Below are 140,210 nucleotides of genomic sequence, written 5' to 3'. Positions count from 1 at the left end.
CGGGATCCCCTTCTCCCTCCCCCCTAGTCTCCCCCTGGTAGGACATTCGTGGTTCTCCAGTTTGGGGACTCTGAAATCCCCTGGAGGCTGGTCCTCCCTGCTCACCTTGTCGATGAAGGAGGCGAACTTGTTGTTGAGGGTCTTGATCTGCTCCCGCTCCTCGGTCCTCACCCGCTGGATGGTGGGGTCGATTTCCAGGTTCAGAGGAGTGAGGAGAGTCTGGTTGACAGTGACCTCTTGGATGCCTCCAGGGGGGCACACAGGGAAGCCAGAGCCCCCATAGCCACCAACAAAGCCAGCTCCACCACCGAGCCCAAAGCCACTACCAGCTGCACCGCCAAAACCAAATCCACTCCCGGCTCCACCGCCAAAGCCAAAGCCACCTCCAATTCTGCCACCATATCCGCCACCGATGCCATAGCTGCCCCCTCCGATGGAGATCCTCTTGGAGCCCCCCACGCCATAGAGGCTGCGGCTGCCGAAGCCACCTCCACACACTCCACCGAGGCCACCACTGCCCCTGGAGCGGGACACGGAGATGCTGCTGAAGCCAGAGCGGGAGGCCCCAGGGACTCTGGCTGAGCCGGCACTGAAGCCTCGGTGGCTGATGGTTTGGGTCCTCCTGGTGGATTTGCTAGACATGGTTCCTGAAGATGAGAAGGTTTTAGAAAGTGCAAGAGGCTGGAGGGTAGAGTTGAGAGGAGCAGATCTGTGAGATGAGCTGCTCGGCAGCCCTTTATATATGGTGAGAATGGGCTGGGCTCCCTCCTGGAAGGTGAGCTTGCAGATTGGGATGGGTTGGGCTTTACAAATAGTGAGATCACCCCAGCCTCTAGATAGGTATGAAACATGAAGATTGCTTCTTTGGCTTCCTGTAGTCATGGAGAAATTCTCTTGCCTTCCAGCCTTGACTTGATCCCAACACAATGAGGCTAGATATGAATACACTGAAGTCAGGAGTTAGTCATGTTCTCAAACAAAGGAGACTAGGAACTGATCTGCAATAATTGCCCCTTCTTTCTGCTTACTCAGACACTCCTCTGTGTGCCCCCTTCCCACACAGGTTTTCTCTTCCACCAGCACCACCCTTTCCATCAGGGTGGGAGTGTCTTCAGGGCTTATACGCATTTGCCCAATGGGCTGAGCAAGAAGTGGCCTGCTCTGTTGTTTCCACCATGTTTGAACCTGTCCTTCAGGAGCCTCTAGCTGTCCTTCCTGGTGGCCTGGCCATGGCAATGGGGGCTCCTTTGGAGACATAGCCCTCCTTTGAAAGGCAAGAGTGACGACGGAGTTGTGCTTTTACCGTGTAAGAGCCACATATGCTCTTTGTCCTGTGTGATAACCTGCTCAATTGTCAGTTTCCTGAGAGGACAGGAGACATCACCAAGGCCTCTCTGCCCGGAGACCTGACTTCTGCACATGGTTTCCATCTATGCCTGCACCTCCCTCCCTGGATTTGCTTTCCCATTGAGCAGATGGTCATGTAAATTTTTCTTTCCAAGTGGAATTCATAGACACCTTTTTTGCTACTCTTTAGGAATATTCACTTAGAGCTTAACTTAAAGACTCTAAAATAAAGAGGACAAAACCATTAAGGAATTCACTGAATTTTGATTCCCACAGATTTTGACATTTCTTAAGTATCGAGAATCACACATCTTAATGGGGTGTGTATAGAAAGTTGAGGGGTATGCAGAAGCAGTGAATCATAGAAATGTGCCCTTACAAGTATGATGATGTCACAAGTAAATTCCAAATTTATATTTCTAATCTTGACACTTGAAATCTCAAATCCCTACACTCCTTCTTAGAGGGAGGGAAGGCTGTCAAGTGAGTGTGGCGTTTGGTTTACAGGGGAATGAGGTTCATTTTTTCCGGTCCATACGTTAAGTACTCAGCGTGAGGAGCATTGAAAACAATTGTAGGCATGTTGTTCTATGAGAACATTTGGGGAAATGGGTGCCAGAGGAGGGAAGACAAACCCCTCATTGCAATGAGCCTGAGGGAAGCTTTTGTTGTTATTTTATAAGCAGTCCCATCTCTCCAACATTTTAGGGGGTGCAGCGTCCAGGAGGGCAGGGCATTCCTTGCCCAAAGGAAGTGCTAACTCAGCGTCTGGCAGGAGAGAGATACCTTCTCAAGACAAGCTCCCCTCCCTCCACTCTGGTTGCACAATAACCACAATAACGAAGAAAATGTGTTTCCACCCTGTTCTGGGAAAGAGGCACTTCTGCCCCATGGCAGGGTGTTCTCACCCACTCTGCTCTCTTGGGATAGAGGCTTTAGACTTAGCATGGATGATGCCAGGAGGGTAGGAAGTGTTGGCAAGTCAGGTGGGAGCAGCATGCATTTGCCCAATGTCCTCTGTCTATGTCAATGTCCAGTGTCTATGTCAATGTCCTATGTCTATGTCAGTATCCAATGTCTATGTCAGTGTTCTATGTCTATGTCAGTGTCCAATGTCTATGGCTGCTTTCATACTACAATGGTGGAGCTGAGCAGTTGCAACAGAGTGTATGGCTCACAAAGCCTAAAACATTTACTATTTGGCCCTTTAAAGAAAAAGTTAAGAGCATGGGCTCTGGAGACAGTGCCCAGGCTGATAACCAGGCTCCCATATGTCTGATTTGGGACATAAAAATTTATGCAAATTATTCATTTTTACAGCTATAACCTGGGGGTAAAAATAGTACCTACCACACAGTGTTGTGAGGGTTACATGAAATAATTAATGCAAAAGCCTTAGCACTGTTCCTGTTCACAAGTTCTCAATGAAGATGAGCTAATATCATTATTATAGTGGAAGTATGAAGAAGCTTGGTGTGTTCATGGATCCACAAGAAGCTCCAAAAATTGGAACACAGGTGCAGCTTGTGTGTGTGTGTGTGGCGGGGGGTGGCAGGGTGAAAGAAAATGATCTCAACACTGCAGGTTTGTGCCACATTAGTAAGGACCTAGAAGCCACACGTAGGGCTTGCCCTTGCTCCCAGAGGCCATGTGGAGCCACGGCAGGCAAAAGAGCAACAGCATCAGAAATATGATGTGCAAGCTCACTGGCGCTCAGAGCGGCAGGACAGGGAAGAGCAATGCTCCGGGCAAATGCAGCTCCTTGCCTAAGTGGCTGGAAGGAAACAGTAGTCGGAGGGAGGGAGGATCTGAGTCCTCGGAGAGAACCCAGCAAGCTGTTGTCTCCCTCCTGTGGAGCCAGGCTCCACTGTGTCACCCTCTGCTGGGTCCTTGTCTGTCCTCTGGGCTGTGCACACTGGGGGGCAGGCTTCTATCAACCAGCATTGGTGACCCGATCAGTACCCCTTTCAGTACTGACATTATATCTTTTCCGGAGTGGGAGCAGACTCATCGCTGAATGAAGCATGTAATTGAATTGCAGCAGGAACCTCACATTCAACATTTAGCCTGTCAGAGGATGGTTTAATTTCAACATCTTATTCAGTCCCAAGCTTGCCCTTGCACCGGATAGCACCAGCAATATACTATATCACATTTAATTTCTTGCCACAAGTATTTTTCCTACTGGCAGATTTATAAGACATTCTCTAATATATTATATATACATAATATATAATTCTCTAATATTTTATATATAAATATATACATTCTCTAATATATATACATATATAATATAGCATTCTCTAATATACTATATATACATTCTAATATATATGTATATAGACTCTCTAATATATATAAAGATATATATTTTTTCTTTTTCTCTAAATTCTCGACACCATCTGCCAGGGAAGGACGCCCTGGGGGCCACTTTCAGTGACCCTGACCATGAGTGAGGTCAGCTGAGAGGGCTCCTAACAAGTGGAGGGGCTTAGAGAGGAGGGCCCCAAGGCAGGTGAATTTCTGGTTCCTGACTCATGCCCTTGACACTCATGTCTTTCTTCATCTGGGTGCAGGGAGGTGCCTAGTGTTCCCACTAGGGAACTAGTTCCCACTAGTGTTCCCCTAGTAACCCACTGCAGACTGCCGCCTTGGACTAGCTGTCCTTCTCTCCTCCTCTGGAGTCCAGACCTCTGCCCTCTACCCCTGCTGTGGCACCCAGGAGAGAGCTGTGTTCATAGGCAGTGAGGACACACTGGATGGTTAGAGGATTGACTTCTCAGATGAAATTTCCCCAATGATCCCAAATCATGCCCCAGGGTGGAGCCCAGAGGAGTTACATTTTCCCAGAGGAGCAAGGTGGAGAAAGCCAGACCTTCATAATAAGATTAGAACAAAGGATGACAGGTCAGGCAACTATGTGAGAGAAACTGAAGCAAGGAGTCTGAGTAACACCAATGACAGCTGGCCTCCTCCGCAGGGGGCCGCTGAATGCAGCCTCTACTCCCTGCCAGGAGAGTCTTCCATCTCATCCAGTGCCGTCTCTGATTGCCACGGAAGGAGGAAGGCATTTGTTCTAGAGCCCAGGGCTTCACCTGTACTTCTCGTATTTTTCCCAGCATGGGGGAAGGCAGGAGGGAACCCCTGAAGCCTGAGCCCGTGGAAAGTCTGCCTCACGAGGATCTGCCTTGTCTTTCTGCCTCCCTGGGTGGGGCTGGCAGATGAGAACGAGGGATAGGCGATTGTCATCATCCGTCAAAAGCTTCAGACTTGATGCCTAATCCTGCAAGTCCCAGCGCAGGATGATGCTGTTCAGAGGGAATCCCACTGACCCAGTCCCGTCCCTAGGGAGCGCCCATTGAAAGAGAAACACATGCAACCACACGTGTAAACAATGTAGACAATAGCACCAGAGTTGGAGTGGAAAGTGCAGCCTTCTATGATATACAGAGTGGTTCAGAAAGTCTTGAAACTTTCAAAATTGTATGACTTAGTAACTAGGCTGTTTATGAACATGTGGTATGCACGAAACTGTAGCTTCCCTTGTATTTCTCAATTTTCATGCACACGGTGCACTCATTTTTTGCATAGAACACAGTGATTGGGTCGCATATCTGGATGTGATACCTGAGTGGCTTTATCCACGATGGCAGGAAGTTTCTGACTGCCCCATTTCCTAGCGGGATGGAGCTCTACCTCAGGTTGATTGTGGGGTCCAGAGGTCATTGAAAGAACACCTCCCACAGTGCCCAGCGAGATGCTGGGTTCAAAGCACTGACCTGCCTCTGGAACTGCGGTCCCAAATCCCCAGACGTCACTCCATGTAGGGATAAGTCAAGAACCTCATATTTGTCCCACCTCTTCCTCATAGCCTGGAGGAGATGAAGAAATGCATTGGGACTGCCATTTCAACCACCAAAAGTGGTATGAACGAAGGGTCTGGGATGAGTCGGGATGCAGTTATTAGTCTACAGGATTAACAGATGTCATGTGCCTTGAGGGACACAAATTGAGCATTTGTACAATTATAGAAAAACTCTGATAGTTCCTTTCTATTGATTTGGGTACACGTTCCTATAAAACCTAGTTACTGAGTAATACATTTTTGAAAGTGTTCATCTCTTTTTGACTCACCCCGTACACAGCACTATTGGGTAGGTAGGTGCACTTGAATGTTTAAGTAACTGATAAGTGCGTAATTGGGCTGGGGACTGAAGGGTATATTTGGAAGAAGGAGACAACCCTTGGCTTTCCTAATCAATGTGGGGAAACTAGTTGGAGGAGGAGGAGCAATGTGTATCTCATGAGTGAGGCAGTTTGATAGTCTGAGGTAAGAAGTGATGTTGTAGGTGCTTTAGAGAAGCTGTGAGGATGGGAAGAGAGTGAGCTGAACAGCAGGGCTGGTGTAGATCAGGCCGGGGATGAGCAAGGCAAAGGGCATGGACGAGAGGACAGGGGCCAGACCCTCCTTCCGACATGTGTCCTAGGTCCTCCATAAGAATGGGGGTTGAAGAGAGCCAAGCCGGGTCTCTAGAAGAGCCGATAAAATCTCCAAGACGACTCACCAGTGGCCTGGTTTCTTTTTCTCTCCACTTGCGTCCCTGCCTCCCTTCTTATTCCTGCCTCCACTTTGAGCTTCCGGTTTCTACCTCCTCATCATCTACCTACCACTTCACTACACTGCGTCACTAAAAAAAAAAAAAAAAAGTGTAGTTGGGTAAAAATACTCCAACAACCCTCTGACGATACCCCAAGTACCGGACTTAAATAATATAAGTGATTGGATGAGATACAGCCTTAAGGAATGATGTCTTACTACATCTGCCTTCTGGTTAAACCTCCTTTATTTCAGTAAAGGGGAAATACCTGGTTATTATGAATGTACTGGGTAAAATCCTCCAACTTCAGGATGATTTGGAGTAATTCTACCCAAAAAATTCATCTCGAAATCATCTGACTCTTAGAGCACAAGTATCCTAGAGAGCGAACACGCCTCAGACAGTCTCCTCTGAGATTTCTCGGCATTTAGTGGCTATTTCCATCTGTTAATCCTTTATAATCTCACTTTAAGCCTGGGGTTGAGATTAGTGATGAATCATCGATACTCTGGCACAAGTCTGTGGAACTAACGTTGCACAGGAGGCCTCAGAGGGATCTGATAAAATTAACTACCGATTTTGCGCTGCCCTTTTCTCAGGCACTTCCGGGAAACAGCCTGGATTTTTCCAAATAGGCACACAAGAACACTTGATGTAGCTGGCAAGTTTGGCCCCCATGGCAGAGACTGTTGATTGGTTAATCTAGATTCCATTCCCAATTTCCTGCTTTCTTTCCCATCTCCGCTATAGAAACTTGAAAAGTGAAATAGTCTCTCTTTTTAAAAAAATTTTGTATATTGCAGTATAATTTACATACAGTGAAATGCACAGATCTTAAGTGTAGAGTTCAATCAATTTTGACAAATTCGTGCACTTCTAGATCCCACACATTATCAAGTTGTAAAACATCTCCATTACTCCAGAAAATTCCTCTGTGCCCTTCCCCTAGAATCCCACTGCCCCAAGCAATCACTGTTTGATTTTTCCACCTTGAATTAATCTGTTCTTTTTGGAACTTTACATAAATGGAATCATACTACATATACTTTTAAAATATATATGTATATATTTGTGTGTGTGGCTGGCTTTTTTCACTCAGCAAAATGTTTTTGGGATTCATCCAGATTGTGTGAATATTGGTAGTTCATTCTTTTTTATTGCTGAGTGATGTGCCATGGTATGAATATACCATAGTTGCTTTACTCATTCCCACTGATGGGTTCCTAAAATACTTCCAGTTTGGAATAACCTTCCACAGAATAGTCATGAACATACTTGTGAATCTTTGTGTGGACGTATGTTTTCATTTTACTTAGATAAATACCTAGGATAGAATCGCTGCCTCAAGAGTAAATACATAGCCAGGCCAGTCAGGCGCATCGCACCTGTACATAATCAGAGCCACAATAAATTCCATTTCACACACACACACACACACACACAAGTAAACGTATATTAGTTTTCCAAAATGGTTGTACTATTTTTAAAAACAAACTAATTTTTAGAGCAGTTTTATGTTCACTTTAAAATTGAGCAGAAAATACAGAGAGTTCCCATATACTCACTGCCCCCACCCCCACACATAGCCTACCCCGCTATCAACATCCCGTGTCAGAGTGGTATGTTTGTCACAATTAAAGAATCTATGCTGCTATAAACATTCTGTGCAGGTTTTTGTGTGGACATGTTTTCAGCTCATTTGGGTAAATACTAAGGAGTACCATTGCTGAGTGATATGGGAAGAGAATGTTTCATTTTGTAAGAAACTGCCAAACTGTTTCCAACGTGGCTTTATTATTTGCGTTCCCGCAAACAATGAATGAGAATTCTTGTTGCTCTATATCCTCCCCAGCATGTGGTGTTGTCAGAGTTTAGGAATTTCATCGTTCTAATAGATGTGTAGTGGTATCTTGTTTTAACTTGCATTTCTCTAATGACATATGATGTGGAGCATCTTTTCGTGCGGTTATTTACCATCTGTGTATCTCCTTTGTGAGGTGTGTGTTAAGGTCTTTGGCCTATTTCTAATTCGGTTGTTAGTTTTCTTACTGTTGAGTTTTAAGAGCTCTTTATATTTTGGATAACAGTCTTTTTATTGAATATGTCTTTTGAAAATATTTTCTCCCAGTCTGTGGCTTGGCTTCTTATTCTCTTGACAGAGTCTTTTGCAGAGCAGAAGTTTTTAATTTTAATGAAGTCCAACTTATCAATGATTTCTTTCATGAATCATGCCTTTGGTGTTGTATCTAAAAAGTCATTGCCAAACTCAAGGTCGTCTGGATATTCTTCTGTGTTACTTTCTAGGCATTTTATAGTTTTGCATTTTACATTTAGGTCTATGACGTGTTTTGAGTTAATTTTTGTGAAGGATGTAAAGTCTGTATTTGGATTTGTTTTTCACATGTGGGTGTTCAGTTGTTCCAGCACTATTTGTTGAAAAGACTATCTTTTCTCCATTGTATTGCCTTTGCTCCTTTGTCAAGGATCAGTTGACTATGTTTGTATAGGTCTACTTCTGGACTCTCTATTCTGTTCCATTGACCTATTTGTCTATTCTTTCACCAATACCACACTGTCTTGATTACCAAAGCTTTACAGTAAGTCTTGAGGTTGGCTAGCTTCAGTCCTCCAGCTTTGTTCTTCTCCTTCAATATCGTGTTGGCTATTTTGGGTCTATTGCCTCTTCATATAAACTTTAGAATCAGTTTGTCAATATCCACAAAGTGACTTGCTGGGATTTTGATTGACATTGCGTTGAATCTATAGATCAAGTTGGGCAGAACTGACATCTTGACAATATTGAGTCTTCCTATCCATGAACACAGAATGTCTCTTCATTTATTTAGTGCTTTGATTTTGTTCATCAGAGTTTTGTAGTTTTCGTCATATAGATCTTGTACATACCTTGTTAGATTTATACCTAAGTATTTCATTTTGGGGGTGCTCATTTAAGTGGTGTTGAGTTAATTTCAAATTCCAATTGTTCATTGCTGATATATGCAAAGCAATAGACTTTTATATATTAACTTTGTATCCTGCAACCTTGCCATAACCGCTTATTAGTTCCAGAAGTACTTTTTGTCGATTCTGTCCGTTTTTCTATATAGACAATCAAGTCACCTGCAAACAAAGATAGTTTCATTTCTTTCTTCCCAATTTGTACATGTTTTTTTTCCTTTTCTTGTCTTGTTGCATTAGCTAGGAATTGCAGTACAATACTGAAAAGGAGTGGTGAGAATGGACATCCTTGCCTTGCTCCTGAGCTTAGCAGTAAAGCTTCTAGTTTCTCACATTAAGTATGATGTTAGCTGTAGATTTTTTGTAGATGTTCTTTATTAAGCTGAGGAAGTTCCCCTCTATTTCTAGCTTGCTGAGAGTTTTTATCACAAATGGCGTTGGATTCTGCCAAATGCTTTTTCTGCATCTATTGAAATAATCTTGTGATTTTTCTTCTGTAGCCTGTCAATGTGATGGATTATATTAATTGATTTTTGGGTGTTAAAACAGCCTTACATACCTGGAATAAATCCTGCCTGGTCATGGCATATAATTCTTTTTATATATTGTCGGATTTGATTTGCTAATATTTTGTGAGGATTTTTGCATTTATGTTCATGAGAGATATTGGTCTATAGTTTTCCTTTCCTGTAATATCTTTGTCTGGTTTTGGTATGAGGGCAATGCTGGCCTTGTAGAATGAGTTAGGAAGTATTCTCTCTGCTTATATATTCTGGAAGAAATTGTAGAAAATTGGTACAATTTCTTCCTTAAATGTTTCACAGATTCACCAGTGAGTCCAAATGGGCCTGATGCTTTCCGTTTTGGAAGGTTATTAATTATTGATTCAATTTTTTAATAGATATAGGCTTATTGAGATTGTCTTTTTCTTCTTGTGTGAATTTTGGCAAATATTGTCTTTCAAGGAATCGGTCCGTTTCATCTAGGTTATCAAATCTGTGGGCATAGAGTTGTTCATAGTATTTCTTTATTATCTCTTTAATGTCCCTGGGATCTATAGCGATGTCCACTTGTTCATTTCTGATATTAGTAATTTGTGTCTTTTCTCTTCTTTTTCCTCCTGGCTAGAGGCTTACTGATTTTCTTGATCTTTTCAAAGAAGCAGCTTTTGGTTTCACTGATTTTTTTCTGCTAATCACTTGCTTTCATTTCATTGGTTTCTGCTCTAATTTTTTATTATTTCTTTTCTTCTGCTTACTTTGGATTTAATTTGGTATTCTTTGCCCAGTTTCCAAAGGTGGATGCTTAAATTATTGATTTTAGATCTTTCTTCTTTTCTAATATATGCATTCAGTGGTATAAATTTCTTTCTAAGCACTGCTTTTGCTGCATCCCACAAATTTTGATGTTGTATTTCCATTTAGTTCAAAATATTTTAAAATTTCTCCTGAGATCTCCTCTTTGACTCATGTGTTATTTAGAAGTATGTTTTTAAATCTCCTCATATTTGGGGATTTTTTTCAGCTATCTTTCTGTTATTCATTTCTGATTTACTTCCATTGTGGTCTGAGAACATAGATTGTATGATTTCTATTCTTTCTATCCTGGTGAATGTTCCTTGTAAGCTTGAGAAGAATGTGTATCCTACTGTTGTTGGATGAAGTATTCTATAGACATCAATTGTATCCAGTTGATTGATGGTGCTGTTGAGTTCAACTATGTCCCTACTGATTTTCTGCTTGCTACATCTGCTCATTACTAATAGAACAGTGTGGAAGTCTCCAACTATAATACTAGAGTCATCTATTTCTCCTTTCAATTCTATCGGTTTTTGCCTCATGTATTTTGATGCTCTGTTGTTAACGTGCGTACACATTAAGGATTGTTATATCTTCTTGAAAAATTGATCACTTTATCATTAGATAATGCCCCTCTTTATCCCTGATCGTTTTCCTTGCTCTGAAGTCTACTCTTTCTAAAATTAATACAAGTACTCCAGCCTTATTTTAATTAGTGTTAGCATGGTATGTGTCTTTCCCCATCCCTTTACTTTTAATCCATATATGTATATCTTCATATTTAAAGTGGGTTTCTTGTAGGTAACACATGGTTGGTTCTTGTGTTTTGATCCATTCTGATAATCTCTGTCTTTTAGTTGGTGTATTTAGATAAGTTATGTTTAAAGTGATTATTGATATAACTGGATTAATATCTACCATATTTGTTACTGTTTTCTAGTTGTTGCCCTTATTCTTTGTTCCTGATTTTGTCTTCCACTCTTTTTCTGCCTTGGGTAGTTTTAATTGAGCATTTTGTGATTCCATTTTCTCTCCTTTCTTAGTATGTTAATTATGTAAAAACTATAGTAAAAGTAAACCACTCTTTTTACTTCTTTTAGTGGTTGCCCTGGAGTTTGCAATATATATTTACAACTAATCCAAGTCTACTTTCAAATAACACTATACTGCTTCACAAGTAGTGCAAGTACCTTATAATAACCAAGTATTCCAAATTCCTCCATCCCATTCCTTGTATCATTGCTGTTGTTCGTTTTACTTATACATAAGCTATAAACATTGAATACATTGTTGCTGTTATTATTTTGGACAAATATTATCTATTAGATCAATTCAGAATAAGAAAAAGGGAAATTTTTGCTTTACCTTTCCTTATTCCTTCTCTAATGCTCTTCCTTTCTTTATGTAGATCTGAGTTTCTGACCTATATCGTTTTCTTTTTCTATGAAGAACTTCTTTTAACATTTCTTTCAAGGCAGTCATACTGGTAACAAATTCCTTCGATTTTTATTTGTCTGAGAAAGTCTTTATTTCTGTCTCACTTTTGAATGATAATTTTGCAGGTACAGAATTCTAGGTTGGTGTTTTTTGCCTCTCAACATTTTAAATATTTTACTCCATTCTCTTCTTGCTTGCATGGTTTCCAGGAGAAGTTGGGTGTAATTCTTGTCTTTGCTCCTCTATAGGTAAGCTCTTTTTTTCCTCAGGCTTTTATCAAGACTTTTTTTCTTTATCTTTGATTTTTTGCAATTTGTATATGCCTAGGTATCTTTTTTCCTGTTGTTTTTTCTGGGGTTTTTTTGTTTGTTTGTTTGTTTGTTTTGGTCATTTACCTTGCTTGGTGTTCTCTGAGATTCCTGGATCTGTGGTTTGGTGTCTGACAATAATTTTGGGAAATTTTCACTCGTTACTGCCTCCAACAGTATTTCTGTTCCTTTCTCTCTTTCTTCTTCTGGTATTCCCATTACAGATGTGTTATAGCTTTTGTAGTTGTCCCACAGTCCTTGGATAATCTGTTCTGTTTTTTTTCCAGTCTTTTTTTTTCTCTTTGCTTTTCAGTTTTGGAAGTTTCTATTGACACATCCTCAAGCTCAGAAATTCTTGCCTCAGCTATGCCCAGTCTACTGAGACCATCAAAGGCATTCTTCATTTCTCTTACAATGTTTTTGATCTCTAATCTTTATTTTTTGTTCTTTCTTAGAATTTCTATCTCTCTGCTTACATTATGCATCTGTTCTTGCATTCTGTCCACTTTTTACGTTAGGGCCCTTTACACATTAGTCATAGTTATTTTAAACTCCTGGTCTGATAATTTCAACAACCCGCTATAGCTGAGTCTGAGACTGGTGATTGCTCTGTCTCTTCAAATGTTTTTTTGCCTTTTAGTATGCCTTGTAATTTTTTGTTGAAAATTGAACATGATGTACTAGGTGAAAGGAACTGTGATAAATCGGGCTTTAGTGATGTGGTGGTATGGTGTGGGGGAAAGAAAGCATCATTTAGTCCTATGATTAGGTCTCAGTCTTTTAGTGAGCCTGTGCCCCCGGGCTGTAAACTTCCCATGTGCTTCTCAGGTTCTTTTCACACTCTTAGGTGGGACAGGATGGCTAGAGGGGACTGGAGTTGGGTATTTTTCTTCCCCCAAGTTGATTAGGCTGTGACAAAACCCCCGTAGTTTAGACCCTGGCAAAATAGTTTCTTTTGAGGGCAATCCTTGTTAAGAACAGAATTCCCTGGTGTATTTCAAAATGGTTTCTTTTCTCCTCTGGGCTGCCAGAAGCAAAAAGGGATTTTTCTCTGATTTTCACTTGGTAGAGCTCCTAGAGGTAAAACTCACAAAAGTATAGGTGTCTCTATAAGGCTGGATGTCATTGGAGTTTTTAACTCTCAAGCTTATCCACACTGAGCCTCCAACACTTTGTTAACTACAGCTCAGTGTTTCCTACCCGAGTATTAGTTTAAAAATAATTAATGAAACCTCACAACAGTGTTGGTTAGAGACTTTGTTTTGAAGTGTTGTTGACAAAAAGAATGAGACTGAAAGATGGTCCATGTTGACAGATGACACTCAGATTAGCCTGGAGGAGGTTCTGGCTGGGAGCATTCTCCTTTTGTGATAGGATACTCAAACACCATTTTTAGTGTAAACTTTTATGCAAATTTTGACAAGCAAAAATAGATGCTGGAGGTTCATTCAAATCTTCCCAGATATCAGTGTCAGGGTTCTAATTTTGACTTTTAGACGGAAATGGACTCTACCTTTTAGGCCATGTTTACACATGCTTTAGAATTTAGCTAATCAGGCATTTCATACCAGGTCTTATCTGTATGCAAAAGAATAAAAAGCCAAAAAAAAATCCATGAGAACAACAATAACCAACTCACTTATGATAATACTTTGCTAATTTGAAACCATGACAGAGACATGCTCTGGGTCACAAATCAAGTTGTGATCTAGCTTTATTTCATGGTTGCCTGCAAGTGGGCAAGGGTCGTGCCTCTAAGAAGATCACACTAGGCAGCAGCTTTGGAGCTGCGGGAGACTTTTAAGGATCAATCACCTCCCTACCTTCTATTATGCAGCTCTAGGGTTTGAGGTCAAGGACATGGTGGAAACAGAGCTTAGGACCTGCCATGCTGTACAAGATTCCAAAAGCTAATAGGGGAACTTCCCAATGAGCCAGACACACACTCTGGTTCTCTCTCCCCACATGAAAGGCTCCACAACAGTAGGTTACCTACAAGCCTCCCTCTCCACTCTTGAGTGGAGGCCAGATGAGTACCCAGTTCTGTAGAGGCCAACTACACACCAGCAAGCTTGATACTCAGGGCAGGCATTACTATCCCCATCACCTATGAATAGGGCCACCCAGACAAAATAGAGGACACTCAGTTAAATTTGAATTTAACATAAAGAATTAAAAAATTAGTATTAAGTATGTCCTAAATATTGCATGGAACATACTTATATTAAACAATTATTTGTCATTTATCTGAAATTCAAATTGAACTGTACATCTTGTTTTTTTGTTGTTTTTTGTTTTTTGTTTTGGTGAGGAAGATTGGCTACGAACTAACATCTGTGCCCATCTTCCTCTATTTTGTATATGGGACGCCACCACAGCATGGCTTGAGGAGCAGTGCGTAGGTCCGAGCTCAGGACCCAGGCCCGTGTATCCCAGGCCACTGAACTGGAGCATGTGAACTTAACCACTATACCACTGGGCTGGCCCCTATTGTATTTTTATTTGCTAAGTCTGGCACCCTACCTGTGAAGTAGATCTGCCCTCATATTGAACTACAGACAAGGGCACCAGTTCTTGGGCTGCTATTCCAGATCTCTATTGTAAAGGGACAGACAATAGGCAAAGACAAACTTAAGACCCTTTCTTCCGGGGCTGGCCCAGTGGTGTAGCAGTTAATTGAGTGCGCTCCACTGTGGCGGCCCAAGGTTCACAGGTTTGCATCCCAGGCTTGCACAAAAACCACCGCTTGTAAAGCCACGCTGTTGTGAGGTCCCATATAAAAGTAGAGGAAGATGGGCACAGATGTTAGCCCAGGGCCAATCTTCCTCAGCAAAGAAGAGGAGGATTGGCATTGGATGTTAGCTCAGGGGCTAATCTTCCTCACTAAAAAAAAAAAAAAGAAGACCCTTTCTTCCAAACCATCTCCTCACTAACAAACCCATGAGTTACTTAGAAGTATTTTGTTTAATTTCCAAAAAATTAGGATTTATGAGATATTTTATTGTTTTTTATTTCTAATTTAACATACCATGGTCATAGAACATAGTCTATATAATTTCAATCTTTTGAAATTGGCTCAGCATGTGGCCTATTTTTGTGAATGTCCTGTGTACACTTGAAAAGAATGTTGTTGTGGATAACGTTTTGTAGTTCTTTGTATATTCTGCATGCAATTTCTTTGAGAGATATATGTATTGTAAATATCTTTTCCTGGATTGTGGCTTGCTGTTTTTCTCTCTTCGTGTTGCTTTATGAGCAGAAGTTTATACTTTTCTTAAGGTAAGCAATTTTTTATGGTGTTTATGAAATTTTGCCTACCCTTGATCTTGATGATATATTCTATTTTCTTCTAAATACATTATTGTTTTAGCTTTTACATATTGGAGTATAATACAGCTGAAATAGATTTCTGTGGATGGTGTGAATTAGGACTCATGATACATTTTTTTCCCATCTAGAGAGTCAACTCATCTTGCACCATTTGTTGTGCTAAGCCATTCTTTCTCTGTTATACTGCAATGCACCATTGTTGTAAATCTAGTGAGTCTATATATGGTTTGTTTCTAGATTCTATATATTGTTACATTGGCCCATTTTTCAGTTATTTCCCCAATACTACACTCTCTTAATAAGTATACCTTTGCAATAAGTCTAGATATCTGGAACTATAAGAACTTTGTCCTTCTTTTTCAAGATTGTTTTGACTATTTTAGATCTTTTTCATTTCTGTACAAATTTTAGAATAGGTTTATCAATTTCCATAAAATACCAGCTGAAATCTGATCAAAATTGCTTTCAATCTGTAGTTCAGTTGGGGGAAATTAACATATTTACAATATTAAGTTTTCCCATCCATGAAGATGGTATATACCTCTTTTTATTATGTTTCTTTAGTCATTTTCAATAACCTTTTTTGTTTTTTGTGTATAAGTCTTGCATATCTTTGGCTACATTTATTCCAGGATATCAGATATTTTTGATGCTACTGGAAATGGTGTCTTTTAAATTTCATTTTCTAATAGTTTTTTGCTAGTGTATAGAAATACAATTCTAATGACCTTGATAAATTCACTTATTAATTCTAATAGTTTGGAGAATCTTTTGATTTTCTACATACATTATCATATCATATGTGAGTAACTACAGTTTGCTTTCTTTCTTTCTAATCTTTGAGATGTTTATTTCTTTGTCTTGTCTTATCACACTGGCTGTGATCTCCAATACGATGTTAAATAATTGTGGTGATTATAGTAATCCTTGCCTCCTTCCTGATCTCAGTGAGAAAGTTTTGATCATTCACTATTAAGTTTAACATTTGCTGTCTTTTTCTGGGGGTGGGAGGGGTGACCATTTGATTTCTCTCCTTTTATTCTGTTAATGTTGTGTATTATATGATTGATTTTTTTTTAATGTTAAACCACCCTTAGTTGATGATGTTTGAAGTTGACACCTTCTAAGCCCCACCCCTCCCTCTTCCCCTTCTGCCCACATCTGAGAAAACTGATAAGAATGCCTGGGTGGGGCTGGCCCCATGGCTTAGCAGTTAAGTGCTCACGCTCCGCTGCTGGTGGCCCGGGTTCGATCCCGGGCACGCACCGATACACCGCTTCTCCGGCCATGCTGAGGCCACGTCCCACATACAGCAACTAGAAGGATGTGCAGCTATGACCTACAACTATCTGCTGGGGCTTTGGGGGAAAAATAAATAAATAAAATTAAAAAAAATATATAAAAAAAAAAAAAAGAATGCCTGGGTGATCCCTCCTTTATGACTGGTGGGAACTTCAAACCATGTGGAGGAATCCTCAGCCTGGCCCCACCCCAACCACCATAAAAACTCCATTCCAGTCTCCTTTCCCTGCTCTTTCAAGCTATATTTGGACCAGCTTGGGAAGCCTACCTTGCTTTCTCCAGAGAGCCTCTGGAGTAATGTACATTTTCATACCATCTTGGTGCATGTGTGTGGTATCATCAGTCTCAATAGCTGAACCAAGTTTTGAGTGGGGATCCATCCTGCCTCTGCAGAATGGTCACAATTAGTTGGTTCTATGAGCAGGATGTCTAGATGATGCCTGACCACTGGCGTCCGTCTTTTCTTGCTTTGGCCTGCAATAGGGCTCTGCTGTCTGCTTGTGAGCAGGCACGTTGAGCTGCTACTATCTGGCTCGTGGGCTCCTTGAGTTGTGTCCCTGCCTGCTTTCAAACTTGCACTTTGAACTGTACTGCTTTGTGCTACCTTTACTGAGTTCTACCAAGGCCTCTGTTATAGACTTAACTGACCTATGTCAAGAGTTTCAATAATTGTCATTTAGAAACAGGAGTATGGGAATGCGGCTCTTCTTAAAGTGGCATTGGGCCATGTGTCTCAGCCCAGGCCTGTGTGTCTCATACCGAATTGTGTTTTTCAATTCTTCCGTAAACAATGACGAACACTGAGCTTCAAAAGGAACGACTGTTACCCTGTGAACATTGGTGTGTGTCTCAAGCAGGTGTTGGCCACCATTCTATGAAGTGCTCAGGGGAAAGACTGATAACCTGTGCAATATACGGTCCTAGTGGGTGATTGCTCATGTAGAGGAAAAGCAGTTACCAGTGGCATGCTGAGGCCACAGTCTTAAAGGCAGATGGTTTACTAGGACCCTACAAAATGCCTTTGCTGCTGCTGCTGTTGGCTATGCCCCTATTGACAGAAAAGATCCTCATCTTCAGGGCTATAGGGGAAAACATATATGGCACCCTTGTGGCACAACTAAAGGGTTAATTCATCTATTCCCGCAGGGGAGGCCCCCAAGCCCTGATGATACTGATTTGAGGTTCTCTGGAGGAAGACATTGATAAATATGAGCAGGGTAGGGAGTATCCCTTTCTCCTGCAAGTATATCGAGTAACCACAGAAAAGGAAGAGAAAGAGGGAGAAAGGAAGGAAGGAAGAAAAGCAGGAAGGAAGGAAGGAAGGAAGGAAGAAAAAAAAGGAAAAGAAGAAAGAGAGAGAAAGGAAGGAAAGAAAGAAACCTGGAAACGGGCAGGAAACAAAAAACTGAAACCCAATTTGATGCAATTGGAAATCCCGAATTTACTAAAAGAATTTATACATCAAAAAGATAAAAAAGTGGTGTGGACTGCCTTTGCACCTCTACCACATAGGTTCTGAATTAACTTGAACATCTGCTGAAATACACCAATTGACAAATCTTCGTGGCCTTAATCCACACTGGAGCTCAAACTACACTGATGCCTGGGAATCCCACTACATTTAAACAAGGTACTCCTGTAACCTTAGGGAAGCCATTGACCACAAACTACAGAACAAACAGGTGTGCCTCACCTTAATTTTCAGAACTACTGACTTGCCTAAATTTCGCATAATCACACCATCCATTATCTCCTAAAATATCTCACAGTGGTCATGGACACTCTGACCCAAGGAGTAACAAATTAAAATTAAATTAAGTCCTTGACACTTACAAATTGGCGTGACAAAATGGGACTCCATGGATCTTCCTCCAGTTAAAATAATTAATATACATTCTAGTGTAAATTAAAACAGGAGTTTCAAAGAGTGAAACCCATTATAGGGGATATATTTAGAGAAGGGATGATTATACACACTATTTTTCCATTCAACAGCCCAATTTGGCCTATTTTTAAACTTAGAAAGAATAAAGGAGGCTCACTGCAGATTACCACAACCCTAATGCCAAGGTCTCACCCATTAAGGCCCTCTACCTAATGTTATTGAAATTACTGATTCCAATCAGCAACTGGTAAATATTTTGTTCTTATGGATTTGGCTAATGATGGTCTGTTCAGTGCCTTTTTCAACAGCCTCTCAGTCAGTTTGCCTTCACCTCTGAAGGTGCACAGTCCATCTTTACCCAGATGCTCATGAGCATCATTACCTCAACAGCCCTGCCATTGCACAGTCTTTGCAGGCAAGATCTTAAATGCATCTGACTTCCTCTAGGAGCACAGGAGTGATATGACATTGATGAATCCTCCTCCAAAGAGATTCACTGGACACACTCATTCAGGACATACAAATACTCACAAAACAGCTCACAAAAAAAGGATGGGCCACTGTTCCACACACAGTGCAAGTTCCTGCCGCTTCAGTTAAATTCCTGAAATTATTTGGTAATCCAAGGGCCACTCCATCCTTGACACTGTTAAGAAACAGCTATTGATCCTCTCACACCCACAATATCAGAACAGGTCCAACATCCTGTAGGCCTTTTTGGGTTCTGAAGGCAATGTATTCCTTATTTACAAATTTTACTTGAACCCATTTATGCTGTTATTTGCAAATCCGCCCACGTTGAATGGAGCCCCTCTCCAACAAAACACTCTACAATGTGTCCAAATTGCAATACAATGGACACTCCCATTCATGCCCTCCAGAGACTCCTTCATTCTAGAGGCTTAGCCTTCATTCTAGAGGCTTTCATCAGATGCCTCCTGGCATCTCTGCACCACCCATGATGGCCACTTTCCCTTCAAGGTCATTCCATTCTTCCATTGAATCATCAAAGGAACCAATCACATCTAGATCGACCTGCAGGGGGCCTCCAGGCTGGTAGTAGACCTTGAAAAAACAATTCTGCACAACAGCTTATATTATAAAAGCATTTTATTGAACACACTCTGGAGGTAGTCAGAACCAGAACAAAATTTGAGATTGGGGTGGGGACTGTTTTGATGGTTTAGATACTGGAAAACCTTAGATTCTTCTGTCACCCAGGACCACACTATAGAAACCTAAAGGTTGATTTGAAGCAGAACAGAGAATCGCGTAACGGAAAACTAGAAACTGGGGATTGGGCCCTGCCAGGAACCAAAGAATGTGGTTCTGCAATAGGATTGGTCTAGCCTACACTCCAGAAAAAGAGAAAACTTGGCTTGGGCAACCACCCTGAAGAGGCGGTCCCCATGGCGGGGTTGCTGCACTGGGAGGCAGTGACCTCCAGGCTCTTAGCTCTTGAAGCTCTTCCGGGAGGAGGAGGTGGTGGACACAAATTTGACGCTGGAGCTGCTTCCCCCACTACCGCCAAGGCCCACCCCCAGGCCTCGGCCACTGCCGGCACTGAAGCCAGAGCCCCCCACACTGAGCCCACTGCCTAGGCCAACGCCGCCACTGCTGCTGGAGTAGTAGCCTCCGCCGCTACCTCCCCCGAGGCCGCCGCCAAGACCTCCCCCGAGGCCGCCGCCAAGACCTCCCCCGAGGCCGCCACCAAGACCTCCACCAAGGCCGCCGCCAAAGCCACTGCCACCGCCGTAGGCAGAGGAGACTGTGTTTGTGACGACAGCTGCAGAGAAAGGAGGGAGAACGTGGTGAGACAGTCTCTCAGATAGATCCCACACGTCCAATCTATTTGATCCTGCTAGTGTTGGCACTGTACCTGGCCCCTTTTACAGAGTAGCAAATGGGGCCCAGAAGATCTAAGACATTTCGTTCGTGGAGGGGTAGGGGCAAGGCAGGGGTCAGGGTGCAAGATGTGTAAGATACAGGGCCTCCCCTTCAAGAGATAAGACATGAGCCACGTTGCTTCGTGTCTCAGTCTGTTCTTTCCTTTCCACCACCTGTTGCTCACTAAGCATATTGAGGAACCGTGTATTGAGATGGGAGTGTCTAGAAACAGCAGGATTCTGAGTTGGCACCAAACTCCCCATGCTATCATCATTGTTAATGTCTGTTCAAAGTTACTTACAAATGTTGACTGGTCCAACTCCTTCTCCACTCAGTCTGAAAGGGAAACAATTGAAATAGTTAAAAACTCCCCAAAGACAGCATTCGTCTATGTGAATAACTCCCACAGTCATGTTTAGAGCTTGTTCTATAAACAAGGAGCCTGCATGCGGGGAAAAAACGGCTTAAATTAGAGAAAGAGATGACTCTCTGGAGGGACTTCCCAAGGAAGAGGACTTGACCTAGAAACAGATTATCAAAGGAAGATTATAAATCATATTCTCCTTCACCCATTACATGGAAAGCATAAGAGGCTGAGGGAACTATGAATATGTATGAAGCAGTTTTCACCTTGTAGGAACTTACACTCTGTGAGAGGATTTGGCATGGACAGAAACACTTCTAACAGAAAGCAGACAGTGGGCAGTGTCAGAAGATCAAAGAAAATGGAACAGTTTGAGAATCCAAAAGCAGGTGAATTTCACTCAGCTGGAGTAATCATGAGAGGCTTCCTGAAGGAAGAGGTCCTTGAAGAATGGGGAAGATGTCGTTGAGTTGCTTAGTTGTTTGAAGGAGAGGCAACACCCAAGAACACTGGTGGGAATAGGGTCAGAAAAGTGAGTTGGGACCACACTGTGTAGGTCAGCTGTCCAGGTGTCAGACTGAAATCAGATTAATGATGGATGATTATCATGCACAAGCTAGTGGCCACCTGTGTGTGTGTTTTACACCCTGTAGTGGAGAAGAAGCTCCACTTGACCAAATGCGAGGCCATCCCAGCCTTGTGACGTCAGCCATGTTGCCCACCTGCACTCCTCGCCCTCCAGCAGCTTCCTGTAGGTGGCGATCTCCACGTCCAGGGCCAGCTTGGTGTTCATCAGCTCCTGGTACTCCCTCAGCAGCCGGGCCATGTCCTGCTTGGCCTTCTGCAGGGCATCCTCCAGCTCAGCCAGCTTGTTCCTGGCATCCTTGAGGGCCAGTTCGCCGCGCTGCTCAGCATCAGCAATGGCGGCCTGCAGGTTGGCGCACTACAGAGGGAAAGTAAGGAAGAGTGGGGACACTTGAGTAGCTGAGCTGGGCCTGAAGTGTCTCTTGCTGAGATTCTGGAGAGAAGCCAGTACACTTGTCCTGGTCATTATGGATGGTAAAACGTTGAAACACTGGTACTTGTTCCAGCTCTTCGTGTGTATGCATGTGTGTGTTCAGAAAAAGTAAAACAAAACAAAACAAAATAGGTCTCCCTTTGAGAGCTCAGGCCCCTTCCTTGCCTTCTTTCATCCTCTCCCTACCTGCTTCTTGACATTGTCGATCTCGGCTCTCAGCCTCTGGATCATCCGGTTCATCTCGGAGATCTCATGCTTGGTGTTGCGAAGATCATCGCCGTGCCGGCCAGCTGTCTGCTGCAGCTCCTCGTACTGATGCCACCAGAAAAGAGGAAAGATTTTGTTTATATGAGGATGGAAACACTTTCCCAAGTTCACAGGCAGGCGCTACCAAGAGGTGGCAAGTGGTATATAGTCATGCACCACATAACGACGTTTTGGTCAACAACAGGCGTATACGACGTTGGTCCCTTAAGATTAGTACCATATAGCCTAGGTGTGTGGCAGGCTATACCATGTAGGTTTGTGTAAGTACACTCTATGATGTTCACACAATGACGAAATCGCCTAACAATGCATTTCTCAGAACGTATCCCCATCGTTAAGCAACACGTGACACGTAGTTATCTGGGGCCAGGGGCTGGTTTTGGCTTTATCAAGGTAGACCTGATCTTAGATAATTTCCTCTTTAGTGCCTTTGCTTCCCTAGAGACACTGGTGTGAGATTCTCCTTAAGGTTCTTGAATTTATGTGGCAAATGCATACATGACCGTTCCCATAACTCAACCCAAGAGGCCTCAGCAGGTTTCAGGAGCCCCATCCTTAGCATTTTGTCATGGCCTGGAGTCCTAGACACATGTCCATCCCTCACTCAGGACACATTCGCCACAGCACCCACCTTGGTCTGGTACCAGGACTCGGCCTCCGTCCGGCTGCGGTTGGCGATCTCCTCGTACTGGGCCTTGACCTCGGCAATGATGCTGTCCAGGTCCAGGCTGCGGTTGTTGTCCATGGAGAGGATGACAGATGTGTCTGAGACGTGTGTCTGCATCTGGGACAGCTCCTGCAGGGAAATTTGAAGTCAGTTATCTGATTCTGTGTTATTTAATGTCAGGTCCATTCAAATCTTCCACTCATTGTAGTATATCACTTTGAGAAAAAAAGTAATATCCACCTACATAAAAAATCTAGATAAGTTACTAAATAATTCAAATCATTACTAAATCTATTAAAAAAAAAACCTTAACAACTCTGAACCTCCAGGAAACCCCTACCATGTAACTCCTCAGACTTGAATCTTCTTGGGTCATAACTTATTTTAAAAGAATCCAGTTGTGTGGTCTGCCATGCTGGGGGAAAACTGAGAGGGGATGGCACTCCAGAAAGAGGAGGTGGCCAGGAAAAGTCTACGGTGCTCCAATAACTCACTCTACACCTCACTCTGCGAAATGATTGCTGAAGAGGTCTTTTGCTTTAAATTTGACTTTTTAAAGGATTGGCTTTATAAGTAATAAAGTGTGAGTGGTACTAAAGGAATAGAAAAGACAGAGATGGTCCACAGTTTAGGAACCACGGAAAGTCACTTAATCCTGGAGCCTCCTGGTGGTATCCTAGTGGCCATCTCTCTGGGTCCTGAGTAGGGTGCATCTCTTACCGCCTCAAAGAACATCCTCATGAAGTTGATCTCATCCATCAGTGCGTCGACCTTGGCCTCTAGCTCTACCTTGTTCATGTAGGCAGCATCCACATCCTAGAGAAACAGGGATGGTTGGCACTGCACCCCATTTCCACCCTGACTTAAGTGAACAACACCTTAAGAGAGCATAGCCACAGGCTACAGGTTCTCTCCTGCCCACGCACCTTCTTCAGCATCACAAACTCATTCTCAGCAGTGGTACGCTTGTTGATTTCATCTTCATACCTGGTGGTAAAAATGATGGGAAGTGCTTATCAGAGGGTGAGAGCCAGGTGAGGCCTGGGGTCTTTATTGCATAAAGTCAACTGTGAGCCTACTTTCCCACTGGGAAGGAGCTTCTTACATCATATTGGCAGAGAGGGAGGGGGCACTGGTAGGTGAGCCCCTGGGCAAGATCCTTAACCGTTAGGAGATTGTTTTCTCTGTAGCTGCCTACCAGATAATCATTCTATTATTGCTATAATTCAGTTGCTTCAAGAATATTCCTGTAGAAAACCCGTGCTGTTTCTCCCCAACTCCACATCTAGTCAATTTCTCTAGTTTTTTTTGTTTTTTTCAGCTTCACAGCCTTTTAAAAAAACAAACAAAAAACTATCAGGCCAACTGCTAGTTCATAAGGACTAAAGAAATGATTTGAGCTACCAAGCTGGGTTATGTCGTCAGTTCCTGCTTTGCGGGAATCCATCAAAAGCCCATGCCGTGTACTTTGAGTGTGTTGGGGAGGAAAGCCCCAAAGGGCAAAGATTACATGACTGCTTATTTCACCAGGTGGTACCAAGGGCGCTGAGGTTGCTGCTCTGGATGGTGGCTAAGTGCTTTGCAGAGGGACTGAGCTTGGGGCTGGAACATTCTAAACATGGGCCTGGATTTTTTTTAGGTGTCCATGGAAGCTACATGCTTCCAGTCCGTGGGGAAGGCATAAGCAGTAGTCTGGGGATGAAGCACAGCTGGTGCCAAGAAAATATCACCTGCCCCTGTCTCCACTCCACTCCAACTCACTTGTTCTTGAAGTCCTCCACCAGGTCCTGCATGTTCCTCAGCTCGGAGTCCAGGCGGCCTCTCTCCCCAAGGATACCGTCCAGCTGTCTCCGGAGGTTGTTGATGTACTGCTCGAACAAAGGCTCCAGGTTCTGCCTCACGGTCTTGGTGCCCTGCTCCTGGAGCAGGGTCCACTTGGTGTCCAGGACCTTGTTCTGCTGCTCCAGGAAGCGCACCTGGAGGGGGCAGAGGTTGAAAATGAGACACTCAGATTTCATGTTTCAATGATTAATCCACCAGTTTTCCTCCCAGCTCACGCGCTCCCCCTAAACCTTTCCATGTGCACTGCCTGGCCCTGGGCCCTGGGAGGGGAGATCTAGAGTGAGGCGCCTAACCTCACTCTTCTAGGGGAGACAGGACACTTATCCAGGGCACAGATAGCAGTGGGCACGGCTGGGCGGAGGGCGGCCCAGTGCAACAGTGGTTGCGAGGCACTCAGGCTACTGCCCCGTGAACTCATCTTCCTCTCTATGCAATCAGTCCCGTTACAGGAAGCATAGCCTTCATCTCTTTGTCCAACAACAGTGATCACAGAGCACTTATGGGGTAATCTCTGAAGGGGAAGAAATAAGACCTCTCTTCTGAGCTGCCCGTCTAGTTAAGAAAGTGGGCCACCAATCCAGGACACAGAAACATAACTGCAGACTCTGAGGTATTTGCACAAAGTCAGAAAGTCTCCCCCTTCCCACTTCCTTTGGCATTTATCCCACACTCAGAGCGGTTTTTCGCAAAGGGTCACGCCTCACCTTGTCGATGAAGGAGGCGAACTTGTTGTTGAGGGTCTTGATCTGCTCCCGCTCCTCGGTCCTCACCCGCTGGATGGCGGGGTCGATTTGCAGGTTGAGGGGAGTCAGGAGACTCTGGTTGACGGTGACCTCTTGGATGCCTCCAGGGGGACAGACGGGGAAGCCGGGGCCACCAAAGCCACCTCCGAAGCCAGCGCCGCCACCGAGCCCAAAGCCACCACCAGCTCCACCGCCAAAACCAAATCCGCTCCCGGCTCCACCGCCAAAGCCAAAGCCGCCTCCAGCACCGGCCCCAAATCGGTTCCTGAAGCTGCCGCCGCTAGCGCTGATGGAGATCCTCTTGGAGCCCCCCAGATTGTAGAGGCTCCGGCTGCCATAGCCACCCACTCCACAAGCACCCCCAAGGCTGACCCTGCCAAAGCCGCCACCCGCCACCCCCGGACCGGGACACGGTGGTGAAACTGGAGCGAGAGACAGATGGGGTGACGGCCGAGGCGGTGCTGAAGCTACGGCTGCCCCCGGTCCGGAAGGACACACTCGACTGGCGAGACATAATGGCCTGTTCCTGGTGGAGCAAGAGTACCGGGCACTAGGGGTCGGAAGGTGCTGGAGAGAACAGAACTCAGCAGGACACAGAAGCTGGCTCTGTTACCCGAGAGCTGCAATCCCCCCTTTTATCCTCTAGAGCTGGGTTGGGCGGGAGAGTTGTCGACCTGTGAATGATTAAGTGGGCTGGGCATGCCTGGGGGGCAGCTGTGAGCTCACCGTCACACCTGCACGGCGGTGTGGGGTGCAAACACTTTCTTCCTGGCAGGCTCTTCTTAGGTAGGAATAACCCTGCCTTGCAGCACTGATGTCTTAGCAGCAAGTTGGCTATGCTGCCAGCAAGTCCATCTTCACCATGGGGGCCCAGGGCTGGGAGCAGCCCAAGGACGCCAGGAAGGAAGGGGACATTTGGCCAACGTCCCAAGGGATCCTTACAGGACCAGGGACATCGTCAACCACCCAGCACAGTGCAGACTGTCCATGAACGGGGGCAGAGCAAGTCCCCACTGACAGTGATTTCTTCTCTCACTCTTACAGGCAGGAGGTTGCTACAGGGATTCCTGCACCTGGAAAGGCAACTGTGTGGCCTGACATCTCTGCTATGTGCCAGAGGGGAAGATAGACTTCCACCCTTACTGCAGAATTTCCTCTCCTGGGAGAGGCACAGTTATCCCAGAGCCCGCTGGGCAGATTCTCCTGCAAGTTCCTACGAGAAAGGCTCCCCAATCCCTAAGCTCCAGAAACAGAATGTGGGACCCCCTCCGCTCCCAGTATTTACCACTTTGCTCTGCAGGGCAGGCCTGTGTCTCCCCAGCTCTCCTGATTCTGCAGTTTCTGCAGCATTTGACCTTTGCCCTGGGTCTTTGATCTGGGCAGGAGTCTGCAGGGGCTGAGGAAACCCAGGGGCCGAATGCGGACCCTCACAAAAAGTCCTGGGACTCGGCCTGGCAGTCACGTCTCTCTGCAGGGGGAGCTGCTCTGCTGGCTCCTCCGGCCCCCCAGGTGTGTTCCAGCAAGCCCTCAGTGATTCCACTAGGGAAGAAATGAGTCATCGTATCTGTCGATACAGGCTGAAGGCCGCCACAAACACATACCTGCAGGAGCTCCTAATCTCATCAGGAACATGTCGAGAATCTGCAGGCCTGTTATAACGGCGGACCGCCCGGTGCCAAGCAGCGGGAACCGCTGTGCTTTCTCTCGGCTCCAGCCCAAAGTCTCCTTCAGGGCCAGGGGAATGGAAAACGGGATTCTAAGTCGATGGATTGTCCTGCCACAGCAGGTTCGGGGGACCGGGCAGCTGGCATAACAATCTGCCATAGTTGCTTTAGGGAGGACCCCTGTAAGGCCTCTCTGCAAAGCTTGTCCAGGTCGGCTCTGGCACCCCAGATGGAGGAAAGGGGCTCTGGTTAGACTTTAGCAAGTGTCTGTCCTAAATTGCATTGCTTCTTTTTGGCTGCAGACCTAAGTAGGCTGGCTCCTCAAAACAGAAGCAAGGCTCCCAGGCAGCGGGGAGTAGGACGCCATTAAGAGCTGTGGGGGCACCCCTGCACTGGGGCTGGAGGTAGGGGTGGGGTGGGGGTGGGTTTGAAGCCTCAGGGCTGAGAGGCTACGTTCTCAAAAGTAAAGAAAGGAAGACTCAGACTGGGATCAGGACTCCCTAGTCAGGGCCTGCAGTTGGCCAGAGGGAGCCACAGCTGTGGGAAAATGACCCTGAGCCCATGGGGATCAGCCGAGATGTGACTGCTCCCCCAGAGGGCTGCTGAGAAAGCAGTGGATGGGGAAATCCAGAGAGACAGACCGATGGCCAGAGTTGGCCTTCCAGGTCTGGGGCCATGAGGTTTAGGTCATCTCCCTGCCGGAAGAATTCCTGCGATTCAGAGATGAATTTTACTGAGTTCACCAATTTCACACTTTGATGCCTCTCAGGGAACAGATGTGAGTGTCTTAGGGGCCCTGAGACATATTGGGGGACCCTCAGCCCCCGATGGAAGAGATCCAAGCTTGAAGCAGGTGTCTAGGGACTCTTAGCCCGAGCTTTCCCTCTTCACTGAAAGATTGACATCAGGGTACGTCCCCCCCACACAGAGGTCCTGGGTTTGGTCCCCACTGCCCTCAGGGAAGCTCCACCCCTCCTGAGACACTGGGACATTCTCTTCTCCCCATTCCTCCTCCTCCCAGCAGTGTTGTGGAAGGAGAAGGACTCAGTGAAACAGGAATGCATTCTGGCCAGTCTGAGAATGGCTAGAATGCGCCAAGCTCAGATTCAGATGCCAGTGACCAAAGATGTGTGGGTGGTGAGTAACTGTGGCAAGGAGTGTTTGGTGCCTGACTCAAGGCGGTGTGTGTGTGGGGTGGGGAGGCGGCACTCTGTCCGAGCTTTGTGGGAGCCCTCCCCCAGCAGGCAGGGCACCCCTCCCACAATGCCAGACCTGGACGGCCATAAATAGTGGAGATGCCCCTGTAGGGGAGCCAGGCACCAGTGCCACTGCAGTGTGGGAGAGCCCCACCCAGCCTGGAATCCCACCGTGGCAGGAAGAGAGGGATTACACAGAGCTACCCGAGCTTTCTGCCACGCCCCCGAAGAGGGAGTTACCAAGACTCAGCAGGACATGTGACTTGGCTTCTCTGGGCATCGTTTTTCCCATCAGCAAAAGAGGAGTGCAGGGCTAAGTGAGCCGCTGGGGCTGGCCCTGCTGGTGTCCCTGGCAGAGGAGGGACAAGGACGACTGCCCTGGCCTCTCTCACAGAGGTGTGTGGGGCCGTGGAACGTGGGCAGCGTTTCCTAAACAGGGACCTCCCAGACCAGGCAGGGAGTAGGATTGGTCCACGTGTCCATGGGGCAAGGATCAGGCAAATCCTGAATGCCAGCCCAGGGCACTCTCCTCAGAGCCCCCCCGGCAATCTGGATGCCTTTGATAAAAGGTGGGTGGAAGAGAGCACAGTCAACAGAACGTATATTTCATAGAAGATGGTTTGCACACGTCCTCGAGGTCTCACCAAATGGTACTCTCCCTAAGGTTCAGGAACACGTCTGCTCACCTTCACATGGCCGCACACTCAGCCCAGCCTTGCACACTGGAGGTGCTCGGCAAACTTTCTGGATGGAACTGACAGGCATAAGGCGATCTCCCTCTTCTCCTTCCCCAGATCGGGTGTGGGGCCCCTGCCAGCCCTACGCCAAGTCCCAGAGTCCTGTCCACCTGCTTCTGTCCCAGGCGACATGTCCAGAGGGTAGGTCTCTTGTTTCCTTCAGCCTGGGTGCCCTCTGAGGACAGAGTTCATGACTCTTCCTTCCTTGGACTTCCCTCTGCTCCTTTCCCCCCAACCCCCATCCTGAGCCCACTAGTAACCCCCATCCTGAGCCCACTAGTAGCCCCCATGCCCCGCCCCAGCCACCACGTCCCCACCCAGGAGGGAAAGAAAGCTGCATTGTCCTCGTCTTTGCAGACCTTCTGTCCCATGCGTGTTCAGCACAAAAAGTGGGGAGCGATAGTTGAGGCGTGAGTCACCTCTTCACTGGGTGATGGTTGGCAGCCCATCTGGGAGCGCAGAGCCAGATTCTGCAGGATGGGGAGGGGCAGATGGAGCCGTGGGCCAGCCCCAGCAACTCCTCCTAGAGCCCTAGCCCCAGGGAGGAACTGGGGGAAGAATATTCCTGCCTCCACCCAAAGCCAGCGGGAATCCTGCCCCCTCCCCACCTCTGGGTCCCAGCTTTGATCTCAGCTGGATTCGCAGGGTTGCAGGAGCATAGAGCAACTGGCCCCTCTGTGGCCTGGGGAGCTGGATACACCACCCTTCCCGCACTGGGCCATGTCTGGCAGAGGCTACCTTGTGATACTGGGAGCCCCACCCAGCCTCCTAGGATCCTCAGACCCCACGACTGAAAATAGGCCTGGGTAGAAATGCAAATGTCCACAGGTAAAGCAACCACTCAGCCTTGGCTCCAGTGGGCTTTGGAAGCAGCCCTGTTGCCATTATTTGGGTGACAAGTGGAGGTGACTTTTCTTGTACAAGGCCTTCACACACATTGTGGGTCACAGCATAGGAACAAAAGCTCATGGGCCCACGTTGGGCTGTGTCTTGGTCCTAATCCAGCCCTGGAATTGTTGGGACCCTGGACACGCAGCCCCGCCTCTCCCGGCAGTTCCCCCACTGGTGCTGGGAGATGAGCACAGTCTGCAGTTGCAGAAGGAAAGGGGCCTGAGCTCACAGGAGGGGCCAGGTGAGAGCTGAATTGTAATTTCCAGCTGGAGTTGGGGGGAAGGGTGGGGCAGACATGCAGGGGGCCGTGGGGAGCAGCCTGGCCCCCACCCCTCAGATTCGGCAGGCGATTGGCACTTGTGGGGCGAGAGCCGCGGAACAGAGTTCTCAGCCTCCCGCCAACAGGTCCCTACAGGTCTGGGAATGTTCTTCCCTCATTTGAAGAGTGTTTTGCCAATGACATACCAAAGTCTCTGAAAATCCCCTCGGTTGATAGAAACTATGGGCTGGAAATCAACAAATACTTTAATTGGTTAGAGGGACTAAAAAAAGGATATACAGCAAAACCCTCTGTGCTTTGCCTTCCATGGAAGGTGATCTCATTTTTTTAATAATATAATAACTTATATAGGACTTACCGTGTGGTGGACACTGCCCTACGAACTTTGCACCCATAAATCAAAAATCGTAAGCAAGCAAAGAAGGGCTTTTACTGTTTTCTTGGCATTTGCTTTGTCCTTACACGTGGGTGTGAGTGTGCCTGGCACTCTGGGAATTTCAGACTTGCTGGACAGTGGAGAGGCCGGGACACGATTTGTTTATATCAGGTTTCTGTCCTTATAGGGTCAGAGCTGTGCAAGGAAGCTTTTTACCTTCTTAACCTGCCCCATGTTCCTTCTTTCCCCGCTCCTTTCTCCTCCCACCGCAGTAGCCACAGCTCAGGCTGGGAAGATGGAGGAGAGACCGGAGTTGCCCTCTTGGAGCTTCTGCTTGGCCCACCGCTTCCTCCTGCTGACAAGCTAGGGCCAGGCGCAGGCGCAGAGTCCTGTTTCTGTCCTGCTTTCCCCGTGGCTTTGGGCGAGCTCCAATGACCTGGGGGTGAGTCAGTACAGACGGTGATGATACGATGGGGAAGAAAAGAAGGAGACGACAGTGCTGAAGCTGGACCTGTTACCTGTCCCAGGACCAGCCTTAGGAAACACACTTACGGTTTGGACAGTCCTGGAGGCACATGGACACCTGCCCGGCCCCGCCGCACCTTCGGCACGCGCTCACAGCTCCCGTCTTCATGTCCCACGGGCACGTAGACCGCTGGCCTTGCTCAGCATGCCCTGGGACCAGCAGTCCCTGGTGAAGGCTCGTGAAAACAGGTTAGCTTTTTCCAAGAGAGACACAGCCTCACAGGAACTGAGAAGAGAGAGCGCAGACACACTTGCACCAATCATTTAATCATTTCTTCATCCAACACGTGTGTTTTGAGCAATTGTAGGGTGACATGCACTGGGCTGCCACAGTGGGGGCACAGTGGTGAACAGGACAGGCTGGTTGGGGAGACACAGGGTCTGAGGACAGGGCTGGGTCTCCTCCCCGACCTCCCTGCCAGGCCCAGGACGGTAAGCCACACCACTTGCCTGGTGACAGGGGGTGGTTGCACAGAGGCTGGGTTAGGGAATCCTGCCTGACTTGGTTTCAGGTAACTTAGTTCCCACAAGCCGTCCAAGGTGAGCCCCGGCCAGACTTTCTATGGGAATCTTCTGGCTTTGACACCTCCCCACCCTCTCCGAGCCATGCCTAGATGTCCCTCCGTGATTCATTTGTAGAGAAGGAGGCTGAGTTCAGAGAGGTGAAGCCCTAACCCCAAATCCCTCAGCAAGGTAGGGTTAGAGCCAGGACTAGGTCTGCCCTGTCCTGCATGCTGTCCATTGCCCTGCACAGTCTCACCTGGACTTCAGCAAGAGCCCGTTCATGTCCCACACCAAGGCTGCATGTCTCGGTCGCCTTCGGAGAATCCTCTCCCGAGGCCACTGTGGAAGGATACCTGTGTGGACGGAGGGGCTGACCACTGGCTGTCATGGGTGATGTGGTTTTACTGCTTCCCGCCTCTCCCCCATGTGCAGCCCTGAGAATTCCTGGTACTGACCCAGGCCTTTACAGGGTGGAGACTAGCCTCTGAGCCAAAGTCAGCACCAAGGCCCTTTCCCCCAAGGTGTTTGCCCATGCCAGGCCACCAGGTTCACTAGGCTGTGGGTGCTGACCACAGCTGGGAAGAGGAACGGGATATGGGAGCCCTTTTCTGTCCTGCCCCTCTCCTCATGTCCCACTCCCACTGGTGGATACAAGGAGTGAGAATTCACACACGACTCCATCCGCCTGTGTTCAGAACCTCACTGTGCCCCTGGCTAGCTCTCTAGTCAAATCCATAGCCTCGGAAACTGTTTTCAAGGGCTCCCATCATCCCTCATTCCACCCCCAGTCCTTGGGCTCCCATGGCCGTTCAGCCTCAACTCTGCTCTCCAACCAGATGGATCCATTCACCCTCCACCCCAGGGCCCACCATTCTCCTGCTTTCATGCTAAGAGGAGCAGTTACACTGAGTGCTGGCTCTGTCTCTCTGTCTCTCTCTGTCTTGGCTTCCCTGCCACAGAACACAAGGCAAAGACCCAGACGCCCTCTCAGGCAGTCTCTTCCAAATGGGTGAGACTTGTCTGACGATTGCCAGATGGGGTGCTTCTCTGAAATTCTGGACTTTCCATGATCCCAAAACAGCTCAAAACATGGGATGGGTCAGTGCCCAGGCTGCGCCTTGTGGCATGACAGAAGACAGTAACGACAGCCATACTTACATAGCACTGACTGTGCCCCAGGCATGTTTCCAGATGTAGGAACTCATTTAATCCTCACAACCTCATGAGGTGGGCCTATTATCATCCCCATTTTACGAGGAAACTGAGGCCCAGAGGGGTTAAGTAGCCGGTAAGTGACAGAGCCTGGATGTGAACCCGAAAGCCCCTGTCTTCACCATTGTTGACACTCGGCAGTCCTGTGTCTCAGGATCTTCCAGCAACCCTGAGGGAGAGGAAACTCTATCCTTGAGTGGAGATGGGGAGTGGAGCCTTGGGGAGACCCCTCCCCTCTCTGGCCTGCCAGAACCCAGGGTGGGGCAGCTGGGCCTCTGGGGCAAGACTCCAGCGGATTGGGGTCATCCTATACACCGTTCCTGGGGGTGAAGCTTGGGGCTCACCACTCCTCTCCCTACTTCCCTGGCACCAGACATGGGGAAAAGGCCCAGATGCCTCCGAGGCAGTCTCTTCCAGAGAGCCAAGAAGTGTCTGACAACTGCCTCCCCACCACCTCAGGTGTGGTCCAGTGTCTTGATTCAGCCTTCAGCTTTTCCTTCTATTTCTCATCTCTCCCAACCCTGCAACACCCTCTGGCCAAGACACTCAGATGGGCCCCACAGAACTTCGCTCTGAATGAGCAGAGGCCACAAACAGGAAGGGATGAAATAGGATGACCCAGCCTAAGGGTTATTTGGCATTTTTGATCCTTTGGGAAGGGCCAAGCTACCCAGTAGCCTCATGGGGGTTAGAACAACTCTTGCATGAGGCTGCCCCGCTCAGAGAAGACATTAACCCCATTTCATTCAGCTGTGTAGTCTCATTTCTTTTGGTGACGTGGGGCCTGATTTCCTCCAGCCCTTCTTTGAAATGAATGGCTATTGGAATGCTTACTGCATGCCCGACGTCATGCTAAGATTTAACATGTGTTGTCTCATTTAACACTCACATTATCCAAGGCAATAAAGCACTAGTATTATTCCTGTTTTCTGAACCTCAGAAAGGAAAATTGTCTTCTCTATGGTCACACAGCTAACAAGAGTCAAACCTGAGATTTGACCCCAGGTTTGGCTGTTCCTAGAGCCTATATTCTCGACCAGCACAAAAGTGGTGGTGCCCAGGGGACCTTGAGGAGCCCAGCACCCCGATAATCCCCATCAGCAGCCCACACACCAAAGCCTCCTCAAATAAACTTGCCACCTAGATGAAAACTCCTCTGCAAACCAGCTTTGAGACAGGTCTGCCATACCATCGCCTCTTTCTAACTAGATCATAGCCCCCAAAGCCCCTGTCCTACCCACGAAGAAATTCTGGAGGCACCACTAGGGCCATCAACACCATGATGCCCCCGCAAGTTGGAACCTCCCAACTCTTTGGATCTATGAGGCCCTAGTGTTCTCCACTTACCCAGCACCCTCCCAGGCAGGGGATGCGCCAAGGAGCGAACAAAAGCTCCATTCACTATGACCCCCCGGGGCCCCCACCATGCCCTGTTTCCCTCCTCAGCAGCCCAGGAGTCCCAACCGGTTCCTGAGTCTGCCCTCAGGGCTGGTCCCACCCATTGGCCTCCTCATCCCCCTGGCCTCCCTGGAAGGGGCCGCCTCACCATCCAGGGCAGTGAGACATTCAGTGGCTATTGATGCTTCGCAGCCAGAATGTCATGACCTATCCAGCCTCCTGGGCAGTGTCCAGCCACCAGCTGACCTGGGTATCCCTGAGGGCTGGGCCCCCGCACTCTGGCGTGAGCAATGGCTTCCTGCAGATTGGCACACTGCCCTCAGCAGAGAACAATAACACATTATGGTCCGCAGGACCTCAAACATAACATGACTCCATTGTTCTGAGTCTGGAAAATGATCTCACGCTAACCCTGAGATTCGAGGTTATCTCCAGGCCCTCAGTGAAGCATGGCCCTCCTTTGCTCAAGAACATGCAGTAGCTTCCTATTGGCCTTATACTCACCTCCTCATTTCTCTGGGTCCCCTTTCCTCACCATCCCTACTACCATCTATAGTGGGCAGAATAATGGCCCCCAAAGGTGTCCATGCCCTAATCCCCAGAACCTATGAATATGATATGCTACATGGCAAAGGGAAATTAAGGCTGCAGAAGGAATTAAGATTGCTAATCAGCTGACCCTAAAACTGAGAAATTATCCTAGATTATCTTGGTGGGTCCAATGTAATCCCAAGGGTCCTTCAATATGGAGAAGGGAGGCAGAAAAAGAGGTCAAGTGAGAAGAATTTGACCCCTGTTGCGACTTTTAAGAAGGAAGGAAGGGGTCCATGAGCCAAGGAATATAGGCCGCCCCCAAAATCTGGAAAAGACAAGGAAACGGATTCTCCCCTAGAGCTTCCAGAAGAAATGCAGCCCTGCCAACACCTTGATTTTAGTCCACTGAGACCCATTTCAGACTCTGATGTCCAGAACTACAAGATAAAAAATTTGGTTTTGGTAATTTGTTACAGCAGCAACAGGAAACAAACACACCATCTCCATCCAGATTCTGCTTCAACCAAGGGCATCTACTCTGTATCCTCATACCACACCTCGGTTACCTGCTCCCAACTTCAAGATCTCTTCTGGTCCTCCTCCACCCAGCCTGCCTGCCTCTTCCTCTTCCCAAATTCTGCTCCTTGGAGCCGCCCTCCAGAAGCTGCCCACTGCAGAGCATCACCTTTACCTCCTTTACCTGCCCATTCCACATGTTGTCCCACCAGGCATGGACTAGGTCTACGGGACAACAGTGAACAGGCTGCCTTCGTCTACTGGGGAGCCTCTGCTGGATGCACGCTTTTCTGCCCCAGGCTCTGTAAGCATTCTGGGTTTTGGTCCACTGGTCTCAGTTGGAGAGTTCACTCCGGATGGGGTCCCTGAGTCCCCCTTCCTCAGTACTGACCTTTCCCTCCCAGCCCCTCCGCATTCCCTTGCCCCACGGCTCAGCAGGAGCAGTGCCCGGCGAGGACTAAGAGGCGCAGGTGCTCACTCACAGGCTGAGGGAAGGAAGAACTTGGGCTGGGTCTAGACCTGTCCTTTGGTTACTATTGGACGAGAGTGAGCCATCAAGTCCATGCTGCTCCACGCTGGGGCCTGGCCTCTTGGGGTGGGCCCAGGCTGCTTGGTGAAGAGCGCCCCACTCTGCCAGGCTTCTTCCTGGTTTTTTGAGGGGACTGGTCTCTTGGCAGTTTGGTGGCCTCATTTCCTGGCCAACTGACTTCACCCATTGCCCCCTTTGTTTACCTGGGGTTCTCCTGCCGTTGCCTGCCTCCAGCTACAGGTCTTCACACTGGCGAGGCCAGGAAAGGCAAGAAGGCAATTTGCAGGAAGAGTCTCTGCCAGCTGGTGAAGAATGTGTCTGTCCTGGAACATGACACCATGACTGGTGTCTCCCTGTGGACCTTGGCCTGGTGGACAAATGATGACATTTCCCAGTGGCCCAGCTCCTTGTGAGGGGGGTGGTGGAAACCAGCCCCACCCTTGCCCAGACAGTCTCTAGAGGGCTTACCCTAAATGGCATGGGCCCTCTCCGTTCTTGGTTGGCAGAGGACAGAGAGAGCCCTTTGTGTGAAAATCTGGACAGAGGTTCCACACCATGAGGAGAGCAGGGTTTGTCTAATAGGTTTTTCTCATACTGACCTCGGCTGGGAGCACAAGCTAAAGACAGTCCTTTACCTGATAATAGCTCTGGGCTGCTCAGGACTTCTGCCCTCCCCTTCACCCCATACCCTCATGAGGATTCCCATGGCCCGTGTCCTCTCCACGCCCCTCCAGGGAAATGAGCATGGCTGGGTGACGGCTCTTCCACTGGTGGGGGACAGCGCCACATGGAGGTGGGAGAAGCAGAGTAAGTGATGTCTTGGGTTTGCTCTCTGAGGAAGCCAACACAGCATGGATGTTCTAACACCAAATGTGGGGCTCAGGTGACCGAATTGGGCTCCACCTTGCTAGTCAGTTGGGCAGGCACCTCCAAAGGCCTGCAGCTCCAACAACGACCTGCCTCGGTCTGATACTGGGATTCAAGCTGGGCCTCAGGTGGGATGGCAGGTTGGCCACATTCTTCATACCAATAAGCTGAGATCCAGGCTGTGGTTGTTTTCCACAGACAAGAGTCCTGAGATGTCTGAGGCAGGGTCTGCATCCAAAAATCTCCTGGGTGCTGAGAGAAGGTTTCACAGTCTCACTCTCCCTGTTCTCACTCATCTGCTCCCAGCAACCAGAATTGGCCTTCAACTGGCCTGTTAAGCATCTCCCCTCAGGCACGTGGCTGGACCCTGGGACCACTGGCCATGAGTCATCTGGTCGCAGACTCTCTCCTCAGCCTGCCTCTGAGAACACAGTGGTCGTCGCTCTCCCACCTTCCCTCTTTGGAGGGTCACACTGAACTTGCTGGGGGACCAGAGAGGGCACTCCCTTCCCCAACCCTACCAGAGGCTGACAAGGGGAACTCTCCTCTCCCAAGACCCACCAGCCCATTTTCAGACAGTTCTCATTGGAAGAAAGTTCTTCCTCATCGTAAGTTGACGTGGGCCTCCCTTCAATATCCGCTTCTCAGTGGTGGTTCTGCTCTGTGGAGTTTCACAGAAAATTAATTCCTTTTTCACTTTGGTAAATTTTTCTATATTTGGGGATATTTCTTAGTCACTCCCCCTTCTCGGACTGACTCCCAGGGAGAATAAATAATATGGTTATATCCCAAGCTGTCTACACTGCGGCAGCTTGCCTGACCCCGCGCTGCTCACAGCCCTGGGGAGCTGGCTGCGGCCCTCGCAGCCAACCCACACCCACGCTGGCCTTTCTGACCTCTCCCGCCAGGGCCTCTGCACCCCTCTCTAATATGTGTACGACTCCTCACGTGTTTCCCAAACTACAGTTACTCAGGCACCACGGTCAGGATTTTGCCCATATCCACAAACCATCTCTACTGTTATTTTCTTTAATATTTTTTCTTTAAATTGGCTTGCGAGTTTAGCTAATATATTTATTTTATAAAGCAACTTTGTTAACTACTGAATGGCATCTTTTCTAATATATATCAAAATAACGCCAGGATTCTAAAACAGGCTGTGACGCAGCTTGAAATGATTCAGCAGCGCCAGCCTTCCACATGTCTGCAGGGAGGGGGCTGTGTCCCAGGGTCTCTCCCCGCTCACCTTGTCCCCCTCCTCAAGCCTCTGCCCCAGACTCCTCCCTAACATGCCTCTGTTTCCTCTTCCCAGGGCCGTGGGGAATAGGAATAGACCCTCCCCTCTGTTTCCCGACTCCCTGCGTCCATTCTCCTGCTGCAAGGCCAGGCCCGGCTCTCTGATCTCAGGTCTCATCTCCCGCCAAATAAGGAGCCCTCTCCGCTGCACGTAGGAGAGGGCCCGGGACCAGGGGCGAGGGGAAGGGCAATACCTGGGCTCCTTTACATCCTCAGCACGTCCAGCTGCGAACGTGGACCAACAGGTACACCTGACCAGAGTCAGGGAGGTGGCGAGTCCGTTTCTGTAATTGTACCATCCAGTGTCTGGAAACCACAAATGAGCACTTAGAAAATCAAATTACAGTCCTACGGGGTGAGAGGGTGAGTATAGCAAGTGGCAGCTTCTGACCAAACAACCCAGAGTCAAAACAACCAGGGCCGTGGGCGGCTTAGCCAGGGGTGTTTGGGAAAGAGGGGATGGCTGAGGCCCCTGACCCCACCCCACCTGTGATAGGCAGCTCCTACCTAGAGATGCTGAGGACCACTCTCCCTGACCTCAGGAGGACCCAGGAGAAATTCCTGAATCTTCTCACCCAGAGGCATTTGTCCCCTCCCCAGGGCACCCGCTCATGACCACGGCCACACTGGCCACCCCAAGGACTGCTCTGACCACGTGGGCATTTGGGCCCTTGCTTGGCATTAATCACATCTGGCAGTCCTGCCCAGGCCACAGCGTTGGCTCCAGCCTCACCCTTTGCCCCCTACAGACCCTTATCTTTAGTCCCCAACTTCTCTGGAACATCCCTTCCAACACCAGTGTCTCAGATCTGGTGCCTGAAGACACAGAGCTGAGCCCTGGAGCAGACACGAGAGGAGACAGTGACATTTCCGCTCCTCTCTTCCAGCACACAACACCATCGGGGGAGGAGAGAGTGTAGGGGCCACTTCTGGCAGGTGACCCTAAGCACGTTTCATAGTCTCTCTGGCCCTGTTTCCTTATTTATATAAAATGGGGGTGCTAACGGAGTTGTTGATGAGGATTTAGTAAGGAAATATCCTTAAAGAACCTAGTCCACGTTCTGGCACACAGGACGCTCTCAATCGACAACAGCTATTATCATGATCTCTACCTCCAGAGTTTCTCTCTGTTCTTATTCCTCATCTCCTGATGGACTCAGCACCTCCCACCCTCACGCCCGCAGCCTGCTCCTTCCTCCTGTCCTTTCACTCCCGGAGCTTGGCCTAGCCGCCTACTTCTGCCTCAGTCGGTGTCCCCAGTGTGGGTCCTGTGTCCAGGAGCAAACTTATGCATAGTCCCCTGCCCTGGACTCCACTTTAGGGGCCCTGCTCTGGCCCCTTCCCGCGGCCCTCTCCCCCCAGAGCAAGGAGCCTGCGGGGCTGCCAGGACAAGCTCGTCTGCAGCCACACTCCTCTTCTAGACCAGCTCGGGGAATGAAGACCCCGGCCTTCCCTGCCCGTGCCCCCCGCGCACGCGCAGGCCTGTGCGGGCCTCTTCCCCGGCTCCATCCTCTGAGCACAGACTGCCTCGCTGCTGGGCACTCCACTAGGCTGTCTGCGGGCTGTGGTTGGAGCTTGGGAGGGGAGGCTGGGGTTTGCATGAGGTCTTTGTGGCAAGGACAGAGCCGGGGTAGGAAGAGGAAGGGGTGGGCCGCACGCAGGGAGCTGGGAGCACTCTCACCTGCCACAGTCTGACCCGGAACTCTGAGGAGTCTGAGAACACGCCATTTGAGCCTGGCCTGCTGGTCAGTCTGTTGGGGACCCGAAGCCTGGTCCTCTCAATAGGAACAAGGTCATCTCTGCCAGCTCCCAAGCCACTGGCCTGGAGACGTTGTGGAAGTGGAGCCTTTGGCTCAGTGTGTGGAGGGGACGGGGGCTACCTGGGGTGCCTGAGGGACCTGGGACTCTCAAGAGGTCCAATGGCAGCACCAGCTGGCTGTGTTCTCTCTGACACTCCAGGTCTGTGGGCCAAGGGCTGGGGTGCAGATGGGAAGCTGTGGGGTCTCCCCCAGTGACAGCAGATGAAAAGTGAGGTGTCCAGAAGCCCAGCCCCTTTCTCAGAGGCTAATGCAAGCTAATTATCTTATCAGATGTTTTCATCAGTTCTTCTCAGGCATTTCATGGTATTCTCTCCATATTCCATACCATTTCCTGAGGACGCGTCTTTGAGAGTCCTGGAGCCAAGCATTTTTATATAAAGTGAAAAATTTTAGGTTTGTTTTCATCAATTATTATCCTAGACCCAAACATCTGGAAATAAGTTGCTAACTGGGATAAATTCATAAATGTGTGTTTGGGCATGAATGCATCAATTACATCTACCCTTATCTATATCGAGTTACGTGGACCAGATTTTCCACCTGCCAGCTGTGTGACCTTGGGGAGTTACCCTTTCTAAGCCTCAGGTCCCTCATCTGTAAACTGAAGCCCTGGCCGAGTAGCTCTCTAGATAAACTCTGAGGCTCTTCCACCTCTAAAACTCTGGTACCTATCCTCTTTCCTCTTCCTTCCTTATTCTGCAGCCCCACAGGGTACGACAGGGTACTCATCTCCTTCCTGCCCCTCTGCTTTCTGCCTTCACAGTTCCTGACACCTGAGATTCGCTTAAACCACATCTTTGTCCATGGAGAAAGCCATTTTGTTTTTGTTTTGTTTTGTTTCGTTTTTGAGGAAGATTGGCCCTGAGCTAATATCTGTTGCCATTCTTTCCCCTTCTTTCCTTTTTTCTCCCAAAAGCCCCAGTAGATAGTTGTGTGTCATAGTTGTACGACCTTCTAGTTGCTCTATGTGGGACTCTGCCTCAGCACGGCTTGATGAGCAGTGCTTAGGTCCACACCCAGGATCCGAACTGGCGAACCCAGGGCCACTGAAATGGACCAGGCAAACTTAACCGCTACGCTACCGGGCTGGCCCGAGAAAGCCGTTTTTTAAAGCCTAGCTCAAATGCTGCTTCATCCAGGAAGCCACCGCCCCCACTCATTGTGTGAGAAGACCCACCTTGGAAGCTGAACCTGGAGTTTCCCCCAGCCCAACTCTCTCATTTAACAGACAAGGAAACCGAGGGCAAAATGAGGCCGTGACCTAGAAACAGAGCTAGGTCTGGAATGCAAATGCTCTTTAACCTATCCTCTTTTGGGGTCCACAACCCCTAGGGCCACCTTTATAGCTTGCACATATTGTTGCTTCTGTGGGCATCTGTGCCTCTCTTAGATCACAAGACCTCTTACGGCCAGAATCATATTGTGTTCATTCTATCCCCCCTACCCTGCCTGGCACCAGCTCTCCAGCATCATTCTCGTGCCAGATGAGACCTCAATGTATTAGTCAGGGTTCTCCAGGGAAAGAGAACCAATTAGGATATATATATATACACAAATTCTAACGAATTGGCTCACATGATTAGGGAGGCCGAGAAGTCCCAAGATGTGCAGTTGGCAAGCTGGAGACCCAGGCGAGCCAGTGATGTAGTTCCAGTTTATGTTTGAAGGCCTGAGAACTAGGAGAACTGATGGTGTAAATTACAGTCCTACAGAGAAGACCCATGTCCCAGCTCAAGTAGTTAAGCTAACAAAGTTCCTTCTTATTCAGTCATTTTGTTCTATTCAGGTCTTCAATTGATTAGATGAGGCCCACCCACATTGGGAAGGGCAATCTGCCTTACTCAGTCTACTGATTCAAATGTTAGTCTCATCTAGAAACACTCTCACAGGCACTCCTGGAATAATGTTTAATCAAACGTCTGGGCATTTCATGGCCCAATCAAGTTGACACATAAAATTAACCATCACACTCTATAAACGTCTGTTCAGTTTAACAAAGAAAAATCTGATTTTGCTCTCTGACAAAAAACCCGTCTGTCCCATTTGAAGCCCTGATTTGTTCTTATCTCTGTGCTGGAGCAAGTTCAGCTGGCTTACAAGAGCCAATTGCCAATTTTTCCATAATGTTGTGAGCTCATTGGTAAACAGCCATAATTCACATTAAATTATATAAACTTACAATTACACAAATTAAATTAAAAACAAAGGTAAGAAATGCTTAAAACTCATAACTTCTTAATTATTTTACTGTTATCTGAGCTCTTGAGGTTATTTGCACTATTGAATCTGTATAGTGGGAATCCTGTCATGATGTGCTATTACACATCTCTGCAACTCTGTGATCCTGGGATCATGTTGGCAGCTTGAAATCACCATTGTGGGGGTATTCATACCAAAGGAATCGCCAAACACCGCAAATCAGAGCTTGACTTATTGTTTTTATTTTTTTCATATTTTTTATTGAGATATAATTGACATATACATTATATTAGTTTCAGATGTACAACATAATGATTCGACATATGAAATATTTTGAAATGATTTATTGTTTCATTGATTATCTAGAGCTATGCTGTCTGTCTGTCATGGTTGCCACTCGCCCCATGTGGCTATTGAGCACTTGACTTGTGGCTAGTCCAAATTTAGATGTGTTGTAAATGTAAAGTAAAATATACACTATATTATGAAGATTTAGTCTGAAAAAAGAATGTAAAATACATAGTTAATAATTTTTATATTGATTACATGTTGAAATGATAATATTTTGTATATCTTGGGTCAAGTATAATATATGATTAGAATGAATTTCAGGTGTTTTTTTAAGGTGGCTACTAGAAAATTTGAAATTACACGTATGGCTTGCATTTCACATCTGTTGTACAGCCCTGGTCTAGAGTTAACTAAGTGACGGAGAAAATGTCACGCAGATTAAATTTCAATGTGTGTTGTGACTGTAGCTGTTACATTGTGAACAGCAAAAAATACTGACAAAATAATCTTGCAGTATTCAAACCTGTTACTTGATTCAGCAAAGAAGTCACTCCCGTCACTGAGGAACCAGGGAAGTTCCTACATCCATCTTCACGGTTTCACTTCCATCTTAACTGTTAGGGTGAAAATATGAACGCACGTTCATTTCAGAGCTTACTGGTTTGTCACTTGTAACCACGGGCTGGCTGTGGATGTAAGAGCTTGGCAAAAATTAACTGAAAGCATTTTGTGAGACTCAGTTGGTTTCATAGCGTTTACAATAAAGAGTATTTATATGTTATTATTATTTGTAGGTTGTGCACTATAGCTGATACATCAGTAAAACATAATACACTTACGAGTGTACATATAAATATATGTGTATACATACATCATGCATGTGTGTATACAGGCATGTGTGTGTGTATATTTGTATATACACATTTTTTTTCAGAGAGCTGATTGTTAAGCATTTTCTAGCACACCACTCCCTCTGACCTTCCTGCTACCCCCAGCCCACCCCCAGGCCCTGCCTCTTATGGCACTGACAGACTGTGCCCCCCCCATCCTCACTTTCCAGATCTTCAGGCCTCAGAGATGTGGACTAGAGGCCCCTTCCCCCGCTCCCTTTGTTCCACTCAGGACATCTTTTTTCAGTCTGTTCTCCTCTCCCTCGTCCTGGCTCACGTTCCAGTTTCCAGCCACCAGCCATGAAGAGTCAACCACAGTGCCACAGAGATGCTGTTTCCGGGATTTGTGCTTGGCCGGAGCCCTGCCTGCCTGCTCTTGCCCTGAGACCCTCACAGCTGGCAGTCAGCTTTAGAGACACCACTGGCAGGCCTGGTCCTCAGGGATGTCGCGTGGCCATTCCCAGCCCCATCAAAGACAGGTCTGAAGTGAGACAGAGGGGCGGCTGAGCTGCAGCAGGGGTCGTGGTGCAGGTGAGGGGTGTTCAGAGCACTGGGCACACCGTTCTGTAGATTTCTTTGTCCCACCATCATTGAAAAGACTGAGTTCAGCTTGTGGCTGTTCTGTCCTGAACACCGTACAAGAAAACATCACACCTGCCAGGCTCTGCCCACCAGGGTCCCCCGGAAGGAAACAGACACGTCGACTGAGACTACTCAGTTGAGGGGCACATGGGGGTAAAATACTGTTCAAAGTACTACCTAGCAATTCCGCTTGCAGTAAACCACAAACAGTGACACACACATACCAGGAGTGAGACGTGGTTTCAGGAGGAGATTCAGAAGTTTGGTTCAGGGAAAAGCTGCATTACAGTGGGGAGTGACTGAGAAAGAAATCATGGGCTCTGAAGATCCAGGTTAGTGCTCTGGAGGAGGCAAAGTTTCAGAAACATGGGCTCAATATGTCAGTCTGGGGTACACAATGAAGAAAGGAGGTGACAAGCGCTCTTGCTGCTGGGAAATCAAATTAGGATCTGAGTCCTCAGCGAACCAGTGAAAATTACCCGGGGCTTCCTAGATATCTATCATTGTTTCTAATAATAGTAATAATAATACTAACAGCTAACATATTATGGGCCTGGCATCTTATGTCTCCACCACCACAATGCTAGGAGGTAGTTATTATTCTTATTCCTATTTTTGCAGAAGAGGAAACAGACACAGAGTGGTCGTTGAACTTGTAAGGCACACCGTGCCGGCTGGGGTCTGGGACCAGAGCCCACGGCCTTCACCCCCCGGAGGCGGTGCCTCTGTGGGATGGTTTATTCATCATCGCATACATTCCACAGCTCATGCTGTTTCTTTATGGCTTCCCCTTCATTGCCGTTTTTGATGATGTTCTAAACGCTGTGTAGTTGACGGAGTGCTTTTATTCTCATGGTTTAGACGAGGACACTGAGATACAAGGAGGCGGCACAATAAACACTGAGATGGCCCGCCCTTGCCGTGTTTTACGTTAGTCTGGAGCTAACGGAGCAAAATGAGTGCATGCAGTCAGTTTTTCCTGTGAGGAGCTGTATTTCATCTGAAAGACTGAACTCACTCTGAAGAGTGTCTTTCCTCCTGTTAAATTGTCCCCTTCTTTTATGCAGTGATGAAGGCAGTAGATGGTAATTGTTGCTTTTTTAATGTCCTGTTTTGGCAAAATAAAAGGCTGGCAGCCCTAGCATCTGACTTGAATCCTAGTTGATGGTGGATGCTCACGGCCCCACCCTGTCGGCCTGGAGCCCCTGGGGCCCTCTCAGTGCTCTCACCACACACGTCTTCCGGGCCAGGTGTTTACCCAGGGGCACCTATGCTGCTGGGAAATATGAGGGACAGTCAAAGGGTGGTGCCCCACCTGTCTCCCACCAAGAAGTTGGGAAGACGCCCCATCACCCCTGGCTGGGGAGGCAGGGGTCCCAGAGAGAGCGCTGGGCCTGGCTGACATGCCCGCTGAGGACATGCAGAGCGGACACTCTGGTCTTTCTGGCTTCAGAGGGTGTGGCGTCCCCACCAACCTTCTTTTTCAAACCTGCCTCAGCCTGCATGGGGCCCCTTTCCTTGACGCTCCGCTTGCTTGCTTGCGGAGAAAACCACAGGGAATATTCCCCCACCCAGCCTTGTCCCACCCATCCCTCGGTCAGTCAAAAGCCGTGATTCATTCACCTTTTATTTGTTTTGAGGATTTTCCATGGCAACCTACAGGCCCCTGTCTCCTGATTAGGCTGGATTCTAGGACCATCAAAGATCTATTCAAGTCTGGAAAAAATCAGGACCAAGTAAGGGAGCTAGTTCCTAGAGGATAAATCCTTGGATCATCTGTGCTTCTGAATTATCTGTTTCATGGCCTGTTCTTCATTTTGGATCATCAATGGCTTTTCCTCCTTCTTCCACTAACCCTGGCAATGGACAGTGATTGCATTCCAGTCTAGAATGCGGTGGGGGTGACAAGAAATAGCTAAGGCAGAGGAAGGGAGAGACTTGGATTTGAAAATATCTTCTCTCTATGGGCTGATGTTGTGATGCGCCCACAGTTGAATAAGGGAAGTTAGAGACCTGGGCCACTGAGGTTGGGCTACAGACCCAAGAATCTCCACCCCTGAGAAGGCCAAGGGGTGAGTGAGCCAGACAAGAAATAGTCTGGGGCCCGCCCCGTGGCTTAGCGGTTAAGTGCGCGCGCTCCGCTGCTGGCGGCCGGGGTTTGGATCCGGGGCGCGCACTGACGCACCGCTTGTCTGGCCATGCTGTGGCAGCATCCCACATACAGCAACTAGAAGGATGTGCAGCTATGACATACAACTATCTACTGGGGCTTTGGGGGAAAAAAATAAAATATATAAATAAATAAAATAAAGAAACAGTCTGTATTGCTGGGCAAGTCATGCATGTGTGATGGGGGTCAAGGTCTTGTATAGCTGGAGGGGTAGTGGTCAGACACGAAGCAGAACTTTTCTAAGGCCAGGTTGTGAGACATGAGGACTTTGGAGTCTCCTGGGAAGGTGCTCAAGAAAAATGGAGATGCCTCTGTCAGGGATGATTGCAGAGGTGGTGGCCAGAGGTGGTGGCCGTCTTCAGTTGGCTGGACCAGCCACCACATGGACGTCTCGAGGAAGGACAGGGCCCAGACGAGCCCACTTGCGTGGCCAGACCCTCTCCTTCGTGCTTCTCCAGATCCTTCTTGCTGGTCTAGGATTCCATTTTGATGCTTCTGCTCCCAGAGCCCAGCCAGTTTCTCAGGATAAACTGCCCGGCCCAGTCTGCTTCAGCCCCATTCCCTCCAAAAGGACCCCCCACACACACTGGCTCCACTCCCAGCCCACTTCCACTGGCCCCTCGCAGCCTCCCTCCCCGTCCTCTCCTGCTCCTGCTCCAGGGCCAACACCACCTCCGCCGCCCTGGCCACCTCTGGCCCAGGAGACCAGTGCTTCAAGGGGAGCAAAAGTGGAGGCTGACTAGGTGCTGCCTTGACGCCCCCACGGTGGAGGGAACCAGCTTCTGTGACTGAGGGGTGACAGCAAGGCCACAGCCCCGGCAGGGAGCCTGCAGTAGGGAAACCTGAGATGGGTTACATGCGATCAGTAGGCAGAAAGGGAACGCAGCCCAGTGCCCAGGACACAGAGCCATCAGGCATCAGATGACAGAATATGACGGAAGTTCCAACAGATAATGGGCAGGGAGCCCATGGGACGTCAGGGTGGGGTGGGAACACACGGCAGCTGGATGGGCAGAGGCGGACGGTTCCCATACCAGGAGGCAGGGTGGCGACATGGAAAGAGTGTGGGCTTTGGAGAGACAGACCTAACGGAATCCTGGCTCCGTGTGCTGGCTCTGTGGCCCTGGATTCAGCATGTCCCTGTCTTAGGAATAACAACACCCACCTCAGAGAGGTGACGCCGGTGACGTGCCCAGCCCAGGGAAATTCTGGCCCACAGCAGGTACTCCATTAACATCAGTTTCCACTCCCTCCCCTTGGACCCCCATCTAGTGCTCTGGGCCTGAAGTGTAGGGAAGGGCCCAGGGGATGAGGCTTCACAGATAGAGAAAATGAGCCAAGCAGGGTCAAGGCCAGGAGGCCTCGCCACCTTGCTAGGATCCCCAGGTGCCCTGTGGGACCCCTTTTGCTCCCCTTGCCCTCCAGAGATGTCCTGTGGGTGCCAACCTCCATGTTTACAGCCAGCCTGACCCACAGCAGCCCCTTGTAGTCCCCCAGCTGGGCTGCAGCTGTGTCTGGCTTTGCCTGCTGCAGGGTGCCCTCCAGCCGTCTGTCCCAAGTCTGGCTCCCATCAGTAGCCACAATGGCAGTCTGGAGTCAGAGCCCCGCAGTGGGGGCGGAGGGGAGTTAATCCACCAGCTTGTGCTCAGGGCAAATGGTGTACTCCCACAGGAGTACAAAGGTGAAGACGATCCAGTCCCTGTCACTGGTGTTGGGGAGGTGATGGGAAGGACAAGTGAGGTGGGTTGGGCGGGGAGCAGAGAAGGGGTCTCAGAGAGCAAGGGTCCCTTGCAGGCATCAAGGGCCTTCGCTATCTCCATTTGAGGGAAAGGAGCACACTAACTCCTCTCTCTCCTCTTCCCCATGGTCGTGGCCAACCACAGCCCCTCTACCCCTGGACATCCTCCTAGCCCTGCCCTTGCCCCTCAGCCCCACTCCAGGCTCCTCTCGCACAAGCCATCCTGTCCAGTGGAGCTGTCCATCTACTTCCAGTGCTGTCTTGGGCCAGTCTCTGTCTCCAGCCCAAGAGATGCCCCAGCATCTCCATCACACCTGGTGAGTGACCTCCTGACCTTTCAGTTCCTCACTGCAGTCTCAGAGATTATGTGAGAGGTGTCGGGTTGGCCTCCAGGTAGCCCCCTTCCCACTGTGGGAGCCCATTTAAAGTGTCCTGGGTGGGAGGTGTCAGCCCAGTGCCATAGTGGTTAAGTTCATGTGCTCTGCTTCAGTGGCCCAGGGTTCACAGGTTCGGATCCCAGGCATGGACCTACACACTGCTCATCAAGCCATGCCGTGGTGGCATCCCACATACAAAAAATAGAGGAAAATGGGCACAGATGTTAGCTCAGGGCCAATTTTCCTCACCAAAATATAAAAAATATAAATAAATAAATAGTCTGGGCCCTGGTCCTGGCCCTTTAGTTAGGGTGGGGCACAGCTCTACACCCCATAGCATTCCCTGGCTCCCACTGGGGATTCAGCTCCTACAAGTGCACCTCATACTTTACTCATTTGGACCAGTTTTTCCTCCACCTGCATCCTTCTTGAGTGGCTCCTCCCGCCTGTAGGACCAGAAGCTTCCTGAGTGCAGGGACTATAACATGGCTTCCTCTTTCTCCCACATCGTTCCACAGAGCATCACTTAGATATGAGGAAGGCAGCACAGGGGGACAGATATGGAGACAGGGCGTGAAGCCCTTCACAACGCTCCTTTCCTGGGATCCACACCTGGGATCAGTTCCCTTTCCTGCCCCTCACCCTCTGCTCGTGCCCCTCACCCCACCACAACACGGTCACTCAGCACGCGGCCATGCCTTTTACCGCCCAAAAAGTCTAGGTTGTCAGGTATAAGTTTCCTCAGCTTTCTGCCCCCGTGTCCCCTTCAGAGCCCATCCTGCCATCTGTAATCCCTGGATCCCCTCTCTACTCCCCTATCCCAAAGCCTTGATACATTTGCTAGTTTGGACCTCTCTTCCTCCACTGAGTACGTTGCTGGAGACTATGAATAGGCACTATGCACTCACTATCCTCTACCTATGGCCCCACGTCTCTCTTTCTTTCCATAGCAGAGTTGACTCTGCGCCCCTTCCCCACTCCCACCCCTGAGCCCACTGGGCAAAAGCCCCACCCACCCCCATCACCGGGTCCACAGCCATCTTTTGAATTTTGCCCTTTCTTGGCTTTTCTGCAACATTTGCCCCTCTGGATCCTTTTCTTCTTCCTGAGCATGTTTTCTTTCTTGACTCCTGAAACCCCCCTCCTGGTTCTCCACACATCTCTCTGATCACTCCTCCTCAGTCTCCTTTGCTGGATCCATCACCTGGGAGCTTTTAGAAATACAGACTTTTATATCCTGGACCTGCTTAAGCATAAGGTGCATTTTACCCAGATCCCCGTTAAGATGGATATGTAAATGTTTGAGAAGCACTGGTCTAGTCAAGCCCTCCGTGCAACTCTTGAGTCCCCAAGAATACCCGTCAAGAGTTGCTGAGTCTATTCTTGATGGCTCCAATAATGGTGACCACCCCACCTCTTACACCAGCCCACTCCACCCGGAGTGTGGTTTACCCCAGTCCCACCGTGCAGGGTTCCCCACTTCACCCTGTCCTCAGCTTCCCCACTCCCCGTCTCTTGCTTTCTCCCCGTCATGGTTCCAGGAACTCGTACCTATAACCAGCACCCCAGGAATGCACCCCAACCCCAAATGCCATAGAAACCCATTCAAGGTCAAGGGAGACCTCATTTCTGTGAATTTCCCTGCCCAATTTTCATTGATCTTCCTGCCTGCTGTCTTTTAAGCCCGGGTTTTAGCTACAGACTGTTGTCCTGGAATTGCCAGAAGGCAACGGGAGCGCAGCCAGAGAGCACGGCAGGGCCCCTAGTCTTACAGGGCCTGGGCTGTGCCTCCCTCCTCTGGGCGTGCACCTCGCGATGATGCAGCCGGGTCCAGGAGCTGCTCGTTGCTGTGAACGGGAACGCAGACGTGTCTGAGGCCTAGGCTTCAGACGTATCTGTCTCCTCCTGCAAGACGGTGAGCAGCTCAGCCCCAGGCCAGCAGCGTGAGGAACTCCCTGACTTAGGGTGGCGCTTCACACTTTGCGGTGCGCATGAGCAGGCCTTTGCCCTGCTGGTCCTCAGGCTAGCTGGGTTTGGGCGTCCAGCAGGAGTTGTTGTAATTAGTAAAAACAGGGAGCAATGGACTTGGAGTTGGAGGCCTGGACCAGGCTCCGCCACTTATCCTCTCCGAGGCTCGGTTTCAGCGTATGTGAGTGGGAATTGGGCATGAGATGATCAGCCCCTGTGTGTGGTCCTGGGGGTGGGGAAGATGAGAGCAGCTGAGCAGCAGGGGAAAATCAGGCCCTGCATAACTCAAAAGACATCCAAAGCCCCCCATCCTCCAGGGAGAGACCAGGACCGGCTCAGCCGTAACTCCAATTCCCAGGGCCAGCCCCGATGGGACCCCCGGGAAGCTGGTCTCCTGCACAGCCCCTCCATTGGGGCCTCCAGTTCCACTCTCCTGCTGAAGGCCCCTCCACACCCTGAGGAGGAGGAAGGGCCATAGGCCTCATCCCTACTACTGCGTGAACCTGAACCCCTGTTCCTCTGCCTCAGATGTCCCAGAGACCCTGTGTCTTCCCTCTGCTCCTCCTGGGCTTCAGGGAGCCAGTGGCTTCAGAGGAAAAGAGACAGCTGTCTGCGCGTGTCACACCTTCTGACTTTCCCAGACAGCCTCTGCCCTGCCTCCCCTCTCAAGCTGCCTACTCTTCTGGCCCCCTAATTCGCCTCAGGCCCCACCTGCACCCCCTCTGCACCCCACTGAATGCTGTAAAGTGCTCACCTCCCTACTGCTGTCCCGCATCCCCTCAGCTCCTAAGACTACCCAGGTCCCTGACCCGCCCTCCTCGGGGACACGCCTCCTCAGCACTGTTGGAGACAGTGCTGTCCTACTGTGGGTGTGTTGGAAAGAGCACAGGGCTTTGGGGTCCGAGCCTGGCTTAGCCCCTGACAACCTAGGTGACCCCAGATGAGGCCCCTGCCCCTCCCTGGGTCTCAGTTCCTTCGCTGGTGAAATAAACAGAGCAGTTTCCACTGTGCAGCATGGAGGGCGCCCCACGTCGGGGCATTAGGGCCCTGCAAGGAGTCAGGGCAGCACCGAGCGCTCCTCCACATTTACCCTGTTGTCAGTCTCCGCCCAGAAACTGCCAGGCGGGAGGAGCAGGCAGATGGCAGCACTGCCAAGGACAAACTCCCGTCCAGCTAGAGCCCTGCACCCACTCTCCACTCAGCCCCCTAAAAGGCAGGCAATGGATGGGGTACCTTTGGGATCTTCTCTAGCCCAGACTGGTTGTAGACGGTCAGGGATCTGATCCTCAACGTTTCCATCTGTAAAATGGCGATAGCAGCATTCCCTCACTCCCAGTGCTGTTCTCAGACAATGGGTGTGAAAGTCCTCGGTAAACTGTAAAGCTGCAGGCAGGCACCAATGAAAGAGGGCAATGTGTGCCACCATTGCCTCCACCTGTGGCCCTGGCAGGCATTACTAATCGATCATGCCACTCTTGCCTGCTGCATCTGGACACAACCACAGGATCCGTAAGATTACCCTCCAGGCCAGTGCTTCTCAGCTCTGGCTGCTCACTAGAATCCCTTCACTAGCCTTCAAAATATACCAGTAGTGCCTGGGCCCCACCCCAGTAGCCTGCCTTGGTTGGTTCGGGCTAGGGGCTCAGACATCAGTATTTAAGTCCCCAGGTTATTTTTCACCCTGTGTAAACAGCCACTGCTGTTGGCAACCACAATCGAATGACCACGTAGACTCACGTAATGTAGCGGCCACCCTACCTGCTGGTCATTGTCATTAGCCCCTTCCCCAGAGCCCTCTCTTCTTCCTAAAATCGTCCACCAAGTCATGCCTGGTCTGTAACCCACACCAGCCGAGCCCTCTCACTTGGGGACCTGCCAAGCTGACAACTCAGGTCCCTACCGGGGACCTCAGAGTGGGGCTCCCGACTGTCTCCCGCAGAAGCTCCCCTCAGTCTCCAGCACCTTGACCTGCTGCTCTAGAACACAGACTCGAACCCAGCACAACCCTGCCCACCAGGAGACCCCTGTGAGCCCTGGGGCACAAAGGAGTGTAGGAGAGTCCTTCACTCCCTCCCCAAATCAGGTGATAAACCAGCAGCATCCGGAGAAGCAGCCTCCACGCCTACGTTTTAGAGTTAGCTGTTTCTTCTACACCTCTCAATTGGAAAGTTCTTTCTGCTATCCCACCTCAGTCTTTACTACTGCAAAGGGAGCAGGAGTGTGTGGATTCTTTGCTGAGGAAATGGCAATGTCTCTACCCAGTTCTGGAAACACACACACACACACACACACACACACACACACACACACACACAAACACACACAGGCTTTGCTTTGTCGACCAGGGAAGCAAACTTCCTGCTGAATCTTGATCTGCTGGCTCTCCCCGACCCGCACCTGCTGAATGGTGGTGTTGACTTCCAGGTTGAGGGGAGCCAGGGAGCTCTGGCTGATGGTTGCCTCTTGGGTGATGGGGGTTCGAGCCTGGTCCTATGGCCTTGCCCTAAGCCCCGGCCACTACTCTGAATATTCTATCCATGAACCCAGCCCATTCACCCCATCCACCAATCCCTCCACCTCTGTCTTTGGAAGCCCCTCAGGCCCGCGAAGATGTCCTGGCTAGGGTTTGCCAGCTCATGCTGGTTACTGGGGAATCTGTCTGTCCTCCTTACACCCCTCCTCACCACAAGGCAGGACTGGCCACCACCACAGAGTTTCGGGTAGACAGGTGTCTGGGGAGGTGCCAACTGCACAGCCACTGAAACTCACAGCCTGCCCCGACCCCCCGCTCACTTCACCCCAGTTCAGCCTCAGTTTCCAAGAATTTGTTCCGTATCTTAGCTTTCGGCAGAGAGGCCAGAGTGTGGGGTTCCCACCAGCTCCTCCCCTCCTGGGCGACCCCTCAGGAGGCCAGGCCTCTGAGCAGAGAAGAAAGGGTTGAACAAATGCAGATACCTCTCCAGCAAGCCCCCACTTTGCCTCTAGGAAAGACCCACTTCTCAGGAAGAGGCCAGGGTCCCTGTCAGCAGCAGGACCATTTCTGTCACTGTACACAGTTAACGCTTTTGTTGAAAGCCACAAGTCAGGCTGCACACACGCCTCTATGCATCCTCCCTTCTCTCCCCTCCCCTCTCCCTCCCTCCCTCCTCCCACACTCCGCTCCACACTTCATCTCCCTGCAGCCCGATGTGCTCTCAACCCCTCCTCCATGCTTGCTCTGAGAGCTTCTTCTTCCTCTGCTCCACAGAGAAATTCACCTAGAAGTATGGGCCACACCAGTGACGGTCAGTGGTGTGTGTGTGTGTCCCCGTGTGTCCGTGTGGGTGTGAGGCACCTGCTCACAGGAGCACCTGAATGGAGGTGCACGTACACACCTTGACCACTCAGAGACGGAGCATCAGATTGTGCTGTTTATTGAGGATGCAAAGGGAGGGGCTTTAAGAAGAAAGGAGAAGTGAGTGAGCCTCCTGTTCTCTGCTTCTGGGCGCAGGAGAGGGAAGAGAGAGACCCTGGGTTGTGCGTGGTCCCACTCAGAACAAGCCGTGAGACTGAGCCCGGTGGGGCGGGGACTGGCCTCTCTTGGCAGTTTATCCTTCAATCCTCCTGTTCTTGAACACAAAGCCAGCTTCCAGCACAGGCAGGAGCTGGGACAAAGGCCCCAGCGTGACAGGAGGGCCGTGCTCTGAGATCCAAGGGCCAGACAGAGTAGTCAGCGCCTGAGCCAGAGGCTGGGCAGAGGATGGAAGGCTGGAAGTCAGGGGCTGCGCTGGTGGCACGGCTGGGGGACCGTAGCCAAGGAGGTGAACACCAGGCATGCGCAGGGAGGAATTTCACCAAGCTCAGTCATCCACGCCTGTCCAGGCTCAGGAAGACACAGGCCAGGAGAAGTGAGTAGCCCAGACCAGCACCTGAGGTACAAGAGCAGGGCCAGCAGGACAGAGATGAGGCTGACAGTGGGAGGGGAGGGCGCATGTGGAGCCAGAGCTGGGGACACGGGGGTGGCGGGAGACAGGGCAGCCCTCTCTACCGACTGGCCTTCTTGGAGGGGGCACTCAGGCTGGACCCCATCCCCAGGGTGTCCTTGTAGTCGCCGGTGCTGCCCCGGCCCCGGCTTTCCCCGCCGCGGACGCTGCACACTCCGGAGTTGCAACTGCTGCTGGCGGCCACGTAGCCGCCGCTGACCGAGCTGGGCCGGAAGCCGTGGCCGCCGCTGCCGCTGGTGCTGCTGATGATGGCTGCAGAGGGAGGGCGGGGTCAGCACCCCCCAGGCAGAGCTGGGGCGGGACGGAGGAGGCCGCATGTCCCCAGGACAGATGGGGCTCTTCTTGGAGCAATGCATTATATGGGGGCTCTGGTCACAGCCGCCCCTCTTCCAGGGGAAAATATCCCAGCGACCTCTTCCCCCACGTCCTGCTCTTGGCTTGCTCAGCTTATACCCAATCTGGCTGGTTCTTAGCTCTTGAGGCCCATCCCTTTGGTCCAGGCACCAATGCACCCACCTGTCATTCTGGACACCCACACCCTGCCCCTTCTATTAGCCTTTTTGCTAAACTCCCCAGCCCCCAACCTCTCCCTCCTGCTAGCTATCCCACAGATGGCATCTTTCAGAGGCTCTGGCTTAACTCTCTTAGCCCCACTGAGCAACCCAGAGATCCAACACTGCCAGCCTGACCTCCGAGGTCCCCCATTCACTAGTTCCCTCAGCCCCTGTAATCCCCCAGCCCAGATCTGACCGCAACATGCAAACCCAGCTCTCCGAGCCTCACACACACCCATACTCATTTCTTACAACAAGTTCTTTGTTTCCCCATCCCCATGGCGACAGCCTTCCTGGCTGCCATCCCCAGGAACAGGGAGACAGAGTGATAAGGATGGAGCCCTGGCTGGGAGTCAGGAGGCCTGATTGCTGGCCATGCCTCTGCCAGCTGGCTGTGTGATCTCAGGCAAAGCTTTTCCCTCGCTGGTCCTTAGATTGCTCATCTACACACACGGTGTGTGTGACTAAGGCCCTTTCCGGTCCACAGATTGTATGATTTTAGGTCCAAGCATACAAGTACTTACAGATGCTGACAGGGGAGGGAAATTCTCCTGACATCCTGTTAGGGAGAGAAATAAAATAAGAGCAAGCAGAATCCAACCCACAACCTATTAACCTGTAGCTAGTGCCCCCACTGGCCTGATATGGGTTTCTGAACCCAACGGGCACCTGCAGAAATTCCAGAACTTCTTTGGCACTAGCAGAGCCTGAGAAAGTGTGGGGGCCACCTCTGAATCTTTGGGGTACCCAGACAACAACCCATCAAACAGTAGTTGGCATGAGGTGCAACGTGAGGGCAGCATGTACACCTCCCAAGGCTCAGGCCAGGCACCAAGCCTTTCCGTCTCGCGGGAACACTGAGGAAGCCAGAAGGGCTGCCCGGGGACATCTCTGACAAACTTGTCTTGTGCTGGACTCATAAGGAAGATGGAGCAAGGAGGCCTAGCACAGCAGTGGGGTTCTGTTTTTTCTGGGGGGAAGGGTAGGTATTATTAATTACTATTATTATTCCTATCATCACCACCCCTTCACTCCCCAGGAACTCGTCTTTCCTGGGTTAGGATGTGTTAGGCTTTCTCCTTTGGTCCTTTCCAAAACCTTGGGGCCTTCCTGCCAGAGCCCGCCCCTCACCGGCTCTCCTCGCCCTCCAGCAGCTTGCGGTAGGTGGCGATCTCCACGTCCAGGGCCAGCTTCAGGCTCATGAGCTCCTGGTACTCTCGCAGCATGCGGGCCAGCTCCTCCTTGGCCTGGTACAGGGCGGCCTCCAACTCGTCCAGCTTGGCCCGGGCATCCTTCAGGGCGTTGTCCCCCCGCTGCTCGGCATCGGCGATGGCCGTCTCCAGGTTGGAAGCCTAACCGAGGAATTGGAGACGTTGGAAATCTGGAAGGGGTGACTGGAGCCATACACTTCCAAATTCCGCTTGTTCTTTGAGATTCCGGGGCAGAGATGCCCACCTCCCCGCCTCACACCCCCTGCTCTCTTCTAGGTTGGAGCCCCTTTGGGGCTGGCAAGTCCTTCCTCAGCTCTGTCTCCACTCCCTGTGTTTAGACAGTGGTGGGGATGAAGAACAGTGCACCCCACCCTCCCGAGATGAAGCACCGTTCACTTCATTGCAAAGACGTTTACTTGGCCACCCTGTGTGGAGGATACAAAATGCGTAAGAGTAAGATTGTCTTTCTCCTCTTGAGTTGTCTAAAGTCTGGGAGGAGATATCATTGGAATATGATGTTGCAGGTACAACGACAGTGGCTTCCCAGGTGCCCGGGACCACGGACGAGGGGCGCAGGGAAGGAGATTCCCCAGGACCAACCCTTTATTTCCTAAGTGCTTACTGTGTGCCGGGCCCTACCCTCCGCCCTCTCCATGCCCCTTATGTACCTTAGCTCCTCTGGTCCTTACAACGCCCGGTGCAGTGGGGACAAGTGATCTGCCCAACGTCACGAAGCTGTAAGTGCTAAAGCCCATGGTAGAGTGGAAAGAGCACTGGTCGAGGAGTCAGGAGACGTGGCTCAGGCCACAGCTCTGCCACTTACCAGCTGTGCAACCCACAGAACCTCTCTGAGCCTCAGTTCCCTCCTCTGTAGCCACGGGGAGTGCTTGCCTCACAGTCTTTGTGAGGATTCAATGTGATAAAACGAGAGGAGCTGCTGCTATTGTTATCACACATGTGCATCTTGTCTCCCCACCCATGAAAGCTGAGACTGCAGCCCGCATTCCTGGGAACGGCTCCGAGAAAGGCCTCAATAAATATCCGCAGAAGGATCTTTAAGGGGTGCTCTCTGAGCCCACTTCTCCTCAATCATTTAATCAACAAATGTTTACCAAGCTGCTACCGTGTGCCAGGCACTGTACCAGATGCTGGGAAAACAATGGGGAACAAAGCAGCCAGCTCCCTGCCTCCTTCCCGTCCATGGAAGAAGGGACAGGCAGGTGTCGGGCAGTGACAGAAGTGTGACAAGTACAGGGAAGCACAGGTGCCAGGAGAGCACATTGATTGGGGGGGCGGGGACAGGGAGATGTGGTCCTAGCCCAGCCTGGGGGATGAGAGAAGGCTTCCTGGAGGAGGGGCTTCAAAGCAGAGGTCCTCAGGGTGAATAGGAGACGAGATGCCCCAGGGATGTCCGCTCTAAGTGTCGGCGGCAGTGACCCCTTGGCCCCTTTCCTCTCGTAGGCAGAGATTCGGGAGGCTGACGTCCTTGGCCAATTCCTCCCCCCTCCATTGCGCGCGGCCGCCCCAGGCCCCAGGCCACCGGTCCCTTACCTGCTTCTTCACATTCTCGATCTCTGAGCGGATCCTCTGGATGAGCCGGGTCAGCTCCGAGATCTCGTTCTTGGTGTTTTTGAGGTCGTCCCCGTGCCGGCCGGCTGCCAGCTGCAGCTCGTGGAACTGGGGGCCCAAAGAACAGAGCCATAAACGAGCACTAGGAGCAAGTCGGGGAGCGCATGATGTGTCGGGGAGGTCGGGGGGCAGGGCATGTTGGACGCCTGACTGGACGTTGCCTCTGGTATGGGAACGGTCAGGCCCAGCGCTCATGCCGGCTGGGGTGGCCCTCCCAGACCTGGCCTCAGCCCGGCTCACCTTGGTCTGGTACAGCGCCTCAGCCTCAGCCTTGCTCCTCTGGGCAATCTCCTCGTACTGGGCGCGGACCTCATCGATGATGCTGTCCAGATTCAGGTCCCGGTTGTTGTCCATGGACAGGATGACAGACGTGTCGCTGATGTGGGACTGGATCTGAGCGATCTCCTGCAGGGGAAACAGGGATGGTCTAGGGACTTGACTGTCCAAGGCTGACAACCTCCCCCAAGTGAGGTGAGCAAACCGCTGTGATGCCAACTTAGAGGCTTGAACCAAGGCTGCTGCTCCCTGAGCAAAGCGAGTTTCCCCCGGGCCCCAGACAGATGCCTGCCGCCATGGAGCCAGGGCGTGGCCCATTTCCTTCCCACCCAGAGGGTGGAGACTGGAGCCTCTCAGGGCTGAAATGGGAGCTGAGTGGCTAACCAGGGGGCCTCCCTGGGAGCGGGCCTCAGGGCCTCGCTGCATCAGCTAGCCCCCAGAACAGAGGTTTACCCACTGGCTGCCCTCAGAGGGGTCGAGTGAGAGACGGACTTACAGCTTCAAAGAGACACCTGAAGAACTTGATCTCCTGGTCCATGGAGTCCACCTTGGCCTGCAGCTCCACTTTATTCGCATAAGCTGCGTCCACGTCCTGAAAGATGCCGCAGCCATCCCCCATCGCTGCTGGTGCAGCCGAGGAGGCAATACCCGCCCTGGCCTGGGTGCCCGGCATGGGGAGGAGCTGCCCTCTTCTCTTCGGGAGGCTCATGGGAAAGGAGAGGGAGGAGCAAGAGGCCCAGCTACGCCCCATCCTGAGAACCTGCTCCCTCAGCAGGATGGGGTGCCCCTCCAAGCAAGGCAGCCCCAGCCAGCCGCTGTCGGTCACCCCTGTGCTGTCTGAGCCAGGCCCCGCACCCTCAGGGGGAGCCCCTGTGCGTCGTTCTCTGCTGCTCTTCACCATGGACAACCCCATCCACATTGAACTCATTCTTCGCCCCTTTTTATTCCATTCTCTAGATAGTCTCTCGTCGTGGTCTCCCCTGCCCTTTCCTCACTATTTCTGAGTCAGTTCACTTTCTCTAAGAACAGAGCACACGGGCAGGCTTGGCTCCTCCTGTTCCCAGGCCAGCCGGGACTCAGGGCCGGCCTTCCCCCTCACCTTCTTGAGCAGCACAAACTCGTTCTCCGCAGCCGTCCGCCTGTTGATTTCTTCCTCATACCTGCAGAATGCCAGGGCTCAGTCAGCTAGTATGTCTCTCTGAGAACCCTCATTTGCCCAGGGAAGACCTGATTGAAGAGCAGTGTGCCTGTCAGAGGACACAGGTGCTGAGGGGCTGCAGGGCACTGGGCCAGTGGGGCCAGCCAGGAGAGAAAGGCTTCCTGGAGGAGGGGACATGGTAACCAAGTTTGGAAGGAGATTGTTGAAGATCCAGCTTAGAAAACAGGGAAGGAGCATGTGGAGTGAACGTCCTGTGGGAAATCTCAGGAGGCAAGAAATAATCTCGTTCCTCAAAATGTGAATGAAGCCCACAAATGGAGGGGAGCATTTCCTTAGCTACTCCTCACAGCAGTTCTGGGAGGTGGATGGATTTAAGCCCCTTTTCACTGATGAAGACACAGAAGCTCAGGGAGAACATGAGTGGTTTACCCAAGATTTCCCTCTCCTCGAGCCAGAGAGAATCCTCTGACCATTGCCCTGCTAACTGGACATTTGTCCGAAGTGCCAGGCCAGAGGCTGGAGCAGCAGGGAGCAAGTCCCGGAGTTTTGTTGGGGTGATTCTGCTTGGTATGACGAGGAATACCATCTCCTACCTCCAATAGCTTTAAGCTGGGGTGGCTGATGGGGCCCTGAGGGACCCACTCCTGCAGGGGGAGCTCAGAGGGACAGGGGCATTGTCTAGCTACAGGGGGTCCCCTCCTCTCACCTCTTCTTGTAGTCCTCCACCACGTCCCGCACGCTCCTCAGCTCCGAGTCCAGCCTCACCCTGTCCCCGGACAGCGTGTCCAGCTGCTTCCGCAGGTTGCTGATGTAGCCCTCGAGGATGGGCTCCAGGTTGTTCCTGCAGTTGTTCAGGTCCAGCTGCTGCAGCAGCTCCCACTTGGTCTCCAGCACCTGGTTCTGCTGCTCCAGGAACCGCACCTGGAACCCAAAGCCCGGAAACTGTTGAGCCCCCACAGAAGCAGTCACACCTGTCACTCACAGCGCACTGTGCCACACGCTGTCCCTGTGTTTTCTCTATCACCCCTGACAACAGCTGCATGAGGTGGGCAAATCGTTAATCCTGTTGAGTGGAAAGGAAACTGAGGCATAGAGAAGGTTAGCCTCCGAGGTCCAACGGTTTAATAAGTGGTGGAGCCCAGAACTGAACCCAGACATGTGTCCCCACAACCCAGGCATCCAGTCACTCAGAACCCACCAGGGCCAAACCAGCTCAGGGCAAGGGTGTGCCCAAAAATACCAGGACAGAGTCAGGCTGGGTCCGTCTTTGGAAAGGTTGACCATTGTGAGGAAGGGAGTCTGCTCTTCATTTTACAACGTATCAATGGTCCAAGAGCTTCCAGGTATTCCAAATTCCTGCACCAGGCCCCTCCTCCTTCTTTGCTCATGGCCTCTCCCTTCCCCCCAGTCCTGCTCATCAGAACCATCTTCCTGGAGCAAGCCTGGCATGTGGGGCAAGATGGACAGATGGAGCTCCCCACACCATTGTGGCCTCACTGGACCAGGAAATTGACCAGAGGAGTGGATCTGCATACACATCTCTTGTTTGGTTTGGGGGGACACAGTTTTTATAACGTGATTTCTCTTAATCTACGTGAGCTCAGCTACTGTTTAAATACGGCTGTGTTCCCTAAAGTCAGAAACATAGGATATCGGAAAACTGTCCAGGGTTCAGTGTTGAGGTGGGATTTGCCACCAAACAGCTCACCTCCAGCAGATGGTCCAGCATTTGGTTTGGTTTAACCAGTCCTGACTTTTTCATGTTTATCCACAGACTGTGCATTAACCACTGAGGAAACCCTACACCCAGGACACCACCATACACATCTGGACAACACACGGACAGCTCTGGATCACTGATAGGAAGTACCATCTTCTCTGGCTGCCTGGGATTATGGGATTGTCCTCCTCTAGGAACTAAAGTTATTTGGGAACCATCCAGGCCTTTGAGCCTGTTCCCCTCACCCCGGGCAGATCTTCTTTGTTCACAGAGGCGACTGTCTTCACGTGCGTCTTTCTTTCCATGTCTCTGGACTTTACCAGAGGTAAAGTGGGGTTTGACAGCCCAGCCACAGGTCAGTCTACTGCCACCTTCCTAGACCCCAAACCTCAGAACACTTTGATCTTTCGGATGTGAAATGGCTTAAAGGAGTGAGAAGCCACAGAGGTGGGCTCTGATGGCCGCTGATCGGCTCAGCCGTAGGCTTTGTCCTGGGCTGACCTGTCCATATGCAGCCAACACAGCCCTCCAGTCCCCAGTACTGGGTCTAGAGGCAGGAGGCTGAGTGTCCAAGCTCACCTTCCCTCCCCCAGATGAGCTTGGACATTGCATTTACCTCCCCGCTTTTGCTGACTCATAAAAGGGGAGCAATAATTTCTTATCTACCAAAAGTCAGAGGCCTATCTTGACTGGCGGATCCCTTGAGGCCTCTTTCAGAGCTTTGATTCCTCTCCTTCTCAACACTTCTCCCATAGCTCTCCAGAGATGATAGTAATAATAATCACTGTTTGGGGAGTACTTTGTATATGTCAGGCATCCTGCCAAGATCTTCACATGCATTTTCTTTAATAAACCTGACAGCGATCTCAAGAGGCAGGTTATTATCTCCACTGTAGAGATGAGGAAACAGGCACAGACGGGATAAATAACTCTCTACACAGCCACACAGCTGGTAAGGGATGGAGCCAGTGTCAAACCACATCTGACTTCAGAGCTGTGTGGAGCCTCTTCCCCACTGCACTGTTCTGCCTCTTGAAAGAGTCCTTAGCCCACTGAAACACAGGCCTGTGGACGAGCCCCCGGGAATGACCAGCCACTGATGCTCCTGATCCGTCGGTCAGATGACCAGTGGACGAGATCAGCTTGCAATGAATGGGAGGGGGACGAGCCTCCCCGGTTACTCTGGGGCAGATTCCCTCCCGCTGGCTTTTTCTGTGCACAGCCTGCGTGGGCCCCAAGCTTAGCAATAGCACCACGCTGGCCCTCAAGAGTAAGAAGCAGGGGTCTCCCTTTGGAGCTCCTGCCAGTAACGCTGACAAGCCTCTGCCAGTAGAGATTGACCTACCTCTGTCTTCTCTCAGGAAAGACTTCCCAGGGAATCTTACATAAGTCACCCTGATGACAGAAAATACCTGCCTTGTCCATAGGAAGTGCCTCCTCATCTCTAACCTCAATCCCTCCTGCTGTAACAAAGCTCATGTTCCAAGAAGAGAAGACAAGGGCTGTTCACAGGTTCCCCAGGTCCTAGCAGACCCACCTTGTCGATGAAGGAGGCGAACTTGTTGTTCAGAGCCTTGATCTGCTCCCTCTCTTGGGCTCGCACTTTCTGGATCTTGGGGTCCAGCTCCACGTTGAGGGGGGCCAGGAGGCTCTCGTTGACGGTGACCTGATGGATGCCGCCAGGCGGGCACACAGTCAGGCACACGGGGCCCAGGGCCACACTGCCAAACATGCTGCCAGCAAAGCCACTAGCACGGCCGCGGCCAAATCCGTAACCTCCACTCCTCCCACTGCCACTGGCCGCGTTGAGGGAGATGCTCCGGACACTGCCCAGGTTGTAGAGGCTCCTGCTTCCAAAGCCCCCGACGAGCCCTTTGCCCCCTGCCCTGTAGGAGGAGGAGCTGCCCCCCGAGAGCACCGCTGAGCAGCCGCTGAAGCCGCCCTTGGTGGCAGTGCCTGGCTTGCAGGTGAATTGGCGGCTCATGCTGCTGGTGGAGATTGGAACTGAGAGGCAGGAAGGACGAAGGCAAAATCCCACACGGGCTCTGCAGGTTGCAGTGAGGACCGACAGGGGCCCTTCCTTATATGTGCTTGGCGCTGGGGCTCGTGGATGGGCCATCAAGAGCTTAATTCATGGGTTTGGCTTGCCTGGGAGCAAGAAGTCATTTTCTCTGTGCTGAGCTCGAGATCAAGCCCTCCCCACCTCTGAAACAACATGAAACCTTCAAATTGCTGGGCTTGCAAGCCTTGCTCATGTAATTTGGGTCTTATCTAATTAACTTGCTGTTATAGGGTAATTTGCCCCAGGCCCAGCCTCTCCAGGGGGATGTCACTGACACTTCACCATCCTTATCCTGATTAATCTTCTCTGGGCTGTGGGCTTCCTCTTGGCGGCTCAGGGGGCCAGGAGGGGATGTACTTCCCTGGACAGGGCAGGTGTTACTGAGGCTCCTACCATAGCTGTGTCCTCCTCTTTCCCAGAAAGGGTCGTTCATCCAGGCATTCGCCTCTCCCCCGGGCCTCCTGCAGACACACCCCACTGATGGCCTCTTCTCCTAACCCACAGAGGATGGCAGCTCTCTCTGCTGGGGTATTAGGGTTGGAGAGACCCTCTCCCCAGCATGGGACATGAGCAGCCTAGGCCAGAGCCAGTCATGGACACAGGGGTGCCGTGTGCTTCTCCAAGTTCTCCAGGAAATGGGACCTCCACCCTTCGCCTCTCTCCAAGTCCCATAATAAGGCAGGCCAGAGGCTGTGCAAGGGACAATGGACGTCCAGCTCTTCCAGCTCTGGACAGAATGAAGAGAAAGGAGGATGGAGTTGGGGCAGGTGGCTGCGAAATTCAGGGCATCAATTGGGAGGAGGTATGGAGACGACAGGGAGAGGCTCGCCGGGGGCCTGGAGGTCTCAAGGAGAGACTCCTGGGTGGTGCATTTCATCATTTCTGTCTTTCCCGCAATGTGTATCTGCTAATAAGACTAAGAGCAGCTTGAGGACAGGAACCATCTGTTTAGAGTTCAAATAAAGAAGCTGCTGCCGAAGTGCGACTGAGCTCCTGTTGCATCCCTCCAGACCCACGCCAGCCGAGAACGCAGCCTGGCTGGGGCCCTCCCAGGAGCGCAGGCCTCCCCGAGGGGGTGCCCCAGTGAGCACGGTGCCATCCTGCTCCAAACAGTCCTGCCATCCCTGCCCCAGACTCTGCCTGCTGTCCCCTCCATCCCGGGTCCCTGGCTCCTATGAGGGCCCCAGTCCTCCCCCAGGATTGCCGTTGCTGCTGTGGCTCCTGTTCCACCCATGGCCAGCTCTGTCCCTGGAGATTGCCCTTGCCCAAAGATCCCTGCTGGGGCCCCCTGGGAGGGCTGCGACTCTTGGCTGGGAGTGGGCGCAGGAGGGAGGAGAATCTGGAGCCAGGCTGGTATGGGGCTCTATCTCACTTTGTTAGGGGTTGACCCGGAATCCATTCCTCCTCCTCCCCTGCACTCCTCCCCAGCCCTCCGCCTGCTGTTTTGTCTCTAGCGTTCACCAGAATTTCTCTTTCCCTCCCTTCCCTTCTTCAACCCTTCTCTCTCCACCCGTCCTCATCCTTCCTCTCTATCTTCCATGCATCCTTCCCTTTCCCCCTTTTGCCACCTCCTGCTCTATTGCTCCCCCATCCTGCCCTCTTCCCGGAGGTCTTCCTGGGTCAGCATAGCCGGGGTCTGAGCTCCCCTCATCTCCCTCAGCCCCTAGCATGTTCTTGGCATGTGCTGGAAACACAGTGACTCTGTGGGCAACTCCCTCGAGGTTGCTCTGAAGGCTGTGTCACTTGTCATCTCAGTTTTCCTTTGTAAGGAGAGTAGAAGGTGCTCCAGATCAGAGACCACCTAGTATACCCCTCCCTCCCTCCCTCCCTTTCTGCCTTCGGTAAACCTCTGTTGAGCGCTCACTGTGTGCCAGGCATTGTGCCCAGTGTTGGGGACATAAGAGCTTGCATCACAATGATAAAGGCCTTTCACAGCTCCTGGAACCCAGTCCTCACAAGGGGGTCCCCCTGATGGCTTTGCTGGCTGTGTGTTTCTCTGATGAGCCTGGCAGCTCCCCAGCCCCGACTTCAACGTCCCTGCAGCTGCTGCCCTGCCCCTGGCCCATCCTACACCCTGCTGCCTCACGGCTCCTTGCTCCGGCCATGGACATCTCACCCACAGGCCTCCTCCTCAAATACCTCCAAAATTTTGCCAAACTATTCCTACCCAGCCTGGAACACCTTCCCTCCCCATCTCTTCTGATCCAAATCCTTCTGTTCTCTCAAAATCCTGCTTAAAGCCCTGGATGTGGCTCCATCTCCTCCCCTGTGCCGTGGCTGCCTCAGCCCACTGACATCTGTGTGTAGGCTGCTGCGTTCCCTCAGGCTGGGGCCTGGGTGAGCGTTCCATGGCCCGCAGCGAACTCCTCCCTCTTTATCTACCCTCAGGGCCCAGGACCAGCCTCCGGACATCCCTTCCCAGGTGAGCAGGGCTGGCTGTTTTTGGAGCAGCAACCACTCAGGGACGGTGCCTCTTCATGGAGCTTCTGGGCCTACATCCCCCTAGAACGGCAGCAGGTGGGAGACCAGGCTCCAGGGGTCAGAATTCCACTCCACCACCCTGCAGAGCTTACCCTCCCTAAGCCTCAGCTTCTGCCACTGTAAACAGGATCACAAACTCCTCATGGGGTAGTCGTGATGATCACATGTGTTAACCCGTGTAAAGCGCTCGGTAAGTGCCTGGTACATAGTCAGTCTTCGATAAATGCCATCTATTACCAAAAGTAGAAAGTAAAGTAGAATTCAGGAATCGGCCTGTCCTCTCTTCTCCTCCTCTCTCTCCTTCCTCTCCTCTGGGAGAGGCTGTCTGGATCAGCCCCTTCCCACAGTGTCACCTGCTGTTGGAGGACAAGGAGGGCTGGTCTTCCCAGTGGTCCCAGGCTCGAGGAATCTCTCCACTCAGACCATCTCTGATAACAGAGAATTTGCCATTAGAAATAATAATAATAAGAGCCACTGTCTACGAAGTGCTTGTCAAGCACAAAACTCAGTAGCAAGCACTTTTCAAACCTTAAGTCTATTGGTATTGATCCATTTGTCAAATATTTATTGAGCACCTACCAAGCACTGAGGAGGGCAACACAAATTATCTTGCCCTCAAAGGACTTAGTTTCTGGATCCCTCCAAACGCAGGCGTCCCTGGGAAAGCACCTCAACAAGCTATTAACAAGTCATTAACACCTTAGTGTGAATTCGTTAATCAGTTGGTGGCCTTAGGGAATGAAACACCCAATCTTGCTGATGAGGATGGGGATAGAAGAGGAAGGAGGAGAGTTCTGGGCCACCCACAGGAAGGGTGGGCCCAGGTGGGGCTCCTGGGGTGTTTGCGTCTTTGCTGGAGGGAGAGAGGGAGGGACTGAATAATGCTGGACAGGGCGCAGTTCACCAAGGTTACAAAGGCCCTGCCTTGGCCTTAGCTGAGGTCTGGGGAGACCCGGGGGCAGAAGGAGACAGAGCCTCCTGCTTTGGGAGGCCTCTCAGGCCGGCGGGAGAGACAGGATGTCATCTATCACATACCACATCCCAGCTTCATCCTCCCCTCATGCCCTTTGCAGTATTGGGACTGTCCAGTGTTCTCGCTGGGAATTAAATCCTGAGCGAGGCTTGGCAGGCACAGATGCCTCTGAGCCACAGCTTTACTTGTCTGTGAAACATGGGGGGAAGTGTGTCAGGTGAGAGAATCAAACCCCCAACATGCCAGGAGCATCTAGCTTGGCCATTCAAGGAAAATTTAAGTTGCTTGTTAAATAAATTACATTTATATGGCTCTAGGTTTTATGGCCAAAATGTTTTACTTGGTTTACACAAATCATTAATAGCTTTCTTTGTATTTTTGTTTCTTCCTCTGTGACGATGATCAGTCTGATATGGTGGTTATGATCCTGTGGCCCCAATCAAGACCCCTTGCTCCCCACTCTTAGCATTCTGGGGTCTGAGAAGCCTCCAGAGAAGGCCTCAGAAAGAGAAGGGCAAGAAAATCTAGTACAATCTGAGAGAGTAATTGCTGGGTGAGAGGAAAGGGGAATGTACAGAGGAGAGGTGAGATCTGGGGACATGAAATCCACAAGGGCTGCCTGGAGGAGGGGGTTGGGATATTCTAGACTTTTCAGGGAAAAAAGGCTTGGGTGGACTGGCAGGCAGAGACGAATGGTGAAAGCAGCCCATGCTGGCAGGACAAAGGGCATTTGTGAGGACAGGTCCCTCCAGGCTGGAGTGAAGGGCGACTATGGGTGGAGGGACCCCAGATCCCAGGCTGTGCATGTGATAAGGCAAGTGACAGGGAGCCATTGAGGGCTCTTGAGCCGAGCCAAGCCTGAGCTATACGTGTTCGAGGAAGCAGAATCCAGCTGCTGTGTGAGTAGGAGTGGGAGTGAGGAGAGCTGGAGGCACTGAGACAGGGGCAGGTGGTTCTCCGAGCAAATAATTGTCTCCAAAATTAGAGAGAATGAGCTGGGCTATTTGGATGACATCAGCTCAGGTCCTGCCAGCCCTCCTCAGCAGATGGACCCAGGAAATGAGCACAGGGTCTGTGACTCCCCACAAACCCCCCTCCTCCTACCCCTACATCCTCCTGTGGGTTCAGGCAGGCAGGGCACTGGGCCCCAAGCCAGCTGGACGGAACAAAGTCCCTGGGGGTCTTGGCCACAATCAGAGCCACTCATCTGGGGGCAGGACAGCTGTTCAGCAGGTCTGCAGCTGGCAAGGCTGCCAGCTCCCAGAGGAGCTGGGATATAAAGGATGGAGGAGGGCTGTCCTGCCAGGCACTCAGCTCTGCTCCTATCCTGCTGTATAGCCGCCAGAGAGGTGCCCTCCAAGGCAGCCCCATCCCCCTCGCTTCCTCCTCGCTCAGCTCTGTGGCCGGGAGCATCTCCTTTGAGCTTTGCTGGCCATCTCCTTCCTCCAGCCCCACTTCAAACCTCTGGTGAAGTGTGTGGACTTGGGACTCTGAGGACTCAGGTCCTGGTCCTGCCGTGTGACCGTGGGCAGGTCTCCCAACTTCCTAAGCCTCTGTTTCCACATCTCTAAGAAGGGGGTACTAATACCTGCCCCACCTGCTCCCCAAGGGGGATGGGAGGCACCTTGTAAGTAATAATAATGATGGTGATAATAATAATAGCTGCACAGCGTGAGCTCTGACAGGCACTGCTCTAACGCTTCACATTATTAACTCATTTAATTCTCACAGTCCCTAAGAGGCAGGTACCATGATTATGCCTATTTTACAGATGGAGATATTGAGGCACAGGGAGTTAAGTAACTTACTCAAGGTCACACAGCTGGTGAGGAGCTGAGCCAGGATTTGAGCCAAGTTTCAACACAGCAACCTAGCTGCCATCTGCACTCATGGCCTCTACACTGCCCTGGCTTTTTCGAGTATAAGTGTCCTGGGAAGGTGCCTGCCCCATTCTGGGGGCATATGTCAAGCTCCAGCCTCCCACAAACTCCAGTTCCTGTTCCCTGCTGTCCCACTGACATCTGAACCGCAGTGTGAAAATCCAAGCTCCCAAGGACCGACCTCACTCACACTCTTTCCTTCCTGTCCCAGACCCCACAGCCAGCCAGAGCTGACCCCTTGCTCCCCTTCTCAGCCTTCTTTGCTCTTTTGAAGAAAATTAATGTAATTTCTGGACTGGGGTGAAGATGGGGCAGGGGGTGCTCATGAGACGATTCCATGTTTCTCTCACACGCATCATGCTTTTCCCTGGAGTCACACTCTGGGCTGTTCTCCCAGACTCCTGCCCACCAGGTCAGGCTTGTCCTATCCTTTAAGATAAATCAAGACACACCTCCTCTGAGAAGCCTTCCTGATTTCCCCAGCCTCCTGGTCAGGGTCAGCTGTACCTTTCTCACACAACCCTATTGCCCCGGTGCTGCGTGCATCCCCCCAGCCTAAAATTTTCTAACGGTCCCTCCGAGGCTGGGCAGCACTCTCCACTCCTGTGGCCCGGGTGCCGGGGCTTGTGGCAGGAACGGTGAGTGCTGCTTGCCAGCTGACAGACGTGCTCCACCATTTGTCAGAGGACGTGGGTGGGTGCACATCTGCGTGCCAGGGGTCGTGAACACGGACACGAGCAGCATGGGTGTCCAGCCAGTAGGGGCGGGCACGGCTGTCCTGGTTGTCTGTGGCTGACATCTGTGATGGGTTAGTGCCTGATTGTACCAGTTGGTAAATATTTTGTGTACCTTCCATAGACCTGAGCCTGTGAGCTGATGAGCACGTGTCTACACGTGTGTACATGGGTTTCCGATGACAGTCCACCTGACAATGGGCCCATTGTGGGATAGCTGTCACTTTCAGACCTCCAGGCCTCCGTGCCTCTCCATTAGTGGCACACAAGTGGGAGCGGATTGTCCCATTTTCATTATATCTTTTTCAACAATAGCCATGGAGGACGTGGTGACTCCCAGTTGGTGACCAATTGAGGGGATCAAATTCATTCATTCATTCTTTCAACATCCCTGAGCCCATGAAAGCAGGAGAGGTTCTGACTAGTTGGGCCTGAGAGAACATGCCTTCCCAGGGGCAGGAGGACAGACAAGGTGACTTCTCAAGGTCACAGAGCACCCATTTTGATGAGACTTTCTGTACCAATGAACGTGGAGGAATCAGGTAAAGCCTCGTGCTGCACCAAGTTTGGAACCTAGGGAGGATGTTTGTAAAGACCAGAGAATGGGAACATCAGAGGCAGAACGAGGAGCATCAGGGAAGAGTGGATGAGGTTCCAGGAGACAGGGTACAGACATTGTGACTGCCATCTTCTATTGCATTCGGTGATTCATCAGCCAATTACCTAGCAACTGCTCTGTGCCAGGCATTCGCCACACAACCCAAATCCCCCAGGCTTGCCCTTGGCCAGTCAAATTGAGGGTGCATTATCTCCTGCCTGTCCCGACTGCTCTCCCTGTCTTTATCCCAGGTAGCTATTTGCCATAAGGTGGGAAAGACTGGGAGCAAAATTCAGGGACACAGTTTCTCTGGCCTCTTGTCTGCTACCCTCCCAAAATTTTATTTTTTATTTGGGTGAGATTCACATAACTCAAAATTAACCGTCTTAAAGTGAACAACTCAGTGGCATTTAGTACATTCACAATGTTGTGCAAACACCACCTCTATCTACTTCCAAACCTTGTCATCAGTACCCATTAGCCGGCACGCCCCACTCCCCCACCCCAATCCCTGCACCCACCAAATCTTTATGGATTTACCTATTCTGGGCATTTCATATGGATGGACTCATACAATATGTGACTTTTGACTGGCTTCTTTCACTTAGTGCAATGTTTTCAAGGTTCATCCACACTGTAGCATGTATCAATACTTCATTGCTTTTTATGGCTGAATAATATTCCCTTGTAAAGCATATACCACAACTTTTTTTATCCACTCATTTATTGAAGGACATTTGCACTGTATCGTAGTCCTTTCAGGCTGCTGTAACAAATACCACAGATTAGTAGCTTATAAACAACAGAAGTTTGTTCCTCACAGTTCTGGAAGCTGGGAATCCGAGGTCAAGGTCACAATCTGGAGAGGGCCTTCTTCCTGACTCACAGCCGGCACCTTCTCCCTGTGTCCTCACATGGTGGAAAGGGCTAGGGAGCTCGGTAGGGTCTCTTTTATTAGAACACTAATCCCATCCATGAGGGCCCCACCCTCACAACCTAAGCACCTCCCAAAGACCCCACCTCCTAACACATCATCTTTGGGGGTTAGGATTTCACATATAAATACTGGAGAGACACAAACCTTCAGACCACAGTAGCCTGTGTCCACCTCTGGCTGTTGTGAACAGTGCTGCTATGAATGTGCACGGACATGTATTTGTTTAAGAATTTGTTTTCAATTCTTTTGCATATTTATACCTAGGAGTTGAATTGCTCAGTCATATGACAACCCTATGTTTAACGTTATGAGAAACCGCCTGACTGTTTTCCACAATGGCTGAACCATTTTACATTCCCACTAGCAATGCACAAAGGTTCTAATTTCTCCACATCCCTGCCAACACTTTTTATTTTCCATTATTTTTTTATTACAGCCATCCTAGTGGGTATGAAATGGTGCCTCATTGTGGTTTGGATTTGCATTTCCCTGATGACTAATTCTGTAGAGCATCTTTTCATGTGCTTGTCAGCCATTTGTATGTCATCTTTGAATAAAGGGCCATTAAAATCCTTTGCTCATTTTTTAATTGGGCTGTTTGTCTTTTTATTGTTGAGTGGTAAGAGTTCTTTATATGTTCCGGACACTAGACCCTTATTAGATACATGACTTGCAAATATTTTCTCTCACTCTGCAGGTTGTCTTTTTACTTTCCTGATAATGTCCTTTTATGAACAGAGTTTTTAGTTTTGATGAAGTCCAATTTATCTATTTTCTCTTTTGTTGCTTGTGCTTTTCGTGTCATATCTAAGAACCCTTTGCCAAAACCAAGGTCATGAAGATTTGCCCCTATATTTCACCTAAGAGTTTCATGGTTTTAGCTCTTATATTTAGGTTGTTGATCCGCTTTGAGTTAATTTTTGTATATGGTGAGAAGTAGGCGTCCCGCTTCATTCTATTGCATATGGACATCCAATTGTCCCAGCACCGTTTCTTGAAGAGAGTGTTCTTTTCCTCCATGAATGGTCTTGACACCCTTGTCAAAATGGGCATAGACATGTGAGTTTTACCCCCCAAAATCTCTTAAACATGTTTGTGCTAGATAGAAAGATCCTACACCATCCTCAGGTGTCTCTGTTAGGTGAAGCTCCCTTAAGTGTCCACTAATTGCAAATCCCAGCAAAGAATAAGACTGGTCCCTGCCCTTGGGCTCCCCAACTCTGGTGGTGATGGAATCAGTCACACACAGAGATCATCTCAATCACGTGTGGAAATACCATGGTGGAGGTGAGCACTGGGCACTGCAAGATCCTAGAAAGTAGGCACTCAGCCCAGCCCGGGGGTTCAGGAAGGCTTCCAGCAGGAGTGGAAACCTGAACAGAATCTCAAAGAAGCAGTAAGAGTTGTCCAGGTAATGAAAGGTGTGAATGACAATCCGGGCACAGAGGCCACATGAGCATGAGCATCACCCAGCCAGATGACTCAGCCCCTAAATGGACCTTCACTGGAGGTCTACACAGAGCAAGTGAACCAGATACTTACCCCCCTAGACAGTCCCCTGGGCTGCTCTCTGACCAAAACTCCCACACGCCCCCATCCTTCTGGTCTCTGCCCTGTGCACTGAAGTGACCTACAGAGTTGAAGCTGGTCGCCACTGGTCCTGTCTTCAAGATTTCCCCTCTTTGGCTTCAGAGGAATCTCCAAACCGAGTCCTAAAGTCACCCCTGTGCACGTCTCAGGATCTTAATTAAGCTCCAGATGACAAAGAATCTCTCCATTTCTCAGGCGGATAAGCTGCAGGCAAGGGGGCTGCCCCTCTGCTCTCCCCAACACGCCGGTACAGGACACGTTGCCTCTACCCCCCAAGATCCCATCCTCCTAGCCCCTGGGTCCTTCACCCTGCACCCAGGGCCGGGCACAGCACTCAGACCTCACAGCTGAGCGGTCAGAAGCACGCCTGCAGTGTGGCCCTGGAGGAGGCGATTCCACGGATGGCTCATGGATTCCTCTCCAGGCTATTTCAGGTTGTGGGTCCCACCCACCCCCTCACCCCAGCCCTTCTTACTGGGTCACTGGGAATTTGGTGTTTTGGCAAAGGCAGAGCATCAGTGCTGGGAAGGGCCTAGGCGTGTCTGGTCCTGGAGTTCCTGACCCAGGGAGTCCACAGATGGGCTGCAGGGGTCGAAAACCTCTGAACATGCAGACGTGATTCTGTACACTTTTCAGGGGAAAAAGTCCATAGCTTTCATCGGATTTCAAAGGGGTCCGTGACTCACAAGGTCAAGAAGCACTGGTCTGAGTATAACAGGTGACTGGTTAGTGGTCGAGCTGGAACAGAACCCCCAAAACTCCCAGGGCACTTTCCCCAGTACCCACAGAGACGACAGCAGTGACGACAGAGGGAGGCATTTGGGCAGAAAGCCCACCAGACTCTTGGGCTCTTGTGCTTCCCAAGGTTTATTGCCTCTTGGCACTCACAGAAGAGGACCTCCTTAACACACGAGAGGCACAGGGAGGTCAATGGAGGCCCTACCCCTGCAAGCCCTCTCCCCCACCAACCCCATTGCCCTGAGGGCTGTAGGGGGAATCATCTGCAGCACAATCATAACACAAGACGGATCAGAAAGCCGACTGGAGGGTTAAGTTCTACAGGCCAAAGCTGAGGGACTTGGAAACCCATCCAACCCCACTACCAACTTCAGAAAATCTGAGACCTCCCACCCCCCATCAAAATAAGCACAAAACCTGCGCCCAAACTCCTGAGATGGTGTGTCTAAGTTCTCTCTCCAGGAATCTATGTGCCCATCTTTCTGGTTATTTGATTAATCTCTCCTCCTCCTCCAGGAAGCCTTCCCTGCTTAGCTTCTCCACTATGGTCATGTCTCAGCATTGCTGCATTGGGCTGTCCTCCCCTGATCCGTACGAGTGCATGGCTTTGTATGTATGTCTGTCTCTCTCATCAGCCTGAAATTTCCTCCAGAGCAGCCTGCTCTGGGCCGCCTCCAGCCTCCTGAAAGGCTTCTGCACGTGTGCGGGGTGGAGCACGTCAGCACTGCGGGGTGGGCAAGTTGGAGATATGAACACATTGACAGGAGTGCACGTCTGACATTATTTAGGGGCAGTTTATTGAATATACAGCAGAAATTCAGAGTCCTTAACTCAAGCAAAGGAGGGACTGAGCGTCTTAGGAATATTTACAGCAAGAGCCACGACTTTCGGGCTGGGCGGTACTACCAGAGACAGAGCAAGTTCCCCTCACTGAACACAGCTCATGGCAACAGGAACTGAGACTCAGAAGCTACTGCAGGACACAGACCCAGACAGAGGACCAAAGATAAGCCACATACCCACAGTCCTTGACAAAAAGGCAACGTAGTGATGCTGCCCTCATCCAAACAACCGTGAATTTGATATTCCCATTGTTAAAGAGGCAGTGACGTGCCGTGGAAAGAACATAGATCCTGGAGTCAGCCAGGCCTGGGTTCAAATCCCAACCCTGGTACTTAGTGCGTGATGGATGGGGGGCAAGTTCTGCAGCCTCTCAGAGGATGGGGCTTCTCCTCTGTCCCAAAGATGCTGGTTGCATCTACCTTGCAGGATGGCTAAGAATTAGAGGCAATGCACATGGGGAGCACGTAGTAGGTGCTTAACATATGGTCATAGCTGTTACTGATAATAAAGGAGGCGGGTGGGCAACACAGTGTGGCAGAGGATCTCCAATTCTCCTTCGCTTGGCTTTGTGCATACGGGTAGAGCTGGGCATCTGAGAGTACACACATTTTCTCCTGGATAATGGAGTCGTTCTACAAAGACCTTTCTGAGGGGGCAGGCTGGGGGGGGGGGTGCTCCCAGACAACTGCTACCCTGACCTGAGCACAGAACAAAACTACTCCCCCTCCCCCCTCCCTTCTCTCCTCTCTCTCTAGGGAAGATCACAGCTTCCCAGGGCCAAGAAGGTAATTACAGCTTGTGCCCCAAAGGCTCCTGCAAGCTGAAGGCAGCAGGGAAAAGGAGAATCACAAAGTCCACATGGGACCTGAGGAAACCTGACAGTAAGATAAGCCACGATGGTCGAGTGCGCTACAGACAGTCCCAGGACTCATGGGTGGAGGGTTGGGTGTGGCGGACATCTTTTGGTGGGCGGCGGCAAAGACATCTCATCTCCCAGGTGCAGGGGTGAGTGGGGGTGGGGGGCTTACCGGGTGGCTTTCCTGGCTGGGGTGCTAGCTGGGGCGCTCTTGCCTTGGGAGCCCTTGGGGTCCCTCACTCGGGCCCCTTTGGCCCTGGTCTGTCTGCTTCGGGCGCTGCCGGAGCTGCCCGCTGCGCTGCTGGCCCCCGGTCGGCGCTCGCGGAGGAGCCGGGGTGGCAGCCGTAGCTGCTTGCGCTGCTGCTGCTGACGGCTGGGGAGGCAGGGCCAAGAGCAGGGGAGGAAGGGCGGCGGTGTCAGTCAGCCCGCGAGCCGTCCCTCTGAGTCCCACCGCACCCTCAGCAGTCAGGAAGCAGCGCAAAGATGCACTGAGACCGTATTACATGCCAGGCTTTGTGTGAGGTGAGGACCACACAGAACAGACCTGGTCCCTGCCCTCCTGGAGATTTTAGGACCGTTAGGCTCCCAAGTCCATATTCTCAACATTTTCTCTAGACGACAGTGCCCCACGGGAGAGACAGGAGGGAAATAGGGTGGGCATCACTTCAGTTTCCATAGGACAAAAGGGGAATAGGTTTCCTTTGAAGCCAGAGAACCTTCACAAGACAGTACCAGAGGCTCCAGGACGGGGAGAGGCAATGAATAGAAGTCCCCACCTTGTCCTGGGGTCCCCGGCTTTCCCATCCAGCCAGAATCCCCAACCAACCCATCTCTCAGGGATACTCACAGATGCTCACAGAGGTTGCATTCTCACCAGACATCCTGTAAGACAGAGGGTTGGAGAAGGGTAAAACCTCAAGAAAGCGTCTAGATTCTGCTAAGCCTTAATGGGCTCCTGCTTTTATAAGTATATCATTTTAATTCATCCTTATAACAACCCGTAACGTGGAGATCATAATCCCCATTTTATAGACGAGAAAATAGAGACATTAAATGGTTTACCAGGACCATCCAGCTAGTGTGTGGTAAAGCCGGTAATTAAACCCAGGTCTGTCTGCTCCCACTGGCTCTTGTCACGGCACCACCCAACCACCTGTGCTTCACGGTTCACGTCTGACCTCCCCTCACAGGAAGCTACAGGTGAGCTCATCAGACTACCGTCTTCCACACTCATGTCACCAGCGCTGCTTTCATCTTCCACCTCCCAAATGGCCCCCAGCCCGGTGGGGAGCCACCCACAGCCCCTTCTCCCTTGGCACCCCGGCGTTCCCCTCCAGCCCCTCACCGGCACTCCTCGCCCTCCAGCAGCTTGCGGTAGGTGGCGATCTCCACGTCCAGGGCCAGCTTCAGGCTCATGAGCTCCTGGTACTCGCGCAGCATGCGGGCCAGCTCCTCCTTGGCCTGGTGCAGGGCAGCCTCCAGCTCATCCAGCTTGGTCTGGGCATCCTTCATGGCACTGTCCCCCCCGCTGCTCGGCATCGGCGATGGCCGTCTCCAGGTTGGCACACTGAAAGACGAAGAACAGGGAGACAGCAGAATGCAAAATAATTTCTAGATCTTACAGGGTAGGTAGCACAAGCCCCTCACTTGACAGATGAGGCCCAAGGTGACAGCAGGTAACAGCTGAAGAGCCAGCACCCAAACCGGTGTCTTCTCTACTTTCTATTGCAGGCGGGTATTTAAAGGACTTGTGAAAAGCTGTTGGAAGAGTTGCATTTCAGGAATACAGAGAGAAACTCTGATGTTTGCAAAGTTGTCTAGTGCTTAGGCTTGGAAGCCACAAATGGCTACAGGCTCCAAAGATGCCAGGTCCAGGAGGATCACGCTGAGGCCCCAGCCAGGATGCCTGTAAGGATCACAGAGATGCCAAAGGCACCACCGTGAGAGGATTCCCGCCAGCAGGATGTCTCCCGTGGCTACCCTTCCAAGAATGAGTGTTTCTGGACTATTCCAGCACTCTGCGGGGAGGGTCTGCCCTGAACGGGTAAGGGTGCCTTCTCTTAGAGCAGGAGGTTAAGGGCCTGAAATTATACCCACAACCTCAGAAACTGGGCTCTGATGAACATCCAGCAGCACTCTGATGCCACATACTAAGAGGTGGAGAAATGGTCCTCGTGGAGTCTGCGAATCAGCCATACACTGAGTCAGAAAGCTGTCCCCGTGTTCCCCACTTTGCCTGGCTTGGAAGGTTGTGGGGCACAGGGAGGAGAGCAGCCTCTGATCCTTCAGTTTGGCAATTCTATCACAACAGAGTTGACCTGGTTCTTGGGGGAGGACATGGGAAGGATTCCCCACCCCCTTAAATCATCTCCCCACTGACATGGCGTTTAAGTTCTGCTGCTTTCAGATAAGACAGGATCCCCAGGTGAAATGGAAATGGCACAGTGGCGCAGGGCAGGGGACACAGGAGGGCTTCATCTCCTATCATCCTCACTCGGTCACCAGACCCATGCCCCACCCTGAGGGCAGGAACCTAACGTGGCCACAAAGGGGCCCAGATGCAAGCCCCATGCACCCCGTGTGTGCTGTGTGTCCAGTGGGAGGAGGAGGTATGGGACCTGCCCTCAGAGGGGCACACCTGAAGGGGATGTGGGACAGTTTTCTTGCACACAGAAAAAGTCTGAGAAAGAGGGGGAAAAAAAAAAAGGAACCCTGGGTTCTAATCCTGGCTCTGTTAATAACCAGCTGGGGACCCTGGGCAAGTCGCTTCCCCTCTCCAGCAGACTCCTTATCTAAACTGTGGGAGTTGGATGAAATAAGCTCACGGTGCCCCCCAGTTCTGAGCAGGTGCCAGCTCTGACTGCAGGGGTCTCGAGGCAGAGTGGGAAAGGGGGACTGTGGATGGCCAAGGGGCTCCCAGGCTGGGGGAGGGGAGATTTGCTTTTTACTAAAGGGGTTCCAGTTTCTCCGTCACAGAGGGTGAAATTGAACCCGGTGTTCTTTGCGGGGTTGCCGCCCACCTGCGTCTTCACGTTCACAGTCTCACACCGGAGCCTCTAGACTAGCCGGTTCAGCTCTGACATCTCGTTCTTGATGTGTTTGAGGTCGTCACCATGCTGGCCGGCTGCCAGCTGCAGCTCCTGGATCTGGTTTCCCAGAGACAGGAAGTTAGTCATGAGGCAGGACTGCCCACCCCAACCCCCATCCGAGGTAGGGAAGTGTCCTGAGCAACCTCTTCCACCACTGGAGTGAGCCAGGGGAGGTGGCTCCAGAGCAAGAGGTGATGGAGCCAGGACCTGGGCATCCTTCCTGCTGCTTGGTGGTGGTTCTGACCCAGAAGTCCACCCGCTTCTCTAAGCAGAACCTATTTGCTGGCCTATCCTCCTTTCTCGGCGCCCTGCCTGCAGTCTTTCCTGGGCTGGATGAAGGAAAGATACCCGTCACGTTTATTGAGCACTTCTGAAATGTAGGATGAGCCCTGACCCTCTCTGCTCACTTAGCACCTCTTTATAGAGACAGCTTTTAAAGGCCAGGCCCTGCTCCAGGTACTGGGAACACAGCAGTGAACCAGGATGGCTGAGGTCCCTGCCCCCATGGAACATACGGTCTCGGGCAATCCTTCCTCGGTGATGGGCGGGGCACCAGGGAAGCCAAGGGCCACATGTACCCTGGGGGGTGGTGGGATCATTGGCTCAGGACTTGTAGCTCAGATCTTCCCCTCTCCCCTCGCCCAGTCCTCCAGAGAAGAGGGGATGACAGGGCCATGGACAGGGAACAAGGAACCTGTGATCCCTGTCATTGGTGAGATTTAACAAAGATGAAAAGGAGAGCCAGAGCAGGGCTGGTGTGAGCCCTGGAGAGCGCCCAGGTAAAGGGTTTTCTCAGTGACGGTCCCGAAGGGCTCTACTCCAAAGCATAACTCCCATTACCCAGAGGGCTCCTAGATTTCCACCTCTTCCTCTTGGAAGTCCTCCCATACTGGTCAGAAAAGAGCTCATGGCTTCCTCTTCTTCACTCCCTGCCCCACCCGGGGCCCCCATTGCTCCTCTCTTCCATATTTGTTACTCTCCTTCAGCCCCAATCCCTGGAAATACGTTTGTTTTATAGCAGGAACACCTCGCTTCTTTCCTCCATCCAAGGACTGCTTGTCCCTCTCTGTTGGAGACACCTGTCCACATCAGTTTTATGATTTATCTTTGAGAACAGTCTCTGCTGAGAATTCTTTTTGAGCAGAATGTCATTACATTGGTTACAACCATTCTTTCAGGCAGGACATCTGCAAAGGTATCTCTCACTTCCACAGGTGGAGGTGTCCCTTCCCAGGAGAGGAGGGGCTGGTGGAGGAGTTGCCCACCTTGGTCTGGTACAGGGCCTCGGCCTCAGCCTTGCTCTTTAGCGCGATCTCCTCGTACTGGGCGCGCACCTCGGCGATGATGCTGTCCAGGTCCAGGTCCCGGCTGTTGTCCATGGACAGGATGACGGAGGTCTCGCTGGCGTGAGTCTGAATCTGAGCCATCTCCTGAGTTGAGAGATGAGGACACAGTCAAGATCCCTTCTCCTCCTCCTCTGACCGTCAGACTTCTGGGCCCATGGCCCCCAGCAGAATGGACCAAAGTACAGGGAAAAAGTGCCTGCTGGCGCTCTGTCTGTTGGAGCCGAGGAGGAAGGCTCACTGCAGCAGGATGCGCCTCACCCAGGGAGCGGGCAGTGGGCGGTATTTCCTCAACTCACAGAATCGAGAACCTGTGCTTTAGTAGGACCTGATGGGGTCATTTTTTCTCTGCAGACAAGGTCACTATGGTGGCCCAGATGGGGTTGTCTCCTATGTGTGTGGCCCCCGGGGACCATGATCCTACACTTCCATGGTGTCCTAGTGCAGGGTTTTGCACCTTTCCATGAAAACATCCTTCATTCTGTTTATCCTAGATCCCTCCCATTGGCATCTCCCTGGCAGAGCCAAGTGAGGCCCTCAGCTGGAAAGCAGGCGATGGGGGATGGGCGGGCGTGTCCTCACCGCATCATACAAGCACTTGAGGAACTTGATGTCTTTGTCCAGAGAGTCCACTTTGGCCTAGAGCTCCACCTTGACCATGTAGGCTGCATCTGCGTCCTGCCAAGAGGCACCCAGGGCCATCAGTCAATACCACTCTCATGCCATCAGCTGCCCTGTCCCTGCCCCCAAAGCCATCTGATTTCCTAATTTTTGCCCACGAAGGGAAGTATATTGACATTCATATTGATGAATAAATTCAGTATTATGTTTCTCTCAGACTCACTGAATCTTTGGAAGTAGGGAAAGGAGAATAGGGCCTGCTCTTCCTCTGTTACACCTGGAGAAAACAAAGCCCAGAGAGGTAGAGTAAGTTTTCTTAAGTCACACAGGGAGGCCGAGCTAGACCAGAGTTTCCCAGTTCCCAGACCAGCATTCTCTCCTGTCTGTCTCTGTCCATTTCCTGGGTGTATGTCCTGCCTCTCCAACCTACTAGAGGCCAGAACTATGACTCCATCCCCATTCAGGCACCAGCCCCTCCCCAGGAAGCCTGGGCTGGAGTCCTGAGCAAAGGTGGCTAGGATGGGGATGTAAGAGAGTCCAGAGGCAATAGGCTCTTCTCTCCACTACCTTCTTGAGCACCACAAACTCCTTCTCAGCTGCTGTGCGCCAATTAATCTCCACCTCATACCTGGGCAAGGGAAGAAGATAGCAGAGCCCTCAGTCCCCTCAGCCAAGTAACCTCATCTTCCTGCTGGCCGGGCAAGTTCTCGGGATGCAGAGTCCCCGCAGGAACTCCTAGGGGCGAGCTCTGTAGGTGGTGGCAGTACTATGTCCCCGAGTTACCTCATTTGCGTTCCACGCGTTGGATCCTAGGAAAATATCCAGGTGCCTATTAGGCTCCCCAAACCAGCCACTGAACCAGTCAGTGGATCAGTGAGCATAGGAAGTCCTTCCTGCCCACCAGGTAGGAAGTTCTCATCCAACAAGGTAGATCCTTCCTCCACAACCAGAGGAGGGGTGTGAGCCCCTGACCCTGGTGCTCACTCCCTCCCCTCCTAAAAAGTGGCACAGAGATTGGGTGAGCCCAGACCATGACCCATGACCTCCAGTGGGGCCTGCTCACCTCTTCTTTTAGTCCTCCACCACGTCCCGCACGCTCCGCAGCTCCGAGTCCAGCCTCACCCTGTCCCCGGACAGCGTCTCCCTGTCCCCGGACAGCGTCTCCAGCTGCTTCTGCAGGTTGCTGATGTAGCCCTCGAGGACGGGCTCCAGGTTGTTCCTTCACGTTGTTCAGGTCCAGCTGCTGCAGCAGCTCCCACTTGGTCTCCAGCACCTGGTTCTGCTGCTCCAGGAAGCGCACCTGGAACCACAATGGGTGCTATCACGTCCTGTGGACGTACACCATTAACTCCCCGGGTTATATAGATTTTTCTAAAGTCATTTGGTTCAAGTCCTGACCCTCCACTCATGGAATTCCATGCAAACTAGACCCTTTGCAAATGCTCACTACAGAGCCTTCTGGACAAAACTGATCACTGAAAACTCACTGAAGAAGGAGATTCCACAGCTTTCTTCTGCTGCCTGGCCCAGCACCCAGAAGATGCTCTTCCTATGTCTCAGCTGAGTGTTTCCTCTGTACTAGGAGCCCTTCCCTCTGAACAGTGCTGATTCTATCAGCCCTTCATCTTCTTTAAAGAGCTGAGATCCATCCAGAAGCCCTTCCTTCTCAGGGTAGGCTACCCTTTACCCAGTTTCCCACCCTTCACTGTAAAACCCCCAAAGCAAGCAACACATTCACTTATCCTTTTGTGCTCCCTAGCTCACAGGTCTGGTCTTCTCTGTTAGGAGCAGGAGCCTTCCCTGAGGTCCAGCTGCAACCTTTCCGTCCACAATGCCCTGTCCACTCCCAGACAGCAGGGAATTGTTCATGTCTCACTGGACTGTCTTATCCTCCTCCCGTGAGACCTACCTTATCAATGAAGGAGGCAAACTTGTTATTCAGAGCCTTGATCTGCTCCCTCTCCTGGGTGCACACTCTCTGGATCTCGGGGTCCAGCTCCACATTGAGGGGGGCCAGGAGGCTCTTGTTGACAGTGACCTGGTAGATGCCCCCAGGTGGGCACATGGACGGACACACGGGCCCCAAGGCCACGCTGCCAAAGACGCTGCCAGCAAAGCCAGTGGCCCGGCCCCCTCTGTACCCAGAGCCAGGCCGGAAGCTGTAACCTCCAGTCCAGACACCGCCACCAGCCACGTTGAAGGAAATACCCCGATTCCCTCCCAGACTGTAGAGGCTCCGACTGCCAAAGCCGGCCCCAGCTCCTTTGCCAGCTGCACGGTAAGAAGCTGCATTCCCCACAGCCTTCCTCAGCACCACTGCCGAGTGCCCACTGAAGCCACCCTTGTCACCACCAGACTTGATGTTCAGTTGCCGACTCATGGTGGGAAAGGTGGAGTTGACAGAGCTGGAGAAAAGCAGTCACCAATGGGTAGAGAGCACTCTGATGGGGCCCCAGAGGGCTGCCTCCTTTTATCCTGTCCAGCCCAGCACACCGGAAAAGGGCGTCTCTCTGCTGTCTCTTTTCCTCGCGCTGAAGGGCCAGGGGCCATGGGCGATTCATAGAACAGAGATCTCCAAGCCCTTTGCAGCAACAAAGCGCTTCTGATAGTGATGGAATATGCTGCCCTTGCAGACCGTAGTGGTCTGATCGCGCGTTTATCTGGCTGCTAATTAGGGACCTGGAGAGCTATCCCCTTCAGCGATCTCCTCGCTTTATTTTTCCAGGGTGCCTCCTTCTTGCTCATCTATCAGCAAGGAGCAGGGGAAATGCCTGGCTCTGGGGGCTCATCCGAAAACCTCAGGTTTCCTCCCAGGAGAACCAATCTCCCCAATATCTGCTCTTGCGGAGGAGCTGGGGTGTTCATGCCGGAGAAGAGGAGACTCTGAAAGGACATGAGGGGTGTCTTCAAAGATCTGGGTCCTAGAAAGAAGTTCCAGGGGTCACTCTTCGGGTCCCTCTAAGGACCACAGCTGTCCAGCAGTGGAACAGACCCCAGGAATAGTGGAAATGACCACATAGAGTCTGCCTGGCCCCCAGCAGGGGTAGTGTCTGGAGCTTTCCACACTGGGCAGGGGCTGGGTGGTGGTGACCTTGATCTTGCCTTTTCAACAGTGAGAAGCTTTGCAGGCAACTGGCAGTTCCTGCAGCTGAATTTTTCCTCCTGGACAAGGTTACCTGCCCCATCCTAGGAGATCAGGCTGTGAGGCAGCCTCAGGAGCTCGAACATGGGCTCGCTCTCCTTGGGGAGAAAGTCTGCCCCGCGCTCCCTGGGGAGACACTCCATGCCCAGCGTCCAAGATGCAGAAGCCCCTGAGTTTCACTCCTGGGTCCAGAGTGGGCTGTTCTGCCTCTTTCCTGATCACTTCATGAAGCCACTCAATTTTAGGGCAGGAGATACCAGCCCTTTATAGCTCAGGTAGTCCTGGCAGGGTGAAATGTTAAAAATTATTCCAAAAACAGACTTATGGTAGCTGCCCTAGTGTTGGACTCTGGTGACTTTCTGTAACTAAACTGGGGAGCCTTGACCCGTTTGGATCAGCCAGAGGGTGGTAGATAAATGTCCTCGCTGATGGGGAGGAGAAAGGGGGAGACGGTGAGCTGGGCAGCAGGGTGGAGCATAGGCCTGCAATGCTGTCTCGGAGGGCCTTCCCCTTACACGCTGTTCTCCTCGCGGTTCCTGAGGCGGCAGTGGAAGCTCCTTCTCTGGGACCCTGTCCCCCAACCTTCTGGGCAGGGCGGAGCCCTAGGGCATGGGGGGACAATCACTGAAGAGGTTTCTTGTGGTTTTCTAAGCCAGATTGCAAGTATTACCTGAAGTAGGAGCAGCAATGGTGGCAGCAATAGTAATGGTGACAGCACGTAACAAAAGAAGTTGACGTTGACTGTTCACTTCACGTGTGCCAAGTGCTACAAGGATTTCTAATTTAACCCTCACGTTGCTAACTTCACTTCGTAGTTGAAGAAACTGAGGCTTAGAGACGCTTGCCCAAGGTCACTCAGCTAGTAAGTCAGAGCTGGGACTGGAATCCAGGTGTGTCTGGTCTCAAAGTCCAGGTTCCTAACCATCATCTCACACGACAGAGATGAGAGTTAGAGCCGAAGATGCCGGGACTTTCCGATGCATGAGGCAGGCGTGGCGGCCACGGACTCCGAGGCCCTCTTGCTCACGTTTCTCTTATGTCGTTGAGACGAGTTGATGACACGAGAAGGAGAGGTTGCCCCTGACCTGGGGGCTTATGTAAAGTGGTTGCTCTAGATTATACGTCATGCTGGGGTTCCGAGAGAAAGTCAGCTAAGATGGGCATGGGCGGAGGGAAGAAAAGCCTCCCTTTCATGCGGGGCTATTTTATTCTAGAATCTCCAGGAGCCAGGCCTTCACTGAGGGGCTCCAAGGGGAAAGAAGCATGGTTCTGGAGACCTGACTCTCCTGGGCCAAGCTCGTACCTCTGCTGCCTGGTGAGTGTGAGCCCCAATCTGCCAGGAGAGCTGGACCTCTTACCGGAGACGTCAACAAAAGAGCATTTACAGAGCAGGAAAGGCATGAGGCTGGAGCTTCAAGACCGGAGAAGACTGAGGGAAAATAAAAGCAGGGTTTCAGATGTCCAGAAAAATGCTGCAGAATGAACTGAGCTCATCCACACTCAGAAGTGACAGCCAGGGAGACCCGGGGCTGGGCCAGGGCTACAGGCATCCTTTGTATTCAATCCACAAACACCCAGTGAGTGCCTCTGTGTGCCAGGCCCTGTGCTGGGGGCTGGTCAGGAAGGGGCTAGTGATGGTGAAGATGGTGATGATGGCCGCAGTGGTGGTGGTGGCGGTGGCGACACAGAAGGAAGAGGAGGAGGCAGAGGGGAATTTCCCAACAGCCGTGGCACACACAGGTGCCCCTCCTAAGTGATTCCTAGGGAATTTAATTGCAGGGAATTGTCCTTGGCCTCTGACAGTTCCAGTCTTCACTGTTGGCTACCCTTTAATTAGTCTTCGTACTCCACACCCCAGTCTTTGAGTGCGTTGGCCTAATGAATGTCCCAAGGCCTGAAGAAATGGATTCATTCAATAGGTACAGTCATGAGTCACTTAACGACAGGGATACGTTCTGAAAAGTGTGTCGTTAGGCAATTTTGTCATTGTATGAACATCACAGAGTGTACTCACACAAACCTACATGGTAAGCCTACTGTACACCTAGGCTATATGGTACAAATCTTATGGGACCACCATCATATATGCCATCTGTCATTGACCGAAACATCATTACACGGCACATGACTTATAAAATTGAGTGCCTCCTGTGTGTTCTGCACTACACTAGACACTGAGAGAGAGACATCTAAGGCACTCTCCTTCCCCTCGAAGAAATTGATATTGAACTGGAGGAGACAAAATATAAGCACGTGAAAGTTGGTTTGCTGTTGTTGCTGTAGTTTAATTCCACATGCCTGTATTGGATTATGTACTTACATGACTGATTCAGACAAGCTGTTATTTTAGTTCTGATTTCTTTAAAAAATCAGAATAAAATACATTGGGGTTGGGCCGGCCCCGTGGCTTAGCGGTTAAGCGCCCGCGCTCCGCTGCTGGCGGCCCGGGTTCGGATCCCAGGCTCACACCGACGCACTGCTTCTCCGGCCATGCTGAGGCCATGTCCCACATACAGCAACTAGAAGGATGCACAGCTATGACATACAACTATCTACTGGGGCTTGGGGGGAATAATAAATAAATAAATAAATAAAATTAAAAAAAAAAAAAAACTTTAGCTTTAAAATACATTGGGCTTCCTGAGGTGGGGGTTGGGAAATGGAAGGTGGGCCAGACTGGACAGGTGCACAGCGCATCCGAGAGGCAGTGAGCAGCCCAGGTGATTGTAGGGGAAGGTTTGACTTGGGAGCAGAGATTAATGAGAGGAAGATGGTGGAGTAGGCCAAGACAGTTCCCTTCTCTCTGCAGACAGTGTGGAATCATGTGAGGGTCCTGGCGGGGAGAAATTTCAAAGAGCTTGTGCTTTATGTTAAAGAACATGTACCCCAGGGAGCCCTGAGAGAGCTGAGCCCACATGCACCATAATCTCCCGCCATCTTGGTTAAGGATATTCCTGGAGGGTAAGAGTTGCGCTCTGCAGAGCATCCCACACTGGAGGTAAATAGAAAGCAGTGCCATGAATAATCCCAGATGGACATAACGAAAGTCATGTCTGCTTGGTTTGCGAATGGATCCTGAAGGTCATTTTTCTCTAGTCCACTGGCCTTTTGACTACTCCTGAGCACAGCCAAAGGGACCAGCATTCTGCAAATCAAGGTCATTAATGGAGAGAGGAAGAAGCTTGAAGGATGAAAGATTCTTGAGCTGATTTGCAGGAGAAAAGACTTGGAGACAAACCACAGCACCTTAGAGTTGGAAAGGACTTGAAACTGATTTCTCCAATTTCCCTTTGAAAAGGAGCTCAGAGCAGAAACCTAATGCTCTCTGCCTGTCTGAACCGGTTTGAAAGGAGCCTGTTTTTCCAACCTTGTACAAAGTTAGCTCGCTCAGACAACAGTTCCTCTGCTTTTCTCCCATTCTCTCCACAGCCCCTCCTTACGCTTCCTCTTCCTGACGTGAAGTTCTCTGGGTCCTGGAGTGTCAAGTCAGACACCAGAGGGGATGTGCACCCTAGAGGTGGAGCTGAGCCCATGGCTGTGATCTGGGGCTCTAGACACAGGGCTGGGGCAGGGGGGGAGAGATGCAGAGAGTGAAGCAGAAAGTCCTGTGTTAGTAAGAAGGACCTACTTATTTACTGTTTTGCGGGTGACCAACTGTCCCAATTTGCCCAGGACAGAGGGGTCTTCCAAGACATGAGATTTCAGTGCTACAATCTGGACAGTTCTGGAAAACCTGGGCGATTGATCACCCCCAATGTCCCACACCCTATCGCAGAGTACAGAGTACCAGATTCTCCACTGGTTTGTAGGGGTCATTGAAGCAACGTCTCTCCAACTCTCTAAAACTCCAACACTCCAGCAATTCACTGATCTCTCTCCGTCCCTCCTAGCCCCTCTCCCTCCACCCCCAACACACGTGTAACATGAACTCCCCAGATTATTGAGAAGACAGGTAGCTGGATGACATCAATTTAAACTCAATTCCACTCTCATTTATTAAACACCTTCTCTGTTAGAAGGTGCTGAGCTGAGTGAAATCCTGACAGGCAGTCAGCTTGGTCACGGTTCCCATTTCTTGGTGCTGCCTTGCTGTAGAAGACATTTGCAGTAAGCGTCTATTTATTAAAATTTAGCCGAGGATGCTTGATGACCTGAAACCTGGTGGTGGATCCCTTACCACAGCTAGTCTTAGACCTTTCTACCGCACTCCTCGGTATCTCTCCACAAACAACCCTCCTCTGAGTCAAGGCCTGCCCCAGGACCTCTCCTCAACATTAGCATCTCCTTCCTTCTGTCTGCTGCAGCCCAGCTCAGGGGGCGCGTGTCCCGTCCTTCCCACCTCAAGAGAGAAACGGCAGAGAAGTTTAGCCAAGTGGTTGCAGGGCCCACACGGCACCCTCATGCCCGTTAGAAAAAAGGCACACCTTCCTCTGGGCAGATGCAGCCCTTCGCCTGGGTGCAGAGCTGGATTTCAGCCCCCACGCGCCCCTCACAGGGCCTGAGTGCTGGGTACAGCACAGGTGGCCCTTGGGGCAGCCTTGGGTGGCTCCCTTGGGTCTCCAGGATAAGCTCATGTTATACAGGAGAGTTGGAGCCTCTGGCCTGAACTTTCCCTCCACCCAAGGGGAGGGTCATCAGCCTGGCTCCCCGCTGAGCTCTTGCCTTGCCTCTCAGGGTTGGCTGAGCTCCGACTTCCAGTCCCCAGACCTTTTCCTCTCTGAGCCCTGGGGGAAGGTGATGGTCCCCAGCTCCCACCTCACCAGTGCCCCCAGGGTTCTGTCCACTGGGAGCTGCCCCATCCAGCTGCCCTCTGGCTTAGGGCTCCGCAGGCTAGCTTTCGATTTTCCCAGCCTTCAGCACATCCTGGACTGTGTCTCACGAAGCTCCTCCATTCCTGCTTCTTTCTCTCTCCTCCTGCTCTGGCCCCTCATGCTGTTATGACTGGACAGACCCCTAGCCCTTTAGTGTAGATCAAGCCTCTTTAGTTCTCTTTCTTTCCTCTTTTTAAAAAGAAAAGCTCTCTGCACTCTTAACTCCACTCCACCACCTACCTAGTCATCACACGGGGCTCTCCTCTGAGCTCTAAAGCACAGAAGAATGTCGAGACAAGCTGGGTCTTGCTCTGGGGAGGCACGTTTTCTTCCATTTCCTCATTTCAAAATACCACGGGGCCCCCATTCCTGTATTATTTCATCCATCTCCTTACCTCGACCCCTCTACCCCCAGCCACTTCTGGAAGAAGTTCGTAAGGTATTTTCTGACCCCTAGCCCCCTGTATTGCATGATTCTTTTTTTGAAAGAGAACAGAGGGGCTGGGAGAGATGCCTTAATCTTTAGATGGTGACTGCGAAGGCTGATGCTTGATCCGCCTCTTCCTCTGCCCGCTTCCAAAGCAAACAGGCCGGGCTGCGCGGCAGGCTGTAATTAAGCCAGTCTTCACTAATGACACACTCTCTATCTCCATCAGAGCATCACACAGCCCTGTCCAAACAGGAGGGAGAAGCCCGTCCCCATTCCCACCTCGTCCCCTAGGGAGAAGCCCGAGAGGTGGGCTTGGCCTAGGGCGCATGTGCCTCAGATGCAGGGGGAATGGCCATCCTCCTTCCTTGTGCCCATGTTATAAGGGAGCATGCGGGGCCCTGGGGACAGGAGTTCTGAGGGGGACAGGAGAAGGGGAGAAACACTCAGGTGGGGTGTTGCTAAGGGGCCTGGATGACCACAGGCAACGTAGGAAGTAGGAGGAAAAAATGTACAAGTAGGACGTCCAGAAAGAAATATAAGAAATAAGAAGTGAGTATTTTAGGAAAAGGGAGCTAGAAAAGACTGGGTCAGTGGGAGGGATGGGTTGGTCCTCAGGGGAGGGGCCAAAGCCCAGAGAAACTGAAGGCAGGGGCCTGAACTGAGCCCTGCACGTTCCAGCCGGAGTGGAAGGGATGAGTTACCTGCTACAGGGACCCTCCTCCCTGCTCTGCACCACCCCCCAGGATGCAAGCCTGCCATGGACGTGGGTCCAGGCAGCTGGGGCTTAGGTGATGCTCAACGTTGGTACCTGAGGCCGGGGTCAGGGTGTGAGCTCCTCCATCCAAAGCCGAGACCACAGCCTAGCCCCTTCGAAAAGTTCTGTCCACCTTCCCTTGTGGAGAAGGAGGCCTGGAGACCAAGTCCCCATCTCCCCAGTGTCATGGGCCCCAGTGAGGCAAATGGGACTTTATGTCCCACTACCAGGTGTGACACACAGCCGTGGGTTCAGGAGGCTGGTTGTCAAAGTGCCTGCAGATCAGAGTGGGGGGAGAGTGTCGCACCCCAGGAAACCAGCAGTCTGGAAGTGCGAGCCAGTGAACACGGGGGACTGGGGCACACTGGCCCTCAGTTAGGGAGCAGGAACAGCAGGCAGCATGGAGCAAGGGTAGGGGCTTCATGTCACAATAGAAAGCCAAGGAAAGTGCTGAGAGGGACCAGCAGCCATGGGAGAGAACCTTCTGGAAATGGACGTGGGCTGGGAGGGCCGAGGACAATGCCATGGGGAAAGAGCTGCTGGCCTGGGGTTAGAGTTGAGTGAGAAGCTAGCCTGGTGGCCACACCTCAGTGTAGACCTGGAATGGCCGCTTGTTGCTGGCTTGCTCGGGACATTTTAACCCGTTTCATCCTCACACCAATCCTGAGAGGAAAATACTCTTATTTTTCCCACTTTACAAATGAGGAAGCAAAGGAGCAGGGAGGCTGAGTTGCCCAAGTCACAACTGTAAGTGGCAAAAGAAACCAAACTACAGTGGGATTCAGACTCTGACTGGCCACCTGCTCGGTGTGTGTCCTTACACACGAAGGTCCCCTCCAGCCCTGGATCCGCTGGGCTGGGGTTCGGGTCATGAGCTGAGAGCAGCTTTCATCTGGAACTTGGTGCCACATCTGGAGTTCCAGCAAGAAGGCTCTGGAACCCTGAGAGCCCCCCTCGGGATGGATGGATTGGAAGCAAGAAGGAGGGATTCAGATGACAAGCCTCTAATTTGGACCCTGGCATCTACAGGGGGGAGTGGTGTGGACGGTGCATTGGCTGGGAGGGATGGGACAGGGCAATGGAAAGTGGTTTGCAGGGGAGGAGAGACCCTCAGCATCTCTGGTGGTCTTGGAAGCATTTGCCGATGTAAATGTAAGGGCTGAGGGACGGTGCCATAAGCAAAATGATTGTCCTACAAGCGGTTGTCACCCTACAGATGGCAGCAGTGGTGGAGGCCCCGGAAGAGAGATTAGAGGCAGCTGGCAAAGGGCAGCTCAAACCTCAGAGCAGCTGCCAAATGTGACCTAAAAAGCCAAGTCTTCAAGACACTCTGTCTCCAACAATTCATGTCCCTTTCACCTCCTCCAGGAAGTCTCCTCTAATTGTCTGTGTTCAGCTCTGATCCCTTCCTTCCTCTGTAGCCCCTTGGCTGTGCCTTGCCAGTGCCTCCGTGCCTGGATCATCTACTGCATGAGAGAGAGAGAGAGAGAGAGAGAGAGAGAGAGAGAGAGAGTTCTCAGAGGAGCCCCCTTGCAGCCATGGTAGGGCTTTACACACAGTGCGGGTGGGACCAGGGGACAGTATTGCTGAGGGATGGCAGCCGTAGCACGGGCATGGAGGAGAGGTCAGAGAGGAGAGGGAGGGGAGACGGGAGCCAGGGCCTGGGCAACACGGAGGCTGGGGCCAGCCTGGGCACGCCAGGGAGCAAAACAGCATCTCCTCCAGCTGGCAGCTCTGCGGTGGTCATGGAGCCTGTCCCAGATCATCCCACAGCCTCTCCGTTGCTGGGAAGAGTCCTCTGCAGCCACACGGACAGAAGGTGCAGTACCTGGGGCTGAGGGCAGAGGGCAGTGTATGCGCAAAATACAGGCACCGAGGAGTTATTTTTCCTGCCTGAAAACTAGCAGTTGGTGCCTGGCTGGGAATGTTTCAGTGAATAGAGCCAGTGCCCTCTGCCCCTCACTCAGGCCGTCTCAGCCAGGTCTCTGCACACAGTCCTGCTGTGGTCCACTGGTCATGAACCCGTGCGCAGCTGGCAAACACAGAAGGCCCCATGGGCACGCACTAATTGTTAGAATAACAGCTAACATCTATTGGCTGCAAACCGTATTCCAGGCACTGTATTACCCCCATTACCCCTTTTCCTATTCTCAACTCTCCTCCAAGGGGAGAACTTTGACAGGTAATTAGGTGTCGTGGCTGGAAGCATGGACTCTGGAGCTGGACCGTGATTCAGCTCCCAACTCTGCTGTTTACTGACCGTGTGACCTCAGGTGGGTTATTTACCCCCTCTGAGCCTCAATCTCCTCATCACTGAGATGTGCATTATTACAATCGCATCTTATAACAATAATACCTATCAGGTTGTTGGGGGAATTAATCGAGTTGCCAGACGTAAAGCGCTTAGAAGAGTTAGTGCTGAGAACAGAACCTGGCAGATGGGGAGCACTCAGCAGAGGCCAGCTGGTCCAACACTACTTTACAAGGGCAGGGTCTTGCCCAGGGCCACTGCCAGCCATTAGAAGAGCCAGGATTCGAAGCCAGGCATCTGACACCCAGCCGGTGTGCTAGACCTGGGGCCGTCGCCGGAGACAATCCGGGCTCACGCCTGTTGTCTGAGGATCCAGTTTAGCATGTGACCCAGCTTGCTTGATAAATTCTATAAACTGCAGACACGCAGATGCATAGAAAACACGAATTTATTAATACAAATGTCTCCTCATTTGCACGTCGGGTCATCAGGACTCACATGTGTGCTCTCTGAGCTCTTGCTCTCCGTGAGGGTGGGCTACGCTAAGCTGGGCGTTCCTGCGGCAGATGTGCATTGAGTGCTAACTGTAAGCCAGACTTGAGGACCCAGGGACAAGGGGCTGGGAGGCGGTAGGGTGAGGGGACAGACGTGCAGCTAACATGACACCAGGAAGATAAAGGACCAACTGTAATACGGACTGGGGACAGTGCCGTGGGTGTCCGGGGCTGTGAACTTGGGCAGGGCCCTTGGCCACTCAGGCCTTGGTTAGCCCACCTGTAAAGTGGGGGGACAGGAGAGTTGTTGGGCCGGCGGCTCTAATGTTCCTGCTCCTTTAACGCTTGATGACTTAACAGAATCCACCCAGAGGGACCAGAAAACGCATGAACTTGGGAGGTAGCATTTCAGCCACAAAGGATGGCCAAGCTTTCAATAAATGCGGCATGGGCACCCGAGATTGGACGATCATATTTGCAAAGGTCCTTGTTGTGAAAATCCTGGCCTGCTGGAAGAAAGGCTGGAGTGTAAGGCTAGGGAAAGACATGGAGGAGAGGGGTCATGGGCATCTTGAATGCCACCCTCAAATGAGGCTCGTCCTTGGAAGGTGGTCTCGACCTTGAGGACTCTGCTCCTTAGCACCGTGCTCAAGTCAACTCTGCTAACTAACCCCGAGGAAACAAACACCCCTGCAGAAACACACATGCGCCTCGAAGAGCACCCCAGCATCCCCGTGCTTCCTACTCCACTTAACTTTTCTTCGTAGTGGTTGGTCATCACTACTTGACAGTCTATTATCTGTTTCTTTGTTAGTTGCATATTTCTCCCCACTAGACCGTAAGCCCTGTGAAGACTGGTCTGTGCCCGGTGGTTCACCCAGTGTTCCCAGTGCCTGAGCAATGCCCTGCTCACTAAAGACTGGTTCAATGAGCCACTGCTACAGACACACAATAGACACCGATGCCTCCACAAAGCACATATACGTGCAGGCCTCAAACCTTAGGGTGGAAAAAAATTGGGTGGAAGAAGAGGAAAGCAGGGCCATTGTCGGGGAGCAGGATTGGGGGGTGGGAGAGCTGGAGAGTGAGGAGGCAAGGAAAAAGAAGGACTGACCACTCTAGCAACAAGAGACCATTGGTGTGGGGGACACTGGGGGTGCTTTTGAGAAGCCACGCTGAAGCTCGAACACCTGACGGTCCTGGCGTGACTTGGCTCCTTGCTCACAGCAGTGAGAACCTCTCTGTACTGGATGACAATGCCCGTCTCACAGGGCTGCTGTGTGCGACAGGCACCCCAGTGCAGGGGACGCACTGAGCCCGTCCAGAGGCACCTCAGTAACAAACCCCGGCTGTTTACCAGGAGCAGTGCTCGCCCACTGCCCACCTGGCCAGAACCAGACGGCCAAGATCCGAGTCAGGCGAGGGACCCGGGGGAAAGCAAGAATGAGACCCAGTAAAGTTAGACGGTGGGGATCAGATGCGAAAGCAGACAGATTCGACACTGAGACTCAAAGGGCATTGATCCTTTATTGCAGGAGAAGCAGAGAACCGGACATGACCCCAACCAGAGGACAAAGAGAGCCCCTTGGCCGTGAAGGCCTAAGAAAGGCAGGGGGCAGAGAGGCTGCGCCTGGCCGCAGGGAAGCATCCTGGGTACGTGTGTTATCTCCGCATGTGGGGGCAGTGACCCAGTGAAAGGTGGCCAAGGAGGACGTCACCAAGAGTGCCCACAACTGGACTTCCCCCATCAGAGCATTGCCCGCTGGGGACAACCAGGAGAGAGGAGGGACTGGGATTGTGGTGACGGAGGAAGCACTTCCCGACTTGGAAAGGGGGCCCGGGGGTGGAGAAGGAGGAGATGGCTGCAGCTCCCTGCTCACGGAGCCACCCGCCGCCTGCCCTTCATCTCCAGGGCTTCTTGGTCGCACAGCTGCTGCCCGAGGCTTTGAGGAGGGGATCCTTGAACTCGCTGCCACAGCTGCCTTTGGTTTTGACGTCTGCGGCCGCGGGCTTGTAGCTGTATCTGCTGGAGGCGCCAAAGCCCAGGCTGAAGCCAGCCCCTCCTGCCCCAGCACTGGTGTTGCTGATGACGGCTGGAATGACAGAGGAGACCCCAGCCCCATCAGCCCTCCTGAGACATCCCAGCCACTCCCTTAGTTCTCTCCCTGCAGTGGCTTCATGCGGAGACAAATGCTCTCTGTTGTGTATTTTTAGCTTACTAGGAGACTTCCATCGGCACTGACGGTTTTTCATGTACTTGGCCCCATGTATTTGACACTTTCCTATTAGTCTGTGTCAGTCTAGCAACATCAGACTTTAAGGCTCTATCAGTGAATTTCCCACGAGTGGGGCCGAACGAACAGAGGCCCTTGGCGGAGGCCTTCAGGTGAAGGGCCGCCGCGCATCTCCACTCTCCTGACAGCACCTCCCCTGCCGCTCGCAAGCTTTTAAATCTGGAGGAGGGGATTTCAGCTGTCTTTGTTCCATCGTGCCACCTTTCAGCCTCCCCTCAATCCCTCTTCCTGCAATTCAGGGCCTTTATTTTGGTCCGGCCTCAATAAAAAGGGAATGTAGCCATCAAGCATCATTCTTACAACAGACTCTTGGATTATACGCTGTTGGGGATCATCCGATCTTTCTATAGGTTATGCTTTTGTAGTTCATGATATTATTATTTTTCTCCATCCACTGCTTCTCCGTGGTTACTAAAGCCAGCTCCCTCGTTGGGCCCCTAAGTCCCCCCCTGAACCCACTCTGGTATTCTGACTTCTCTTTGGTGTCATGGAACTGGAGGGACTTTGACTTCTGGTAGGCAGAACCGAGTCCTGTGGGTACTTACAGATGCTCACGGAATTCGGATATTCACCAGACATCCTGGAGAGGGAGAAGAAGAGCAGATAAACCCTCCGTAAACCATCATCTCGTCTATCCAGGGAGTCACCTGTGTGAATTAGCCTCTCCTCTCAGAATGTGCCGCCTTCCACCCCATCCCAGCCTCCTTTCTTCCCATACACCTCTCCAGAAATGGAGAAGTGAGATGACAAGTCTGCTACCAGGAGTCAGCTCTCCATCAAAGTGGCTGTGGGATTATCTGATTATCTGAGTGGGATAATTGGGCCCCCGCTTCCCTCCAGTTATGCCGTTGGTCTTAGACAATTAAGAGAAATGAGCTCACATCCTCACTGGGCCCCAGCTTTGCCAGAGCGACCTTGAACTTAGATGACTCTTGGAGGCCATCTGCCAGCCCCCCACGCAACCCCCAGTTAAGAATGCATCATGAGCGGCCAGGGATGCCCTGCTTCTCAAACGTTGCTGGCGTTCATTCTTCCTCTCCTATCACCTCTTTGAGATTTTTACATCTTAGTCTTTCTTGCTGTCTAACTTTGGTCTTTCCTACTGCACCATGTCAAGCCCATTCTCTCTGGTTCTACCTCAGTAGGACGTGAATAGAGCTACACTGTTTGTCTTCAATCTTCCCACTAACGTGGAGATGTAACTGCTCCAAAGATATCGGCCCTCACCGGCACTCCTCGCCCTCCAGCAGCTTGCGGTAGGTGGCGATCTCCACGTCCAGGGCCAGCTTTGTGCTCATGAGCTCCTGGTACTCGCGCAGCATGAGGGCCAGCTCATCCTTGGCCTGGTGCAGGGCGCCCTCCAGCTCATCCAGCTTGGCCCGGGCGTCCTTCAGGGCACAGTCACCCTGCTGCTCGGCATCGGCGATGGCCGTCTCCAGGTTGGAGCACTGACGGGCAAAGAAATTCAGTGTTTTGAGTCAGGGCACAGTTCTGAGATGCTGCTCAGACGACCTCCCCTCGTTTGGACTGACAGTAAACGCTCTGAGGTCCTCCTGGTTTCTCCCCTTTGGACATCACTAGAGATGAATCTGTCCTTCTTCTGACTGCAGGCACGGTTCACTCCAGCTCATGCCCTGGCACGTGAAGGTGGAGTGTCCTTACCATGGCAGAGAGGAGGGGAAAGAGAGAAGGTGGGCTACCTGTGACATGGCCCCTGCCCTCTCCCTCTTGTCTGTAACATCAGCTGTAAGATCCTAATGCCAACCCTGAAAAGTCTCTGGATAGCTGGCCTTAATTCTGCCCCACAGTGTAAAGGTTGTCTCGGGAGATCCTGTAAATTGTGAAAAAAATTGGGGACTAATGAAGTTCCTATTAATAAAATGTCTGTCCAATAAACCTGCCACACTGAGAGTCTGGCCTCCAAAGTCTCAGAGAGAATCATGCTATATGGCAACAGTCTGAAAAGATACTTTTGCATAACTAACAGGTTTTACAAGTTTATAAACTTCTGGCTGGTGGATATAAACATGTAACTTACAGGAAGAAACTGCAGATGGGGCTCTGTGCTTGTATCCCTGTGGGAGCTCCTGGGTGGGCTTCTTGAGCCTTGTGGTCTTGGATGTGTGTTCTGGTCACTTGGCTAAGGTTTGGGTGGGATCTAAGTATCTGGCTTCTCTTTCTGATGTGTCTCCTTCTCTGGAGTCAAATTTGCTTCACCCCAAGGAGAGCAGCTGATCCTGAAGCCAGATGGAATTCTAGACTGTTGTTCAGCTGGTGCCACTCTCCTCTGCCAGGCAGGCCCCCAGCCATGCAAGCACGCATAGCATTCTGGGTGAGTGGCTCACAGCCTCAGCAGAGACACCTAGGACCCAGCTGCTTGGGCCATCGAAAATCATGTCCCATCCTGGAGACCGTGGAGGTCTAATTATTCAGGGGATGGCAATAAACTCTGTGACCCGAATTCAATCAAACTGCCTCTATTCTTTTTCACTGACCAAGATCCCACAGGGTGAACCTGGGAGACTCCAAAAGCTTGGGTGTTGTGAATTGATGTGAGTTGAGAGGACACAACATTTGGGCATCCTTTGAAACAAGACCATGTGGATTCTGGGGCCACTGAATGCCAGGAGAGTCTGCATGTAACACTGTGGGCTTCTTAGGTGGAGGGGCCAGACGGGCAGGAAAGCCCCTTGGCTGAGGGCTCTCAAGAGGAGCCACTGGGACCGAGCATCACGAGTGATCTCCACAGAGGACATCTTCCCCGAACTCCAAAGCACGGTGACAGTCTGATTGCAAAAAGTCCCTTTCTGGTTTATGGTAATAACCATGAACACGTAGCATTTTATCAGATAAACATTGTAGTCAGATACTGAGGGTAGCTTCAAACACCTTGTTTTTCTTTCATTTATGCAGAGCTTGATTAAATAATAACACCATAGTTCCTATTTAATCTGGTCTTTCTTCTTCCCATGGCCATAAGTCTTACTGCACAGAGGAGCCGTGTGTGTGTGTGTGTGTGTGTGTGGGTGTGTGTGTGTGCAGGGCAGGGGAGGCGGGGTAAAGGGCAGGGCAGGAGGATGAGGCGACTTGACTTGCCTGAAGCTGAGACCTCACATCCTTGCACTGGCCTCCACAAACTCTGGGAAACTCACGAGTTTGCTCCAGAATCACAAGCGTGGCCCCAGTAAGGGCCCCCAGGGGGCGCCCATTGCAGTACCCCCCACAGCACCACCACAGGGAAGGGCAAACAGAGCAGAGCCCTGGCCAAGTCTAGGGTGGGGGCTCTTCCTTCCCTACTCTTCTTTAAAATCCACTGCCGGACCCTCCTTCCTCCAGCATGGATTCATCATGTGAAACTTCCAACCAGCTCCCTTTTACCTACTGCATTGGGTCTAAACTCCACTGCCCGGCTTTGAGAGTGCCCATAATCCGCCCCTTCCTGCCCAGTGCTGTCCTGCCCCCTGCCACCCCACTCATCGTGGACCCTCTGCTCCAGTAGGCGACTCTCCTCCCTGCACGCATGCCCATCCTGGATCCACGGCTCCTGCTGGTCCCGTCACCGCCCCTTCCCCTCTCCTTTCTCCCTCCCATCGCAGTGCACCTCCTGCAGAAAGCCTCACTGGGGTCCTCATTCAGCTCGAGCCCGCTGGACTACTATAGCTGTTAAGAGCGTGCCGCACAGAGGGGGAACGCTCCACGCTTCCACACGGTTCAGATTGTTCTCTCCTCATGAATTATAAACGCCCTGAGAAGGGACTGTGTCTTACTCTTTTCCACAATTGGTCTCATACCAATTGGTGCTCAATAAGCCCTGTTAGCTGATTCATTTCAGAGAACCCACCTGCTTCTTCGCACTCCCTATCTCGGAGCGGATCCTCTGGATCAGACGGTTGAGCTCTGAGATCTCAGCCTTGCTGAGTTTGAGGTCATCTCCATGCTGGCCCGCCGTGACCTGCAGCTCCTGGATCTGACGTTCAGTCACAAGAGAAGAGGAGCAGAGGACAGTTGGGAATTTACCTCTTGAGGGTGTTCAGCAGGGCGAGGGGGGTGACCACATGCTGTTCTCATTATGCAAACAGTGTAGGCACCATCGAAGGAGGGAGGGAGGGGAGAGAAAGGGAAAGAGGGAGGGAAGGCAAACGTGGGGGAGAAAGACAGCCCTTTCCTTCTGGAGAGGAAGGCCCTGCCCCAGTTCACCAGGATCCTTGGGTTCTCAAACACGAGAGCCTTGGTGGAGTTCGAATTTTCTGTCCTCATTTTGACAAAGCTGGAAACGATGAAAATCCGAGATGTGTGGATTACACACAGAAACAGTATCAGGGTCCTATCAGGGTTGTGGCTGGTGTGGCCTCCACTGACAGCAAGGGCCATGGCAGGCGGATGGCTAAGCCCATATATGTCCCCAACATGCCACGACTGTGGTTGACCTCCCTGCACCAGAGGGAGGCATTTCCACAAGGCCCAACTCCAAGACAAAGGAGATCTCTGCCCAGCCCAAATACACACACATGCACACACACGCACACACACATGCACACCTGCACACGATGAGAGGGCAGCAGCTGTAGTCACTGGGCCTCTGCACAGCTGGCACCCAGCTCACCTTGGTCTGGTACAGCGCCTCGGCCTCGGCCTTGCTCTTCAGGGCGATCTCCTTGTACTGGGCGCGGACCTCGGCGATGATGCTGTCCAGGTCTAGGTCCCGGTTGTTGTCCATGGACAGGATGACAGACGTGTCACTGATGTGGGACTGGATCTGAGCGATCTCCTGGGGGGACAGTTAGGGGAGATGAGCCAGCCTCCTGATCCTCCCTGGCGAATCTCCCACTGCCCTTTCTGCCCTTCTTCGGGGTTTGAACGCCGTCTTCAGCAGAGCCCACGGCGCCAGTGCCTGCCCGTGTGAGATGAGCACATTGCGCTTCCGGCCCCAGGATCGCCAGCCCCCTCCCCGTGCACTCGGGACCTTTCCCATCTCCATTCCACTCCCTCTGCAGCAATGACCACCTTCAGCCGTAGAACCATCTGAACTCCTTACACGGCAGTCAGCGCCCTCCAGGGAGTCACCAGTGACCTTCCCTTCTGCAGGCCTCTCATGCTTTAGCACACCTGAGGCCTCCACCCTCCGCTTGTTCTGCTCCTTCAGGCTGGAACATCATGCCCTTCCCAGCACCCACGGAGACCTTCTCCATCTTTCTCCAGGAACCTTCCCTGACAGCTCAGGCAGAATTCACCACTCCTTCCTCTGCGCTCCCAAAACTCATCGACATGTGGTTTTCCCACTAGACTGTGAATTCCTGGAGGACAGGAATCATTTCTTCTCCATCATGGTCTCCTCAAAGCCCCCCTCACTGCTCAGCACTCAGGCCTCAGAGAATGTCTGCTGCCCTGAGTTAAAAGGCTTTTCTGCCAGCCTTTGTCCACACAACCATCTGGGCCAAGGGCCAGAAGCCACTTGGAAGAGGAGCAGACCACACAAGAGCGGTTCGCGAGGTCCTTACCCCTTCGTAGAGGCACCTGAAGAACTTGATCTCGTCCGTCAAGGAGTCCACCTTGGCCTGCAGCTCAGCCTTGTTCATGTAGGCGGCATCCACATCCTGAGGAGCACAGAGGGGGCCAGCTGCCTCCCCTCCCTCCCTCCCCACCACAAGCAGCCCCAGGGCCCCTCCTCTCTCCCCTCCCCTTACCCCATGCTCCACAGGGAGGCCCAGTCCAGGAGAGCAAACCAGCTAATATGCAGTGCAATGGCCGCCCCAGAGTGCATCAAAATGCCTGCAGTTTAAGCCCCCGGCCAAGGGACTGCGTGACCCACAGGGTCCCTTTCCTCAGCCTATAAACATCACTGTGCCAGGTGCTCAGCGGGCCCTCTAGGCGTCCTCCAGCCTTCCTGCTCCCCTCTTACCTTCTTGAGCACCACAAACTCATTCTCAGCAGCTGTGCGTCTGTTAATCTCCACCTCGTACCTGCATGAGGCAAGAGAAAGGAGAAAGCGTCACCACTGGGATAATTCAGTTCTGCAAACACTGAGCAGTTAGTGACCACCTCTGTGCCAAGAGCTGCAGGGCAGCTCATGAACTGAGGTTCATGCACCCCTGGGACATGCACAGCCTTCCTAAAGGGGATGTGACAAGGACAGGTGTGAAGGAATCAATTTCCAGCTCCTTAGTTCATATGCAGTCGGCCCTGAAATGTATCTGCCTGAGGATGCACCTGGGATGGAGACGTCATGCAGGTTCTTCTGTCCCATCTCCCTTCACAACTCCCCCCTCCCGTGTGACAGCAGAAAGACGCACCCCCTCTGCCATCTGGCACCTTAGTACAATGCATTAGCCCAAGGAGGAAAAACCTCCCAGGCACCAAACAAAACACCATTCCCACCATCAAGATGTGTGTTATACCTGTTTCTTATACCTATTTCTGTTCCAGGTGAGGCAGGGTCTTGGAAGTTGGGTGTTTGGATGGGGCTGGGATGTTCTTAATACAGAAACACCATAGATTGGGGAAGTAAGAGTATTGATCACTCCATTTAAAGACCTCACTACTCCACCCCTCTGCCAGGTTAGCGAAGTGGGTTATTTAAAATGTGACTGGAACATTTTCTGAGATTGACAGATCAGATTTTTTTAGCTACACTGGATGAAACACACAGAAAACAGTTTGTATAATTTATCTCAGATTCCATGTGTGTTATGCAAAAGACAATTGAAAACTTCTTTATATCAAATTATACTATGAAACAGTTGTTTCTGTTACAACCAATCTTTATCTCATATCACCTTATAAAATATTCAATACTGCCTACCTCCTATTAACAAAAATAAAAACACATGCTAGTTGCCAGACTATTTAGTTTTTAGCAGTTTCTATCTTTCTATTTCATAAAATACATAGAAAAAGTTTGATCATGATAGCTATCAAAATTAATGACATTAATTTGTTATATATAATTTTTCATTATTTACTTCTAGAAACCAAACACCAGAGTTCAATACACACATTTACAAAGAAAACCAATGCATTTTATAGTATTATTGACCTTACAAATAACTTATGATTTAAAAAATATATTATAATGCATAATTAAAATTTAAACCATGAGAAACTGCATATTGATTTCTTGTTTTATAGCATAAACAGATGTATTAATTATACAAAATCTACATCACTTTAATTTTGAATGCTTTCAATAATCTACTATTGAAGATGTAGTCCTTAGTTGATTGCTGAGTGGATTTTACGAGTCCCCAAAGTGCATATTATATTATTATTTGAATTTAGAAATGAAGCCAGACTTTTTTTTGACAAAAAGCAACTCTTATTTCTCTGGTTTGACAATGACAGCTGGCTTTTCCGATCAAGCTAGGTGACAAATATTGTCTATAAATTGAATGAGGTAAATCTATAGCTCTAACGTTTTGAAAATGTGTGTGTGTACATACAAAAAAATGTGGGATAAAAGATCATTTTTTAAAAATTAAGAATTGACAAAGGTATATTGAATACGAACAATATTTGTATGTCCCCAGTCCTTTCTGGTACTGGATTCAACACGATGCTCTAAGGGCCAGGGTACGTTGTATAAGCAGTGGTCACTTGATTGGTCTTGGTAAAGATCTTTTGAAAAACTTCCCAGAAACTTGGAAGGTAAATGACTTTATTGACTAGGAAACAAATCCTTTTTGCAAGTCAGGTGGTTTTCAATTTTTGCCTTCCACAAAAAGAAAGAAGGAGCTGAGCTGTCAACTGACAGCTTGTTAAAAATGATCCTTGATAATAAGACGTGATTTTGACACGTAATCATTCATCTAAGAAACATATGTTGAATGCGGGGTACTTTTTAGGCATTTGGGCTAAATTGGTGAACAAAACAAACAAATATCTCTGCCTTCATAGAGCAGAGAGATATAATCAACAGAGTGAATAAGTGAATTATGTAGTATAGTAGAAAGTAAGCACTATGGAAGAAAGAAAAACTGGAAAGGCATTCAAAGAACTGAGTGACACCGCTCCTGCAAAACTCCTTCCCTTAAAATCTATTTGTCTAAACAAAGTTTCCCAGCACTTAGATGAGAATGAAAAAGTATAGGCCTAGAATCCTGTCTCATTCAACAAGCATCGATATTCAGACCTGCGTAACTAAGCCAGTTGGAAAAAAAATGTGCCCCATTCAATTCAAGAAATGTTTCCAAAATTATTATTTACTTTTTATGTTTCTTATTTAACAAAATTAGTAACACATCTTGTTGTTTGGATAACTCAACCCAGAATAAATCTTTAAGATCTAAAAGCTTAGGATCACAAGAAGTAAACTTTCTGAACTTGCAAGTTACCTGCAGATTTGTGGCAGGTAGGGTGATCAATAAAAGACATTGAGGCAGAAAATATAGGACACTGGAACAAAATTATATGGAGAAAGTGGCAGAAAAATTGGAGTTCAAACGAGGAAAGGATCCAAATTTATCATTTTTAAAGCAGAGCTTGTTCATTAACTTTTTAGAAAAACAACGGTGGGTATTCAACCGCCATGGATACGTATCTGATTGGATACACTTGAGTTAAAATAGCCATTATAACTTTAAATGGCAATATATATAATATGCTTTAAAGTATGTCCTCTGCAACTACTTAAATTTATGATAAAAAATTTTATAAGAATTTTTTTAATTGTGAGATTTTTTAAATTGTGAGTTTTTAAAAATTATTTTAGAGTTTCTATGAGAAAAATCTAGAAGACTACTGCCACAGAGTATAGAATAGTGCTTAAGACACATACACTACCTGTCCTCTAGAATCTCATAGTTTTACATTTAAGATAACTGCACTGAAAATTCTAACAGAAAAATGACTTTATGATTAGGGTCTCTTAGAATATATCATAAGAGAGGTACAAAAACAGTGGCTGAGGACCCACAATTGGGAGAGATTAGCGGTAAAATTAATTTTTAAAAATAATAAGTGCAGCCAATATTTCTTCTACCCCTTACTACACGCTAAACATTGTGCTAAACTCTTCACACACATTATTCCATCCAGTTCCCACAAAAGCCCTATGAAGTAGGTTCTATTATTATCTCCCAATTTATGAATGAGGTGAAGACATGCCCGAGGTCATAAGGCTAGTTAATAGTGAAGTTGGATTCATTCTTAGTGTATAGAAACGTAACAGATTCTTGAGTATTGATTTTGTATCCTGCAACTTTACTGAAGTCGTGTATTAGTTCCAACAGTTTTTCGATAGAGTCTTTAGGGTTTTCTATATATAAGATCATGGGAATTTTTGACATAGACTGGGCTTCCTGCTGATTTGAGCAGGTGGGAGCATTGAGCCTGGGTACTCTGGACATCAATTAAAGAATGACGGTGAGCCATGGGCTGGTGGGAATTGGCCATACCAGTCACACTAAACTCTGAAATTCCATTAAGCATGTTAAATTGAATCAAGGTGCTCCTGCTGATACAGCTTAGCAAGAGGAAAAGAAAATGGTGAAGCTAGGATTCAAATTCAAGGCTTCTGACATCAGGGACACAATGCCTTACATTTGTCCACCACTTAGGTTCTTTTAAAAGCTGTTAACACATCACTGTCTGGCATTACCCTCTCAACAGCTCCTCTAGGTGGCAAGGCAGGTATCAGTATCTGATTCTTATAAATATTAAAACTGAAGTTCACAAACGATCAAGAGATTCACCCATGGTCAATCGACTGGTGAGTGGTAATTCTGGAACCTGGCCTTTCCAGTCTGAAAGGCCCAGAGACAGCACAGCCCCTGATGCCCCTGACCTGGACATCTGGGCTGTGCCTGGCAGCTCCCTCTTCTTCCCAGAATCCTGCTCAAACCTCCATCGGGCTCCAATTCCCATCTTAATTCCACTCGGTCTCAATTCACACTGTATTCATGTCCGCAAATTGGGGGCTCTCTGGAAGTGTTCTCTAAGCCTGTCCCCACAAACTGTGCACATTTGGAGGCTAGGGACCATGTCACCTCCTCCTTCAGGATCTCCATGCAGGGCTCGGGCCAGAATTCTGCTCTGGGGGGACTGCAGAATAGGGATGGACGGGCAGATTGGATGTGGAGCAGGAGAAATCACTCAGCTCCGACCATCTCCACCCCTTGAACGGTGGAAGAAGTCATCAATCCCTAGAAATCTTGGTACCAGCAAGCAAACTTCCAAAACCTCAGACCACACGGAGCCTAGATTTATCTCTCTCTCCTCATTGGCTCAACTCGGAGGGAGAAACCATCTCTGGTTCCACGAACATTCTCAATTATTCTCTTTAATAGTGGGATTCGGCAGCACAGATATACCGCAACATGAAAAAAGTGTTTAAAAACTCATTTTTGCCTAGCTTTAAGATTTGTTCTGGGATTAGTGGGGTGTCTCGTGTTCCGGGAACTGCCATGGAAAGCCTCACTCAGGAGGAGCTACAAAGTTATTTGGGTTGTCCATCCAGCTTTGAGACAATTCTCTTCCCCCCATTCCTCCATTTCCAATGTTAAAAATTGAGCACGCCATTTCCTAGGCAATTCGGAGCACCATTTTGGGAAGATCTTTTCTCTTCCTAAGTCTCATCCTGTCTGGATCTCTCTCCCTGCCCTATGGGAAAGGAAATAGCAGTGGAATCAGCACATGTTCTCAGAAGGCAAAAATGCTGGCTCCACATGGAAACCTCGTCTGCAATCAAGACCCCCAGTGGATATGCTCTGCCCCTCCGCTCACCTCTTCTTGTAGTCCTCCACCACGTCCCGCACGCTCCTCAGCTCCGAGTCCAGCCTCACCCTGTCCCCGGACAGCGTGTCCAGCTGCTTCCGCAGGTTGCTGATGTGGCCCTCGAGGACGGGCTCCAGGTTGTTCCTGCAGTTGTTCAGGTCCAGCTGCTGCAGCAGCTCCCACTTGGTCTCCAGCACCTGGTTCTGCTGCTCCAGGAAGCGCACCTGGAACCCAAAGGTGGTCACAGCCCAGAATCCCCATGCTGTTGCCTCTCAAGAGCGGGGAGAGGGCCCCAGAAATCAGATGCAGTCATCCTGGGGTGGGGGTGGGGGCAGGAAAAAGCAACATCAGAGAGTGGATTCAGCCAGGCGACATGCCCTTCTGGGTCTCCAAGACAAGAAATAAGAAAAGAAATCGGGAAGTGGGTTTAGGCAATGCCACGTCTGCCACCCTGAGTTACCACGTGACTGAGGTGGCTTGTCTTGCTATAAAGGCTGGTATTTTCAGAGTGACGGGAAATGGGAAGCAGGGGAGACACAGTGACCAGGGTTGGCACTGGAGGGTCACTCTGGTGGCCAGCATATTCTCTCTTATGTGCAGCCTAAATTGCTCTTGGTTGGTTTCTTTCTTTGGTTTTCAAAGTGAATTATCACATCTTTACAAGTTTCCTTCATGCTTGACCAAAGGTTTCACATTTTTGGACTAATAACTTCAGGCCCTCTGCCACTCACCCATTTCTCCCCTCGCCTGTGTCTTTAGCTTGAGGGAGAGAAGGATATACGCTGGGGAAGAGCAGACTTAGAGGAAGGAAATGACTCCGTCCTCTGGGACAGCAGCTCTGCTTCTTCCACTCCTGCCCTCTCCCCTCCAGCCACCTCACTTCCTCTTCCCGAGCACGGCGGTGAGGGACACCGGCTACCGTCCCCTCTTTATCACCTTGGCCACCTTTTTTAGCCTCCCTCTGTCTTAGTGTCCTCCTCTGCAAGGCAAAATGATACCAGCATCATGGTGCATTGATCCATGAGAGCCCCTTGGGACAGCACCCGGCACTGAGGAATGTCAGCCATGGTTAGTGTTGTGTCCCCTGTCACTCATGGTCTAGACCTTCTACCCCAGGTGGAGACGGGAGAAGCCCATTCCTTGTCTCGTCCCCATTCACTGGAGTCACTGCCTCCGAATCTCCAGAAATTGCTTCCCCATTACCCAATTTCTGGGCACCCACCACACCATACAGCACATAAATGTAACTTGACATGCCCTCCTTCCGAATCTTCTCCCCTCAGCCCCACCCTTCAATTTTCCAGCCCTTTCTCTTCCTCCCCTAGAAACCTTCCTGGCTTACAGCCTTATCCCACTTCCCATCTTCTCAGTTCTTCCCCATTCACCAAGCATCGTGTCCTGTGACACCCCCTGGCCTGTGTCTCTCTAATGCCCCTGTCCTGGATGTGTCCCCATCTCCTTGTCTGATATTGAGAGCCCTCAGAGGGCCCATTCCCCACGTCTCCTGCCCCTGACACACCCCCTCCCTTCCCAGGGTCTTGTCCCTGCAAAGAAGGAATGGAGCTCCTATTTATCCGAAGTGTGTGCCAGGCACTGTTCTAAGCAATTTGTGAACATCCAAATCATCCTCATTACAACCCTCCGCGGTGAGAGCCGCTCTTGTGCCCATTTTACAGATGAGGAAAGGGAGGCTCAGAGAGGATAACTAACTGGCCCAAGTTCCCGCGCAGCTGTCAGTGGCAGAGCGAGTACCCCTGTGTACACTGCTCACCAAAGCAGGGACAGGCGACCCACCTTGTCGATGAAGGAGGCGAACTTGTTGTTCACAGCCTTGATCTGCTCCCGCTCCAGGGCGCGCACCTTCTGGATCCCGGGGTCCAGCTCCACGTTGAGCGGGGCCAGGAGGCTCTTGTTGACGGTGACCTGAGGGATGCCGCCGGGCGGGCACACGGAGGGGCAGGCGGGCCCCAGGCCGGCGCTGCCAAAGACGGTGCCCACGAAGCCGCGCAGGCGGCCGCCGCCCGTGCCCGCGCAGTGGCCCAGCGCGCAGGCGCCACTCCGCCCGGCCGCGGCGCTCAGGGCCCGGCGCCGGCCGCCCCCCGGGCTGAAGAGGCTCCTGCTGCCGAAGGCGGCGGTGGTCTTGATGCCGGCCCGGAACGGGGCGGAGCTGCTGCTGACCCGGCCCGCGATGACGGCCGAGCAGCCGCTGAAGCCCAGGCGCTCGGGGCCGGGGTGGCGGTGCAGCTGGCGGCTCATGGCTGCGAGGAGCGGCTGCGGGCGGCGCGGGAGGCAGGAGGGGCGCGGGGCGCTGGACTCGCCGCCCTCGCCCACCCCTTAAATAGCCGGAGCGCGGGGCCGGGCCGGCTGGAGGCAGCCTAATTTGTAGGTCGGGAACATCTTTTAGGCCACATGGGGCCTCTTGTGTTCTTCGTTTAGGAGTTTACCATCCTCTCTCTGAGATTTTTGTCTCTTCCACCCTGACCTCCCCATGAATCCCCTATAAAATGGCCCAGAACCCTGTATTTGCTTTGCTTACCTCCTGCGTTGTAATCATTTGGCTGCCTTATCGCCACTTGCTGCCCTCCAGTTACTGGGTTTATCGTTGCCAGCATCTCCGTAGAAGCTTCCAGTGGGTCTGGCCTCTCTGAGTGTGTGTGGGAGGGTGATACAGGGAAGCAGAGGTCCAGGCTGGTTCTGCCTCAGAAGGACATGGACAGGATCAAGAATGTTCCAGAGAATCATCCTTAGCCTGTCGCTGCCGCTTCCCCAGGCTTGACAACAGCTCTGTTCTGAGCACTGGAAGGAAGTTCCGAGGGTGGTGACTTCTGGCCCTTCTGCAGGGAATTCTCAGTCTGTTGCGGGAGGCTGGGCGCAGTGACGGACGTAAGGCCACTGAGAGCTCTGGTCACAAGCGCTGGGACAGAGCTAAAAGGTTTCTCCACAAAAGCACTTCTGGCATAAGAGTGGGAGAGATACCAGCTGGGAAGGGGGGAAGAAGGCGAACTGGGGAGACGGCACAGGAAAGCTTTAGGAAGATGGCCTTTCCTGAGGTTTGGGGGTGGTTTTTGTTTTGTTTTGTTTTTTAATAGCAGAAGAGGATCATTCATCCAGTCCCAGCAACCTCTGATCAGGACATTTGCTGCCCAACATCTCTGATTCTGGATCAAAATGTGATGGACTATTTGGAACAGGTCAAGAAGGGCCGAGGAAGGCTCCCTGGATCTGAAATTAAGAACTTGATTCTAGAACTTCATTCCATGTGAACTCAGAAGTGTGTGTGTGCAATCTAACCCGATTTTGTTTTCCCCAACTTAAGTTGCCTTCAGTTCTTCTATTCTCTTAGCAACAGCCCCTTCCTGTATTGCTCCTCGGGCATCCAGGCGGGGTTCTTATTCATCACTCTTGTCTCTCAGTCTGTCTGAGTCCTGGAAATGGGTCCCGTTCCCCCGCCAGACTAACAGGTCCTTATGGATTTACCCTTCCCTCCCCTGCTCCCTCGGTGCTCAGCCCAGGCCTTGGCACCAGGGACATTCAGGATGAATGTGAAACAGAGTGGTGCTTAGGAGAGGCTCATTGATGTGCCCTCAGTTTTACCCTGGAGCCTGTGCTCCCCTAGGGCCCTCACAGGGTGGCCAGATGGTACCTGAGGGTGATTGGTTGACACAGCCTCCACTGAAGCAATCACAGAGCATAATAACAGCCAAGGTGTTTACTCCACGGGTGAGTGATGGAGATGGCGCCAGCCACAGATGAACAGATAGAGGAGCCTGGGGTGTCCTGGGTGGGGACGAGGGCGGGCTCTCTGTGCTGCCTAAGAGGAGATGCTATAGCCCATTCCCTCTGGAGAGGGGGAGGGGCAATGTCAGTGTGGCTGGGTGACCAGCCGGCCCTACAAGAAGCTCAGTGCTATGCTTTCCATTATTTCCTGAGATTTCTCCCTCCACCTTGTAAATTTATCCAGTTTTTTTTTCCCACAAGACCAAGAGTTTATTAATTCTAGTCACTGAATAGAAAAGGATTTAAATTGAAACAGGAGAAACTTACATAGGAGTTTTCTGGAAACTTTCGAAGAAGCTGGGACACCCATCCCTCTGGAACCAATGCACTTCTGCCCAGGGTCAGGGATCAGGTAAGACAACCTTTTCTTATCTTCCCACGAGGGGTTGACTGGCTGGATGAATCAGCAATTCCTCAACCCCCGGGCTCACCTTTCTTATAGATTTTGAAGAGACGGTGACACGTCCAGCTTTCAAAGGCATCAGATGTGGGTGTGTGAGCAGATCAAAAGGCGGCTGAGGCCAGGAGGAGGGCTTCTCGTGGCTCCTGCCTCTGACAGCAGCTTAGTCTGTCACCTCCAGCCCTGGTGACCACCTCTGCCATTAGTTCTGGGTGAAAGCAGCCCCTGGATTGGTCAGAAACATCACCCTCTGAAGCCAGAGGTCAACAACATAAGATGGATGAAACCACCCTAAGCGAGGATTTGCACATGTGTTGCCGACTAAACTGGCTCTCTTTTGCCCTGGAACACTAGTTCTTGGGAAATTCATAGGTATCATGTAGGCAAAAAAAAAAGCGTGGGGATGGATTCCATGCTGGGTTTAACAAAAAGTTAAGCAGATGTTTTATTGCAGAATTTTTTAGATCCATTAATGTGCTTCGTGCTTTAGGCTGCACCAAAGCTTAATACAAAACTTAGTGTTTTTCACACACGGTGACTGGGAAGTGGGATTGTGAACAATATTTATTTTTTTATACTTTCTAATATTTATGAATTTTCTAATATGAGCATATAATGTTTTTATAAATGAGTTATTTTCTTGAAAACTAGAGAAGAAGGGGAGGAAGTCTGATTCTAGTGTCAGAAATAAAGTACGGTTCTTGTCAAAAAAAAAAAATCCTCAGTGCTTTCCAAAAAAATTTTTTTGACCATAGAGCCCTTTCTTTGGCCTAATATCTTATAGGAACCAAGTTTCAAGGAATATATTTTAAGGAACACTGAATAAGCCATCTCCAATTCACTGTTAAGTAGACTTAAATTTCCCAAATCCGAACAGACTTACAATATCTCCTAGAAAACAGGAAGGAGATCTAAATATAATAAATATAACAAATGTAATAAATATGCCCAGGGCTACACTGTCAAAACCAAAGGGAGGTTGTTTGCATGGACCAGAGAGCATGTGCCAGTGTCCTCCAGCCCTGCTCAAGGGAGAAAGAATTCTCAGGCTAGTGCCTGATGTCTGGTGTCTATACTGGGGAAGCTTGTGCCAGAGACTGCCATTCTCACCAAGCATCTTCGCTCTCCTCTTCATTTCCCAGCCTCCTTTGGGCTTCAGTTGGAGCTTGGGGCTATCTTGGTCAGTTAAATGTGAGTGGCGTTGAAGTGTGTCGCTTCTAGGGCGAGGCAGTGAACAGCCCGTGTGCCTCCTCCATCTCTCTTTTGCCCTGTCCTGGTAACCTGGGAGGCCATGTGTGCCATGCGGCAGGGCGACAAGACAGAAGAGCCCAGGTCCCTGAGACACCCGCTGGGAGAACCATGTAGGAGAGCCGCCCTAACCTGCCTTGGACTGTGAGTGAGAAATAGACCTCTTTTGTGTTGAGGTAAGCCATTGGGATTTCAGGGTTTGTCCATTGAGACAGTCAGTGTTAATTATCTGAATCCAAGCATAGAAGTTGGATGGTAGAAATATCTCTGAACAGCCAAAGCTCTTTTCCTTAATATCCATCACATAATCTTCTGCTCGCTGGTGACCTTCTCTACTTCCCTTCTCACTTAAGCTTCTTGAAAGAACAGTCCATCCTAGTAATACTAAGAGTGTTAATAGTAAAAATGGTTTAATAGCAACCATTTATTGAGCATGAACTGTGTGCCAGGCACTGAATTAAGTAATTCTCATACATTCTTTCATTAAATTTAATTCTCATGACAACTTGCTGAGGGAACTACTATTATTAACCCCTTTTTATAGAGGAGGAAACAGGATCATGGAGCAGAAATATCTTGCCTAAGTCACACAGTTAGTAAGTGGCAGAGAAAAACTCCAGCCTGGGTCCATCCACCCCCCCAGTGTGAGCTCATCCCACGAGCTCTGTAACGTGAAATCCCAGCTCGCTGGCAGACTTGAAAGGGCCTCTCTGATCTGGCTGCTGCCTGCCTCCCTAGCTCCAGCTGCCATAGCACCCTGCCGCTCCACCTGCTGGGCCTCCTCCAGCCTTCCGCTTCACGCTCCAGCAGTCATGCCCTGTTGTCACCATGCTGGGGCCTCTGGCTACCGTGCCCACTCCTTCCCCTTGTCTACCTAGTAAACTCTGTTCTCTGAAAACTCTGCACACCTTGCCTCCTCTGTCAGCCTTCCCTGACCTCCCTGAAGTTCCTCACTCTCCTCTGTGTGGCCTCTGTATCTTCTTTTGTTGCCAATATCTCACCATGTTGCAGCTACAATTTTTACAGTTGTGTCTCCATCAAGGGCATGGACCAGGTTTATATATCCCCGCATCCCCAACACTAACGCATGCTAGGCGCATGATAGATACTTAATAAATATTCGTTGAACTGACCACAATTTCTTTACTGGCCCTGAAAGTGTATTCTCTGAGACTAGTTATTCTGCCAGCCAGCTCTTCCTTGGGCAATAAATAAACTGGCATATAGTTTATACAATGGTCTCTTTAAAGTTTGGATTTTGTGAATTGCTTTGCCAGCAGCTAAATACCTCTTTTAGTGAGCTAATTAAGTCAAGTTGTTGAAGCAAAAAGAATCAGGACAAGATTCTGTTTCCACTAACATTTATTAAGCATGAACTTTGTACCAGGAATTACACAGGACATCCTCATGTTGTATCATTTTAGCCTAACAACAATGCAGGGGTGTCATTCTACCTATTTTATGGCTAAAGAAATGAGGCTCTAAAGGGTTGAGAGCTTTGCTCATGATCAGCAGAGTCTGAGTCTGAATTCAAAGCTATAGACTTGAACTCCAGGACTCTCTCTGGACCCACAGTGACCCTGTTCAGATGCACCTGTGAGCCCCAGCCTGCATGTGTGCCAGCCTCACACTTGCTCTTTGCATCCTGCTGCATCCTGACAGCATCATCATGGCCTGGGGACCTATGGGAAATCTCTGAGCATGAGAGTGTTTTGGAAGCTGAGTGGTGTGAGTACAGAGATGGCCTCATGCTTAAACACAACTCGTACATGTGCACATTCACATCCATACTCACCCAGTGAAACTTCACCAAGGCCCCAGAGAACATGGGTCATTACTTTAAAATCCATCTTTGCTCTCTTCCCAGAGAACAGGGAACAGTCATAACTCAAACCCCGGCCTTTTAGGAACTGGTCGTCTTCTGCCTCTTGACCAGTTTAAATCTTGCCACAAGACAAGTGTTGGCTCCTCTCCCTGCTGATAATCTGAATATTCTTAAAGATGGCCCATTCACTGGAGCATTGGCCTGAGAAAAGAATGATCTAGAAGGTGCATCTGCTGAGGGCGGGGACAGAGCTGAATCCTGAGTGTCACAAAATCAGTGGAGGAGATGGTGGGACCCTGCAATCTGTGCAAGGGTCTCTTTCACTCACATCCAAAGGTACTTTGGGGCTCTGTGGAGCATACTGGACCTCCAATGCCCCAGGTTCCAGGTCACTGACCTCCACACGTAGAAGAGACGGGGCCTGAGATAAGGATTCCCTTAGGAGAGAGAAGCAGGCCGGTCCTGGGTGAGTTTTATAAGTTTGTTGCTGAGACGGGGGAAGCAGGGAGGTGAGGGCTGAATGAGGACAAGAGCTCACGTATGGAGGACACAGATCTCTTCGTTGATAGGACCAGCCTGCAGGGGTGCTCCCAGCTGTGGAGTCTGCAGGGACCATGAAAGATACAACGTACAGCCAGGTGTTTTACCTGAGCTGGTGTTGCTCTAACAGGAGACAGTTCTTGTGGGTCTATAGAGCCCCTGTAATCTCATGTACCCATGGAGCACAGGGCGAGTAACTGCCTGCACCAGGGCATGGGAGGCGCAGCAGGAGGATGGCCGTCACGCTTGAGAAAGACCTCCCTCGGCAGGGGGACCTGCAGGCCAGAGAAGGGTCAGTTTGGCAATTCTTCAAGAAAGGGAGGCTGAGTTCAGAGGTCTCTTGGTATGGAGGCAGCAGGATGGGCTAGAATCCTGATTCTAGAGTAAGAAAGACTAAGACAGAGACGTGGAAGAGAGGAGGAGAAGTCAGTGGCAAAGAAAAGCAAGAAGGAGATGATGACAAATGTGACAGAGGAATTTCCTAGAGAAGAATGTCCAGAGGAAACCAGGGCAAGGTGGACAGCTGTCTTTCACTTAATCTCGTGGTCTTCCTGGTGGGCGAGCTCAGAGCTGAGGTCTTCCCTGGGGGGGGTGTCCTTGAATTGACTTGCACTCACCAGCCTGGTCTTGGCCTCCCCGCGGGCGCTGCAGTTCCCACTGCCAGTGATGCAGCCCCCAGACAGCATGCTGCAGCCCCGGCCGACAGAGCTGGGCCAGTAGCCATAGGTGCCGGCGCCACTGAACCCAAAGCCGGTTCCTGCGCCCAGGGTCCCAGCTGTGGAACTACTGATGACTGCTGCGGAGGATGGAGGGAGGAATGATATGTGTGGATCCCGGACAGGGATGACCCTAAGTCTCCTCCAGCCTCCTAGCCCCAACTAGCTTAAATGTCTCCCTCTTAAGCAAACACTTCCCGTCCACCGTGGACTTGAGTTCAGGGACACGCGCTCAATCCCTGAGCAGCTCAAGCACCGGGTGAAACAGCCCAGATCCCACAGGACCCCCAGACTGGGCACCTCCTCATTCTATGAACAAACAAGAGTAGTGAGGGCTCCTCTAAAGAACAGATGATGCCCAAGTTCACATAAGCCAACAAGTCTTGCATTTAACTTCAGAATACGTTCTTAACATTTTTCAAAGAATTTCCTGATTTCTTGATTTAGAGGAGTTTTTGCCGGCCTGTCTTAGAAAGAGACTGAGCTGAATCCTGTGGGGCCAGCACTAAAACTGGTTGTGCATGGCGTGTCTGTGCACAGGCCTCCACTCTCAGCGAGGAGGTGCGACTCTTCTGCTGAGGTCTTCCTTCATGCAGGAAAGCCGAGGTGGGGGTGACAGAAGAGGGGTGGGGCTGAGAGTTTCTTCCCAGCATGGGTGAGATTTCTTGGGAAGGGTCAATGTGAAATGTCAGAATGTGGTGGGGAGCTGACTCCATGGGGAAGAGGCAGCAGGTCTCAGCAAGGGAGGCGATTATAACAATGGCGCTCTACCGGGCAGACCCCAGGCTGTCCCACAGGGGGCCCAGTGGTAGGCACCCACTTACTTTGTGTTCGCTGATGGACTGCAAATATCCCCTCAGAGGACTGAAATACTCACAAATGCTCACAGAGTTGGTGTATTCTCCAGACATCCTGCATGGAGAGAAAAGCACAGACGCGTCTCCATCACATGGAATCCGAGTTGCCCTCACCATGTCATCAAAAATCATCAGCCGGACTAGCTCAGCCTCCACAAGCCCTCCAGCTGGCCAGATGCTGTTAACTGTGCCTGCCTGTCTCTACACACCGCCCTCCCCCTCCTCCTTCTACTCTTCCCACTTCAGAGATGTGCGAACTGGCAACCTTGGAGCCCCCAACAGCAACACCACCTCCCAGGATCCTCCCCCACCACAGGGTTTCTCTTTAGTCCATCCCTTCATTCCTGTGAGGCTGCTGCCTGAATAAATACATGTGTGGAAATGTTATCATCAGGAGTTGCCACTAAGGAATCAACTGTATGATTTTAGGACCAGTAACTTCTCTCCGGGTCTCAGCAATGCAATGATGCTAGGTTAGAACAGGGTTTTTCAAAGTCAGTGTTTTGTTTACCACCCTTCTAATTGTTGCTATGACCATGCACAACTCATACTGTTATATATTTAGCATTTTTCATTAACTCTGACTTTTTTTTGGGGGGGGGTGAGGAAGAATTGCTCTGAGCCAACATCCATTGCCGATCCTCCTCTTTTTGCTGAGGAAGATTAGCCCTGAGCTAACATGCATGCCCATCTTCCTCTGTTTTGTATGTGAGATGCCACCACAGCATGGCTTGATGAGCAGTGCGTAGGTCCGCGCCTGGGATCCGAACCCGCGAACCTTTGGACGCAGAAGTGGAGCATGCGAACACAACCAGTACACCACCAGGCCAGCCTTCACTAACTCTGGCTTTTATAACAACAATGTATTTCTTTTAAAAGGAAGTTTGATGTCACCATGGTAAATAGAAAACCAGTACTGCCTGACTAACAAAAGAACAAAAAGGCAGCAGTAAAAATAAATGTAATGAAAATAAATCAATTTAAAAACTTTTGGCTAGATATTGTCTGCCAAGAGACTCTGATCCTGGGATCTACTTTCTCTTTATTAATAGGGATATTTGCAAATGTCAGAGAGGTGTTAAAGATACAGCAGCTGAGACTTTCTCCCCCGTCTTAATCTGGAGAGTGGAAGGAGGAGAAATGTAAAGGAAATCGCTGTGTCGTTATCTGACTGGACGCTGTTTAAGGCTATGTTGTGGGTGACCTGAAAAGCATCTTCAGCCCCTCCAGCAGCCTGCCCCCCCATACTCTGGGAAACTGAGTCAGAGGATTCCAAACGTTCTTCCAGCTCTAATATTCTAATACCCCTCCCACCACCGACCTGCACTCCTCACCCTCCAGCAGCTTCCTGTAGGTGGCGATCTCCACGTCCAGGGCCAGCTTTGTGCTCATCAGCTCCTGGTACTGGCGCAGCATCCGGGCCAGCTCCTCCTTGGCCTGGTGCAGGGCAGCCTCCAGCTCGTCCAGCTTGGCTCGGGTGTCCTTCAGGGCACAATCACCACGCTGCTCGGCGTCGGCAATGGCTGTCTCCAGGTTGGAGCACTGAGGGCCAGGAGGCAGTATTTCCCCTGAGTTCTCAGGCACCCTGAGCCTCACTTAACCCTCCCCATGTGCTCCCTGTGGCTGGAGCCTCCTCTGTCCTGCCCTACTTCCCACAGCAAAGACCCACGGTGATGGAGTCCTGCCAACCTGGGCCTGGAAGGCTTGGTATTCTCGGCCCCTCGGCTTTCTGAAAAGATCCTTCCAATTGTTCCAGACTTCAGAGGGGAGCTAAGTGTAGGGGAGGAGAGCAGGGGGTCCACTTGAGGAAAGGGGTTGTGAGATGGAGGACCAAGAGAAGGAGAGGGGCCCGGAGGGGTGTGTGTGATAGGCAGCTTGCCCCTCCCTTGGGAGGGAGCCAGGAACTCCCACAGCCCCTCACCCGCTTCTTCACACTCTCCATCTCTGAGCGCAGCCTCTGGATGAGCCGGGTCAGCTCCGAGATCTCGTTCTTGATGTGTTTGAGGTCGTCCCCGTGCCGGCCGGCTGCCAGCTGCAGCTCCTGGAACTGGGAGGAATGGGGCCGAAGCGGGAACCTTGACTCGGGGCCTGGCTGAGCTCCCCCCGGCAGACTGTGCCTTTGCCTGGGGAGTGCGGCGGAGGTGTGGCGGGGTCCCCAACTTCACCAGCCTACCAACAGTCTCCCACTCAACCATCTGTTCATTGGACTTATTTGTTTGCCTTAAACACAGTTGACCTCACTGTTGGTTATGTTTGGCCATAAGGACTGTTGAAAGCCCCATACTCTCCACACTGCAACTTTATAACACAACTCCAATCATGACACTCCTCTGCCTATAGCCCTTCAAAGTCAAGGTCAAATCCAAACTCCTACCATGGCATCAAGGTGCTTTGAGGTCTGGCGTCCACCAGCCTCTCCAGCCCCATTTCTCACTGCCGCTGCCCATCACCTACCTGGCTCTCTACCTGTGCCAAACAGTTTCATGTTATGTCCCCTGTGCTCTCAAGTCTCTCAGTCTTTGCCTGAGCCTCTCCCTCCAGCTGGAAAACCCTTCCCCACCCATCCTCCGTTTTTCCCTAGCTAGCTCCAACTCAGCCGGTGCAGAATCACTTCCTCCAGGATGCCTTCCCTGATCCCCTGGTTGGGTGCACTTCTGTTCCCATAGCTTCCAGCACACCAGCCCAAAGGTCTTACCACACTGTACTGTGATCACACGTTTCTACATCTTCCCCATCAGACTTAGAATGACTGGATGGCAGGGACCTATTCTTTTATTTCTGAATTCCCAGTACCCAGCACAGTGCCTAGCTCATGCTCAAAAGAGAGTGAATGAACAAATGAATGAATGAGCCGAGGAGGGAGCGGACGAGCTGCCCGTCTGCGTTTTCTGTGACTTCCTCCCCTCATAGCTCAGCTGGGCCCCAGGCTGTGGGCAGTCTTGCTGGGTGTGGAGGAGCATTTGTGTATGCATGGTGGGGACAGATTCGGCTGTACCCCAACACCACGACAAACCACAAATTTTTGGTCTTCTGCTACTGTGGTCTTATTCCCGCCTTTGATGTCATCCATTGAATAGTCAACAGAGGGTACTCTGTTTCTACCCCAGAATTTGGCTTAAGGGGAACACCAAACACGTGTGACCTTCAGAACTCTGGTGGCTGTCAGTGCCTGTCTCTCTCCCTGGGTGGTTGGCCCTGCTGGTCATTTCATATCTGGCCCCAGCAAGACCCTAGGCTCAGGATTCCTCTTAAAGATGCCAAGTGCCCTGGAAGGGATGGGGGCTTCTCTCTCTGCTCCTGTGTTTTATCTTTGGTGCTAACCTTAGGACAATAAAGACCAGGGCAGGACAGGTGGCCTTCTCCTGCTTCTCTGCAAGGCTGTGTGAGCACAAGGGCCCTCCCCACGCTGGCTGGGACGGAGGCACTGGCTCCCCCAGACTGACACAACAGCAGTCTCCTTCTGAGGCAAATGGGAGAGCAAACTCCTGCTGCTCAGCTCTCTGCTCTCACCAAGTCCCGCTCATAAATGTTTCTTAACCAGAGTCACCCCCTGATTTTGTGTCTAAACACCACAGAATTGGCAGTCAGCTATGGAGATTCAGATCCAGCTCCATCACTGACCAGCTAAATGACCTTGGCAAGTTACTCAAACACCTTGAGCCCCGGCTTCTTCATCTTCAAAAGGGGGATGATACTAACGAGCCCTCACAACACTGTCGCTGGGACCGCACCAGTGAAATTCTGTTCAGTGCGTGCTTACTGGAAAGGCGCCGGTGTGGATAACCCCAAACAGCAGATGATCCAAAAATCATGTCTGTGCAGACCTGCCTAATTCTTCCAGAAGGAGCTTGGAGTTAAGCACTGGCCACTGGCGATCCAGAGTGATTAGGCCACATGGCCATCCTGCCCCTTGCTTGCAGCAGTAACGTGGAGAGATCTGGCAACTGGGGACTTGAGTTTGAACCTTTATTAAGAAGCCTGTGTTGTCTCCTAGGCCTTGAAAGCCTCCCTTCCTCCCACCCCTGCGAGCCAAATCTTCCTGACCCTAGGGGAGCAGGGAGGCAGGGGCATGGACAAGATCAGGTCTCAAGAGTGTGGATTTCCCTTGAGAAGGAGCCTGATAAGCAGCAAGGAACCATTAGGAAGTTGCCATCTTGATCTGAGAGACCAAATTATGTAGAATCATTTCCCCACCCACCACCCATTAGAGGAGTTAAGATCTAAGGGACTCAGACTCCCCCTTTATTCTTGGAGTTGGACTTGAATGAAAAGATAGGAGTCACCTGATCTCAGATAACACTGAAGAGACTCCCCCAATTTATTGTAATTAACTAGAGAGTTGAGGTGCTAACTACCCATGTTTCCCTCCTTCCCATACCCAGTTCAAAACTTTCTGCCTCCAGGAAGTCATTCCTGACCTACCCCTCCTTATCCTAGTTACCTAACCTCTGTCTCTCCAGCATTCACGACTCTGTTGGGGCCGCATTCATCTGCACTCAGTTATGTGTGTCTTCTGATGGCTGCCTCAGTCCAGGTGGATCCTAAGGACAGAGCTGTCTTCTCCTCCCTTCGGGTTTCTCCCAGTGCCTGGGACAGGGCCGTGCTCCCAGCAAGCGTGTGGGCCATTGTGGGCCATGGGACTGGACCAGAGGCCAGGAACATGTGACTCCGGGAGGTGCGCAGCCTCGCCTTGCTCTGGTACAGCGCCTCAGCCTCAGCCTTGCTCTTCAGGGCGATCTCCTCATACTGGGCCCGGACCTCAGCAATGATGCTGTCCAGGTCCAGGTCCCGGTTGTTGTCCATGGACAGGATGACAGACATGTGACTGATGTGGGACTGGATCTGAGCGATCTCCTGCATAGGACACAAGCATGAAATGCCTTTTGTGAGCAGAGCAAGGTACCAAGATGGTGGCCCTGTCCCGGCAGGGGAGCCCCTAACCCTCCCAAACAGATGCAAGCTGTATTCCCCAAAGCTTATAAGAATGGAACTCACCAGCCCCCAGGTTTCAACACCACATCTAAAAACTGCTGAATGGGTTTGAAGCAGCCCAAGAAGAAAAGAGCCCATATATCTGTCAGCTGAGACAGGTCAGGAGTGGAGAAGGTGGAGGGGAAACAGCCTGGCCACCACACAAGAGACACTAAGGACACGGGAGCCCATGGGTGCTTGGCTAACAGGTTGAAGCTGGAAGCCAGATGGTCACAGAAGTGTAGAAAGGGTGCGAGGACTCCCCACCTCCATCCCTGGGGATTCCTGCCCAAGATCCAAGGAAATACTCCTGGCGGCAGAGAGAAGATAGGCAGAAATGGGAATATGCTTTGCTGAAGGTCAGTGGGAACCCTTTAAGGACCCCTGGCTTCCTGAAGGATGTGAGAGCAGGACATCAGGAGGCCAGGCTGGGACTGACACACATCATTTGGGAACACCAGGGTAGATGTCACTCTCGCCTTTGATCTACAAAGCTCTCAGCATCCAAATGCTGGAGATCCCTGTGCCTTGAAGTTACTGATGAGTAAGTAACCGCTCATTCACGTTTGTCCTTCCAGAACACGGATCTGGGGGTGGGGCTGGGAGAGCCTTACCCGCTCGTACAGACACTTGAAGAAGTTGATTTCTCCGTGCAGGGTGTCCACCTTGGCCTGCAGCTCCACCTTGCTCATGTAAGCCGCATCCACATCTTAAGGGAATCCAGAGACCCTCCTGACATCACCCTTCTTCAAGCCCAGACGGAGTTCTCCTGGGAACTGGCGCCCCAGCGCCCAGCTCTGTGGCTAGCTGCCCCAGGGAATGGAGTCAAGACCCAGGGGGCAGGAACCTGACTTCCTCCCAGGACTCACTGCTGGAACTTGAGCAAGTTCCTCCTGCCTCTGGAACTTCTTATGCCCCATCCAAAAACGGAATATTTCCACTGCCTCTATTTGTCAAAGAGAGGGTATGGGAGAGAGCCCTGTGAGAGACCGCTGGTCGCATGGTCAGTCATCCGGCAGTCAGAGCCGAGGGCAGCCACGGCGATTTGCCAGAGTCAGGCAGAGGTGGAAGCCCCTCTAAAAGCATGTCCTGTTCCCCGAGCCAAAGTGGGCATGACCTGGGGGTTGATTATCCACATCTGGGCTCCTGCCCATTTACACAAAATATAGAAACTGACAAAGTGATATGTGCTAGAGAAACATCAAGGAGTCCCAGGGTGTCCCAAGCAGCAAATTCCTCCATCTTCTTCTTCAGCCCCAGGCCCTTCTGCAGGGAGCACAGACCTCAGTCTCCTCTCTGATGTCGCCTCCTCCTGCCCTCCATACTCTGCTCCCTGAGTGACCGAGGGACACGCGCCCCCTCCTCACCTTCTTAAGCACCACAAATTCATTCTTGGCTGTTGTGCACTTGTTTATCTCCTCCTCGTACCTGCAGAGAAAGCGTCACAGTGAGCAGTGTGTGTGTGTGTGTGTGTGTGTGTGTGTGTGTGTGTGTTCTCATTGTGAAAAAGAAAAGAGATGCCCATATTATGTATCTTTTAATAGGTATCGTTCTACATCTTTGCAGATCTGTCCAACTCACTAGGACTATTTGGCCAGCGTTGTGGGCAGGGTTTGAAGCAACCCCCTCCCAGGCCAGGCGACTGGATGGTTTGGGGTCTGGATTTCCTTTGACACCTGGAGAGTGAGTAGGTTCTTCCTCCTCCCACTCAGTGTCCAAGTCACAGGCACATGCCACTGCCCCTTTCAGCCACGACTCTTGTGTCACCCAGCTGCCTGACACCCCAACCAATAACTCTACCCCACCCCCAAGCATGAGTCCCAAGGAAGCCAGAACTGTCCCCTGGGACAGGAGGAAGGGGTATGGCCCAAATGTCTGGGACCTGAGGGAAATGAGAGAGGAAGCCCAACACAAATCCCAACTCCCTGCCCTGCTGGGGGGCTTTCCTTGGAACTTAGGGGAAACTGAGCGAGCTTGGAACCGAGAGGCTGTGGGGTACACACGCTCAGGCTTTCTCGAATGGGGAGCAGGAGGGAGCATGTCGAGGAGGTAGCTGCCTACCAGGACAGCCCTGCCGCTGCCTGAGAGGCTGGCTGTCCCCTGTCCAGCCCACCGAGCAGCCTAGAGAAGACCCTCATCTTGCCTAGGCAGAGGAGCTCAGGATGGGTGACTCTCACCTGAGCTCAGTGCCCTTGAGGCCAGAGGCAAATGTCCCAATGCCTGCTGGGAAAGCCCAGTCAGGAGGGGGTCATCCTGGGCACAGGGCCCCTGCTCACCTCTTTTTGTAGTCCTCCACCACGTCCCGCACACTCCTCAGACCCGAGTCCAGCCTCACCCTGTCCCCAGACAGCGTCTCCAGCTGCTTCTGCAGGTTGCTGATGTAGCCCTCAAGGATGGGCTCCAGATTGTTCTCGCAGTTGTTCAGGTCCAGCTGCTGCAGCAGCTCCCAGTTGGTCTCCAGCACCTGGTTCTGCTGCTCCAGGAACCGCACCTGGAACCCAAATCAACAGACACTCAGCCAGTGGAGGGAGGCTGTGGAGTCTCCTTTCCTGGGCAGTAGCTAATACTACATTAGCTTCAAGGGTAAGCTTCAGCCCTTAGAAAATGTCAGTCATGCCCTTCCCCACCCAGGGCCCTTTGTCTGACTGAGGTTCTCTTTCTGGGGACAGCCCCCTAAGATCTGGAGGGGCCTCAATATCTTCATTTCTTTCTAGTCAAGATCTCTCTCCTCTGCACCTGTCTAACTTGCCTGGACCAATGTCGATGGTCAGCCTGGGCCACCTCTCTAAGGCAAGTGCTTAGACATGCAAATGGGCCTGCACTGGCCTTCACGCTCTTGGGCGTCTCTGCTCGGGGCCTAGTGGCCTGGCCTGTGCTCTGCCTACTCTGTCTCCTCGCTCGTGGCTCTCGCAGCCCAGCCAGAGGCAGGCGCTCGGCCAATCTGAGGTCTCAGGCCTCCCATGCTGCTTTCATGTCCGACTCTCTGTGGTCTCAGAGCATCTCTCCAGGGGCAGAATCAGCATTCTAAAGTTGCAGCCTGCAAATACCAGGCCATTCCCCTGCTTAAAACCCTCTAGTGATTCCACATCACCTACAGGATCAAGTCTAAATTCCTTCTTGTGCTCTTCACAATGTGCTCAGCCCCCTTCCACCATTCACCCAGCACCCACGCAAACCCAGGCTCTCCGCACTCTCCAGACAAGTCCCATCATGCAGCATGTGACTGCTCCCTCTCCTTAGGCTGCCTTTCCCCACCTCCATCTGGCAAACTCCTACTCATGCTTCATCACCCTATCTTACCCCTGGTGAGCTTCCCCTGCTCCCCTAGGCTCAGGAAGTCTCTGCTTCCCAAGACCCTCCTACTCCTTGGTTCCTCAGTGGTTCTAACTCGAGTGGGGATCAGCATTAGCTGGGGGCTTGTTCAAACACAGGGCGCTGGGCCTTGCTCTGAGTGTGTGATTCAGTAGGTAGGAGGTGGGGCCTGAGAGTGTGCATTTCTAACAAGGGCTTGGGTGATGCTGCAGCTGCTGGTGCAGGGACCACTTTTGAGAACCTCACCTCCAGCGCACCGCTGGTCCCCATCTGCCTCGCCTTATAGTTTGGGTGTATTACAGGCTATGAGTCTGTCTTTCAACCAGAGTCTGAACCCCAGGCTGCCATAGCCCCTCCTTGGTCTGGCTTCTGTTTCACGTGCTGTCGCCCTCCTACTTTTCAGCTCTGAGGCCACCTTCCCTGAGCCTCTGAAGTGGCCACTACTCTGACCACCCCTACCCTCACCACTGATGTCCAGGGTTGGTCCAGTTCCTCCTTGCTCTGTCCTCAGCTGTGTCTGCATCCTGCAGGGGTGGGGGGTGGCCTGCCTTCCTCTGCCCCAGATGGGGAGCCCCCCAAGGGCAGTGAAGGTGGAAGAAGGAGGGGTTCTAGGCTAGGCTTTCTCCAGAAAGTCCCACCTTGTCGATGAAGGAGGCAAACTTGTTGTTCAGAGCCTTGATCTGCTCCCGCTCTTGGGTGCACACTTTCTGGATCTCGGGGTCCAGCTTCACATTGAGGGGGGCCAGGAGGCTCTTGTTGACGGTGACCTGGTGGATGCCCTCATGTGGGCACACGGATGGACACGCAGGACCCAGGGCCACACTGCCAAACATGCTGCCAGCAAAGCCACTGGCCCGGCTGCAGCCAAACCCGTAACCCCCTTCCCGCCCGCTACCACTGGCCACGTTGAAAGAGATGCTCCGGGCGTCCCCCACGCTGTAGAGGCTTCGACTGCTGAAGCCCCCACTGAGTCCTTTGCTCCCTCTGTGGTAGGAGGACGAGCTGCCCTCTGAGAGCCCTGCTGAGCAGCCACTGAAGCCCCCTTTGGCGGCAGCTCCCAACTTGTAGGTGTATTGGCGGCTCACGCTGAGGAGGCCAGAGAGCTGGAATAAGATGCTAACTCTTAGCTGAGATGCAATTCACCAGCCTGCGATCTCAGGCTCCCCCTTTATAGGGCTCAGGAGGGAGCCGCTGCCCTAATTTGTGGCTTTAGTTTGCCTGGGGGCAAGAAATCATTTTCTCCCAGCAAAATCAGAGAGGGGTAAATAACTTGAAAACTCCCAAATTGCTGAGCTTGCAAACCTTGCTCATGTAATTTGAGTCTTATCTGATTACATGGGCTCATTATCCTGGCCAAATTATCCCTAGAAAGATCTTGGCTGGAAGGTTTGTCAAAGCCTCAATTGCCCTTCCCCGGGGAATGGAGGGACTGGATCGCGGGGGTGCAGAAGGGAGACGTTTAATTGACAGCGTCAAAAGGGAGAGATCTCACAACTGTCCCCGCATCAGATAGGCTTCCTCAGGGACGCTGCCTGAGCTGCTTTTCTGTGGTTAGGAAGAGACTCTCCAGCCCGGCTTCCCAGGGTTTCCGGAGACAGTTCTCATGGCTGGCCAGGGCCACAGGAGACAAGCCCACTCGGAATCCAGGCCCAACCCTCTGGCTGCCAGTCCCTGCTGTGCCCTCCCAGGCAGATCTCTTGCTCCTCTGTGCCAGCCAGGCTGCCCTGCACACACTGACTTTGTTCCTGTATCCTCCCACCGCCTCCACCCTTGACCTTGACTTAATGACATTGCCACCATTCAAGATGGCTGGCACTGGTGTACAGCTTTACAGCATTGAAAGAGCTCCTTGCACACAGAGGCTCATTTAATCCAGTTAACCTGGGGAGGAGCTGTGATGATCCACGTTTTACAAATGGGAAAACCACGACTCAGATAGTTGAGGATAGCAAACATTTCATGAGCCCTTTCTTTGTATGAATCCCAGAGCATGCAAAACCCAACAAAACACAGGACCCAGCTTTGAGGACCCCCTTGGCTGGTCTTCAGACCCCACACTCAGAGTTATGCTGGCCTTATTTGTTTATCCAGCAGCCAGCCAGCCAGCCAGCCCTTCACCTACTTGTTCATTCATCTATCCATTCATGTAACAATCTTCTGTCAAGGGCTGCCTCTGCCCCAGGTACTGTGCTAGGCTCTGGGGTCATAAATTAATAAGACAGAAGCCTAGTTCATTATTCTAGGGGGGAGGGCAGACACTTGAATTTTGTTAGACCCTTAGTGTTACCAAAGAATGTGACCCAAGAGTTTCACAATTCCCAAATCCCAAATACACTCATAGTAACTTCCTCCATAAAAATGCAATCATTTCACTAGGTGAGTGCTTGAATGAATGGCTTGCCAATCCTTCTTTTCTATTTGTGCACAGAGGGATTATGGCCCTATTCCGTATTATGTATTATAACACACAGTGTTATGCCTCTAATACTATCGTATCAAGCAATTGCCAAATTCAACCTCCCTCATTTTTTTTTATACAAAACAGCTATTTTCTAGTTGAGAAAAACCATTTTCTTAGATGGTCTCAGTTTCACCACCAGCAATGGCATTTGGCCAGCTTTTCCGTCTTTTTCACTAGGCACAAAGGTTTTAGCCCTTTGCAGTTTCTTCATAAGGCACGATGGGTAAAGACCAGAGCTGTGCTGTGACAAGGATGCTGAGTGTTCCAGCCAGCACGACCCCCAAATTGACTCCTTTCAGCACCAGAGTGAGGGTAGACGGGATTCAGACCCGTGTCTCAGCAGAACTGCCAACTGCCATCACAGGCCTGGAGATTACTCCCTAAGGGCTGAAAGCAAGTGTTCATGCTGTGAACGCCATCTCTGTGTGTGGTGTGCGAGTGCAAATGCGCAGCCAGCCCCTCACCCCGCATGGCCTCCACTTCCCCTCTCCCACCCCGGCCTTTCCACCCCGTGAGCCTGCCACAGGGGCACCTGGGAAACCTTCTCTTGTCACTTGTCTCAATCCAACCGCTCCTATCTGGCCAACCTCCCCAAACTGTACCACTTCTCTGCTCTAATTCGGTATCTCCACCTGTGTTCCAGGTGTGTACCAATCTTCTCCGACAGCCAGAAAGTTTCCTGAGGGCAAGACCCAGATCCCATCATTCGTCTAGTCCTCTTTACTCACTGCCAGAACCGTGGGGGTGACAGATTCTTAGGAAGTCAGAGAGGAAGCAAAAGAGCTTGTTAAGAGGATAAAAAGACAAGCTTACAGACTGGGAGAAATTATTTGCAAAGCACATATCCAGCAAAGGACTAGGATCTAGAATATATAATGAACTCTCAAAACTCAACAATAAAAGAACAAGCAATCTCATTGGAAAATGGGTGAAAGACATGAAGAGAGATTTTCTTGAAGAGGATCTACAGATGGCAACTAAGCATGTGAAGAGATTTTCAACGTCACTAGCCATTAAGGAGATGCAAATTTAAACCACAATGAGATATCACTACACATCCATCAGAATGGCTAAAATAAAACTTAAGTGACAACACCAAACGCTGGCAAGGATTCCAAGAAACTGGATCATTCATACATTGCTAGTGGGGATGTAAAATGCTGCAGTCACTCTGGAAAGCAGGTGGGCAATTTTTAAAAAACTAAATATGCGGCTACCATACATCCCAGCAATTACACATCTGGGCATTTGTCCGAGAGAAATGAAATCTTGTGTTCACACAAAAACTGTGCACAAATGTTCATAGCAGTTTTATTTGTAATAGCCAAAATATGCAAACAATCCAGATGCCCTTCAGTGGGTGACAAATTGGTACACCCATACCGTGGAGTACTGCTTAGCCAAGAAAAGGAACAAACTATTGATCCATGCAATGGCCTACATGAATCTCCAGAGAATTATGCTGAGTGAAAAAAGCCAGTCACAAAGGGTTCCATACTACATGATTCCATTTATATAACATTCCTGAAATACAGAAACAGAGAACAGATCAGTGGTTGCCAGGGCAAAGGAGAAGGTGTCACAGGAGGTATGGGTGTGTCTCTACAAGGACAACATGAGGGATTCTTGTGGTGAAGGAAACGTTCTATATTTTAACTGTATCAATGTCAATATCCTGTTTGTGATATTGTTCTACAGTCTTGCAAGGTGTTATCATCTTACAACATTTATTGGGCACTTACTATGTGTCAGGCACTGTTCTGAGCACATTAATCCTCAAAATAACCCTATCAAGGAGGTATGAATAACATACACTTTTTACAGATAAGGAAATTGAGGCACAGAGAGTTTAAGTCTCTTGGACAAGGTCACACAGCTGGGAGCTGGGAATGGAATCCAGGCAGTCCACTGTAGAGCTCTTAACCAATACTACCTGAAATCTTTTTAAAATAATTCATTTCCCCGGCCCCAAGATTCCAATTCCAAAGGTCTGGGGCAGGACCTGAGCTTGTAGAGTTTCCTATACTTCCTCACACTTTTTTCTTTGGAGCCTGAACCTACCCTCAGGGGCTCTGCCTTGTAAAGGCACTATTGGGAGCATGATATGGTTTCAGCTCACATTCCATTGTCCAGAAGTTAGTTCCATGGCCGCAATTATCTGCAAAGAAGGCTTGGAAATGTAGTCTTTAGGTGGGTGGCCATGGGCTCCTTGACAATTTCTATTTCTGTAGAAGAGGAGGAAGGCTGCTGAGGGACGAGCAGCAGGCTTGGGCACACTCTGTCTGCTAGATAAGCACTCTTGTCCCTGTGTCACTCCACTCTTTAAAACCGCACGATGGAGTCCAAATCTCTTGAGGTAACACAGCAGCAGGATGACCAACCATCCTGGTTTGCCTGGGACCGAGTGGGTTCTCAGGACATGGGCCTTTCAGTTTTAAAACCAGAAATGTCCCAGGAGCACAGAACAAGTTGGTCAATCTACCCAGAAAGCCTCTGGTCTCGTGATCCAGCCCCAACCCCCTCTCCTGCCACTCCTCTCTCCAGCCTTCGCCAGACCTCATATCCTTGAAAGAGCCCACAGAGCCAAGCTCTTGTCAACCTTCAGTTATTCAACCTATATTTATCGACCACCTACTATGCTCTTGGCTCTTTTCGCAGGGGATATGGCACCTCCATCTAACTCCTCCTTGCTAACTCCTCCTCCTCTCTCAGGTTTCCGATGTCAGCTCCCAGGGCTCTTCATCAGGAAGTCTCCCCCAGCCTCCTGGTCTGGCCCCTTGCTCCCGACGTGCACTTCCCCGAGACAGCACTCAGATCCCTGTACTCTGGTTGCACATGCGCTCGCCTGCCCTCCAGGTAGACAAAGGTCTTGGTTGCCTTTTTGTACCAGTGTCGAGAATAGAGTCTAGCACACAGTAGGTGCTCAATAAGTGATGGTTGAATGAATGCTGCCTCTCCAGGAGCCTAGGGCTTGCTCAAACTAGAAGCTGTGCCCAACCTCTCCCTGGCCATTTCCCTCCTCTAAGCGCCCAGAACAGAGCTCACGACAGGGAACCGACGAGCCCCCCCTCCCAACCCAACACTGCTGGACTCGGCAGGCTGCTGGGCTGGGAACTGCTTTCTGGCCGAAGCAGGAGACAAAGCAACAGAGCTGTCCTCTGACCTGAGCCCCAGGCTGCTGCTTCCCACTCCACACCCTCTGGCCGTTCACCTGATAATAATCCTCACATCAATAAGGATAGCAACACTGTTACCCCTTCATTAGGCAATAATGACCCCAGCTTGGCTGCCAAGCAAGGCTCGAGGACCTGAAGTTAATTATTTTAAAAACAGAAGCTGAGCTTTCCCAATAAAGAGAGGAAGTACGAGCCATTTTTTGCCCACCTTCCAAAGCTAAAGAGAAATACAAGGCCCTTCTGTGAGCACAGGTGACCGAGCCAGGGAGAACAGAGAGTGAGCGTGTGTGTGCGCGCGCACGTGCTACAGGGCGGCGGTGGGGGTGCACAAGACTCAGGGCCCATCTGATTAGCGCATATTTTATGAATTCCCAAACAGAATGAATTTCCCATGAAGTTTATTGGAAAGTATGGTGGGGAGGGGGTTGAGGGTGTGGAGGTAAAAGCAGACAATTCTTTAAAAGGAAACACAGGACACAAGACCTTCTCCATTGACAGCAGGGGCCCAGGGCTCTGGTCATACCCCTTCTAGCCCAGCAGGTCACAGTGAACGTTTATTTCAAACTGGACTCCGCCTGGAGTGTGGTCCTAAGACATATTTGTTATTGTTACATTTTTATCCTCATCCCTGGGGAGACCATGAACTCAGCCCACTCTCAGGTTACTCTCCAGTGGACATCCACACTGGCTTTCTCAGGGAAAGGGGTGGGGCCAGGCTGGCATGCCTGCACCCCCAGGTCCCCATAGATCTTCCTCTTTCCCCCTCCCTTGGTGAGCACCCAGGTCTGGGATTCTATGGGAGGCAGAGTCCTGATGCCCCAGGATGGGTCAGATGGGGCTTTAGAAAATCAAGTCAAAACAAGATCTTGATAAACCATTGCAGATTATCAGTATAATGGCTGACACCCACTAAGGCGGATAACTGAGAATTGACTGTGATAATAGAAAATGCTGTGTGTGTGCACCCGTACTTCAGGACTGAGGGAGAAGAGCTTTTGCTTCTGCCCCACAGAAGGGGCCAGCACGGACTAAGAACACAGTGGGGGTGCAGGATGGGCAGGGGAGAAAGTGACTGAGCCCTGCAGGCCCACTGACACTGCCTGTGAATGGTTTCCTAGGGGGCCCCAACTTTTGGAGGAAAAAAAAGAACTTGTGTTGACCCACAAGCCTGTCTCCAAATTGCCAAAGAAAATAAAAAGGCGGGAGTAGGGCCAGAGCAGGTATGTACGCTGTGAAATATTCAGGGTAAACAGACGCCATAAGATCAGAGCGAGAAGATTCCACTTTGCCTCTGGGCGGGGAGACCTACACGTTTCTGCGCCCCGAACTGGAGCCCTGGTTTCTCGTTGAACTGGACTCCTCATTTCCCACGCCAGAATCGGTGTCTCCAGAATTCTCAACTTGAGGTCTGGACCCCCAGGAGCTCCCGCTGGCCCCTGCAGACCCCGCAGCCCCGGATGATGCCCCCGATGCTCTGAGGGCGCTGCCTCCTCTCCTGGAGACTCCGCCCCCTGAGCCAAAGCCAGAGGTGGTCGCACGGGAAGTGGAGACTGTGCTTGACACCACAGCTGTGGGGGAACAAAGAGGGAGGATCAGGGCAGCTCTAGGCATCCCTATACGCCTTCTAAATCCCTGAATACCCATCGCACACACAGCATTGAGGGGCATCTTCCTGAAGTGTCTCATAAAGGAACAATGGCCGCCAATGCCAGGGCTCCTACACCATCCATCCATCTGGGCCACCTCTCCACCACCAGACTCAGGGGGTCTTGAAGGCGGGATCTCCACCGCTTCCTCTGCCTGGAGGTGAGCATGAGATCCTAGATGCAAAGGGAACCCTGGAGCTCCCCTATTTGAATCCCCTCCATGGGGCCGGAAGACAAGAAGTGACTTGTCCAAGACCACAGAGCCAGTGCAGACAGTGAGGCCACGGCCCCAGCCCCAGCTTCCTAGCAGAGGGCTCCTCCCTCCTCATGTCAGGAAAGGGCAAGGGTGACTCCTGACTGGCCAGCGAAGGAGAACCCCAGTTACTCACCATAGCTCACGCTGTTGGTGACTTCTCCAGACAGCCTGTTGACACAGAAACAATCAGAATAATCAGTAAATCTTCTGACCAGGGCTCAGAGGAGGACAGTTCCCAGAAGGAAGGAGACCCTGGGTCTGATCCATAATTTGTAATTCAGTCTCACTCTGGAAAAGACTTGGGCCCCAGAATTGTGTCAGTTCCCACCTGGAGTAACAAGGGCAGCTGTCCTGGATTCCTCTGCCCATTCTCCCCACCCGTGGTGGGCTCAGCGCCACTGCTTCTCCCTCCCTCGGCCCCCTCGGCCCTGTCCCTCTCCACCCTTTGCCCAGCCTGAGCTCAGTCCAGCCTTCTCGGACTGGACAAAACTAGGGAAAGCTATTCATTTTTTTCTCTGGATTTCTCAATGACAGGGATATCTCCCCACTTTTCCTTTTGGTCCAGAGATCCAGAGGGAAAGTTCGGAGGAGTTAAGGACTCCAGCGTACAGGGCCAGGGTCTATGCTAATCACGTGCATTCTGGACAAAGGCCCTGACTAGACACCCCCCAACCCACCACCGACAAAGCTCAAGTGTCATCTCAGGAATGAAAGAGTTAATTAGTTGTCCCATCGTACAGATGGGAGGGCTGACACAAGGTCACTACCATTGGACACTCACCCATCCTCTCTCCTCTGGGTCACTCACTGGCTCTCCTCACCCTCCAGCAGCTTGCGGTAGGTGGCGATCTCCACGTCCAGGGCCAGCTTGGCTCCCAGCAGCTCCTGGTAGTCACGCAGCAGGCGGGCCAGGTCCTCCTTGGCCTGCTGCAGGGCAGCCTCCACCTCAGCCAGCTTGTCCTGAGCATCTTTGAGGACTGCCTCACCCTTCTGCTCCGCCTCCAGGATGGCGTCTTGCAGGGCAGCACACTGCCAAGGGCCAATAGCAGGTGGTAAATGAGGCATAGGAGATCAGGTACCTACCTGTACCTGGCTATGCTTCTCTCTTGCCTTCCTTCATAATTTATTGTGGAAGATGTTAGAATACAGAAAAGTAGGGGGAAAAATCTATCATGAGCCCACCCCCAAAGGCCACCAGTGCCAAGTTGGTGCCCTACCTGTTTCTTGAGGCCGGTGATTTCTGCCTGAAGTCTCTGGATGGCTCGGTTCAGCTCACTGACCTCCATCTTCATCACCTGGAGGTCATCACTCTTTCTCCCGGCAGTGACCTGGAGCTCCTGGTACTGGAACCAGGAAAAGACAAGAGTGAAAAGATAGCAGAGAGAGAGTCCACCCAGGGCTCCTCACCCCAGCCCTCTAAGCCTCTAAGTCCGACCAGGACTCATGTGTCCTGCCCAGCCTGGTCATTGTGGCCGAAATCAACCTCTAAAGGAGACCCATTCCTGTCTGCTGGGCCTGTGTGGTCCAGCTGAGGAAACAGAACATTCCCATACAGCTTAGATATGGAACTATCAAAGATCACCTAGCCAAATCCTAGACAGGAATACACCTCTGGTCTGTCCTTCCCAGTCAGACCTTGAAGGGACAGATAGCAACAGGCGATCCACAACAGGAAAAAGGCACCAACTATTTCATGTTTGGACCTGGAATTATTATTTCTGTCAAAGAACTACCTTAAATTGTGTTCCACTAAGGTGGGTATAAGGAATGTCAGACTTTCTGAAGATGGGCTTCCATAGATGTGGCGTAGGAAGGCAGTGGGGAGCATGTGCAGGTAGAAGGAAGCCGGCCTGGTTGAAATACTGGCTCTCATGATACATGGAATGAAGAGCTGACTGTACTGGTTTGAAAGCCATCTTGTTGTCTCCAAATGTGCCTGGGTCTGCAGAGTTGGGTTGGCTACCTTAACATAGGACTGGCAAGTCCCCAGGATGCCAGAGCCCTAGTAACTTCCAGTGGTGGCTGAGCCAGAGACCTTCATAGGTATCCCTCCCCACTAATCTCCAGGACAGGACATATGAGGTCAGGTCCACCACCCACAAGACCAATGGAGCAGGTCAATGTCTACTGGCAGGAGTGGGGATCCTGTATGCCCTCTGGGCATAACCCAGCACAAGACACTTCTCCAGGTGCGCACTTTGGTCTGGTACAGGGCCTCGGCTTCAGCCTTGCTCCTCTGAGTGATCTGCTCGTACTGGGCCTTGACCTCGGAGAGGATGCTGTCCAGGTCCAAGTGCCGATTGTTGTCCATGGAGAGGACCACATTGGTGGTGTTGACCATCTGCTGCACCTTGGCCAGCTCCTGTGCAGCAGGGCAGCAATTAGCCCTCAGGAAACACTCAGCACCCACCTTTTGAGGTTCCCAAAGCCAACTCACCATGAGCCACCCAGAAGCTCACAGGCAGACCAGGGAAACTTCTCCCTCTTCCTCAATTTTCCAAGCATCCCAGGGGCTCCCAGAAAGCTTAAACCCCAAACTTACAGCAGCATAGAAGACTTGGAGGAATTCAACCTCCTGCTGCAGGGCGCCCACTTTGGCACTGAGATCCACCTTGACCAAGTAGGCACTGTCAACATCCTGAAAGAAAGGAGGTGGTGGGGCCCAGGGGGCTGGAAGACTTTGACTTGCACTGTCAGGATGCCAGAGGGAGAATAGCATCGATAGGCAAGCAATGGGGAAAGACCAGTTCTCCATCTAGAAGCTAAGAGAGTGGGGACAATGCTGAGTGGATTTGTAGCCTGAGTGGTGATAGCCTTAAGAAGTTGAGAACAGGACTTTCGAGCCAGAAAGCAGAGTTGCCTTCATTCTTATTATTTCTTGAAGTCTTGCACCCAACACAGTGCTGACTCAGAGGTTAACTGGAGTCGGGGATTATTCACAGCTGAGGAGACTGAGCCCAGGGCCCAGCAGGATAAGATTACCAGAACTGAGACCTGGGGGAGAAAGCCAGGGACCTCTCACCTTCTTCAGCACCACAAAGTCATTCTCGGCATTTGTCCTGCTGTTGATTTCTGCTTTGTATCTGGTGGAATTAGTAGATAAGAGGACTGTTAGGTCTAAAGATATTCCATTTTCTCTGCTTTCCTACACCCCTGAACCTACATCCACAAACAGATTCACAAGAAGAAAACAAACAGAAAGAGATCCTAAGGATTCCTGAAAGAGAGGCCAGTTCTCGGCCGTAGCACTTCTTTCAGACCTAGATCTGGGATCCATCCACATGCATTTTGGCCCAACACTAACTGTCCCCCTCTCCCTGCTCACTCACTTCTTCTTGTATTCCTCCACGGAACCCTGAGTGTTCCTCAGCTCTGCTTCCTGCTGGGTCTTCTCTACCGTGAACTTGTCTGCCTGCCTCCTGAGGCGGCCGATGTAACCCTCCAGGATGGGCTCCAGGCTGGGGGTGTGGGTGCTGACATCCAGCTGCTGCAGCAGCTCCCACTTGGTCTCCAACACCTGGTTCTGCTGCTCCAGGAAGCGCACCTGGAAACAGGAAGTCCATGGGCTCGGCCCCTGGGGGACAGCTGGAGCGGGCTTGAGAAGTCCCTGACAGCCTGGCAAGAGTGACAAGCAAGTCCAGTTTGGCATTAATTCTCGACATGCTATGATAAGGTTAGTTAGCCCTATTATTTGGGTAGATTTCAGGTATGTGTGAATGGACAATTGCTTAGAGCAGTGGTGCTCAAACTCTAGAGAATATTAGAATCAATCACTTGGAAGATCATAAAGAACATGGAGGTCCAGGTTTCTTAATGTAGGATAGAGTCTAGGCTACCAAGATTCCTAGACTGTTTACCAAGATTCCTAGACTGTTTACCAAGATTCCTAGTTGATTCTGATTCCCTCCAAAGTTTGAGAGCCAGTGGCCCAGATCATTCAGGAAGAGGAGAATCAGGAAGACTCATCAATGAGCCAGCAAAATAACTCACTCGCAGAATGTTTTACCAAATAGCCACAACTATTTGATGTGGACGAAATATTCCCTTTCTTCACCCTTCTCACTGTCTTCACGACATTGCACGTGATGGCACAATAAGTAGCAAAAGAGAAGAATTAACTGTTAACAAGTGCCTTGAATTTGTGGGACACCTTCCTGGCAAAGATCATGGGACACTTTCTCCACACAGCGAATCTCCTCCCTCCTCATCCCACCCCTCCCGCCCCCCATCCCACAGCACAGCAGGCAAAGGAAGAACATGATTTAGTTTATTTTTTTCCCCAAGCCAGATCTTTAATGCAGCAGGAACCTGTATAATTTCCCACCTTTTCTTTTTTCAGCTTCACTGAGGTAAAATTGACAAATAAAACTGTAATATATTTAAAGTGTACAACATGATGATTTGACATATGTATCCGTTGTGAAAAGATTCCCACAATTGAGTTAATTAACACATCCATCACCTCACATATTTACGTTTTTTTTCCTTTTTTAGTGAGAACACTTAAGTTCTACCCTTTTAGCACATTTCAATTATACAATACAGTATTATCAACTACAGTTGCCGTGAAAGAACAGATTTCCTTAATGCACCGTCTACACTGGTAAGGCTGCCCTAAACTGCGAGCTCTGGGCACATTCACCAATTCTACTTTACTTCTCACTGGGCTTCTCCTTATTTTTTCCCAGCTCCAAGTCTATGCATCAGTGCAAATCCACAGCTGCTCCTCCCTCAGGAAGAGTACCCCAAGAAAGATGGGGGTAGGCGGAGCTAGAGCATTCCTCCCAGACAATCATGAGCTTCTCATTGGCACAAACTCCAGCTGCAGCCTTCCTGGCCCTCGTCTTCCCCAGGGCTATTCGGAGTAAACCTCAATTCAAGGCTGGCCCAAGGGCAAATTGTCGGCATAGCTGGTATAAGAAGTCTGGCCTCCTTTTGGTGTCAGGACTAGAAGAGATCTGAAGGTCAGCATTCTTCAAGGCTGTAAGTATAGGTCACCACTCCCAGCCTGACCAACGGAATTGAAAAATCACCTGGCCGAGTCATTTGCATTGGCCCCGTGCTCCTTTTCCAGAGCCCATCAACTGGGCACCGTCTGATTTTTGTGGTCCTATTCGCTGGCTTTGAGAATAGAAATGCCATTTTGCTCAGAGATAACCTCCTAGACTCAGAATCGTGTGGCAACTTATGGAGAAGAAACCATTTGCCAACGTCAATGCATCCAGTTATGAGATACCCACTGAACCATCCAACTTCTTTAAGATTGGACCTGTCAACCCGTTCTGATTTACTATACATGCAGGAGGGATCACCTTTATTTCAGGGTGAGTCTGCAAGGCCCTAAGTTTGATGTGGCTGTGACAGGTTGCTGAGCATCAGATCCAGTCTCCTAGGGAGGCTTGGAGAACATGAGAAGCAAAGTGGGCACCTTCCACCAGGGCCAACTTTTAGAGACAGGGACTGAACTGGTTGACCTCAGATAAGCCAGACCTGCACTGTCCAATACAATAGCCACTAGCCACATTTCCGTCATAGCAGAAAGGCCTTTCTGCAGGTCTCTGGAGTTAGTCCGGCCTGGCCAGCTGGCCTCCAGGCATCAGCACTCACCTTGTTAATGAAGGAGGCGAACTTGTTGTTGAGTTCCTTGATCTGCTCCCGCTCCTGCTGCTTCACCTGCTGGACCTCAGGGTCAATCTTCACATCCAGAGGCTCCAGCAAGCTTTGGTTGGTTACAACTTCCTGGATGACCCCAGGACAGACTGCTGGGCCTAGAGACCCCAGACCCCCAAAACCACTGCCAAGGCCAAAGCCTACCCCACCGAGGCTGCCCACCCCAAAACATCCACCCCTGTAGCTCCCCAGACTGCCACCATGGCCCAGGCCTCCAGCTACACTGGCGGAGACGCTCTTGCTCCCGCCAAGGCTAATAAGACTCTGACTACTGTAACCTCCAGGCCAGGCAGAGCCATGACAGCGGCCGCTGCTCTTGTAGACTGACAGCGAGCTCCCTGCCCTTCTCCAGCACCCTCCCGGCAGAATGGCTGAGCCACTGCTGAAGCTTCCCCTCTGGCACCTCAAGGCATTGACCTGCCTGCTCATTCTGACACAAGAGGAGTGAGTGACACTAAGAAGGTGGGAAGAAGATGGCTCAGTGTTTCCCTGCTGGGGTGCGGAGGGCTCCCCTTATATAGATCTCGTGGAGTTGGCGGCTAGCCAAGGACAAGTTCATGGGTTTGGCTCCCCTGAAGCTGTAAGTGACAAGAGAATAAATAACACTATCTACTTGGGAACGGCATGTCAAATAATTATTGCTTAGTTAGCAGGGTTTTCTTATTATTACCTATTTATCAACTATCTGCTGACCTAGGCAACAGAACGTGTGTGCAGTCTTACCCAAAAGCCCTCAGAGAGGGTGTTTTCTGAGACAGTCGATATTTCAACACTTTTAGTTTCTACCAGAATGGTACTGAAACTCAAGAGACATCTCCTAGAAGCTTTAGGACAATGACACTGATGAATTAGAAACTGATATCTAGAAAAAATGGCAATTCAGAGAGACCCACTCAATGGAATTTTCTACAGTTGGTGGGAATTGCTTCTGCCTCCCTACCAAACATTTGTTTTTCCCAACAAACATCCAAAAAAAAAAAAATAGAGAATAGTAAAACTATGTCCAATGATGGAGTATTATATAGATAATAAAAATGAGGGTTACAGGGTTTATGTAAACATAAAAAAATTTTCTGTTTTAATGTTAAGTGAGAAAAGGAGAAATCGAAATTGAGTAATCAGGATGACTAAATCCTAAGCACAGAGAGAGGCTGGAATAGGACTGGAGATACAGTTTGAGCATAGCTGTATTCTTTCTAAAAACTGACTAAAGCTAAATATTTTAGAAAAATATGTTCAAAAAATATATCTATCAAAGTGTTAATGGTAGTTGTTTCACGTAATGGTTGATTTTTAAATTTTCCATCTTTCTATTTTTCCAAGTTTAAAATAATGAGCAGGTATTATTTTTATAATGGAAGCAATCAAGCCCTGTAAGGCTCCAAAATCCTCTGCAGGGAAGTGAAGAAACTCTTTGTTTAGAAAACAGTCAGGCAGGTCAAGGACCCTGATCCCTTCTTTTGTTCACTGCAGAACTCTGAGGGCAGCTGCCTGAGGGAATATTCTGGACTCAAGCTCCTCTCACTAGCTTTCACCTAGGCCAGGAAAACGCAGGTTACCACACTGGCTGCAGGTCCTATCTCGGGCCCTTAATTCTCCTCTTCCCCCTGGAACTGCAGGCCTCCCAGAGGTCACCTTGCACACCTGCACACACTCACTTGCGCTGGCAGGGCTCAGCGACCTCTCTCGGTTGATCTTCTCTGGACCCCGGCTGAGAAGCAGAGAAATCTCCCCAACCCTACAACCCCGTACCCTCCATGCTCAGGCAGGCCTCAGTAGCAGTCCCCGCCCATTGAATGACACCCTAATCCGATCACTGGGAGGAGATCCAGCCAAAGGAGAACAGACTGGGGTTTAGTGGAAGTCGTGTGGGATGTAAGATCAGAGCCTTGCTTTTTTGTTCCAGCTCCACAGCTTCCTAGTTTTCTGTCTGTGGGCTCTTCAGCCTCAATTTTGTCATCTGTCAAATGGGGTGATAATGACACTTGTCCTTACTACTTCACCAGGGTGTTATATAAACCGTTCCAAAAAATGGCAGTAACTGTTAGCTTTTATCTTTGACATTTTACAAAGATAAACATTGACGTCCACGTCTTTTCCCAGCATCAATCTCATTTAATCCTCACAACAGCATTATGAGGTAGATTTTCTTTTTTTTCCAGAAGTAGAAAGTAGGATACAAAAGACTAAGTGCTTTGCCCACATGATGCAACTAGTTAAATAGTAGAGGCAGGATTTGAACCACAGCTGACTGATTCCAGAACTCAGTACATAAATGTTGAATTGCGTCCATAAAAACCAAGGAGACGTGGATTGGTAGCTCCGCTGGGAGGTGATGAGCCTTGAGCAGGTTTCAGAGGAGGAGAGGAAGCAGGGACAGAGAGCAGTCATTACAGAGTAGGGGGGAGGGAGGCCAGAGCCCTACTAGACCAGCCTACTCCCCTAGACGTGAGAGCTGGGAAAAGGTTGTCTGAGGTAGGTCACAGAAAATAAGAAGGGGGAGAGTGAGACAGAGGTGAGAGGACAGGCCAGTCAAGGCTGGAGAGATGAACTGTGACATAAGTGACAGGAGAAAGGACTGTGGTTCCAGGCAGAAGCAGAGCATGACTGTGCAACCCCCTCTGTTTTCAACTTTTCCTTCTTAGGCTTTTATTCTAGGAGAAAATATTTGTGACCATTAGGTAGGAGAAGATATCTTAGATAGGACACCCAAAGCCCAAAACATTTTTAAATATTGATAAATTGGAGTTAGACAACATTAAAAACTTTTGCTTTTTGTAAGATGCCATTAAGAAAAATGAAAAGACAAGCCACACACTGGGAGAAAATATTTACAGCACATATATCTGACAAAGGACTGTTATCCAGAATATATAATGAACTCCTGCAACTCAGTAATAAGTCAAGCCACCCAATAAAAATCTGTACAAGATGTGAACAGACTCTTCCCAAAAGATGCACACATGGCCAATAAGCACAAGAAAAGATGTTGAACATCACTAGTCGTCAGGAAAATGTGATTAAAACCACAAGGAGATGGCAATCACACCCATTAGAATGACAAAGACTGACAACACCCCTTGTTGGAGAGGAGGTGGAGCAACCGGAAGGCTCCTGCTATGCTGGTGGAAACATAAAACCGGATTCTCACTTTGCCTAGGTGAGGGCGTTTTAGGTCATGTGGTAAGGGTACAATGAATTTTACAAGAAAATGCCAAATTATTTTCCAAAGTACCTGTACAATTTTGCATTTCCAACCGCAATGTGTGCGAGTTCCATTTGCTCCGCATCCTCTGCAGCACTTGGTGTTTTCGCTTGCTTGTTTGTTTCAGACATTTTAACAGCTTGTAGTATCTCATTGTGGCTTCAGTTTGCATTTCTCTAGTGACTAATGCTGTTGAGCATCTTTTCGTGTTTTTATTTACCATCTCTGTCTCTTTTCTGTAGAAGTGTCTGTTCAAATCTTTCACCCGTTTTTTTAGTTTTATTTATTTTTTTATTGAGGTCACATTGGTTTATAACATTATATCAATTTCAGGTGTACAGCATTATATTTCGACTTCTGCATAGACCACATCGTGTTCACTACCAAAACTCTGGTTGCCATCCATCACTGTACAAATGTGCCTTGGCCATTTTTATTGATTTGTTTTGTTTTTTTCTTAGTGAGTTTTGAGAATTCTTTATATATTCTAGATACAAGTCCTTTATCAGATATATATTTTGAAAATATTTTCTCCCAGATGTGGCTTGTTTTTTCATTCTCTTTACAGGGTATTTCACAGAGGAGAAGTTTTTAATCTTGATGAAGTTTAATTTTTTAATCTTTTTCTCTTGCAGCTTATGATTTGGGTGTTGTATCTAAGATATCTTTGCCTAACCCAAGGTCAGAAAGAATTTCTCTATGATTTCTTCTAGAATGTTTATGGTCTATTTCTGACTCTATTCTGTTTCATGGATCTGTGTGTCCATCCTTTAACCAACACCACACTGTCTTGATTGCTATAATAAGTCTTGAAATCAAGTAATTTGAGTCCTCCAACATTTTTTTCAAAATTATTCTGGTTAGTCCAGGGACTTTGCATTTCTGTGTCCGTTCTTATCAATTTCTACAAAAAAATCTTGCTATGATTTTGATTGGGATTTCCTCAAAGATTAATTTGGGAAGAATTGACAGCTTAACAATATAAGTCTTCCAATCCATAAATATGGTGAATCTCTCTATCTGTTTAGATCTTCTTTGATTTCTTTCATCAGTGTTTTTTAGTTTTGAGCATACAGATGATACAAAAATTTTTTTACCTATATATTAAGTATGCTTTCTTGATGCTGTTGTAAATGATACTGTTTTATTAATTTCAATTTTTAATTGTTTATTGCTAGTTTGCAGCCCATAATCTTGCTAAACTCACATATTAGTTCCAGTAGCTTTTGTGCAGAATCTTTGGGATCTTTTACATAGACAATCACATCATATCTGAATAAAATCAGTTTTATTTCCTCCTTCCAATCTGTATGTTTTTATTTCTTTTTCTTGCATTATTGCACTGTTTAGGAATTCTAGTGTGACACCGAGTAGGAGTAGAAACAGCAGATATCCTTGTCCGTTCCCAATCTTAATGGACAATCATTAAGGCTTTCACCATTAAGTATGTTAGCTGTAGGTTTATGTAGATGTCTTTTATCAGGCTAAGGAAGGTCTTTTCTACTCCTAGTTTGTTAAGTATTTTTTAATCATGAATAGATGTTTAATTTTGTCAAAAAATTTTTTTACCTCTATTGAGATAATCATATATTTTTTTCTTCTATAATATGTCAATATGGTGAACACATTAATTGATTCAATGAGTGTTGAACCAGTCTTTCATTTCTGGGGTAAATCTCACCTGATCGTGATGTATTATCTTTTTCATAATTTCTGGATTCAACTTGCTCATATTTTGTTGAGAATTTCTGAATCTATATTCATGAAAGATTTTATCTTTAGTTTCTTTTCTTGTAATGTCTTTGTCTGATTTTGGTATCACAGTAATGCTGGCCTCATAAAACAAGATGAAAATTGTCCCTTCCTCTTCTATCTTCTGGAAAATTTTGTATAAAATTATTATTTCTTAATTAATCCTACATATCCTTCAGTGCCTGGATGTAAAATTGTCCCATCCGTAAAGCCTTCCCCAGTCCCACAATACTGTCTATAGCTCTAGTGATGATACTAACAATAACAATAAGTGGTCTACAGCACTGCATGCTTATGATGGTGCAGATCCTATATAATAAACGTTTATCATTTATTGTTGTGTATAACATTCCCAGAAACCCTATGAGGGAGGCATTATTGTTACTTCTTTACAAATGGGTAAATCAGGGCTCAGAGTTGCTAAATA

The 140,210-nt window shown here is 50.5% G+C and overlaps 7 protein-coding genes across 7 annotated transcripts in view; all 7 read right to left on the bottom strand.

Annotated features, from left to right (window-relative positions):
* Positions 1 to 642, bottom strand: part of LOC131415718 (keratin, type II cytoskeletal 6A) — a 4,929-nt gene extending 4,287 nt beyond the window's left edge. The window contains exon 1 of the mRNA XM_058557535.1: positions 106 to 642. Coding sequence (XP_058413518.1) covers positions 106 to 642 — 537 coding nt within the window. The remainder of the gene's footprint in view (positions 1 to 105) is intronic.
* Positions 643 to 19,574: 18,932 nt separating this feature from the next.
* Positions 19,575 to 25,830, bottom strand: KRT5 (keratin 5). The gene is given in 10 exon segments (XM_058558176.1): positions 19,575 to 20,249; positions 20,652 to 20,686; positions 21,437 to 21,657; positions 21,919 to 22,044; positions 22,631 to 22,795; positions 23,387 to 23,482; positions 23,593 to 23,653; positions 24,428 to 24,642; positions 25,213 to 25,641; positions 25,643 to 25,830. Coding segments are annotated over 10 exon segments (1,806 nt in total). The 5' UTR covers positions 25,766 to 25,830; the 3' UTR covers positions 19,575 to 19,914.
* A 27,774-nt stretch (positions 25,831 to 53,604) lies between these two features.
* Positions 53,605 to 62,327, bottom strand: KRT71 (keratin 71). Its single transcript, XM_058558173.1, has 9 exons — positions 61,881 to 62,327; positions 59,330 to 59,544; positions 58,564 to 58,624; positions 57,961 to 58,056; positions 57,429 to 57,593; positions 57,111 to 57,236; positions 55,480 to 55,700; positions 54,873 to 54,907; positions 53,605 to 54,046 (listed from the first exon to the last, which is right to left on the bottom strand). Exons 1-9 carry the CDS (start codon positions 62,325 to 62,327, stop codon positions 53,835 to 53,837), a joined length of 1,578 nt encoding a protein of 525 aa, XP_058414156.1. The 3' UTR covers positions 53,605 to 53,834.
* Positions 62,328 to 74,203: 11,876 nt separating this feature from the next.
* KRT74 (keratin 74) lies at positions 74,204 to 81,468 on the bottom strand. Its single transcript, XM_058558174.1, is given in 12 exon segments — positions 74,204 to 74,346; positions 74,349 to 74,408; positions 74,883 to 74,917; positions 75,381 to 75,559; positions 75,561 to 75,602; positions 77,056 to 77,181; positions 78,390 to 78,554; positions 79,050 to 79,145; positions 79,656 to 79,716; positions 80,152 to 80,303; positions 80,305 to 80,388; positions 80,998 to 81,468. Coding segments are annotated over 12 exon segments (1,614 nt in total).
* An 11,021-nt stretch (positions 81,469 to 92,489) lies between these two features.
* Positions 92,490 to 106,227, bottom strand: KRT72 (keratin 72). The gene is made up of 9 exons (XM_058558172.1): positions 105,766 to 106,227; positions 103,981 to 104,195; positions 99,164 to 99,224; positions 98,763 to 98,858; positions 97,868 to 98,032; positions 97,106 to 97,231; positions 94,492 to 94,712; positions 93,810 to 93,844; positions 92,490 to 93,063 (listed from the first exon to the last, which is right to left on the bottom strand). The coding sequence occupies exons 1-9, from the start codon at positions 106,225 to 106,227 to the stop codon at positions 92,873 to 92,875; spliced, it is 1,572 nt and encodes a 523-aa protein (XP_058414155.1). The 3' UTR covers positions 92,490 to 92,872.
* A 5,528-nt stretch (positions 106,228 to 111,755) lies between these two features.
* On the bottom strand, positions 111,756 to 126,224 carry LOC131416568 (keratin, type II cytoskeletal 73-like). The gene is made up of 10 exons (XM_058559238.1): positions 126,198 to 126,224; positions 122,256 to 122,720; positions 120,582 to 120,796; positions 120,483 to 120,496; positions 118,920 to 119,014; positions 118,024 to 118,188; positions 115,256 to 115,381; positions 114,669 to 114,876; positions 112,379 to 112,557; positions 111,756 to 111,824 (listed from the first exon to the last, which is right to left on the bottom strand). Exons 1-10 carry the CDS (start codon positions 126,222 to 126,224, stop codon positions 111,756 to 111,758), a joined length of 1,563 nt encoding a protein of 520 aa, XP_058415221.1.
* Positions 126,225 to 129,960: 3,736 nt separating this feature from the next.
* LOC131416049 (keratin, type II cytoskeletal 2 epidermal-like) lies at positions 129,961 to 135,768 on the bottom strand. Its single transcript, XM_058558171.1, has 7 exons — positions 134,764 to 135,768; positions 132,486 to 132,700; positions 132,179 to 132,239; positions 131,699 to 131,794; positions 131,354 to 131,518; positions 130,374 to 130,499; positions 129,961 to 130,185 (listed from the first exon to the last, which is right to left on the bottom strand). Exons 1-7 carry the CDS (start codon positions 135,253 to 135,255, stop codon positions 129,961 to 129,963), a joined length of 1,380 nt encoding a protein of 459 aa, XP_058414154.1. The 5' UTR covers positions 135,256 to 135,768.
* Positions 135,769 to 140,210: the final 4,442 nt, after the last annotated feature.

Source organism: Diceros bicornis, chromosome 17, assembly GCF_020826845.1.
Source record: "Diceros bicornis minor isolate mBicDic1 chromosome 17, mDicBic1.mat.cur, whole genome shotgun sequence".
NCBI classification, from domain to species: domain Eukaryota; kingdom Metazoa; phylum Chordata; class Mammalia; order Perissodactyla; family Rhinocerotidae; genus Diceros; species Diceros bicornis.
The sequence above is the reverse complement of the archived record's forward strand: the minus strand, read 5'-3'. Positions and strand labels throughout refer to the sequence as shown.

What these genes read in the sequence shown, in the direction of transcription:
- KRT71 (XM_058558173.1), bottom strand. Translation starts at nt 62,327, where the DNA reads ATGAGCCGCCAATTCACCTGCAAGCCAGGCACTGCCACCAAGGGCGGC. An exon ending in GTGGAGGACTACAAGAAGAG is followed by an intron (nt 58,625 to 59,329) that starts GTGAGAGGAGGG and finishes GGCATTCTGCAG; the next exon opens with GTATGAGGAAGAAATCAACA. An exon ending in AGGCGCTGTACCAGACCAAG is followed by an intron (nt 57,237 to 57,428) that starts GTGAGCCGGGCT and finishes TTGGGCCCCCAG; the next exon opens with TTCCACGAGCTGCAGCTGGC.
- KRT72 (XM_058558172.1), bottom strand. Translation starts at nt 106,227, where the DNA reads ATGAGCCGCCAGCTGCACCGCCACCCCGGCCCCGAGCGCCTGGGCTTC. An exon ending in TCGCCTCCTTCATCGACAAG is followed by an intron (nt 104,196 to 105,765) that starts GTGGGTCGCCTG and finishes TTTGGGTTCCAG; the next exon opens with GTGCGCTTCCTGGAGCAGCA. An exon ending in TAGGGAGTGCGAAGAAGCAG is followed by an intron (nt 94,713 to 97,105) that starts GTGGGTTCTCTG and finishes TTTGCCCGTCAG; the next exon opens with TGCTCCAACCTGGAGACGGC.
- LOC131416568 (XM_058559238.1), bottom strand. Translation starts at nt 126,224, where the DNA reads ATGGAACTAACTTCTGGACAATGGAAT. An exon ending in TTGCCTCCTTCATCGACAAG is followed by an intron (nt 120,797 to 122,255) that starts GTGGGACTTTCT and finishes TTTGGGTTCCAG; the next exon opens with GTGCGGTTCCTGGAGCAGCA. An exon ending in TCAAGTGTCTGTACGAGCGG is followed by an intron (nt 118,189 to 118,919) that starts GTAAGGCTCTCC and finishes TGTCCTATGCAG; the next exon opens with GAGATCGCTCAGATCCAGTC.
- LOC131416049 (XM_058558171.1), bottom strand. Translation starts at nt 135,255, where the DNA reads ATGAGCAGGCAGGTCAATGCCTTGAGGTGCCAGAGGGGAAGCTTCAGC. An exon ending in AGGCCCTGTACCAGACCAAA is followed by an intron (nt 130,500 to 131,353) that starts GTGCGCACCTGG and finishes TCCTGGTTCCAG; the next exon opens with TACCAGGAGCTCCAGGTCAC. An exon ending in TCACCGGCCTCAAGAAACAG is followed by an intron (nt 130,186 to 130,373) that starts GTAGGGCACCAA and finishes GGCCCTTGGCAG; the next exon opens with TGTGCTGCCCTGCAAGACGC.